At 38.9% G+C, this 144,179-nt stretch overlaps 6 protein-coding genes and 1 pseudogene across 9 annotated transcripts; all 7 read left to right on the plus strand.

Moving 5' to 3' along the window:
- The first annotated feature begins 26,852 nt into the window (after nt 1-26,852).
- Nucleotides 26,853-32,731, plus strand: tlx1 (T cell leukemia homeobox 1). 2 transcript variants are annotated; one of them, XM_084735638.1, is made up of 3 exons: nt 26,853-27,441; nt 30,087-30,288; nt 32,333-32,731. In XM_084735638.1, exons 1-3 carry the CDS (start codon nt 26,997-26,999, stop codon nt 32,541-32,543), a joined length of 858 nt encoding a protein of 285 aa, XP_084591764.1. In that variant the 5' UTR covers nt 26,853-26,996; the 3' UTR covers nt 32,544-32,731. The 2 variants fall into 2 exon arrangements, with proteins under 2 accessions (XP_084591764.1, XP_084591763.1); XM_084735637.1 differs by having other exon boundaries at nt 26,858-27,441; nt 30,051-30,288.
- A 6,722-nt stretch (nt 32,732-39,453) lies between these two features.
- sdhaf4 (succinate dehydrogenase complex assembly factor 4) lies at nt 39,454-42,510 on the plus strand. Its single transcript, XM_084735809.1, has 3 exons — nt 39,454-39,646; nt 39,922-40,035; nt 41,842-42,510. The coding sequence occupies exons 1-3, from the start codon at nt 39,568-39,570 to the stop codon at nt 41,949-41,951; spliced, it is 303 nt and encodes a 100-aa protein (XP_084591935.1). The 5' UTR covers nt 39,454-39,567; the 3' UTR covers nt 41,952-42,510.
- Nucleotides 42,511-43,762: 1,252 nt separating this feature from the next.
- On the plus strand, nt 43,763-60,126 carry cep68 (centrosomal protein 68). Of its 2 annotated transcripts, none has more exons than XM_084736487.1 (9): nt 43,763-43,919; nt 50,380-50,471; nt 50,593-50,871; nt 52,700-53,773; nt 56,248-56,437; nt 56,645-56,844; nt 56,953-57,075; nt 59,467-59,563; nt 59,658-60,126. In XM_084736487.1, exons 3-9 carry the CDS (start codon nt 50,611-50,613, stop codon nt 59,831-59,833), a joined length of 2,121 nt encoding a protein of 706 aa, XP_084592613.1. In that variant the 5' UTR covers nt 43,763-43,919; nt 50,380-50,471; nt 50,593-50,610; the 3' UTR covers nt 59,834-60,126. The 2 variants fall into 2 exon arrangements, with proteins under 2 accessions (XP_084592613.1, XP_084592614.1); XM_084736488.1 differs by having other exon boundaries at nt 56,648-56,844.
- Nucleotides 60,127-64,824: 4,698 nt separating this feature from the next.
- LOC146315903 (ras-related protein ORAB-1-like) lies at nt 64,825-78,840 on the plus strand. Its single transcript, XM_084736616.1, has 6 exons — nt 64,825-65,258; nt 70,955-71,027; nt 72,110-72,205; nt 74,049-74,144; nt 75,397-75,528; nt 77,579-78,840. Exons 1-6 carry the CDS (start codon nt 65,245-65,247, stop codon nt 77,777-77,779), a joined length of 612 nt encoding a protein of 203 aa, XP_084592742.1. The 5' UTR covers nt 64,825-65,244; the 3' UTR covers nt 77,780-78,840.
- Nucleotides 78,841-84,624: 5,784 nt separating this feature from the next.
- On the plus strand, nt 84,625-98,379 carry hells (helicase, lymphoid specific). Of its 2 annotated transcripts, none has more exons than XM_084735884.1 (23): nt 84,625-84,942; nt 85,658-85,755; nt 86,035-86,156; nt 86,555-86,677; nt 86,778-86,819; nt 86,912-86,939; nt 88,066-88,124; nt 88,218-88,259; nt 88,401-88,628; nt 89,693-89,875; nt 90,093-90,236; nt 90,542-90,738; nt 91,056-91,149; nt 91,394-91,555; nt 92,278-92,420; nt 92,603-92,747; nt 92,845-92,928; nt 95,308-95,427; nt 95,644-95,760; nt 95,875-96,034; nt 96,139-96,235; nt 96,339-96,415; nt 97,677-98,379. In XM_084735884.1, exons 1-23 carry the CDS (start codon nt 84,935-84,937, stop codon nt 97,763-97,765), a joined length of 2,562 nt encoding a protein of 853 aa, XP_084592010.1. In that variant the 5' UTR covers nt 84,625-84,934; the 3' UTR covers nt 97,766-98,379. The 2 variants fall into 2 exon arrangements, with proteins under 2 accessions (XP_084592010.1, XP_084592011.1); XM_084735885.1 differs by having other exon boundaries at nt 86,038-86,156.
- An 883-nt stretch (nt 98,380-99,262) lies between these two features.
- On the plus strand, nt 99,263-105,231 carry calhm3 (calcium homeostasis modulator 3). The gene is made up of 4 exons (XM_084736275.1): nt 99,263-99,568; nt 101,354-101,481; nt 101,609-101,736; nt 103,994-105,231. The coding sequence occupies exons 1-4, from the start codon at nt 99,282-99,284 to the stop codon at nt 104,441-104,443; spliced, it is 993 nt and encodes a 330-aa protein (XP_084592401.1). The 5' UTR covers nt 99,263-99,281; the 3' UTR covers nt 104,444-105,231.
- A 19,948-nt stretch (nt 105,232-125,179) lies between these two features.
- LOC146315906 (uncharacterized) lies at nt 125,180-132,084 on the plus strand (annotated as a pseudogene).
- The last annotated feature ends 12,095 nt before the right edge of the window (nt 132,085-144,179 follow it).

Below are 144,179 nucleotides of genomic sequence, written 5' to 3' on the forward strand. Positions count from 1 at the left end.
ATTCTCTCCTCCTCCCCTCCTCCTCCTTCTCCTCCTCCTCCTCCTCCGCCTCTGCTCTGGATGGAGGTTCATTAAGTCTTTAGTACATTAATACGTCTTCATGTCCCCCTACCGTTCCTATCACCTGGTGCTGGGGGCCCCAAGAGGCCCCAGTCTCTCTGTCTTTGTGTGTGCAAAGAGCAGAGGAGGATGAAGCTGCTGTTGTGTGTGTGAGTGTGAGTGAATGAGTGTGTTGACATGAGAGAAAAGGAGTGGTGTGTGTGTCTTTGTAAAGAGTGTCAGTAAGTCGGGGTGATGAGCTCACTGGATTTAATTTTGCGGTGGGGGACTCAGATGGCCCCGGCGGTCGCCACGGTAATTTGCCTGATCAGGTTAGAGAATCATTGCCGTTGGTGATCAATCATCCGGGTTGTCACGGCGACTTGGGGCCTGTTCGGCATGGAGCCGCTTGTAATTGGCGCTAGATTGATGTGGCCATGTTTCCCTAGCATGTCGAACAAAAGTTTGGTCAATTAAAGGTTGTTAAAATTACAGCCCCTCTGTTACACACACGCACACACACACACACACACACACACACACACACACACACACACACACATACACACACACACACACAAACACACAAGGAACTGGTACCTGTGAGGCAGGTAGTGCTGTCCCTGGGTGGGAGGATGACAATGACAGGACAAGAGCAGGCTGCCAGAGCTGGAGACAGGGAACAAGAGGAGTGTGCTTGTTCATGTGTGTGTGTGTCTGTGTGTGTGACAGAGTGATGGGACCGTAATGCAGAACGAGGTCTGGTCTGTTTTAAACTCTGACACTGTTTATGTTGTTGAGTGTTGCCGTGCTGCCCCTACTTATTACTGACTCAAACATCTCATTATTCTATCACACACACACACACACACACACACACACACACACACACACACACACACACAGGTAGTTGGACAGTTGGAGGTCCACATTCATCATTAAAGCTTTGCATTGCATAATAACTTTACAACAGTCATAAGTCAAATTCCGTGACCAAAAGTCATGTGACACAATAGTCATAAAGTAACGTCACATATTTTGTGTATTTCTAATTGTATTGTAGCCACTGTGTATCCCAGAACTATGTTATATGCTAACACTGAACAGAACATACTGCCTCCTGAAAGCTGAAGATTTGAATCATCAGTCAGACACTCTTGACTGAGATTCTTCAACTTCAGTAGTTATTATTATTGTATTGTATTTTATTTCATGTATTATTTTTGTCAGACAGTGTGTGGTGTACATCTGGGTAAATTTCAGTCCACAACATTAGCTGCAGAGTGAGTGCTCGTCCCTTTCATGTGGCTCTTCGGGGTAAAATCTTTCCAAGACATCAAGTTGTCCCGTCCCATCTGTGACGATGTTCACAGGATGAAGTCCAAATGAAGCCTGGATTATACTCTCAAATGGACACATAGCCTACAGCAACAACTGCGGACACCATGGGCAGGTAACGTCAGTAGTTCTGAGATGGAGGCACTGCAGCTACCTGGAGGAAGAGAGGCCTTACCCAGTAAGGCTTGGAAATAATGTTATCCTCCACTTTCTGCTTCGAGGTGGTGAATTTGCAGCTCACAACAACTTCCGACAAACTTCTTCTTCTTTCGTTTGATATCTGGTGTCATCACAAACATGCTGTTGCACTTTTCTGATCAGCTGTTAGTGTAATTAGCACACATTAGCTTGGAGGGCTAACTTAGTTTCCAACTTTCCTAACTTCAGACAAATATTCAAAGCATAGTCAATGGTGAGAGACAAATAATTTCTTGATCCCATTTGAACTGTGCCTCAAATTCAGCAAATGATGTTTGTCAATTTAGAACATATATTTACAAGACAAGAAAGTCCGAGTTTGTGTTAGGTTTGTCATAGTTTAATTTAGTTTTATGTGAAATCCTGAAGTGTTAAATCTGGAGACTCCTGATCTTTTTATAAGTCGTGATTAGAAAGAACGAGTGGGATCTGTTGTTGTGTGACTACATCCTGGTACAAAAACACACGGCCATCGTAGCTTCAGCAGCTAATGTTAGCTTTTGGAGGGAAAAAGCCATGATGTCACTCACGCAACTTCTGGGTGTGTAGTTTTTCCAATAACATATCTTCAGTCTTATGTTAAAACATTTATATGACAAACAGCTGTTTTCTAGACTTGTAAAATTATCTTTGTAATTGACAAACATCATATGTGTGATTTGTCGCACAATTCAAATGAGATTAAAATATTATTTGTCTCTCACCATTGACTACAGGTCACTTTCACACTGAATGTCCCACCAAACCCTGTTCAAATAGTATATGGCAGTTTAGTAAAACATTGCTTGATACTCTTCTTTCTTTTTTTCATGCAGACCCTTTATAAAAATAAATGAACAAATAGTCCAATATTCATACTGAGCTACCAATATTCATATCAATATTCAGGTTCAACTGATTTGGTTGCAGCCCTTATTTTACGCACTAATCTTAAACAGACTGGGGTCAGCACACCAGCACCAGCCTTGCCAGAGGTGGGCCCACAAGGTTGCAACTCCATGTCAACCTAATCAGTGTAGGCCCTACCACCAAGTCCCCCAATTGGGGGAGGTAATTTTTTACCAAACTCACCATTCTTGACTCACTCTTGATTCGACTCCTTGTCTGGGACTAGTTTTAAGTTGGCTATCCTACCAGCAGCTTTTGCCCTAACAACACAGCTCCCAGGGAAATGGGAGTATGCAAACCCTCTCTACCATGTTAAGATGATGATTCTAGTAAAGAAACCCCAGAGCAGATCCAGAACACACTGGAGGAATTACACATCCCATCTGGCCTTGGAACACCCTTGGGTCCCACAGGAGAAACTAGAGGATCTAGAGAAGCAGACGACTGTCTGGCCTATCTTACAGCCTGTTAGTACCACAAACCGGACTCAGATAAACAGGGGCGTAGCACAAAGTTCTGGACCCTGTTCTCTATGCTATGTAGGATGAGGCATTCAAATCCAACTCCTCTGTAAATCATTCAGTTTATGAGGTGCAAAGTAGTGAAAGGCAGTTTTCCAAGTTCAATATTTACCCAAGGGGCTAACTAGAGTTAAACAGGCCTGAGATCTGCTCTGCTGAGTAGTTGTTTTAAATTAGAGAAAAGAAGTGATATGCTGAGCCAGCTTTTGCCAGAGACATCTACAAATAAAAAAGATAGAATGTAGTTCTTTTCTTGTTGCTGTTGAGGATCATATAGTACAGAGTGATGAGGACAAAGCTTAATGCAAAGCACAAGTTCTTTTAAAACAAGCAAGCAGAGCAGGGCTCAAGAATAATGCAGTCAAGTCGAGACGGAATGGCAGAAAACCTGTTTGGGACAAACAGAGATCTTCCCCATGGACATCTCTGGGACGAAAGGGATTATTGTATGTATGTATTTGTGTATGAATATACAGCTATCACTAAGCAAATGACACACAATGAAACATGGGAGACAAAAACTGGAGCATTCTGGAAATGTCATGTCTGAAAGAAGAAAGAAAGAATGGGACTCATACCACCCACCTGGACTAGAATTATCTCAATGGCTCATCATATCTCAAGTATCACAAAGTTTCCCATCTGTACAGTGAGGGGAAAGAGTGGTACACTATCGCCTCACCGCTGGATTGGATAATTGGCATGTTTGGCACCCAAATGGCATAACGTTTACCAAAAATCCTGCTATTTGACCACAGAAGGTATTGCAAGATCTTCCAGATTTTTAGTTACCCATCTCTGGAACTCATCTGTCCAGCACCCTGCACCAAGCTGCAGCAAGATCTTCTGTTGCTAGTCATCTTTCCCAAACTCCAGTGCCCTCCAGAACACCCTCCAAATGTATTTCACTCATCTTCCCTGTCCTCTGGTCATCCTCTAGAGTTGTGTCCTAGTTTTCCATTTGAGTTATCTACCCTGCCCCTAGGCTCTCTGCCTGAGGTCTCCTGCCCTGCTGATCTCCACTGCCAGTCCACCCTTCTTCTTGGTTCTTCCCTCTGAAATCTGTAGCCTGTGTCCTGTAACCTGTACCTGGATCTGTGCTCGCCTGTTTGGACTTTAGCTGCCACATTCCTGCTATCCTATAGATTATCTTGCCATTTGTATCATCTCCTCTTCAATAAATCCATGAACTCTTGTGCCTTTGTTTTGTCTGTTTGGGTCCACTCTTTCTTGTCTCGTTATGTCCCTAATATGGAATCATGAATTTCCTAACCAGTCAGCTGCTTTACATATGTAAAGACAGAAAGTTCCCACAATTTTTCATGTCAGAGACTCCCAAATTTGTCCACAACTTTTGTCTGTTGAAGAAAAAAGACTGATCTTTCTATCCTGAGAAACCCCTGGAGTTTCTTGTTTTCAATCTGGGAATGTCTTTCACAGAGACAAAAAGGCATACAGCGGCCATGTTTTTGGGACGTACTTTCCAGGACGAGGTCAAGGGTTAGAAGCCATCATAACTCCTGGGTGAGTGTGTTTCTCCAGCTTCCTGGAGCTGGTCGGAAGCTCTTGACTGCATGCCTCTCAGGCTTGTCACACTCACCGAAATTTATGAACTGGAAAGCCCAGAGTTCACATACTCTGTTACCCTAACTGATGCTGCTCCATAAATACATGATTAGACCAACATTTGATGGGGCTCTTAACTCTGCTCCTTAGCTTTTGCTCCAAACTGCAGAATTCACCTGGACTAACTCCAGAAGGCCAAAATGCAAACTACAGACAATATATACACACACAGAGAGAAAAGGCATTTTAGTCTTTCAGTTCCTCCTGGGGGGCAATGAAGAACTGTTTGTGAATAATTGATCAGTATGATAAATTTACATCTGAATACATTAAATAAAAGTGGGTTAGAATCAGTAGTGGTGTGTACTTTATTTAAGTAAGTTTCAACCACCATTTTAATTGAAAATTTGTATCATTTCTTCAGCATGTTTTCAGTTTAGGATATTAAACAGTTATCTACTAGTTCTATCACTTCATTGATGGTGTTTCATTGTAATTTAAAAAAAAAAAAACTTTAAAAAAAAGTGACTGGCAGCAATGGCTGCCAAACAAAAAACATAAAATTAAAGTAAAATATCCTAATACAAACAAGAAATTTACAGGAAATACCTGCATAAAACCGTCATTGTTATCACTTTATTGGAGGTGTTTGATTGTGATAAAAAAAAAAAAAAAATCAAAAAAGGATCAAATGACTTGCAGAAGAAAACTTTCCACAAAGTTTCCCAATTCAAATAAAGTGCAAAAAAACAATACATTTACAGGAAGAAAAAAAATCTGTAAAATAACTGTGTTCTCCACAAAACTACTTGTGTCATTACTTCATTGCATTGTTTGATCATGATAATTTAGGAAAAATCTAACAGTGTTTCTTTGTAAAACCTTTAACTTTATTTGAATTAGGATATTTTACTTTAATTTTGTATTTTTGTTTGGGAGCTGTTGTGGCCAGTCATTTGACCATTTTTTGTTTTGTTTTATTGTTTTTGTTTATTTTTTTTAAATGGTGTATTCAACTGACTGAGTGATAGCCTCTATCTCTGATTTGATGAAGCATTTTTAGAGCCAGTTCTTCCCACTGTAGTGAATGTCTGTGACAGTGCTTTTATTTTTAAGGACCACCATCTATCATCTAGTGGGTAGCAACACTATAAAATGCAACTCTAAACAACAAGAACTCATGTGACCTCACACTGCATGTCTGTTGACTGAGTCTGTCTTTCCAGAATCTTTACTGTTCCTAGAGAGTCTGTCTGCTCCATAACAGGCTGAGCACAAGTACAATGTATAATGTAAAAAAAAGTGAACACAAAAACAGGAAGCAGCAAAAACGCAGTATGATTTACTATGTGAAGTACTGACCTGGTTTAAAACCTAGCTTGAAAACACCCCCACCCTCCCCTGACACTGCAGAAACAGCCAGGCTGCAGGAGTGCAGTTTGCATGCAACCTGGTAAATTGACAATAATGTCAAGTTCTCCACTGTCCTTAATGACGGCAAGTTGATCAGCTGTTTATAACTGTCAGTTGTCTGTCAATGTAAATTTCAGCCTGTTATCCTGAAAACAAAAACCCACTGCTCTGAAATAACACACTCTGGATGATGATTCAGCGACTGCCTGTCTCACTGCTGCCAAACTCCATTAACATTTTGCTCAATTTAACAGTTACAAAAATCTACACCTTATACAATATTGTTAATGATCTCTTCTGACTCATAAACAGACACTTACTCAATTTGCAAAACTTCAGTGTTAATTTGAACTCTGATTATTAGAAAAGGAGTTATTCAGGTTCAGGACAGAAATTTGAAAAGGGGACCCTGCAGCTGTAGCATTCATGTCAAGTGAAGTATTTCAAATTAACATGTTTTCTTGATCTCTGATGACACATCATGGTCATTTTATGATTTGTTACAGAAAATATATTACAGATTTCTCCCTGAAATTGTTTAATGTTGTATTTAGAGTATGTTCTGCAGGGTGTCTCCAGTTTACCAGTTGTATGTGTGTGTTTGGTAGTGTGTGTGTGTATGTGTGTGTAAGTAAAAAACAGGTGATGTTTTAATCCATTTTAGTGAAGTGGATGAGTAGCTTTGGAAACATGCGGTTTTAGGTGGAGTTATGTGTTGGAACCATTTCCTGACAAATAATCTATTATCTATCATCAGTCCATCTAATACTTGTTTTTTGCTGATGAAGCTGTCTGTCCACAGAGGGAGCTGCTCAGTGACTCTCTCAGTGTTGTGTCTAACTCCAGTCTGTTTGCTGGTTTGTTGCTCCTCTCAGACCCTCGTTGGTCTCTGATCCGGCCTGCTTGTTTTAGGTCAGGACAGTCCATTAAGCCAATTAGAGCTGACCTTTGACATCTGGAAAACAAGAGAGTGGGACAGAGGGAAAATATTCATACCGCTCACCACACACACACACACACACTTTCAACTCTCACCTTCTAATCTGTTTGTGTTTCTTCTGTCTGTCTGTCTGTCTCTGCCTTTTAGACACTCATCACCTCACGCAAAACAACACGCACGCATGCAGGCACACACACACACACACACACATATATGTATAGATATAGATATAGATATAGATATATATATGCAATACTTGTCAGTTTTGAAAAAAATATTGAACTGGGTTCAGTGTCACAGTGCAGCTCACTAATGTAACGCCCATGGTTGAACTATTTTGCTGGAAACCATAGAAACCACAAGCGTCCACACACGAGACAATGGAAAAACAACAGTGACTGCTGCACTTGAGTTTGTCAGCGTGATTGCAACTTAATGAAGTGACAGAGCAGGTCTTGGCTCAGCTCAGACAGATCTGTTAAAACCGTTTGAGAGGAGAGGAGGGGGCAGAACAGGAGGAAACAACAGGAGAGGAGAGGAGAGGAGAGAAGAATAGCAGCAGTTGAATGAGCGTAGTCGTAGCAGCAGGAGGCTCTGGATGATGTAGCTCATCCCTCCTCCTCCTGAGCGGGGCTGAGGAGACGCCACACCTCGATGTGGATCTAAGCACGTCATTAAGGCAGCAACACACACCCCTGGGGCTACACAGGCACCAGCCAGTCTGTTTTTTGAAGTGTGTGTGCATGTGTGTGTGTGTGTGTGTGTGTGTGTGCATTATTGTTGTCATTTCAATTCCAGTTTTACTGATTTTCCATGTTTTGGTTTAATTGTTAGAAAGTAGTTTGAGTTTTTGATAGTTCTATATTTAAATTATTTTTTCGTCATTTATTTATGTATCACATTTTATTATTTTTGCAACATAGTCTTTTTGTAAATGGCCATAAACCACAGCATTAATATATATACATGACCACTCCACAACTACATATATAATGATAAACTTTATTTGTATAGCACCTTTCATGCCCAAAATCAAAGTGCTTTAAAATAAAGAAATTACACATTTCATGTGGAAAATAAACATCGAATGGACATAAAATAAAAATAATTTAAAAAAAATGGGTTAGGCCATAATTAATGGAAAATAAGATGTAAAAACAAAACCCACTTGATAATAATAGAAAAAATAATAGTCAAATTAAGATAAAAATGAAATAAATAAAAATGAAAATGAAATATAGCCAATAAAGAGGTGTATCTAGAGTGGAACCAGAATTCTTACTATATGCAGACTATTTGGTTGCATAGGGCCCCCACAGGTCCAGAGGTCAGTGGTGAAGCTCTGTCACAAGTCATGACAATGTGTACGAGCTGAGAAAGTATGAATGTCATTGTCTGAATTTATTAGTCATGACCCTCCATAGCTGTCGCTCTTGGTGTAATTCTGAGTGTGAAAAAAGAAGTCAGGGCAGTCCTCTAACCCGTGATAATGCAGCATTTATTAAAGAATGTGTTCCTAACTTTTAAATCTGTCTCATTTATGTGTATTTGGTTGATGCTGTCTGTGAAGATTCTCAGTCATCCAGGTCATGGTATTCGTAGAAAAGGTTGTCGGAGGCGAATGGGAGAGGGGGAGCCCCAGTGTTTCCTATTCATCACCATCTTCTGTAGGTTTAAAGTCAACTTTTCCACAGACCTAGCCACTGTTCCTCTCAAAGTGAACCATACTGATGCATTTAAATGCCAAATACATGCCTCTGTACCACCTTAGAAGGTTTGGAATCCCCCCTCCACAGTTTCACAAAACAGGGCCCCCCAAACAACATTTTGCATAGGGCCCCCAATAAGCTAGAAACAGCCCTGAGTGAACGGAAGAATTCTGTTATTCTCAACTGATCTTCTTAAAATTCTAATCAAATTATAAACTACTTTATCTCTTTGCAAAATGTGTTTGAAGGAAATGTTAATGCTGCGTGTTTTATGTCCATTCATCATGTTTTGTCCACCAAGGTGCAACGTTCTCGTAGGGAGGTGTTTGTGGTACATGGCGAGTGTGCAGGGCACAAAATGTGATACAGACACATTCAGTATGAACATCTTGTGACTTTGCATTTATTTTTATGTTGGAAAAAAAAAATTAAGTCGAAGAAGTATTATTTTTACTACTTTCTGTTGCAAATTAGTAATATATAAACATAATTTTTGGCTATTTTTTTCCAGCTCTTAAAGCTAAATACTTGTCACCTACTGTGATAAAACACAATGCAAACTGTATGTTCAGTTTCTTTTTTACATGCATGCTTTAAGGATTCCAATATACTGTATTGGTATATGCATACATGCTTGTATGCATGCATGTGTTTAGACTGCAGGTTTGTTTAGCTGTATGTTGCTGCATCATAGGGAGGACTGGCCAGTGAGACTAAATGTCTATGAAGACAGACCTGTCTGTGTGTACCTGTGTGTGTGTGTGTGTGTGTGTGTGTGTGTGTGTGTCTGTACTAAACCCCATGCATTTAGTATCATTGTACTGTGCACACGGGCACAGTAAATATGTGTAATATATCTTCATTCTGTATAATCTGACGTATTTTCCTGTGTGTGTGTGTGTGTGTGTGTGTGAATCTAGGCAACACTTCTGGAATAAATCAAACACAGTCTCTCTTATCCAAATACTAATCTGTACTGTGTTTAATACACTCAACACAACATTTAGTAAACGTCCATCAGAAGATCAGTCTTTCCTGACTTGGTCTGCAGGTCTGAATGCTATAATAACAATAATAATCATTATAGTAATAATAGTAATAATAATCTTGTTGTACACAGATATTTGAGCAGTCACTGAATTAGCAAGACGTATTTCAACAGGAAGGCTGTTCTACAGTTTGAGGGCCCTGGCAGTTAATGCACATTCTGTTGTAGTTTTGGCTCAGGACCTGGAGACTGCCAGCAGTTGTTCTTACAAATGAACCATGGAGCTAGACCCTATTGCAAAGAACCTAAAACAGAGTTTATGAGATTTTCCTTACTTTATTTTATTTATTTATTTTTTAGATTATTGTTGGGCCTTTTTGTTTTTATTGTATTGGAACAGATTTTTGTTACTGGTTGATTCCTCCAGGGACAGCACGTCTGCACCATGGCATCAGTAGTGTTTCAAAAAATTTTCGGCAGCAGGTCTGCACAAGGGCTTTTATTTTGAAAACTGACTAGATTCTCTCTACCTTTTCTGTATCTGACTTCCTGTCCGCTTGATCTGCTCTGTGCAGTTTGACGCAGCATCTGTCAAAAATGGACTCGGTGCTTCAGGGACGCTCCAAGGTGCTGCTGGTGGAATCACGACTCAGCCATGCCTGGTGGAATTTAGCCATTAGTATCTCTTGTTTGTTCATGTTGGCCTGAAGGATTCTGTGGTGGTTTTTCATCCTGAGAAGAATAATGCAGGGCTCAACAATAAGGCTTGCCCACAGTAAGAAAAAAGGCATGTCGGGCTAGTAAATCTGGCAAATAAGATAACAGAGAATTATTTTTCATGCAAAGATAGCAGAAAGTGTTATTTTCAGCCTCTTATGTACAGAGAATTCCAGACTCTCTGTTTATGATCATATTGAACTGAATATCTTTGGGTTTAGACTGACAAAACAAGACTTTTAAAGAAATCACCTTGGACTTTGAAAACCTGGAATGGACCTTTTTCGCTATGTTCTAAAATTTAAAGACATCGCAGCCCTAGATTAAACATGACAATTAACTTTAGTCTTTGTTGTTATTTGATTACCTCCAATAAAACTACAACTAAAACTAAAATAAAACAATTGGTATAGAAGTGATCCACAGCTCAGACAGCGGCAGGAGCTGAAACACTTGCTGTATGTACGGCAGTGCAGTGGAGGCTGTGACTCCAGCAGGATGATCCCATCTGTCCTGCGGGAGGCAACGTCTCCCAGCTGCCCACACTGACTGGATGGATGAGAACTGGAAACCAGAATAATCACCACTCATCCCGTCCCATCTGAAGGAGACGGCAGGAAGCGCACACTCGACCCACAGAGCCTCAGAGCAGGACGGAGACACCCTCAGCGCACTGGAAGGAAGGTGGGGGTTGTTTGGGCCTCAGGGTGCTGACAGGGGCTACCGTTCCACCAGACACACTCCACCTGCTGGGTGTGTGTGTAGTCAGATGTAAATCCAAAAGCTAGTTTTCTTGAGTGACTTCAGTTGCTTAGAAGCTTAACAGCTTTATAAACTCTGAGTGAAACCAGTTTGTCCTGACAACAAACTAGAATGTTTGATTGTAACAAAAACTGCAAAAATCATAAGAGACACAGATTCACTGTCTTAATGCTCAAGTGTAATCATAAGTTACTTCTATCAGGAGGGTGATGGTTAGAGGAGAAATCTGTAATATATTTACTGAGATTAATCATAGAATGTGCAAGATATGTCATCAGAGATCAAGGAAATATGTCCAATTGAAATACTCAAGTCTGTAACAACAACGTGCCCTCTTTTGAAATTTCTATTCTGAGCCAGAATAATGTTGAGTTTGCCTGTTTCACGTTAATCAGAGCACAAATTAATGCCGAATGTTCACAGAGTGATTAAGTGTCTATGTATGAGTTGTCAAAAATCATTAATAATCTTGTAGCAGGTGTAGATGTTTATAACAGTTAAATTGCACAAAATGTTAATGGAGTTTGGCAGCAGTGAGACAGGCAGTCACTTAACTCATCATTCAGAGTGTGTTATTTCAGAGCTTTTGTTTTCAGGATAACAGACTTAACTTTACATTGACAGACAATTAGCAGTTATAAACAGCTGATCAACTTACAGTGGAGGACTCGTCCTTGCTTGTTATTGCAGTGTTTCTACAGCCTGCAGAGCTTCCCCGTGTCCCAGGTCTGGGGAGGAGGCAGGGGGAAACAATTCTCTTCAACCACAGATCATAAATTAAACAGGATTATAACTTATTTAATATACAGTCTATGGCTCCAACTCACTATTTGGACTGCCATAGTTATTTTTGCATGTGCAATGCAATTGCTATGTGCTATTGCTCCTTTTAAAGGATACTTCCAGTTTAAAATAACTTGGGTATTATTTTATATCATCTTTCCTATCAGCACTAATAAAACTGTATTTACCAGTAAAAGGCTGAGATGTGGGTACACTATGACATCACTAAAAAGAAGTCAATAAATATGAGCAGTCAGGTGATCAAGCAGGTCAAGCAAGATACCTTTTAGCATCTGAATGAGATGCACCAAGCATTCAGCTAACTTCAGTGTAAACCCATCCATGTTAGGTGATGTAGCAATGGCAAGAAAGCAAGAAAGAGGTGGATGGGTGGGTCAAACAAACACAGGACTTTGACTCAGGAGGCCGGATGTTACATATCACTACATCACTTTACTTACCGAGCCTAACCTAACATAGCCCAACCTAAGATAATGAAACTTATTATCTTTTCCTGACCAGTTAGTTTTGTTCCCTAAAGCTAATCAAACCACTGAGGCTGCCTCCTCTTTTAGCTGAATAAACTTTCCAATATTCATTGTCGCAAAGCTGGAAACATGCTGTTTTCCTCACACCATGAAAGTTGACTTTTTAGTGATACAAGGTTCTCACAGATCACTGATCTTGTAGAATATGATGCACTGCTGTAGATTAAACTGCCCAACAGTATTTAAAGGAGTTAAAATGAGTTCTACCTTAAACATCACCAGATGTTTAAGCATCACCAGATGAAGAGAAGTCATAAAGTATTGAAGGCAGCATCTACTCATGAGAAAAAAAATGATACCAGCATTATCCTTTAAGCATTTTCACTAGGACAAAGTTAATCCTTCAATATTTTGTGGTAATTTTTGAAGCGCAGTGTGAATACATCACTGACAAACCAGACAATTTGTCATTTGCTGTTTACTGACTGTATGTTCTTGACAGTCAGCTCAAACACATCACAGCCAACACTTATCACTGTTTGTCTGCTGTCAGTGTCCCAGCAGGGGGACATGGTGACAACACAATCAGAAACATACACTATCTTATGAACATTTTATACTGCATATGATTACACATATAAAAACACTTGTGGTGTGTAGTAATGGCTTTTTGCATTTGCACACGGTCACATTAGACTGATGGTTTCATGTGTGATGGATTGTGTTTGGTCTAAAGAGAGACGTTTCACACTGGCTCCAGTGATGGTCTGTAGTATCACAGCTCTGTTGTTGTGTCTATGACTTCAGCACTAATGACACATGTTGCCTTAATTTGTTACCACACAGTCAAACTGTGGACAGGGACAGATTGGCAGCTGTTAATAATATTGTGTAATTGAAAATGTTTTAATGTTTCACAATTCTAATGCATTTGCACACTTTAAATCTCTTTTAATCCATCCAACTGATAGAAATTTAGGTTTGGATATGCAGGATCCTTTCTTGTGTCCTTCTCATACTGTGAGCATTAATTTAACAGACAGCTCAGTTTGTGCAGGGTTTTTTGCAACAGAGAAACATGAAAAAATCTTAACTTGGGATAGGAACATATAGCTGAAGAATCAACTTAGGATAGCATAGAGCCTGTCCTAAATTCAAAATAACTGCCAAAATGGCAGCGCCACTGTTGCTGGGTATGAAGAGCAATGACAGAGGAGATGGAGAACAAAATAAACTAAAGATTATGATTGAAAGGTCACTCAAGCTGTATGATGGTGGTTTAAGTTTGTCATACCATTTGTCACTCAGTACAAGCAAGTACATAAACAGCAGAGTTTCTCTTTTCTCTGTCGTAAAAAGTGCACCAGAGAAAAGAGTAAAAGTGGTGCTGTGGAATTGTTCCTAATAAATGCCTGCTTCTCGCTGCAGTTGAGGTAGATAAAGTGGATAAATTCTTTTAGAATTTGTGGTATTTTATGGAACTTGCTGGTGAAAACAAATGGCTGTTCAGGTTATGAGGGGACACAACAGAGGACCATCATGGCTCCCCCTTTTTAGGTCTCTAAGAACGCTCTCATGGCATATGGTGGAGTATCAACATTCAGCATTCAGTCAATTTGATTGATCGATGCCAACATGGATCTTCCTCTGTGGAAATTCACACAGCAACCATCTGTGATCCCACATCAGAGATCACAGTGAGAAGAAGATTCTTCGTCAACATCTAAAAGTTTCATCTTCCGCTCAGGCGAAAGCACAAAGTGTTCCCAGTTTCCTCCCCATTCCTCCTCATGGAGCCAACAATTCCTCCCATCAGCCACTCGATCCATTCTCCTCAAGAGGTCAACCACACTGAACCTGAGTGACAGGAGGCCTTATATGGGAACGCTGTGGAAAGTTGTCGGTCAGTGGGTCTGTTACTGTAAGTTCTGGTTTGGGTTCTTGTTTACTGTGCCCCAGGGTTTGTCAACTGGTGGCCCATGGGCCACTTCCGGCCTGCCAAATCTTCCTGTCCAGCCTGCAGAATGAGCACTAATGAAAGTATTGTATTGCATCTGTGGCAACATCCCCAGAAAAAATGCCGTATTACGTTACTGCTAATGCAAACCGAACATTTCCCTCTGCTGCAGCTTCATGTTAAATGCATTTAACTGCCAAAATATGAGACATACTCATTTCTCATGCAGTCACTTGTTGACAGCGGATCCGTTTGATATATGTCAGTGAGTTATAAACCAGATAGCTGCAGCCACAGACAGCTGTTAGATAAACAGCAGCAAGCAACAGGCTGCAGCCAGGAGCAGCCACAGTGAGCTGTTATATGAAGAGCTGCAAGCGACAGGCAGCAGCCAGGAGCAGCCACAGTGAGCTCCTGTATGAAGAGCAGCAGGTGACAGGCTGCACAACTCCAACTTCTCACTACTGTTCACCAACCTGCATGCAGCATAAACACAGTAGCTCACAGAATGATAAGGAAAGACCAATTATTGCTGGGCTTTTTCATTAAAATCATTATAGTTTATTTTGAGGCCCCCAGAATTCTGTTGTTACCACCAGAAACTACAGGTGCCACATACAAGGTGCAACTGTATAACAACATCAAAACCTTTTAAAGTTGATTAATATTTCCTGCCAATCAGGACTACAGGCTGCAAATACAGGTTTGAACCATCTTGCCTCAGTTAACTGTCTGCTTGGGAAGAGGTCTGAGAGCATTCTATATACTGTAAGTATCTAATTCTTATTATGGATTCCTCATGAATTCAGAGGCCTGTTCACGTGGATATTCTTGTAAAAAATAATATTAATTTTGTAAGAAAGTGAAAATATTTAACAGTACTCTATTTAGGCCTAAATACATTTAATATCATTTATTTGAAAGTTTGGCACCCACACTGTCTGCTTTGAAAAAATTATGCCCCTTGGACAAAAAGAAAGAAAGAAAGAAAGAAAGAAAGAAAGAAAGAAAGAAAGAAAGAAAGAAAAAGGTTAAACTGTAAAACATCACGGCATCTCTGGCGTTAAGGACCCTGATCAAGGACTACCCATCTCACCTCATTCCCTGTCAGCTCTCCATGGAAAATCTATTTTGTTCTTGCTAATAAAGGCAAACATGCTCAAAAATGCTTTGCCTATCACAGCATTCATTCCTGATTTGACTCCAGCAAGGAATTCGTTACATTGTTACATGTCCCTCAGTCGTCTCATTTCCTGTCTGCCTCTTTACTGTCCATAATGCAAAGAAGATAAAAATGTCAACAAAATTAATCTAAAAAAGAACAAAAGTCAGGTTGCACATTTTTAGCATTGTTGTAACTGACCAGTTGTATTTATGTTGAGTGACTCATTTTGACTTATGTCCTTCTTTATTCATGTACTTTATTTTGCATTTTATATTTAGATTTAGTTTAATATTTGAACAAATCTAGATTTATTTTTTTGTGTGTTGTTTGCATTGGATTGAAAAAACATAGTAAAAGTTAAAAAGTTTGATTTAACATGGAAACATTTCACAAGTGTTACACTTTTACTTTTGTGAATAAAAAGAAGAAAAACAAACTTTTTAAATTGAGCCCAGTTTCACCAAATGAGTGTTTGCTGTCTTTAGCTTTCACTGTTTCCACATGTATCGGTGAGGTCTGCCTGCTTTCTCTTTGACCCACTTTTCTCTTTCACTCTCTCTGTCTCTTCATTTGCTGACTGGTCTCCATCAATCACCTGAAAATGGGATTTTCTGGAAGTCCTTGACATTCAGATGATAAGTGCTCTGATAGGGAGCTGTCAATCGCACATCAGGAAGGAAAACAGCAGCCCTCGGCCTCAGCCAGGCCCACAAAGTGAGAGACTGTGGACAAGCCGGATCAAAATATGAGGTTTAAGAAGTTAGCAAACAGTTTCTTCTGAGATATATCAGAACAAGAGAGAGGTAGATGGTGGCGGTGGGGGGTAGAAAAGAAAGAGATAAAAAGACAGGCTTGCATCATGGCAGAGCAAAGCTGACAAAAAAAAATCTGACATAGCAGCAACCTGCATCATTTCAGTTCAATATGTATGGTTCTCGTGGTGACACTTAATTCCCAAGATCCACTTTGTTTGAACAATCAGCAGCATCCAATCAAGTTGCAGGAGAGAACCATGAAGAACTAACATTATGTTACTGACCTCCAGTTGGAAAAAATTACACCAAAGATAATTTTGGTCATGTACAAACACTACAAGGTGGTCAAGAATAAAATGAACTGCAGTGTGCGAAACGTGCAGGTCAAACCCTACAGATGGAGCTGCAACAACTTAGAACTTCTTTCAGCATTAGAAGTTGCACAAAGAACAGTAAGTCGAGGCTAATATTAACATAGGTAGTACACTAAAGCTTAGCTAGCATTAGCCTGATAGTTAAGTGACTTTGTAAATCAATGAGGCTGGAGAAACACTTTTACATTCTGATCTTTTTACGCCTCAAAACTCAAAGTGTAGGACTCATGACTTGCCTGTCTTGAAGTGGGACTTGCATACAAAGACTTAAGACTTACCCGTGACTTTTTGGTCCTACCTCTGTCAGTCTGTCAGTCTGTGTCAACACTGTGGGTATTGCAGCACTTTTTTCCTTGAATTTTCTGTTCATGTATTTTAAGTTTCAATATATGATCCTCTGTCTCTTCAACATTGGTTGCTGCTCGTGCAGCAACACAGATCTGTTTAAGCACAAAGCATATGGCAAGCCGTTTTAACATTTAATAGATAGGCTGGATATGTATTGCAGATATCTGTAATTAATTTCTTCCTATTCAAAAATAACATTTCAGATATCCACAAAGTAATTCTTCCTATACACAATTATCATTTCAGATATCCACAATGTAATTTTTACTAGGACAAATGACATCACTTTCCCCATTCATGTGTATGGGGTTTGTCATTACAGATATCCGTAATTAAATTGCAGATATCCACAACTCGCATTGCAGATATCTACATCTGAATTATGGATATCCCTAATTCCATTTAAAGATATCTACATCTGAATTATGGATATCCCTAATTCCATTTAAAGATATCTCCAAATGCCCTTAATTCAAGATATCTGCTTTGTTTTTCGAGATATCTTAAAATGAGTTTTACCTAGCCAGAATTACATTATAGATATCTTGAGTTGGAACTACGACTAGTCAAAATTATGTTGCAGATATCTCTAGCTGGGATTATGGATAGTCATAATTCAGATGTAGATATCTATAATGGGGTTGTGGATATCTTGGAATGGATTTTGATTAGAGATATCTCGAATTGGAGATATCTTTTACCTGCAATCTACCTAGTCAGAATGTAATTGCAGATATCTTGTATTGGGATTTTGACAAGGCGAAATGACATTGCAGATATCTGTAAAAGTGGGAGGCGGGAGCAAGTGGGTGGTAGGAGCGGCTTGCCATGTGTATGGCTATAGGGCTTCCTATTCAATCAATCAAAACCCTTCAAACCAAATTCCTTGGCGATAAACTTGTTCTATTTCGTGGCATTTTCTGACAACCTTGTCCACAACAGCAACCGCCATTTCTTCTACTTTTTCTTCTTCATGTGCATTTCTTCTTCTAACACTGTTCAATTGTTTTGTTTACTGAGCCAGTATCCAATGGAAAGCTTGCCATAATAATGAGCAACGAATGGGAAGCCTCGCATGAGCAACGTCTTGCACAACAATTCTGACTAGTCATAATTACGTTTGAGATATCTTTAATTTTCATTCCGCCTAGTCAAAACTGAATTACAGATATCTGTAATTGTCATTTAGGATGTGTGACGAGTCGAGTGTCGGTTTAAGTGACGTCATTTCGGATATCTGCAATTCTGTTTTGACTAGTCACAATTGAATTGCAGATATCTCTAAATGTACTTTTGACTAGTCAGAATGAAGTTATAGATATCTTCAATGAAAATACTTAATAGTCATAATATAATTACGACTAGTCAAAATGAAATTATTGATATCTATAATGTTAATTCCGGATAGTCAAATTTAGCTATTAAATGTTAAAACGGCTTGCCATACAAAGCAGACAGTTAAAGTTCATCACATCTTGTTCACCAGGACAGACCAGACATCAGGGGATATAAACTGTAAGTATTTTTTTTAAACTAGATGCAGCAAAAACGGGTGCTTCATGTTTTAGAGGGTACTGCTTTCTCTGTTAAGAATTATTTTACACTGGTGAGCAGGAAATCAATGGCAAACCCCTCAAGATCATCTATTCCCACTTGTCCACAGCATTTGAAAGTGCTTAAGACAAAATAAGGAGTCTCTGCCTTCTCACATTTCTCACTAATGTGACACCGAAGCAGGCTGACGTATGATGAGTGTACACTGATGGCCTGCAGCAGACAACTGAAACAGCCCGCTTCCCTGACAATATGTGTGTCAGTGTAGGTCTAGGACATTACCAGGTACTGTATGTGTGTGTGTTTCCTCCAGAGGGGAAACAGAGATGCTGTGGGCCTCGGTTCCCTTCGATGGCTGCCGTTTCCCTGTGTTACTAAACAAACAGGATGATCACTCACTTATCTCTGCGTCTCAGTGCCTCAAACTGTTATTTCAGACCGGACAGACAAAGTCTTTATTAACTTCTGTCAGTCCAGAGTCCAGCAGCTCCAGGTTCTCTTTCAACTCAGCTGGGATTCAACGCTCTGCAAAGGTGTACAGTCCTGTTGTGTTCATGGAACATACCAACTCCAGCTGACTCTCCAAAGTAATAATGATTTATTGGTTTATGATGTCATCTTCATTGCCAATGATAACATTTAAATTTTCTTCAAAAGTAAGCAAGTAAGTATTTAATATCATCCTCATACCTAAACGCCAGAATAGGTCAATTGTCAGTTATACCCAAAACAATGTATATTAGCAGTGGAGAGTACCAGCAGTTTGAACGCCCTGTTATATATGCAAGCATTCTGCACTGCAATGCCTTTTTATGACAGTGGTGTTTATTTGCACATCACTGCTGATTGGCTAACACCAGTATATACTATGTAGACTAATATTACTCATCAATTCAGTATTCAGCATCTTTCATTTCTATTCTGTGTAACTGTCATGTTTTAAACAAGGCTCACTCTGAACATAACTGCAAAAACTGTACTCTTAGAAATAAGGGTTCCAAAAGGGTACTCCCTGAATAGCTGAGGTTCTACCCAGAACCTGTTGCTTCTAAAGAAACCTTTGTTGAGGAAAGGGTTTGTTGAGGGGGGTTCCATTAAGAACCCTTTTTGGAAGAAAGAGTCCTTTAAAAATTGTTGAAATCCTTGAAGAACCCCTGAGTGTGTTCTAGATCAAACCCTTGGAATATAAAAAGGCTCTTGGTAAAACCCTCAGTGTGTTCTTGTTAGCACCCTGCTGGATATAATCCTCAGAGAAGGTTCTGAGGGGAACCATTACACATGGTTCTCTGTAGAACCTCTCATAGGGGGCTGTCGGTGAAACCTTTCACAGATGGTTCTAGGCATAACCCTTTATATTGGGTTCTAGGTCAAACACTCTACCAGGAACCAAAAAAGCTTCTCCTATGGGGGAAACCCACAGAATCCTTTATGATTCTAGTTAGCTGTTATATTTCTAAGCGTGTGCTGCACGCAAACATGTCTCTCCAGTAATGTCAGAAAATAACAGTCCAGTCCACATACAACTAGAATATCGTTTGGTGTTCTCATCACTTTAATTTGGCCAACAAATCCCTCCTTGAAATAATGTTACAACCAAATATGCAGGCTTTTGTTTACCTTCTTTGCCTTGTATATTTACCCAGAGTAGAAATCAGGTCCATATAAATGTCAGGAAACCTGATCCTGGCCACATGAACCACTGTGTCTTTGGTAAAAGCCACTGTTGTTTTGAACTGCCTTTTTTTCTGCAGATAACCGCTTGTTTTCCTGACGTCAGTGCACAGTAAAGCTGAGTTTCCACTGCATGGCACAGCTAAACTTGACTCTACTATTCTAACTAGTGCCTGGTACATTTTTTAGTATCACCTCTGTTGAGGTTCCAAATGAGCTGAGTCGATACTAAAAGATAATCGTACTGAATGCTTTGTAATACTGTACATTAGACAAACTGCCTGTGGAAACAGGTAATACAGGACCAACAGCTCTATCATATGTAGTCATAAAATAAAAAAAATTACAAAGTACTGCAAATCAATTCATGCAGATAACAACCAACTCCATAATCACGTGTAGCAGCCCTCATACTCTCTGTCATTTTATTCATATCTAATGAGTCAGAGGGACATTTAACTACTCCTCTGTGTCCCCAGACCCTCATTTGGTCAGTGGTTAGAGCTCATCTTGCATTGAGAGGAAAAGCTGATGGAGCTGGCGCCACAGAGGTTGAGGTCAAGGGTCAAGGACTCAGCAGGTAGACCCCCACCCTCCACCTCCTCCATGGGTTTGAAAGATGTCAATATGTCCAGACACACAATTCAAATTGTTGCTGTAGATCCAACTATGCGTCTATCACCATTCAATATCTGTTATCCGCCAGCTTATTATATTACAATATAATCTAAATGCACTGTAATTAAGGAAATATTTGGTTTTGCTAAATAACACATTTGGTTCTTGAAGTTCTTGAATCATTAAAAGGATTGCTGTGCAGGATTTAATGGATTCATTTCACCCTCCCCTTCCAAGCTTGTAAGAGGTTCTACGGTGGCCTCAAAACCTGTGCAAAACATAAATCTAGAGCCAATGTTTGGTTTGTCCCTTCTGGGCTACTGTAGAAACATGGCTTATTCTAAGGTAACAAAAACACAACAATTTATATTTCAAGGGGATTATACACTGAGTCTGCGAAGTAACAAGTCACCAGTGTTGTGCTAGTTACTGAAAACCAGCAACTAGTTACCGTTACTAACTCTTGTAAACAGACACACTCACACAGCGTGTCTTCTCCCGTCTCCCCGCTGACACACACACACACACACACACACACACACACAAACACACGACACACACACATTAAGATTCAGGACTACACGGCTCTGGCTGCAGCTCAGTCTCTAGCCGAGACTACACAAAAAATAACGTAAAAAAACGGAGTAACGCATCATGTAGTAACGTTAACTGAGTTACTGAATTTAAAAAATAATGCGTTAGATTACTAGTTACTGCAAAAAATAACGGCGTTACAGTAACGCGTTACTTTGTAACGTGTTAGTCCCAACACTGCAAGTCACTAAGTTATCAAATGAAAATACACTGTAAAAAAAATCATACAGTAATTTATTTGAATCAACTAATCTTTTCTCATTAATTGAACATAAATATACAAGTATTATTTATTCAAATCATTTAAACTTAAAATTTCTAGTATTTATTTTCAGAACTTATAAACAGAGTTCTTCTAACTTGGACTCTTTTGACTTGAAAGCTTAATGGGTGAATGTACTGTACAGCATTCAATCAACTCACAGAATTAAGTATCTTCAGAAACCTGATCAGCATATTCTTAGACTTCCCAGCATGCATTGCTTGAGTTAAAACTCCCTCTAAACATCTCTCTTTTTATAGTTTGTCAATAACATATATGATGAAACTTGTGTGTCTCTAATACACTTTAAGATAAGTGGTTGCTTGTTTTCACATAAATGAAAACACTGCAAGCAATGATGAAGGTTAGTATCAAATTAGTTTATTAACAGCTAATAATTTATGATAAATGTTAATCGCTCTAAAGCAGTGTGACTGAAGAGCTGTTGGCTCAACCATTAATGAAGTTTATTTGACAAGAAAAGTTTGGTTTCAATCATTACAAAAATACCCCAGTTTGTCATTTCAGATTCAATCAACAGTTTTATAGCAGTAGAGACAGTAACTTTTTTAAGTTAAAACAAATTTATTTTTACAGTGTAGCAGAGAAAAAAGTTCAATATTTGCCTCTGACATGTAGTGAAGTATAAGTATAACTTTGTATGAAATGGAAATACTCAAGTAAAGTACAGTTACCTCAAAAACTTTAACTTATATGCTATATTTGACTAAATGCAATGTATACCAAAGTGACCAAGGTGTTTATTCAGACATGATACTGACATGTTAAAGTGTTATCAGTTGAACATAAGGGGCTTCATTTTCTGACAGGAGCTCCATGCAGAGTTTAGGCTGCTTCTCTGATGGACCGTGGCAGCCTCAGACACATATTCAGCCTGTGGAGCTTCTGCTGCTTAAAGGGGCCAGAAATCAATATGTGTCTCCATTTAAAGTTTTTTTTTCAAACCCCATGAGGACATCTGAGACGCAGAAATGAAAATGGTCGCTCAATAATTGAGTTTGAAAAGATGCCACTGCCAGTGTTACTGTCAGGCGTATTAGGCCAGCCACAGCCTCTGACTACAACACAGATTATTGATACAACTTTGATTACACACTCACACAGAAACTCTCACATGGTAAACCTGAAACTGTTAGTGCTGATAAATCTAATAAATAATTTAGCATAAAAACTTTGAAAAAAGAAACTAATTTTTATAAGTGTGGTCAGTTATGTCCTCCAGTCTGCACTGGAGAGCAGTTATTTACAAAATAGGAAGGACCAGGGCTGGTTGGCACCAGGGGTTGGTTGGCACTCAGTTATTTTCTTGACTTTTGAAGGTCACAGAAACAAAAATGTAGCCATCAAAATGTCTGAAAGTTGGTAACTTTTTTTTGTTGAGGGTAACATTTCAGTTTGATAGAACAAAAGTTTTAAAAATGTTCTCTTTGGACTAAATTTAGGCTATTATAAAACAAGATAAATAGAGATATTTGAACTACATTAGCGTTCTAGCTAGCTACATTTGATATAAGACTTGAAAGTCTGTGATGAATGCTGAGTGACAGCTGGCTAACATAACTTCATCCCTAAGTTTGGTCTAATGTGAGTAGGTTTAGTCAGCACACTGATTTTGGGTTTGGTTGGTATTATAAGTATATAAGTATATAAGAATAATAGGGGAGACCAGGGTTAGTTGAACCACTTTTCACCATCTGCCATGTCTCTCTGCCATTTCTTATGTTAGAATGTTCTAACCAGCAGCAAATTAATATCTGCCCCATTTTTAACAACAAAGAACATTTTTGAGCAATTCATTAATAGCAATATTATACATTTAATTACACAACTGTAATTCAATGGTTTAATTAAAAAAAATAACAACAGTCTTTTGCTCATGAACTTTAAAAGTTAATGTAAATACTCTATATGCATTGACTTAAAAAAAGTTAGTCCAGTCTGCTTTAAAATTTTAAGTTGACTGTGAAAAGACTAGTTAAGGTGATTTCGTAATGATTCAAAACAAATAAACACTTCAAGTCAAATGAAATTAAATGAATTCAGATGTACTTGAGAAAACATGTTCAGTAAGCTTCAGATTTTAAGTTGAACCAAAAATGTTAAGTCACACTGACGTTGGTTCTTCTTTTCACACAAAGAACTCCAGTTGCAGCTGCTCCTGTTGGAGACACTTTGTTCCAGCATTGCAACAAAGACAATATGTGAAACTGCTCCCACTGAATTCATTAAGTTTTGAGTGAATTCAACATTAATCTTCATCACGGTTCACAGCGTTTTCATTATTGTGAAAACAAGAAGCAATGACGTATCTTAAAGTGTGTCAGAGACACAGAAAGTTTTCATATGTGTTTTCTTCAAACCGTAAAAAGAAAGATATCAGGAGAATTTTAACTCTCACACAATGCATGCTGAGAAGTCTGCTAATATATCGATCATGTTTCACTTTAGAAAATTAATGTAATGTGAAAGTTTAATGAATTGACTGAACTCTGTTCATTCATTCATTCATTCATGATTTCAAGTCAAAAGACTTCAAGTTAGAAGGACTCATCTTTATAAGTTCTGAAGTGTTCTGACAATTAATACTAGAAATCTTAAGTTTTAATTAACTTTAATTAAATATATAGTTTGAAAGATTGAAAAAATTCTTTATATTGTTAGTTAATTATTCTTATTTTGAAAGGTCAATGGCTATAGTAATTCCTATCAATGAATTACTTAAAATGTTTGGTTTTTAAAATGGGAAGATACTCTATTGAATATAATTTTTTTTCTGATTCTTGTTTGAATTAAACATCCAAACTGTTTCTTCTGGTTGCTTCATTTTTTAAAAAAAAATTTTAACATTTTAACATTGTGCCAACTAACCCCATAACTTGTGCCAACCAACCCTGCATAGGGCTGGCTGGCACATCTTGACTTCAATCACAAATCACATATAGTTTTGTAAAACTTTGTGCACATTAAAACATATTCATTTATAGCTGAGACTTTACATTTCATTTTCTACTGGTTAGAATATTCTAACCATGGCAGAGAGTGAAAAGTGTGCCAACCAACCCCAGTCTCCCCTATGCTGAATCAGATCTTCAGATTACCACACTGCACTGACAGCCTCCTTGGCTTTTACTTGTTGTTGTGTTCCATATAAACTGTGTTTTGGACGGATCAGATGAACAGTGAACAGTATCTGTCTGTCTGTAAACACAGCTCAGTGCTGCCTCCATTAGCAATTTAGCCGTTTATTTTTTCCACTCTCTAATATTCATTATTGGTCCGCATTTAAACGAATAGGTGCTCCTCAGTGAGCGGATAGGCTACCAAGTGCATTAAAATTTGATGCCGGTCAATTGGCCAATGAGAGCCGTTCAGGGCATATCAAATATTAATACTTTAATGCCCCGCGTGCAGTAATTAAGTCCCAGTGGCTTTTAGAAGGAGAGGAAATCAATGAGCCACTCGGTTTAATTTTTCATTTAATTGTTGTGGAGTTGCTGTGTTTGTGTCTTATTGGAACAGCGCTGGCACAATGTCGTTAATAGGAAATAATGCGCTGCTCGTTATTTATGATGTACGATTAAACAAAGCTGCATCCATTTGTTATGATACAATGAATATAAACCCGCTGCACATCATTCCAGGATTCATTAATATTTTTAATGAATGTATCCTAATGCTAAATAATGACTTACCGTTTATTTGTATTATTAAAATTTCACTTTAATCCGAGGTTTCGGCTGCTTTTAGACGCCATGAAAGAAAGCAGGAGCAGCAGCAGCTCTGTTTGTTCCCACAGTAACAAATGAAAGCGCATCAGTGTTTGCAGCACTGTCATCACTCTGAACATGAATTAATAATGGCGCCAGCTCCATAACAATAAATGAGTGGCCACATTAAACATCAATTATTTTAATTCAGTGATTTATATTGTATCATATGAAGCCATTAGACCGATTTATTAAGTTTTCCAAATTTCTGCAGCACGGCTCAAGTTGTGGAAATTAAAATTTCCTTTTGAATCGAAAGAATAAGATCATTGTTTTACTGAGTTAATGGTATTTATTTGCTACAATATTCGTATCTCTGTGTGACGTTTACTCCCCAAATGTTGCCTTTCAGAAGCTTTACACTGATTTCATGGACGGACTAGCAGACGATAAGACCCCTTCACAACTCCTTACTGCGTTATTGTTTGACCATAAAGTTCTGTCATACAGTCCCTCAAACCTCCCGGACTTGTCAGACCCTCAGTGACACTTTCGCCACAAATAGTGTACAAAACACTATAATGTAAAACCTACTGTACAAAATATGATAGGAAACCACGTGCGATGCATGTCAAGTTTTTTGGTGGTTTACCTAAAAATACACCGTGTTTCTTTAGTAAAAAGAGACTAAAACTAAAACAAAAATAAATGTTAGCTCACCAAATACTCGATAGCCAAGGATAAAGAGGCAAAAACAAAAAGTTGCTCATCGGGACATTCATGTGACAATCAGTTCTTGGCTGAATTGATTGTAATAACCCGTAAAATGAGTAGAATTAATCCGCAAAAGAATTGTAATAGACATGCAGAAATATTTATGCTGAGTATCATTATTAGCTGTTTGAAGCCTTGTGCAATTGTATCTGTTTCATAAGTTTAGACAGATGTTTTGGTTTTGTCGGTTCTGAAAATGTCAAAAATTTCCTGTTCATTTCCACGGTCGAATAATAAAAAAAATAGATATTCTCAATGGGTAAACAAGCACTGATTTGAGAATGAAGTAGTATAAAGATCACTTGTTTCAGCCCTATTCTGACCCGAATATCAGCAGAATGGACGAAAAAATAACAAAACAAAACAAAACAAAACAAAATAAAATAAAATAAAATAAAAAAAACACAATAAAACAAAAAACACAATAAAAATAAAATAAGGTCATATGAACAGTATGGAGTGTGTGTATGCTGTCCCGTGTGCTGAGTGTGACGGAGACAAACCTGGCCGGTGTATTTTTATGTTATTGATGGTGTCCAGCTGTTAATCAGAGTTTATGAAGTGTTATAACGCCTCACAGAGCTCTCTCACTCTTTATCCAGTCCAGTCTCGTGCAGGCCTAAATTGGCTCTTCGTCTCGCGCTGTCTATTTGGCACTTTGATTGATGTCCTCTCGGAGCAGAAGAGGGGGGAGTCCATCCTCGCTCTCTTGCACGCGCACACAGACACAGTAGATAACTCAGTGAGCTCGAGCTCACCATCAGACTGAAGAGTCCAGGAGCGGCGCGTGGAGCCTCCTCTGTTCCTCGCGCCGGAGCGGAGCCGGAGCAGGGGCTCGCGGAGGCCATGGAGCACGTGGGGATTCTGGGAGCTCACCTGCAGCAGCACACGCACGTGGAGCCCATCAGCTTCGGCATCGATCAGATCCTCAGTAACGTGGAGCAGAGCTGCATGCTGGGAGTCAGGATGCACGAGCCGGACTACGGACACGCGGCCTACGGTGGCAGCGTAAGCGGCGGCGGCTTCGCGTGCGCTAACGGCGGATATACCGGCGGCAGCAGCTCGTGCGGGATGGCCTCCCTCGGTGGGGCTTATCACATGAACATGAACATGGGCGTGAACACGAACGGGAATAACATGAACGCAGCCGGGGTCATCAGAGTCCCCGCACACCGGCCGCTCAGCTGTGGGAACTCCTCCGCCCCGCCGCCGGGGAGCGTCAACAACCTGAGCGCCCTCACCTTCCCCTGGATGGAGAGCAACCGGCGATACACCAAAGACAGGTTCACCGGTAAGACCAATCCATTAATATAATATAATATAATATAATATAATATAATATAATATAATGTCAGGAACAAGGAAAAACTACAAATTTACACAAATTTATTTAAAGACGTCAAATGTTTTGAAAATACGCTCCAAGTTTTTTGGTAAATCTTTTTGCCAGTTCTTTAAAAAAAAATGACAATCACAATCAATAAGATTTAGTTTACTTAATTTAGTTTGTTTATTTATTTCTCGAGGATAGTGCATGTTAATAAACATCATTGCCAGAATTATTATGCCAGAATTAGCTAAAGGTTTTAATCTGTAGTCCCTGGCCAGATGTAAAGTTGGCAACATATAATCAATATAAAATTAGGAAACATGTCTAAACACGTCTAAAATAGCCCCTGTGTGTATCAGTGATTATTCATTCAGTCAGTAATTAATTATTCAGTCAGGTAGTTCAATAAAGGTGCCTCATTTATTTAAGCGTGCTTTATGGGTGTAAACTTCTTTTAGGATTTCTCATTTCTGGCATTTTAGCTGTATTTTTTGTCACCAAGCTAATACTGATTAATTTTTTTAAATCAAATGGGGGATAATTTCAAATTGCAGAGTCAGGTGCAAAATAGTCATTTTTAAAAACTGAAAAATAACTTACAAAAATTAAAATAAACATTGACCAGGGGTTATTCCCTAAGCCTTTTATTGCTATATCTATCTAAGCAGTAATATAACTTACTACAGTGTTACTGTAAGATAGTGGAGACTGGGGAAGTCTACCCTTCTTGTGTATTATTATTATTATTATTATTATTATTATTATTATTACTGTTAGAGATGCTGCATTCACAATAAATGTCAGGTAATAGATTATCAGCCTATCAGATAATGGGGAATGTATATATTTATTATTAATGAAAATATTGGACATAAATATTGGCTATACTAATATTTGACTTGACTGTTTATGTCAAAGCATTTAATTTTAATTGTTCGATAAAATGCTATAAAAGCCAAAGTTATTTGTGAAGTGTTTTAATGAACTTCATTCATTTTTCATTAAAAAAGAGTGAGAACTGTTCTTTCTGTTGTTGTTGTAGTGATTTGGTTCAGTCAAAGCTGTGGAACATTACATCATCCATCTTTGTTCACTATATCTGAGCCTTTCTTACCCTCAACTGTGCAGAAAACACAGGTTATATGTACTTTTCTTTTTAAAATACAGAAATGTCATATTATCAGTTTTCTTATCGGTTTCAGCCAGAAGCATGTAATTATCAGTTATCAGCATTAGCTGAAAAAAAAATCCATATTGTGCATTCCTAATTATTACCATTATTCCTACAGACTGCTTGTGCTCTTTATAGGGGTTGTGTTGACATGTTATAATGAGTTGGTGTGTCAGTAATGAGCTCTATGTGTCCTGAAGCTGTACCTGCTGCTGCTGCTGCTGCAGTCTGCCTCTGTGTGTTTCTTTACCTGCTCTGCCTGCAGGTTCTGTGGTTCCCTCTTACAGCACAATCACTGCACTCTGTTTGCAACATAAACATTCACTCATTCATATTCAGCTTATTATATGCTGCACTGATATACTGTCTGATGAAAGAGCCCTTACAAGTGACTTATTATCACAATACTGTTGGTAATAAATGATTGTGATCAATTATTCAATCAAAATGTCACCTATATGCACAAAACAAGTTCTCCAAAAGTCTTTGAATATAAATATAAATACCTCAAAATTAAAATATAAATGTATAAAAATATATTCACTAGAGATGAAATGATACCAAGCTCATGGTCTACAATACGATATTTATCATAATATTAAAAATATAGAAAAAATTACAACTTGAAAAAAATGAAATTTATTAAACGATAAATCTGATATGTACAGCAGTTTCTGTTGGTATAAAGTGTGTCTGCTGTCCTTCTTTAATAAAATAAAATAAAAGTAGCAGCAATCACCCAAACATGTGCAAATTATGTTTGAATTCTGTATGTACAATTGCAAAAACACAAACAACAAAGAAGTCAGTAGCACTCCTTTTATTGAATAAAAAAAAAATGCTAAAATAAAATCATTAACTATGTAATATCATGGTAGATACCGTCACAGCCTTCTACAGTACTGAGACATTTTCTTATGGTGATATATATTTACATTATAATTACATATTTACAGATGTAAAAAGATAAACTGTACTGATGTTCTTCAGAAGTTCCCCAAAGATTCACACACACACACACACACACACACACACACACACACACACACACACACACACACACACACACACACACAGGTTTCCAAAGTTGTTGTGTAAAATTAATAAATTAATATAGAGGACAATAAATTACGCAGTCATTTTCTTCCAGTCCTAAACTGTTGTTTACAGGACAGTAAGTCATATATCATATTTAATACTTTAACATTAAATATAGACTCTTATTTTTTAATATATTGAGAACTGTATCTTGCACGATGCTGCTGCTGTTGCTCTGTCAGCTCTTTCTTGTTCATTTTCATTGTCTGCTTGTCCTGCATACCCTGCTTTGACTTGTCCTGTCCTCTCCTACTGTCCTTTCTTTTCCTGTCCTGCCCTCCTGCCCTGTCCTCCCATCCAGTGTCCCTCTCACCCCTCACTGTAACACGTCGTGTAGGTCACCCCTACCAGAACCGGACGCCTCCCAAGAAGAAGAAGCCGCGGACGTCCTTCACCAGGCTGCAGATCTGTGAGCTGGAGAAACGCTTCCACAGGCAGAAGTACTTGGCGTCGGCAGAGAGAGCCGCCCTCGCCAAGGCCCTGAAGATGACTGACGCTCAGGTCAAAACCTGGTTCCAGAACAGACGCACAAAATGGAGGTGAAATCGTGTTTCATTTCCTTTTACCAGTGCACCAGTTACAAATTTTTAGGCCCCTTTCTAGAGAACTGTTGGCCCGTTTGGTTCCTAAGGTCTGTCAGAGCTCCTGCAGTGTTTTTAAAGGAGGAAAATGCTTTGAACTGACTGTTGTGTTATTATCTAGATGAACAATATGAGGATCATATATTTATAAGTAATGATCATCATGTGTGCTCTTATCTGACAGTTTAATGCACGTTTACACTACATCATAAAATAAATAAACTCTCTCAGTTTATATTAAGATTAAAATGAATGCGGTTTAATCCACAGCGTTTCATGTTTAATTTGTGATGATTTGGCTTTATGCTGTTTTTGGCAGCTGCATATTGAGGTGTTTATTATATTATATTATTATAGAGAGGTGTTTGTGTTATTTATCCTACCCTCACTGATATAAATGTGATGGACAAAATAATAGAAACACCTGCCATGGGAGTAGGATTTATTGCAGAGCTGTTGCTTGGAGTATTTATTTTTAATATATAGTTTTTAAGAGTATTTCTGCAAGCAAGCAAAGACAAATAGAAGGCTTCCTTTACAATGAATCAAGCTTTAAAAGTTGCCAAAGAACTACAGATGGAAATTAGCCTCTAGCTTGAATCTTTACATGTTAAGTTTATATGTAAATGTTCATTGATATACACTGTCCCTATTTTAAATAAAGAAATAAAGTAAATACAGTGTACATCAGATAGAGCCTTTTTTGAGGCAGAAATAAAATGCTGAGGCTGGTTTTGGAAAAAAAGAAGAAACATGTTTTTTCTGTTACTTTCAGCAAGTAATTTATTTAAACTAAAATTAATTTAGCCACATGATAGACATCTTTGAATATGTCATATAAATCTATTTTTAATTATAAAAGGGTTGAGAATATTCCATTTAAAAATCAAGTTTTTATGTAAATCTGTCTTTTGGAAGAGATTTTTTTGTACATAGAAGGTAATGAAAGCATGAATACATTGTTGTCTCAATCATTTTATATTTTTGAGATTATTCTTCGGCAGAATGCGCCAAAAATAGTGGACACGGAGAAAGAATCTTTGTGCCTACAAACGGTTTTAAAATGTTGAGGATTGTTTCTGCGTTTTGCAGAAATCCACCGTTAATTTTCTTTATGTGCATTTTTTCGTGAATATTTTAACTTTGGAATGAAAAGTTTAAAAAGGACAGCTTAAAATCAGCTGCAACTGCAGACAATTTTGTTCTCATTATTTGTCACACTTCTGATCCAGTCTCTTGAATTTATATCCAGTTATTGGACTACATATTTCAATATAAATTTAAACAGCTTTGTTGGCATGACGCTTTAGATCAAACATGTTGCCAAAGCGAAAAGTCATATTATACTCAATATATATACAATACAATATACAGTAAATAGTTTATGTTAAAAGTGAAATAAAAAAAAAAGAAAAGAAGAAAAACGGAGTAAATGACAGTGATGAGAATGAACAACATGTATCATAACACTGACATGTTGCGGCTTCCATGGTGATTCTCCCAGAAGATATTTCATTTCATACATCCTAACTACTGCCAACAAATATACTTTGTGTGTCTATTATTGTATTTTGCGCTGACGGTGATAAAGTTTTAGATGCTGTAAGAATTTACAGATTGTAACGTTACAAACGCTGCTACGCAGAGGTGATCTTATTCTGACTTAATTGTAAAATAAAATTAAAAAAATACTTATTTCACTGGGAGAAAAACTGTGGGTTGGCGCAGTTGTGTTTGCTAGTATTGTTTTTATTTATTTTTATTTGTATCTCTGAACAAATCCCACGCATGATGTCGTCCTGCAGTTTGTCGCGCTGCTCGCGAGCAGCCGTCAGTCCGCGCATCTCTGCGGGCGGGACGGTCGGTTGAACCGCGCACATGCAGCCGAAAAATGTGCGAGGAAACTACAGAAATACACCGAACTGTTTGTCTCTGAACGTTACTACGATTGCCGTATATAAACGTACATGTGATGGACTGGTCGGTGTGTGCTTGTCTGCAGGCGGCAGACGGCGGAGGAGCGGGAGGCGGAGCGGCAGCAGGCCAACAGGATCCTCATGCAGCTGCAGCAGGAGGCCTTCCAGAAGACCATCAACCAGCCGGTGACCCCGGACCCGCTGTGCCTGCAGAACAGCTCCCTGTTTGCTCTGCAGAACCTGCAGCCCTGGACCGAGAACACCGCCAAGATCAGCAGCGTGTCGAGCTGCGAGTAGAGCCGACACACACGTACATACGCACACGCACACACACATACACGGCCTCCTGCCCGGTGTCAGAGCCGGTACACACTGACTGCTGCAGGGCAGAGACACGGGCTGCAGCCCGCCGAGGAGCTCCGTGCAGAGGACACCCAGCCTCTGTCAGACAGACACAGTGCTGCAGCTTCAGATGGTCCCTCAGCACCGCTGGGGGGGCCCCACATCTGGATCATCTGGAACCTGGCTCCAGCCCTGCAGAGACCAGACAGACATTTTGGAGATATTTCAGGGGCATCATGATGAACACTGTGCTCCATCAGAGGACCAGCACAGACTGACACCAGATCAGCCAGCTGTTGTATTATAGTGTACCTACAAGGATTTGATGTTTCATAAACAGCATATTTTCATATTTGGTGTCTGACAAAAAGTTGTGTCCATCTGTGTCATCATGTGTGTGTGTTTATTTGCCATTTTCATACACTTTTTACTCAACTGCAAAATAACAGGGCACTTGTTTTGCACCTTTGTATGAATTCAAACATGTAATCTGTCACAGAATGAAAAGGACCCCAGGAATAAAGTCTATTAAAGGGACAGTTCACCCCTAAATCAAAACTACACATTTTCCTCTGCTATTTATTCATCTAAATAGTTTTATTGTGAGTTGCAGAGTTTTGGAGATATCAGCTGTAGAGATGTCTGCCCTCTCTTCACAATAATGAAACTAAATGGCACTCAGCTTGTGGCACTCAAAGTTCCAAAAAATACATTTCCAGAAATCACGACAGAGTTATTCAAGATATTATTACTATTTTTTCTACCGAACTACACCCACCAACCATATCACTGCACAGAAGGAAGTGTACATCATGAACAAGAGGCTCATACTTGTGACAGTATAAGATGTAAATCTTAATGGCATCCTCAATATATAAAGATGGACGACTTGAGGTGAAGCCAAATGATTTGGGTTGGCTCCTGGTGTCTGGTTGCAGCTTTGGTCATAAACCCTGTCTCCTCCATGTTAGTAGATGGGACAATGGTTAAACTAAAACATCAAGTACATGTCAAATAAATGGTTTCTGTCGATAGGTCACATCATGCTGATGTTTGTTCAAGTGTTCATTTTTCTGATCAGTTTGCTTTTAATCAGTTATTTGACGCTATAAAAAGAACATTTCATACTGTGATTGACAGCTGAGCTTTGCTTAAGATTGATTTGGCCAGCTGTGGCTCATTACCCAATCACTACTGCACAGATTCTGGCTCCAAATGACATCAACAATGCAATATGCCAACTCTCGTATCCAGGATATTTTGGCTTCATTTTTTGTTCAGTGGGAGGAAGTGGAGACATGTCGTCTATACCTATATTTATGTATATGGGCATCCTTGTTCACTGAGCTGTAAGTTGATATCTACAAAACTCAGCAACTCACAACAAAACTATCTAGATGGATAAAAAGCACTATAGGTAAGAGAAAAATCTATATTTGTGATTTGGGTTGAACTGTCCCTAAAACCTTTGTATAATTTAAGAATAAATGGGCCTAAAGGTCAACAAGTATCTGATTGAAAGTAAAATAATATTAAACAGCACTTTGTGGCTACATTAAACAATGAACACTTTTCTCACAAGTTTACCACATTTCATATTTCCATGGCTCTTACTTTTGTACAAACACTTTACAGACTGTATTTTCTTATTCCACTCTGCTGTGTGTGTGTAAGACTGAGATCCAACAAACTGTCCAGTCACAGACAAGACACCGGTCATGGTCATTTGTCATTTGTGTGTGTGTGTGTGTGTGTGTGTGTGTGTGTGTGTGTGTGTGTGTGAGAGAGAGAGAGAGAGAGAGCGTGTTTTCAGAGAGCTCAAATTCAAACAGAAAATCCCAGACTGTCTCATCATCTCAGTGCAACTTTACATTAAGACTAGCCTTATAAATGATTGATAAATATTTTATAATTAGGTTATTAGTTAAGTTGTAAACATTTTATAAACACACAAAAATTTTTAAGCAGTTATAAACAAGTAATAATATGTTTATACATTGATGTGGGCTCATGATTTGGCAAGATGCAGTTGCTGCTTACTACTAATTAATCTTACTAATGAGTTACTAACATTTATAACAGGCAAAAGGAGACTTATTGTAAAGTGTAAAACAGTGCATATGTATATAATAATAATAATAATAATAATAATAATAATAATAATAATAATAATAATAATAACAATAATAATAATAATAATAATAATAATAATAATAATAATAATAACATAATGATGATGATGATGATGATGATGATGATGATGATGATGATGATAAGAAGAAGAAGAAGAAGAAGAAGAAGAAGAAGAAGAATGATAATTTTATTTAAATAGCACTTTTCTAAAACAAGTTACAAAGTGCTTTACAAAGACAAACAAGAAATTTACAACCTAATTATAAACCATTTACAAATCATTAGTAAGGGTAGTCTTATCATAAATGATACTGATATTTTTGTTTTTTCCCCTCTGTTCTTTTCTTTTGTTAAATGTTATTATTTACTATTTATACTCTATTGTTCATGTGTCACATTTTGTTCTGGCAACATGTTGGATCCAAAACATTGTGCCAATAAAGATAATTACATTGAAAATTGAGACTGACATTGAGACAGAGGGATGGGGGTGTTTTCTAATGCAACACGTGTGTGTGATCAGAAGCAGAGACAATACGAGGCACATGTGTTGCTGCTGACACACTCCACATGTTGTGTGCTCACTAACACAGAGCTTCTAATAAGAGACTGAGTGTGTGTGTGTGTGTGTGTGTGTGTGTGTGTGTGTGTGTGTGTGTGTGTGTGTGTGTGTGTGTGTGTGTGTGTGTGTGCCGGAAATAACAGCTTTGAAACAGCTAAAAAAAAAATCTATTTCTCTTCATACTGGTGACAATATTTTGGACACTGAACTTGTGCAGAGTTGATGATGCAAGTCAATCAAATCCATTTAGTGAGAATATCTTGTACATTTGTCATCTATTATGTAACTTTTACTTTGCACAGTGGATATACATTTTTAACTCGTGATCAGTTCCATTCCATGTATTTTGTCACTTGGAATAAAAAAATAATAATAATTTAAGAAGTTGCATCAGTCCAGTGTTTTTTTTGCTGATGCTGTGCAGTGTTTCCATCAGTCACAGATCCTCATCAGGCACAAAACATTGATAATGCTATAAGCATGAAATGATCCTTATCTTTAACAATGACAGTAAGCAGCAGGTACAATCAGCTTTATTTGGAAATAATCTGCAGCACTAAAGCACAATATTGACTATTGACTTAAACCTGCAATGACTAATTTTACTTATTTATTTACTGGCAACTTGATTTCAACTTAAACAAGTAATGAACAGGGGCATTTCTAGAGGGGGGCTTAGGGGGGCACCAGCCACCCCTGAAATCTGATTGGCCACCCCAACCTCCAGTATGATTGGTTATCTGTCCAGTGAGAGGTGGGACCTTAGTTTGAACCAGTTCTTTGGCCAGTATTTTTAAATATTATTGTTTTCTTTTGTATTTATTTTATTTTATATTATTTATTTTATTTTATTTTTTACATGGTTAATTTACTTTATGGATCATTTTACCACAGGGTTATAATGAGATGTTACTTGTAGTAGTTGCCTTTATGCTAATCACAAATACACACACTGTATGAAAAAACTATATGCAGCAAATGGGTAAATAAATAATAATTAATAACTAACAATTATAAGTCTAAATATATACATATTTGTACAGTATTGTAAGAAACTATAAGATACTCTGCTGTTAGTAATTAAATAACATGTTAGTCAATGCTACTTCACAGAGTGTGTGTGTGTGAGAGAGAGAGAGAGAGAGAGAGAGAGAGAGAGAGAGAGAGGAGAGAGAGAGAGAGAGAGAGAGAGAGAGAGAGAGAGAGAGAGAGAGAGAACTTCATGCCACCTCTGCATAAGTCAGTGCCCAATTCAGGCCACCCCAGTCAAAAACATCTGGACACACCCCTGGTAATGAACACAACATCGGCAAATATTTTTTAAGCTGAGAAAGCAAACAGCAGCTTATTAACACGTCCAGCAGTAACAGAGGAGCATTATCACTCATTTAGAGTGGTGTTTGTGTCTGATGAATTTCAGTCCAATTTTCACTCTCTTCTCGCTCGGTTTTTGGTCTCCACCACTTCAGGAGACAAATGTCTGATGTTTCTAGTTGCTCAGTGCTTCATTGTGTTCAACAACATCTGCTTCAACAGCAGACATTGCTATAATTTAAAAATAGCTTATAGCCACTTTTAAAGTGCCACTTTTAAAGTGGCTATAAACAATTCTCCTTTTTTGCCTGGGGCCATATTCACAAACCTTCTTAGGCTCCAAGAGGTGAAATTCTGAGTAAAGTCTTAGAATTGGAAGAATTTCCTGTTAACGTTAAGAGCAGATCCTAGTCAAAATAAATGTTATTCACAAAGTAAAAAGAAAAAGTTAAAAGAGCTTGTAAGGTTAAAAAAAATGTTAGGAGGAGGGAGGAGGACTTTTAACAGACTGAAGAGTTTCTCAAACACGAGAAAATGACAGAAAGACACAGAGGTGGAGAAATATTCTCCACATGTTAATGACACACTACAGCTTAAATCAAATAGGGACAATGTTTGTGGTTAAAAATGATGCAAAAGATGTAACAAGACAAGTGATGTAACCAGACATAATATGAAAATGATGAAATAAGATGTAACAAGACAAAACAGACAGAGGGAGACTCGACTTCAGAGAGAAGCTGAGGTTTAGCTTTGCACAGAAACAGCCAGTAGAAATTTTACTTTTATACTTTTAAGTACATTTCAGAGCCTGAACTTTTTCACTGTTACTGCAGCAAAGAGGTTGAATCAGTGCTTCTACTTTTTTTTAAAATATAGGTATCTGTACTGACTTGAGTAAAGAATGTGTGGACATTTGCCATCTCTGCTGTCTATATACCATACATTGATATATGATAAATGTGTTTTTTTTTTTCCCCAAGAACTTTGGGCAGTGAATGCTGAGCCAGCTGTTTGGCAGCACGTCTGTGTATGTGTGTGTGTGTGTGTGTGTGTGTGTGTGTGTGTGTGTGTGTGTGTGTGTGTGTGTGTGTGTGTGTGATGTGACACTCTCCAGGGCTGCTTTCTAAAAGGTTGAAGAGGAATGTAAAGGAGAATTTCATCATCCACTCAAAAAATGTCTGCACTGAGCCGCTGGAAACCTCCTGGAATTCCTCACACACACACACACACACACACACACACACACACACACACACACACACACACACACACACACACACACACACACACTCTGTACCCTGGGGAGAAAAAGTGTTGACCAGAGCTGATAAAGACAAAGCCCATTTAGACAGAGTATACCACTCTACACAGTGTGTGCAGTTATTATGTTGTTTTTCAGTCTTTGTCTCCTGCTCAGTATTTGACACTAACCCAATAACCATAAATGTGTGAACTGTCCTCTGTCCACACACAATTGTCTAGTTTGGTTCTGGATCTTTCTGAGCCCATTAGTTCCAATGAAGAGAAATCATGCTAATGCTAATGATATTTTACAGTCTCCTGCGTGTCCCTCTGCACACAGCAGCTCCATTAAGAAATGTTTTCCCTAGTTTGCTGTGGAGAAACTTGTCTGACCTGCACAGATCCCTGAACTCACCCTCATCCAACACCTCTGGGATGGACTGGAGTCAGACAGACGGCATCACTAACATCAGGTCTGGACCTCACTGATGGTCCTGTTGCTGCAAACACTGACACTCAGAAGACTGTTCATACAGCACATTAATGAATGTTAAATCACAAGTCTTCACCCCATGACAAGTAGACCACTCCCCCCAAGATTATATAGGTCAGCCCTTCAGGCTGTGACTCCTCTCTGTTTCCCTCCAAACCATCAGCCACAGAGGATGGATGGACTTTTTTACTTTTATTATATTTCATTTGGTTGATTCATATGGCATGTATTCTTTGAAAGTAATTGCTTTGTTTCATTATACAAGAATCCTGAGTTTATTCCTGTGTTGCCTGAGTGAATTAAGGATGCAGTAGGTTGTTGTTATCATTGTTTTTTTTAGCATTATTATTTGTGTTTACAGTAATATTTTCTTTTCATACTTTTACATTTAAAAAAAACAAAAACAAATCATCCATCCAAGTTGTTGAACATTCAACCTGTCCTCATCCATAAAAAACCTGTTGGAACAACATCCTGGATCCTGTGTTTAAATGTTCACATCAGATGTTCTATGAGCCAACGGCACCACAAACAGTACAGTTTTTCAATAAGGATGGGCAGATCATTTCTGAGGGATCAATATTTTGACACTCACAAGCTATTCATTTGGTATTAATTAATTTGAAAAAACTATCGATAATAAATTATATAAAATAATAAAATGTGGTGCTGCATTACTTCCAAACTATGCTCATATTTGCTTTTATAATAAATTTGTTTGTCATGAAAGAGGTGTAGAACTATTACCAGGGTGCATTTTGTTTCCACCAGTCAAATGGCTAGTGAGTCTAATTTATCTATTTATTGGCTGATGAGTAAATCTACCAGCAGTGAATTTTGGCGCTAATTTTGTTCCCTGTCTATTGCTGTTTTGTTTTTATTTAACAACACCACTAATTACAATACTATAGTACTAGATAATATTCCCAGAACATGCAAAGTTTCTACATAAAATATATTTAATAAAGTGGTGTTGGTGAAGCTGATAAATAGAAACATCATCATTAAAATAAATCATTGTGCAGGGCCTCCAGTCTGATACCCTGTGCTTTGTCTCCCCCTGCTGGCAGCAGATGAACACTGCAATCACTCGTCCCCATTTTCCGTCGCTATGTGATGATGAAAATTGCGTAATTAAAGCGCGACAAACAGCAACAACACAGTTGTGTAAGTGTCCGAGCACAGAGGGAAGACAGTAGCTGTGTCTCTCTGTCTTCCTATCATCTGCAGATATGTCTCTCCTGCGGTTCTGTGCTTCAGCCAGCAGACATGTCCTCTACAGGAGTCCAGCTGTGGAGTCTGTCCTCATAGGTCAGTGTGTGCTCCAGTAACAGTTAGCATAAGTTAGCCTCGTTGCTAACTCCTCTGTCAAAACTACAGTAACAGTCATGCTGTTTTAATGTTTTCATGTTAACACGTCGTAGAGTATAACAACAGTCAGCATGACTCAACAGCGCTGATATAGACTTCGTTAAATCACAGCTGGATGTTCCACATGTTGTCTGTTGTTCTGTATCCTACACTGTCCACTGCCTGCAGACAGCTGTAAGTCTGAGTCTGATATTCTGAAACCCACGTGTCCTCAGGGTCTTCTCGGGGAGCCAGCGGGGCGGTGAAGGACAAGGAGCCGCTGAAGAAAGCCAAAACCCCGCAGGGTCGCTTTGACAGCCCCGAGGAGCCCCGCAAAGATGTGCTGGAAAGTGAGAACGAGGACTCGTGAAATATTATCTGTGAAGTCTGTTTCTTAACCACATACACAACAGCTGCTGTGTTATCAGTTTATCTACGGTCAAAAACCTTTTACTCAGCAGCCGTTTTGACATGAGAGAGTAGAGTAAACACAGGTGTTAGCAATGATTCTCAGTAGGGTTCCGTTCTAGTCAGGTCAGACAGAGTCAGGGTGCTGCTATTGTGCATGTTGACACACTGGAATTGCTCTGATACACTAAATGGAACGGGACCCTAATTAGTATAATTGGTAACACCTGCATTTAACCTGCTGTTTTCATATCGATATGGCTGCTGTGAAAAAGTTTTATCATAATGCTTTAGGCAAGAAAAATCAATGAAACAGCCTTCAGAAGATCATAGACACTAATAATAATAGTACTTAGTTTAGTTTAGAGTTTGAATTGATTATTTGAATTAAATACTATTATTTAATTCAAATCGATTCAAACTCAATTCAAATATAAAACAATATAGTAACAATATAGGTATAATAATAATAACTGCAGTAAATCATATTAATTAAAAATTACGTTAAAAAAATATTAATACCAACACTCCAATTCCATTGTTTTGATGAAAATGCATTCACTAAGGATTTATATATGCATGATATACATGTAATTTATGAAATATTTTGGTTTGCTTTTAAGTTGCTCGCTCTGTGCCAGAAAACAGTCTTGTCCCAGACAAGAATTCACTACTTTTACAAACTTGTTATAATCATCTTTGTTTTAAAATCTTTTTTTATGAAAATGTTTCCCCTTTAAAGTTGTGTCTCTCTGTCAGCTCTGTCAGATTTTTACAAAAACATGATTTAATCAGGCATTAAAAAGGCTTAGCTATATCCCTGTCTCACGTCCTGGTTTAAAAAAAGGCGGGAATACTGCTCAAGCACTGGTAAACTTTCTATTTTCTAAACTCAGACATGTCTCAACCATAACATGTCAACTCTGTAGCCTGTTTCAATCAAAGCTAAATAAGAATTATGCTTTAAAAATGTGTATTTTCATTAACACTACGAGAACTCTGAGACACATTAAAAAATAAAATGGCTGCTCACTATGACTATGCTGTGCATTTTGTCAACTCTGTCAGACATCAACTCCATTAGTACATTTAGTAAAAAATGTAATCAGTACGAGGTTGGCCTGTGTGATCTTTTAAAATACGTTCCAGCATAATTGAGCAAAAATCAATGCCCCTAAAACTATAGGTTTGTCCTGGTCCTTAACAATGAGTCATTTGATTAAGATAAAAAACAATATAATAATTATGATAATGATAATTAAAGTAACTAATATTAATTAAAATTAGGGATGGACAGTATATTTTGGTGATAGGTTATCTTCCAGCAGTTCTTTGACTCTGAATGCACACAAATATAATTATGACTCAGGTGGTTAGATGAATTTGTAGATACTCCATTACTGTCTGTGAGCACTTAAATAGAAAACAAGATAAAGAAGAATGTCAGTAAATCTGACATTTTTGTTTTGTTGATTAGACATCATTAAAAATGACAGTGACAATGGGAACTTAAATGTGACAATCTAACAGTTGTATGTCTGTCTTTACCTGTCTTTGTTCAGTTTTGTTGTCCATGTTTTTAGTTGTGTGTCCATTTCAAATTGAGTCAGTGTTCAGTTGATTAGGCACACCTAGCTAAAATTAATGCATTCTGTCTCTACTTTTGAGGAAAGTCAATGGTTGGATGGAAAGTATTTTTAACTAAAGCAGCTTCTTTCAGACTGAGCCATCCTTTTGTTGTCCTCCAGAGTTCCCTGATGATGTGAACCCTGTGACCAAGGAGAAGGGGGGTCCTCGGGGTCCAGAGCCCACCCGCTACGGAGACTGGGAGAGAAAAGGCCGCTGTGTGGACTTCTGATTCATCACCCATGAAGCAGCACTTTGTAAAGTGGTGATTGTTTTTGCTGTAGACTCACATGTCTGAGTTTCTGATCAAAAGGTGAGAAAAAGAAGAAGATACGAAGATACAAACTGTGTTTCTGACTGTGACTGTATGAATACTTACAGAGTACAAAGAGAGACGAAGCATACACTTTTGGTTGGTAGACAGAGCTTATTACAGGCCTGTAGCACCCACAGATAGTGGATTTTTTTCCCTTTTTTGTCAGCATGTAAAGAGAATTTCAACACATACACACAAAAATGCTTCTGAAGTACATTGCCTAGCCTAGCTGTAGTGTTTCCTGTCTGTCAGTGTTGTGTATTTTGCTCAGGGGGTTGTGCAAAATTAACATAAAACCAAAAATGTCATCAAAAAAATCACAGAAATATGTGAATTTCCAAGACATGTTTTGTACAGTGATGGTGTTTTGTTGCAGGAGAGAGTGAGACTGAGTGCGGGTCCTGCAGGCTCACTGTGTTCTGTTCATGAGTATGAATGTTGAGATCAATAAAATGAAAGATGATTCTATGTACAAGTCCTGTGTGTTGGTTGATTTTTTGAGCATGTATTAGAACTGTATGAATCAAAATCAGTTGATTAATTTAAAAGTTTGAAACTTGTATTGCTTCTCATCACTTTATTAATGCAGGTACCAAGTTATTGGACCATTTCAAGAGTTTAGTGTCCACTACACAAGAACCTCTAGACCAAAATGGTGAGCAAAATCTAGAAAGAGTGATTGAACAATGGGAACTTGATCTTCAAGCTGTCTATGACAAGGGTTTTTGGGAAGAATGCAGCCAAGCCTCTCCATTTCTCTATGTAACAAATTTAAAGAAAGGCAATATTAGACAGTGCAGAGCACCTCACATTTTGAGCAAAATCAATCCTAGTAGGTCCTCTCTGTACAAAATGTAAAATGTCAGTTGGAACTTACAGTTTATGCACTGTTTTTGGGACTGTTCTAACATTGCCAAGTTGCTAAGTATGTTTTTTAAAATAATTTACTTAATATTTATTTTTATTTTATTTTTTTATCACTTTATAATGCCTAGGCTTGTAACAGAAAGTTTGTAATTATTATGTAAAAATAATACAAATTCAGGTGTCACAGCAGCAACAGCAATAAGAACGAAACATAGGTAAAGATACTTTGGATAATTCAATAAAATAGAACAATAATAATAAAAATAAGAATATAAATAAATATAAAAGGTAAAAGCAGGTGGCCATAGAAATCTACAGTGGGTCTCTGAATGAGTGATCTGGTGTGGATTACCTGTGATTTGGGTGATCATATATGATTTCTATGAGTATTAGTGACAGACATGATGAAAAAAATATGTTTTATTTTATTTTATGTTATTTTATTTTACTTATAAAAAACTTTTAATTATACTTTTCATGTGTATATACTTCTTATTTTACCCGCTAGAGGGGAGTAAAGAGCAACATCAGTCTGCTCCTCCCATTTCAAAATGAACTCTGTTGTACGTTTCTTATGTTGCCTTCACTTGCCGTCAGCAATATTGTAATTATGTATTTCCTCTCACAAAGTAATAACATGACTGACGCGCATTTTGTCTGTTATTGTTTGGCATTTATGTCAATTATTACTTTTGCAATCTTGAAATGTAACCACATCCCTCCCACACACAGTGCATGTAGCATACATGCTGTAAAAAACTGTAATTCTTCTTCTTCTTTTTTCAAAAGAGTTGGTTTTAATTATAACCGAGTGGCAAATAAATATGCAAAATGACAGCGACCATTTACCAATGACTAATATTCTGAAAAATCTAGTATTGGAGGAGTTCAGGCAGGACCGAAGCAGCACAGGATTTGAAGAACGGCACATGAATGCAACACGGTGAGAGGAAGGAGGCTGTGGCGACAAAGCTCCAACAACTGGCCGCTCCCTGATGAACCACGGTGCTAAATGTAGTGAGTATGAGTGATAGGTGTTGTTTTTACACTGATAGATGGTTGTGATGGCTTTATGAAGCGTTTATTAATCAGACTGTTTTGATATTTTATCGAGAAGTCTGCCTTCAGCTGACAAAACAGGCTACACGGTAGTGGGCGATGGAGAAAGTGACAAATACTTTAAAAAAGAGATTTTATGAAAAGAAAGCGTAGCTTGGTGGATCATAATGATGCCGAATTTACAAGAAGATCCAAAAGAAATGGTTAAAGTTGGATTCAAGTGGATATGTAACGTTATGTTTGTCTATAAGCAAGAAAACATCAACTTGCAGGGTTTTTGAAAGGAGTTTAATACATGTTGTGTTGCACAGCTTTTATATTAGTGAAATCTCTAAACCTGCTGCTTTAATCCCACAGTGTGAAGCTCTGCAGGCAGTTTAACTCAGTCTCTTCAGTTCTGTCATGTTCGTGTGTAGATGTAACCGCAGGAGTCAGGACACACAGCCTTACATGGACTGTGACAATGGCTCCTCACTCACTGCTTTGTGTAGGTCACTTGTGTTTGGTGTCACTGCCTGTTGCCATGGTTTCCTCTGATGTCCCACATTGACCAGTGTCACTTGTGTTTGACATCCAGTGTATTCAAGTTTGAACAAAGGCTCGAACATGAAGTTACATCCACCTCTATGTTCATGTCTGAATACATGAATGGACTGTCTGAGTACAGTATACAGTTTATGTCCCACTGCTGACCACTCAGACTTACTGCTGATTGGCCCGCACACTAAAAACTAATAGGGAAAGCAGTGAGATGTGACTTTTCGATTAGGCTTGGGCAGTATCAAGGTTTGATTTTTAGTACTGTCATCATGAATAAATTTATCTGAAACATAGAAGATGCAACTGTTTTTTATTGACAGAAAATAAAAACAATAAATGAAATTAATTCATTACAGCTTAGCCAACAGGAGTATTGTTTGGAGGGCAAAAGAAATAATTGACTGGTCATTTCTGCCCTATAGGTTTCCTAGCTAATCAGTTACTGACCTGATATGGAACCATGAAAATATTGCTGCATATAACTTGATTTTGACATGACTCCTTACAACTACAGAAGCAGTTTATCAGCCATATGGTACATCTGTAAATCATCTTCATTCAGCCAAATGATCGTAAGGTGTCCACAGCAACAAGTGTCATCTGGTCCTCCAGCAACAATCTATGGAATAAGGGCACTTATTTCCTATCTCTTCATGGGCCATAAGTGTTAAAGCCCAGCAAGACTTGTCTAGCAAGGCTCATTTTTAGACACACAACATTGTGAGCTAGACAGCATTATGCTACAATGACTTCTGCCACCAGCTTTTGACAATTTGTTTTTTCATGCAAATAATGTCTAGGGCAGAATGATTTTGAAAAAAATATCTAATTACAATTATTTTAAACATGTTATGCCTTTTTTTGGCAGGAATACCAAATAAAAATGTTTTTTTTAAGTCTGTAGAATCTGGTTTGTAGGACAGGACATCTCTGCCTCATGATATTCATTATTTTAAAAGTTTTTTGATGCACATTTTGCAAATTAACAAACAAATATTAAACAAATATTGACAAATATTGCACCTCCTGTTATTTGAAAACTGTAGAAAACCATATTGTGATTTTGATAAAATTCTGATTAATTGTGCAGCCCTAATACCACCATACACCATATACCTCAGTGAAATGGAAGATATGAAGGCATGAAAAAACACATACTTCCCAACCCTAATTTCACTGTGCGTCTGTGTTTTCATTCCATATTTGAGGCATCATGGCTGATGTTTGTCTAATGAAGGAGCAGCTTGGCTGTCGTTTTATTGTCACATACTGATGGACAGGTTTGCTGTCGGGAAAATATCCGAGTCATTGGCCACTGAGCCCTGGACCACTGTAACATCATCATTTTAATGCCTTCTGTATTTGAGGTAGTGTGTCCCCTCAGAGTTGATGTAGAGTTGTTGTGTAGTTCTGTTTTTGATATTTGGAGAGAGAAAATAAGAAGCTGTTGCTGCTGTTCAGTGCACTATGTCCATGTCGTGTTTAATATTTCCTTTTCAAACACAACTAAATTACAGAAGTGGTGATCTGACAAAGCCCCTTTTAGACCCAGCAGTGATATCATCGTCCATCGAGATGTTTCACTGTGGACATCATCGTACACCAGTTTGGTAGACATTGTGTAATCCTAATCAGAGTAGGGATGCATTGATTCATCGACCAAGTGTCGATATAGGTATTCACCTTATCAAGTGTAGTCAGCCTATCAGTAAATAAGATGATATTCAGTATTGGCAGTGGTCGATATATGTCTGTTGTGTTGCATTAATTTTGCACTTATTAATGTTGGTTATTCGCAGTCAGACTCAGACAACAGTAGCTAGTGTACACTGCTGTTTCTGAGCAGAACCACTGAGTGAACATGACTCTGGTGTGATGTAAGAGGATAGTGGGTGTCATGCTTTTTATAATGTGTATAATTGTGAATGAAGAACAGCATGTAGATCTTTATGTTTGGAAAGAAAAGTCCAAAAAGTGGACATAAGAGAGGAAAGTTTGTGAACCACTGACTGTATGTCAACCACTCTATAGAGGTAAAAAATAATTTATAAGTGGATCTACAGAAAATACAGCAATGTGGGGGTCTGTGGAGGAGGGGGCTGCGTATTAAACAGAATTACAGCCCATTTAATGTACAGTTCCAGCTCACTGTTTGGACTGTTATACTCAGTTTGCACACACAATAGCTACAGATTGCTCCTTTAAAGTAGAATATAAGCAGGTACTTAGATTTTCTGGTGATGCATGTACACATTTCTATTTAAGTGAAGAGCTGAACATGTTTAATAGTGATTCTTTCTTCTTTTCAGACAGACACAGCATCCTGCAGCTGTGCATGTGTGTATATCAGCTGCTGGACATCATGATCAGATCCAGTGTGTGCAGGTTTTAATGAGCAGATGGTTTTGCAGTAGATCATATTTGTCCGAGCTGTTCCAGTTCAACAGAGGAGCAAGTTCACTTAATCCCAGGCTCTTTGTTCTGTTGTAGACTTGACTGACATTTCCCTCTTGAGTCTAGTACCACCTTGTCTAGGCCATCACCATGGAAACCAGGCACACCATCACAATGGGGGATAGTGTGAGAGGGTCGCCCACCACCCCAAATCCTAACGAGACGACAAAATTTGAGGATGTCCTCTTGAACTGGGAAACACTGATGATTTTTTCGATTAATCGTTTTTTAGTTGTTTGTTTTAAAAGAGAAAGGTGGAAAAAGGTCAATCAGTGTTTCCCAAAGTCCAAGATGACGTCCTCAAATGTCTTGTCTTACTCACAACCCAGATTCCCAGATAATTCAACAATCAATCATGATTAATCAATGCAACTATAATTGACATATAAATCAATGATGAAAATAATTGTTAGTTGCAGCCCTAGGGTGGAGGCAGAAACCTCAGAGACATCTCCAAACCTGGAGAAGTAAAACTAAAAGTATCTGCATGTCTGTTCTGTTGGTGAAAACAGGCTTGCTGTGTCCAGGTTACTGATATTACACACCTTCAAATTTAAATGTAGTTTCCTCTTTTTGCCATGTCGAACGGGCAGTGTGTCAAAGTGCGGTAAAAGGGAAGTGATGCTACAAAGAGATCAAGTCACACTGCAGCCTGATTTTATGTATTTAAACAGTCATCATAAGGCAGCAGTGTGACTCCATACAGAAGGCTTTTCAAATGTGGAGATTTCCCACTTTTCTCTGTTTGTTATCATATTACACTGAATATCTTCTGGTGTTGGACTGACAAAACAAGACAAATAAAGACATCAAAGAAATTGGGATGGATATTTTTCACTATTTTCTGACATTGCATAGATATTGCCACCCTAGATTAAACATGATAATAGGGCTTCAACTAATGATTATTTTCAGTATTGATCTGTTGATTATTTTCTTGATTAGATATTTGGTCCATAAAATGCCCCCCAAAAAATGGTGAAAAATGTTGATCAGTGTTTCCCAAAGCCCAAGATGATGTCTTTAAATGTCTTGTATTGTCCACAACCCAAATAAATTAAGTCTTCAACTAAACACAAATTTTAATTCAGACTAGTTGACTAGTCTAACAGTGAGAAAACATTCAGAAAGCTGTTAAAACTGAGGACAATTTATTTAGTGATAATTTTAAACATTGCCTGAAAAAAAATTCTCTTGCCCATTCAGACAGCTGCATGAGATATTCCACTTGCCTGAACACAGAATTTACTTGCCTCAGGAAAGCATTAAAGGCACAGCATGGGGACCTGCTGGAAGACCATGTGAATACCACAGCACTGAACAAAGTTTAGAAGCAGCCCTGGTCTGTTAGGGATGTTAATGATGAATTATTACAGTAACCAATTAAAGTGATAGTTCACCCAAAAATTAAATTTCACCCAGTATCTCCTCACCCCTGTGCTGATGTGAGGATGGGTGAAGATCTCCAGTTCACTAAACACTCCTGGAGCTTCAGCAGAAAACAGTGTTGCAGCCAAATCCAGTACCATTGAAGTGAATGGTGACCAGTTTTAAAATGTAAAAATAGAACACAAAAAACTCGACAAAATGTCTCCATACTGCTTGTGTGGTGTATTCCAAGTGTCCATAAGCCCTGACATTAAAATTTGACCCAAAAAGACACAATTTACACCACATTTTTAGCCCAAATGTCAACTGTAGCCTCTCAGACCTGATCCTCATGCAGACACCTGAAGAGGGTACACAAGCTCTCGCCCAAGCGGCGCGACACAAGATATACGAGATCTCACAATACCTTCACATCTGTGTTTACATGCTACCTGGAAGAGACTCAGACAACAGAAAGAGATCTGCTCAGAAAAAGTGACTTGTTACACGCACAGTTGACTTTTCAAACTCTCAACCAAGAAGAAAATGTCCAAGGACTTCGACAACTTCATTTCTTTGCTGCAGCTGCGTCACTTGGGTGAGAGCCTGTGTACCCGCTTCAGGTGTCTGCATGAGGATCAGGTCTGAAAGGCTACAGTTGACATTTAGTCTAAAAACATGGTGTAAATGGCATCTTTTTGGGAGTTTTTTTGTGTTCTGTTTTTACATTTTAAAACTGGTCACCATTCACTTCAATTGTACTGGATTTAGCTGCAACACTGTTTTCTGCTGAAGCTCCAGGAGTGTTTAGTGAACTGGAGATCTTCACCCATCCTCACATCAGCACAGGGGTGAGGAGATACTGGGTGAAATTTCATTTTTGGGTGAACTATCGCTTTAAACCACAACACAACAATTACAGATGTATTTACTGATAATGTACACTCTGTGTAGTTTACCTCTGAAGCTCACAAGTTCTCTCTTGCTTTGGTCTGCCTTGTTAGTCTAGAAATGTCAGTAACTGTGCCCCATCTGACATCATTTTAAGCCACTTGTTGAATAAGGACAGTTTGTGCTTCAGAAATGAATGTTTTACAGAACTGATGTGCTCATCAGAGCTGTCTGTAGAATAATAACTGGTAGTTCTCTGTTTATGTGAAGGCCTGCTTGCTTTTCTCTCAGTGTTGTTCCCAGTAGTGGTGCTGAGTTTTTAACATGACGTGTCCACAGCTCTGACCACACTGCTGCTGTGTCAGCAGCAGTCCAAGGCCCTGGACAGGCAGTGTTCTTCCTCGTTGGTGTGGTGAGCACAGGCAGGTCTGAGCATGCAGTCAGGTGAGGAGGTGAGCATATATCATTACACTCCCTGGACCCGACTGCATACTGCTTATCAGACCTGCTGCTTAGTGACTCCACAACAACAGGTAGACACATTCCACTCACTAAGCAACTGCAAGTGTGAATGCACAGCTTAGATATGTGTGTTTGTCTGGAACAAATGGTTTTGCATTATTGATTTGAAGCTATAATCTCCACTTATCTGTATTCTGGGGTATCCCCAGGAATCCCTGCTGATTAAAGCATATTTTACCTTTAAATACATTGTCTTTTTAAAAACCAAAAACAAAGCTAAAAGTAAAATTTGTGTTTTCATTCATCATCATGCTAATGTCTGCTGTAGAGACCAAAATACCACATTTTGGACCTGGTTTGTGCTTCTTTGTAGCCTGGGAACCAGACGAATCTGTCAAACTCATGTTTTCTTTTGAGACTTTAGTCAGGTAATGCCAGGCTAGAAACTCCTCTCTTTTGATTTTTTTATATCTATCTGTCTGGGGTTTTTTTTCAGTTAATTGCTCAATTTTTAAAATGCCAGAAATTTGGCAAAAAGACAATCTAAATTTGCTAATTTGATGCGAGATAGATTATACATACAGTATATGATGTTTTCAACTTGTTGTGCTACAACCAAGTGGTCAAAAAATGAAAAAATGCAGCTTTAAAGCAGTGGAATGTCTTAGTTACAGCATAATTCTTCTTTACTGTGTCATTCCAGTGCTCCTGTGTGAATCAACGCAGCTCCATGATGTTTGTTGTTGAGAGAACACTGGACAAAGAACTCTGGCACGACCCCACAGCTCCTTTAAGGTGCATGAATGAAACCAAAAGAATCACATACTAAATAAAGTTTCAGTGATAAAAAAGCATCACATTTGAACCTTTCTTAGAATAAAAAGCTGAATTGTACTAAATTGTTCTGTTCCTTCAGTTGACAGCACATTGGACAATGGACACCAGAGGACGCAGCCAGCGATGGAAGATGCATTTGCCAGAGTTCAAACACAGCAGGAGGTTCCGTAGTCCAGCGACAAAAGACAGTGAGACAGAGAGAGAAGGAGACAGAGGGGGGGCACACAAAAGTGTTACTATGGCGCCCACCTCCAGGTATCTGACAGACAGACAGTATGTGATGAGGAAGCCTCTGTTCTCTGCAGAACAGCATACATCCATCTTAAAGAAGACACATCCACAGAGGAACACTGAGAAGGTGAGGAGTCAATATTTCTTTATTGCTGCTGTAGAATGTTTCTTTGTCTAAAATAAATGATTCTGCATGTTTTGAACTTTATTAACTATTGTTTCAGATGTGTGTATTATTGATTCTGTAAACATGATGATAGTTTGACATGTATGAGTCCAAGTCACATTTCTTTAAAAGTCACAGCGGCACTTTGACTAAGTTGGGCCTAATAACATTTCCATAACACTTTGAACACTGATGTAATGACAAGCTATTAAATGTGTGTCTCATTCCACTAGCTTAAGGCCTGTGTCCACCAAAGTATTTTTTCCTGTGGCCAGTATATTTTTGAATGAGCTGCTGAGTTTCTATGCTGAGCACTGCACATTTACCAGTTTTTCTCATTGTCAAGAGTTAAAAAATATTAATACTGTGGTAAAATGTTGCACTCGTTGCTTTCACTTTTTACTCAGCTGTTCAATCACAGTGAAGGAGGGGCGGGACAAAAACCTCATAAACCAACTGTCACATCCTACATGTAGAAGTACTGAACAACAATGGAGCAGAAAATGATACTGCTGGTCTCTGAGTGTTCATTTTGGTACCAAATAACATCCTCAAACAACCACAGTATCAACATGAAAAATAATGCTTTGAGGAATATTTTTTTTGCCATGAGTCTGCAGCCTTCTCTTCATCCTCTGCCTTGTGTCAACAATACAGTCAGTGTTTGCTTATAACACACACTATCTGCAACGTTTGTTGATCAACCAAAGTGGAGCTGCAATGATTAACTGATTAGTCGATCAAAAGAAAACTAGTTATCAACGATTTTGATGATTGATTAATTATTTGAGTGATTTTTTTCTAGGAATAATTCATTTCAACATTTGCTGGTTCCAGCTTCCTAAATGTGAGGAGTTGTTTTTCTTTGTCATTTATGACAGTGAATGAAGAGTTTTGGGCAAAAGAAGCAAGGAGAGGATGTCACCTTGAGCTCTGGGAAATTGTGATGAGCATTTTTCACAATTTTTTGAAATCTCACAAACTAAACAGTTAATCATGAAAATGACTGACAGATTAATCAATAATGAAAATAATCATTAGTTACAGACCTAACTGTCTGAGTTCACTGGGCACAGCTAAGCTGTGGCCTCTGGGGCTGATAGTGGCTTTTCTACACGATGCTTGTGATTCCATCAGATGGGCTGCAGCGTTTCCCAGAAGCACCTATCCACTCTGCTTCAGTTCAAATACGATCTATTTTTGATGGATGCCGAGTCAAGCTGCACAGAGCAGATCATCCGGCAGGAGGTCGAACACAGCAGTAGCGTACAGAATGTAGTGAATTTTTTAAAATAAAAGACCCAGTGCAGACTGGTGATCATAAAAACAGACAACAATACAACTATTTGTATACCCTTGAAAGAAGCACAAAAATCAAGAAAAATGACCGAACCAACAAAACCTGAGCAAGTCAATACAATCAAGCAGTCGAAAAACTTGCTTCTCCTGGTGGGACATGAAGCCATGTGGAGGACGGATCAAAACCAGGTTGCAGATGTGACACTCAAGGAGTAAATGAAAGCATCTCAGTTGTTCCTCCAATGTGCTCTCAAACACTCGCAGCTTTTTTTTTTCACAAGAGCACCTGGTGTTTTTAGCTTGAAAAAACCTCAGAAACCACAGATCCGTACTGTGGAATTCAGCGCTGTCCTCCAGCAGGGGACAGCACTCCCTCTGTGGAGACGTACAGTATATGTCTGAATGCCAAAAAAGATTTACTCCAACAGGCAGATGAAGCCAGTAATGTTACATTATCCATTTTTAATTCTGTCAGTTTTGTGCCTTGTAGGAGACGTTTGGTGTCAGCAGAAGAGAAGAAACTCAGCCACACACTGACATGAGCTTCTTGACCAGAGCGAGAGCTAAGCTGACCCCAGAGAGCTTCAGCCACTCTCACAGCGACATCTCCTCTCCCTCAGCCTCTAGAGAAGACCTCGGCTCACCCTTGGGTGTCTCAGAGCTCAGGTCCAGGTCCAGGTGCCATGAAGAACCCACGTTTGGATCACCTTTCCTTGGCAGCAGATCAGCTCAGCGGAGCCTCTCCAGCTCCATCCTGGAGGTCCAGAGACTAAACCCTCCTCTGAGGCCACGACTAACCTCCACTGTCCTGAATCCCACCTACACCCCTCGTTCAGCGTCCTCCAGGCCAAGCCAGACTCAGGAAAGACATGGGGGGAGGGAGAGGGGAGAGACTAAACTGTCCTCTTCTGGAGGGCAGTCAAAAGGACAACCAATGTCTCCCTATCAGAGGAACTACTGGGCCTGTGCCATCCCTGAAACTCTGCCTCCATCTCCAGACAGGCGCTCTGCAGGCTGGGATCCAAACAGGGAGTACCAGGCCCTGCTGGACTACACCTACCCTCTGAGACCAGGACAGGTGGTCACTGAGTGGGACAGCTCCAAGCTCCAGGGAGACTCTCTCTTCCAATCAGATCAAAATCTGCAGGACTCAGGGATTGAACTGGACCACCTTTGTAGCTCCACCAGCCTGTCTGGGTTGGAGTTTTCTGTAAGCCGGACAGAGCAGAGCAGAGACAGAAGCACCCTCAATTTGGGTCATAGCACACCTGACCCACAGGCATCTACCAGATCGTCAGATGATCTGCCCTCCAGCACCCCGCTGTCCTTCACAGACCCTGTGGGTTTGTCCTTGGACAGTCTGGACAGTAGTAAGAACAGAGACGGAATGAGTGGTCACCATGGTCACCATCATCAGCACCGTCTTCTGTCCTCCTCCATCTCCACCGCTGTTATTTGCTCCACCAGTGTCCTCCCACGGTCCAGGTGTGTTTGTGGGGAGTTGGATGACGAGTTCCGGCCTCTTCCAGACCAGCTGGAGGAGCTGCAGCTGCTGTCCAGGCAGGTCAGTGCTGTGGACACTCATGGACTTTTACTCAGGGACTACAGATTCACTACAAATAACTCACACTTTGAATTATTTTCTATCAAAAAGATATCTGCATTTTCAGGTTGCTTGTTTGTTTGTAATGGCTCGGATAAATCTGCAACACTTATACACCCGATACATCGGACTTTAATGTGTTAGATACGAGTGCATCGGTTCAGATGGCCCTGCATCGGTAAAAAGCTGAACATGAATCAGAAACAAATCGATGCAGCACTAGCATATCTATACATCTCATTAGGACATTTATACGTTTCATTTTTGCCATCAGGGAGCTGCCACTGTTAACTTTCCTCCGTCTTCTCTCTCCTGCTGTCTCTGCCTGCACCGCTCTCGCTGGACGTCTGCTGCCGCAATCACAAAAACAAGCGCTCCCTTCTCCCTCTCCTGTGTCTCCTCTTCATTTACTTAAAAGAGACGACCCTGAAAACAGCGACAGAAGTGACATTGTACCATGTCATACCACCAAACTTTCAAAGTGTGCAAGTGTAGAATAAGTTTGGGTTTTATAAGAAAGATGAGAAACGCTGCTGCAGATCATTTATGCAAAACGTGTCCACAGAGACGTCATGTCACTGTGAGAGCAGGTAACACTTCACTGTTCCTCCACACTAATCAAAACCACAGCACTCTTCATATGAAACAGAGCAGCTGATCATCTTACTGCAGAGACACTAATATTTTAAAGAGTTTTAAAGTTTGTTCACAGATTCTCATTTAGGCTGCAGTATCTCATTTACACATGAGACTCATAATAAGATATAAACATCACTGTAATGTCTCCTCTCTGTCTCTACTGTTACTGTATTTAGTAAAACTATCAGGATTTTTTTGCAACTAACAGCACTCTACAAATGTAGCATTAGTTGAATCAAAATATAAAGACGTACTCATTGCATTGTCTTGTATTGCATTGTATCGTATCATGACAGAGCTGAATCATATCGAACCAAATCGTTGGCCATTTAAAGATTTATAAGACATATCGTATTGTTGAACATGTATCGAGATATGTATTGAATCGGTCTCAGTCAGTGAGATACACACCCTTACTATTGCTCCATTACTGCAGTGTGTATCAACGTGTCCAGTCACAGTGTTGACTAAGTGGAGAAAGGTAGAGCTGCAGATAGAGAGCTGGAGTGAGAGAACAGAACAAAAGCACCTCCATTAAACGTCCATCAGAGACACATGAGACAGTCAGAGAAATAAATGAGTTAGAGAAAGTCAGTTTACATGGTGTGCTTTAAAAAGAGACATGTTTGTGATTTTTTTTTTTTAAATATGTATATGTATCAACATCTGTTTGTAGTTGACAACTGACTGTGTCAAATCAAATAAAGAAAGTACAATTCAGTAATACTTTATAATAATTTCTAACAATATTTATTGTCAGTCTTTACATTGAACTATTATATTATTATATTATAAATATTAAGTAAAAGAAGGGCTTCTTTTAAAAATTAAATATTTAACAGAGAATTTTTGAAAACTTAGTATCACAATTAGCAAAATAAAAGTGCTTAAATTTAGGGAAAAAAAACAAACTGATAAAACAAAAAGTGTAGTTTCAGTTTCCACTTTTCTTCCTGTCTGTTAACTTCATGTCACATCTTAAAAGTGGAATTTGCGACAGTGTTTAACCGTGCCACGTCGGCCCCTCATCCTCCGCTCAACAAATGAGAGGGAGAGAGACATAGACTGTAAATTAAGAGAACGAGCAGCAGTAGTGACAACAAAGCAGTGAATCAGAGAAATAAAATGTTATTTTCTGGTTGTCGTACAGCGGTTACATTCTTAAATACAAATAAACACACCCACACCTCCGTACATCGCCAGATTTCACGTGAATCCAGCTGAAACAACCTTCAGTCTGTCTGCCTTCAGTCTTTCCTCTGAACAGAGGAAAGAGGTGGAGCTATGTTTTTATAGAGTTCCAACCTCAAAAACCATGCTCTGTAATTGGCTCAGGGCTACACACCTCTGCCAGACAGGCTGAAGCCCAGAAACATCACAAACACAGCAAAACACAAGGAAATAATAGGGAGGGCAGGCAGAGGGCTGCAGCGTCTGTGCAGATACAGACACCACCTCACAATCTAATGATGATTTAGAAGAATTATGTTTATCTGGACATTGTTTGTTTGTGTTTTTTAAGGAAAATATTGCATATTATCCCTTTAATAAATGGGGCTTAGGCTTATTATTTATAATCCATCCAGTTCAATGTGAAAAGTGACATTAAAATGTTTAACATCTGGGTCATCTGGACTCCTCATCAGCTCTTCAAACAGAGGTTCACTTTACTGAAAGTTTAACACGATGGTGGAGGGACAGATGGACACAGTGGACTGGTGTTATTCAGCTTTAATGTTCACTTGTTTCTGTGATCCTTTAGTCAAAGACTGACAGTATGTGCTTTCTGTGTGCAGGTGAGGGAGGTTACAGCCCAGCTGAGCCGGCCTGTCACAGCCAGCTGGGAGTCTCTGGGCCCCGGCTCCACCTCCATCCTGTCCTCCATCACCCTGCCTGAGAGACAGGAGGCTGAGGACAAGGAGGAGGAGGAGGCTGAAGACAAAGAGCCAGAGACAGGCAGAGAGGAGATGAGTGCTGCTCAGATGGGTATTTATTGGACGTTCGTATTTTTGACCTGTATGCTTGTAACAGAACAGATTTTCTCACTTCCTCTTTAGTGGTTTTTCTATGCAGATAGTTCTGGTTTTCATTTGTTCAGGTTTGGAGAAATTTCTGCCTCCACCCCACACAGTGGAGGTGGATTGAGTTTAGTTTGTGGTGATGAAATGTCAAAATCTATCCCTTGTCCATCAGCAGCTGATCACAGGGATTCTGCAGCAGTGAGGAGGAGTTGTGGAGCCTGGGTGGAGCCCGTTGGAGGGGGACTGAGTCGGTCCAGTCTCAGGGAGGTGGAGGCTCTGGTAGAACAGCTGTGTGGCCTCAGTCTGTCTGGTAGCCAGAGGAGCAGCCAGGAGAACACGGAGTACAGAGACTCCCTGATGCAGCACATCCAGGTAGAGACACTAAACAAAGTGCCACACAATGTTCTGACTGTTTGAAAACTAAAACCTGCAGGTTTTATCTCCATCACATACTAAAAGTATTCATGAATGTGTGTTCAGGTGTTCTGTTCACACTTGGAGCAGCTCATCCAGCGGCTGTACGCAGTATCAGAGAAGATGGAGCTGCTGGCTGCGCCCTCTGTGGACATTGACAGTGTGAAGTCGTCTCTGGCTGAGTATCAGGTGAGAGGTCCTGTAATACTGCAGAATGCTTTATCTGCTGGGTTTTAAAGCCAAAACACACTAAAGGCGTCTGACGCTTGTGTTTTGAAGTACACCCATTGTTCTAAATGACAGAACACGCACAGAAAGCGTCTTGACGTGCGTCAAACTGCCTGGTTGTGTGCACTCGATTTTGGAGAGCGTGTGAATATGGACTGATGTGTGACTTGATATAAACACTTTATGAATTATCTATCATGAATCATAATATAACTATACACTTGTGTGTCGTGTGATTTTATTATTTTTTTTACTCCAATTTGTGTACTTTCAAATACTTAATTACTTCATGCCGATTAATCAGAACTGCAAGGGAGGAGAGAGAGACAGAACTTTTTTCAGTCCTGATGTTACTGTACAGTTCTGTGGTTTACACACTGCAGACAAAAGCATCTGTCTCAGTAACAGACAGACAGACCCTCGTCTCCTCTGTGTCACTGTGCTGCATTATTTTAAACCATGATGAAGAGTCCAGACTCCGTCTCTCCCCTTTATCTCCACGGTGTGTGTCGGTGTGCAGTTTGCTGTCTGCTGTGGTCTAAAACATCCTCACTGATGTAAACTGTCAGAATGACACTGATGTAAATGTGATATTCATGTTTTTGTATTAATGCAGCAGGATCAAATTGTTTCATCATTACATAGACTGGGCTGAATAAAGGGGAGGATTTTTCTCCTCAGAGGATAACGTTTTATTAAAGAAATAAACTATTATTAATGACAGTAATACTGAAGAATTAAATGGATGTGTATAAATAGTGATCTTTTCCTAAAATACAGCTGGTTCTGTGGTGTTTGAATTTTAAATCTGTAGCCTACAGTGCACCATACAGGCTTGTTGACACACATATATTGAAGCTCAACTTAGGCACTCGTACATCCATTTCATCACACATTAAATAATTATAATAACGAGCAAACAAGAAGATTCACAACAATCATGTTGGAGGTTATGCAGGAATAGAGAGGTGAACCACGCACACACTTTTTGGGAGTGCCATAAGTTACATAAGTGCCATAAAACATTCTGGGATGTCCAGTACCTAAGGAATGCAGAGTTATGTACTTTGGTAATATAAATGATTATGCCATTGATAATGATCGGTGTTTAACCAGGATATTATTAATAACAAGCAAGAAAGTGATAACAAGAAATTGGTACAAGACAGATCCTTCTACCAGAAAGCACTGAAAAAATGACCTTTTTGCTCAGACTGAGAGAAAATGTTTCTATTTGTAAATGAAAGAAACAATGATTTAAGACACAGTGGACACTATACATGGACTTAATGATATATAAAGCTCAAAATAATAGAGTTGTATACACACTTCTTTGACAGCAGACACTTATAACCGTGGCCTGTTATGTTTTTGTTCTGTTTTTTTTCTGTGAAAAAATCAGAGGTTAGAGGCATAGTTTACCCAAAAATGAAAATTCAGTCATTACCTACTCATCTTCATGCCGATTTAAGTTTACTTTTTTTAGCATGAACATCTGCTGGAGTTTCACAGGAAAACAATGTTGCAGAGTCTCCCAAACAGTTTAAGTGAATGATGACCAGTTTTCATACAGAAAAAAAGACAACAGAATAAAAACACAAATGCCTCCATACTGCTCATCTGGGGTAATCCAAGTCTCCTAAAGCCCAGACATGCCAAGTTGACTTGAAAGACATAATTTCCACCATATTTTTAGCCTGAATCTTCACTGTAGATCCTTAGCTTGGAGCCACATTCTCGTGCACACTGTCTGAACTGTGTGTGTGAAGTGTGACGGTGGGGGCGTGCAAGTGAGCGGCATGTCAGGGGTTTAGGAAACTTGGATTACACCAAACGAGCAATATGGAGGCATTTTATGTTTTTTTTTGTGTGTGTTTGTGTGTTTTTTTTCCATTTGAAAACTGGTCACCATTCAGTTAAATTGTTTTTATTCTGCAACACTGTTTTCCTGTGAAACTCCAGCAGTGTTTTTCAGACTAACAAAATAAACCCGACCCTGGATCGGCAGGAGGGCGAGTAGTGACTGAATAGTAATTTTTGGGTGTTCTATCCCTGTAATATGCCCAATACCTGTGTCTGTATGTTCAAGGAAAAATCCAATAAATATTACAATTTTAATAAAAGGTAATTGTACTGGTTGTAACATCACTAATCAAGGAAAACAATGTGTGTCCACAACTATTGTGAATGAAAGACAACCAGTGTGTAAACAGGATCCTGTACTGAACACAAACTTGTTTCCTCAGCAGACCCAACTCCACATTTTAACCTCAAAAACTCTAAAGTCTTTACTCACTTGTTGCTTGCTGTGTTCTGCTGACGGTCTAATGTGAAGTCTTGTTTTGTTGTCAGAGTTTTCAGAGAGAAGTGAGCAGCCACCAGCCTCTGACCTCCTGCGTTCTTCACACCGGACAGCTCCTCCTCAGCTGCATCAACACCACATCTCCATGTCAGTCTCTAACCTGTACTATGAAATGAAAACTAACATTCAGCTCATCATTCTCCCACTAAAGTCTTTTTTCATCCTCTCTCCTCCTCTCCAGTTCTAAGAGACACCCTGCTGCTGATAGAGAGACAGTCTGGAGCTCTGGAGAGCCACTCGGAGCACTTCTTCTCCTCCATCCTGTCCGCCATGGACAGCCTGACCGAGCCTGGTCCGGCCCCGCAGAGCAGAGAGGAGGACCCTGGCCCTGTGGGCCTCCAGGGGTCCACTTTGTAAACAGACTGCAGGGCATGCATCTGATTTATTTTACTTATTTATTTTTATTTCTATGTTTTTTTACTTCCTTCCAGCAATTCTGTCTTAATACACTTTTCACAAAAAGCACAACTTACTTTTTTTAAACATGTTTGCATAATACATATCTATTAATGAAGTGATTTCACAAACAACTTTCATGAAGGAAACATTCGGGACCAGTTTAGTGTCTAAACTGAACTGATAACATTGAATAATACACTATACAAAAAAAAAACAATAGTTGAGACAACTCAAAATTTCATGGTAATGTACTATAATGTAGATTTTTGAGTTGTGAGCCCTTTAAAATAAACTTTAAAAGCTTTGCTGACCTCCAGTCTTCAGTTCAAACAATTTACTTTTCTTCTTTAGATAAACTTTAATATTTGAGTTTTAGAAACTCAAAAAATATATATTTCAAAAATTGTTGAACCTGATTTGTCATTATTTTTGTGTCTGAAAATGAAATGGTTTTAAGTGAAAAAAAAAAAAAAATTAACCATTATTCACTTTCACTTTAATGAATTAACTCAGTATGTTTTTAAATACATTTTTGGGGGTTTCTAAGACTTAAAAGATTTTAAGTTTATTCAGAGAAGAAAGGTAAATTATCTCAACAAACCAGTAGTTGGTCAAATTTTTTCAGAACTGCAGAATTTCAGCTGAGTTCAAAACTCAAAAATCTCTTGCAGCGTGTTGCCTTGAATTCTCAACTTTTACATTTTTTACAGTGTACATGACCTCAGAGTGCTCCTAACCTCTGTCTGAAGGATCACATGAATGTGAGTTAAAAATGTATAATTACTGCAGCAGCACAGTCCTGTGATGTCAGACAGTTGAGTCAGTGTTTGAAGACATGACCAGCTCATTTCAACACATCAGGTTTACATCTGTTCCTCTGAGCAGCTGACAGGAGGTGGACAGTCACAGACACACCCAGCATGCACCGTGTTGTCCTCTACTGTAGGATGTGTATACTTGCACTATGATCTGAATTTTTACTACCCGATTTTATAACAGGTATCAATAACTTCTCAACTTATCAGCTGTGATTTTACAAAGTAATCACGTGGAGAGGACAGGTGGTCACTGTCCACATGTTCAACACAACACACACAGCCTTAACACACACACACACTTTTGATCTGATCTCATGAGCTGCGTTTCCATCTGATTGTCAAGCAAATTTGAGAACTTTTGAAATGTCACAAATAAGAAAATATGAATAAGACACACCTCTGGTAGGAGTGGGTGAGACTACAAAGTTTAGTTTTGATCCCATGTCAAGTAATTTAGGGCCAGAATATCTATAGATACCACTACAGATGCTTTTTATTATTAAAAGCAGCTGATGTATCTTTCATGTATGTGAGAACAGTGTGTCATTTATAGGTGAATGCATCATCAGTGGGCTAAATCTGCTTTAATATAGGAATCCTTTCATAGTTACAATAAAGGTTATTATTACATTCAGCCATTTACGTATTTTATCTTTAAAGTAGGGATGTCCCGATACAACTTTTTCACTTCTGATACGATACTGATATTGCAGCCTTGAGTATTGGCCGATACAAATATCGATCCGATACGATATCGGTACGAATCATACATACTTTTATTACTTATTTTGTAGTGTAGAATGTTAGAAAAGGCTTGATCGAGTGATGTTACTCAAACAGAGAACAGTAGTCAGCAACCAGAGTCACCTATGGATAGAAGTTCTGGAGCAGAAAATGGACTGCTTATCGGAGCGCATATATCGGAGATTTTAGATGCAGTCCGATAAAATCCGATACTCGTTTTTTGGCTGATATCGGACTGATATCCGATATCAATATCGGATTGGGACACCCCTACTTTAAAGTATATTATTTTATTTCATTTCCATTAAAATGAAAGACTCTAGTTATTAAAAATAATGTTTCAGTGAGGTGAATACATTATTTTAATGTCTGAATATATATTTAACTGGTCTGCTAAAGTAACAGCTATTGATGGGCAAAGACAGTATAAAGATGTGTCCTCAATCAATGCTTAAGATCTGACTTGACTCATATATTCATTTAACTATTATATACCTGGATAATCCTGAAGACAATCACTATGTGTTAGATCAAATTGGTCAGGGTGTTCACTATGGCAAGGAAGTTTTGAATATCTGTACCAGAATCTGCGAAACATCAGCTGTTGTCCCCATCAGACGTTTGCTTTGGCCCTGGCTGTGATGAACAGAGTAGGAAAAATCGAGGTCGCAAATCAGAAACAGAAGCAGCCAATAAACCTCAAAGAGGAAGAGGGAGAAACAAAACAATTTCCCTCGGCCAAGAGAAAAACAGAGACAGGTCTTCAGGAATTTCTTCAGTTGGACAAGTTGGGACAGTTGACGACGACGATGTGAAAACATGTCTGTGTCGAGACCTGAAAAACTGTAGAAAATAGATTATTTGAATTGAATTAGTGGTGCGTTGAACACTCACGCATTGCACTGCACAACCATTTTAATACAGCCAGGTGTGTAGACACATTGCTGCTGACTGGGTAACACCTCTGACACTCCCACCAAACAAAACAAAACATACCTCAAACCTATTTCATACTGCTTCAAGAAAAATGTTGTTCAACCTGGAAAAAGGTGCGCAGTGTTTTCAGACTGAAGCTTCTTTTTCTTCTTCTCTCAGAGTGGAAAACGTGAGTTAAACATTCACTACATCACAACTTATTCATAGAAAATGTTAAGCACGTGAACTCTTTTTTTTTTTTTGAAAAGAAACAAAATTAAAGTAAGCTTTTTTTTAATTATTTTTATTTTGCCAATTCCGGCCCTTTTCTAATGTGATACTTCAAAATGCACATAAAAATACACTGATGGAAACACAGCTCCTGACGTCAGTCATGTTTGTTCTAATGTTAACAAGTATGTCAACCCATCAGTTCACCCAAATGACAAAAAATAAAATTCTCTCTCAGATACTTTTGGCCATCATGGTACAGTTGTATTGTGACTGTCACTAGTTTTAATTCAGACTGCTGTCTTCCTGATATAAACTGTAGTCCTGTAGATAAAACAAATAGAACATGAACATGACTGGATATACTTCCTCTTTAGTTTTTTGTCATTTGGATGAACCTGTCCTCTATAAAAGCCTTTACAAACCCAAAAAAACTCAAATTTTCACCATACTGCAAATCAATCAAAGTCACTGAATAAACACATTGTTTAGAATCATACCTGTGTCTGTGCATTATTTGGTGTGCATGTTTAAGGGAAACTGGAGAAGCTGCTTCACTGACAGGTGGATGAGGTGAGACGACTTCATGAGATCACACACCTCGGTGTAGAGTCCATTTTGGATTGACTGGAAGTTCTGATGGAAATCAGCTGCTGGTGTTTCCAGATGGAGTCTTGATGTTGGTGGGATACAGTATGTTGTGACACTGACAGCGACATCTAGTGGCCACAGTCATCAAAGCAACTTCATCACTGACTAATTACTTGTAAGATAATTACTGCATGACTTGTTGAGAGAAAACAGTGAGCAACCCTGGATGTCTCTTCTAAATGCAGCTTGTTGAGCGAGTCATCTGGACTCTCAGGACACCAGGACTCGTTCCTGAAAACATCTCACTCATCACCCAAAATCAATATCAGATGATAAATGTGGATATGTACATACGTTCAGTGTTTTTTCTTTGGTTTTCTTGTTTCTTTTCTTTTTTCATGTTTATTTGTTTATTTGCTTTTTTAACCTAGTACTCTTTCATAATGTATGCTGATTAATTTAAATTTTGGTTCTGTTCTGTTGTACATTGATATTTTCAGTATCATTTTTTTAGACATGGCGATATAGGGAGCGTTAGGTGGGTCAGGAGTATTTACAATATGAAAATGTCCTAAGAAATGTCCTACAATGTTTATGTTATGACAAAATCCTGGACTTAAATATCAATTTAAAAAAGAAAAGAAAGAAAAAAAAGACAAAATGCAGCCAGTCTATGGCATCCCTGAACACCACTGAAACCTCAGTGTACTGCTTATCCTCACCTGGTGGAGGTCAAACAGGCAGCAACATGATCGTATACAGATCCACACTACTCAGAAAATAGAAATTATACGTTTTCTATTTTATTTCATTTCCCAACATGAAAACAGGAAAACATTTATTTTCCTTTAAAAAATGAAACAAAAGAAACAATCATAAAAAGTTTAAAATGGATATATTGTAAAAGAAATGAAGACTTTTGATGGCCAGGAAAAAAATTCTCGTTCCCTTTTCTTTTCTTTCTTTTTTTTTTTGAATGGAATGAATGATAGGATGATTCACAGGTGCTGACATGAACTACCAGTTTTATTATTCACACCTGTAATGACACAACACTGAGTCATAACATACATACGAACTCAGGAGAGAACTTTCTGGATTAACGGGAGATTTGTAAACCAAAGGGTACAGTGCAACAGGATGATGAAGTAACCTGCTGCGGGCTGATGTGTCAAGCCGGTCAGATCTAAGGATGTGGTCGGAAGTAATAATGATGTCTCTGTAAATAAAAGACTCTCTGTTGGGCACAAGCAAATTGTGTAAAACTCACATCAACGAAGGTTATGTTGACCCCCGCCCCCCCCCCCCCCTATTTCTTATAAAGAACTCATGTGTACAAAGTGTAAAAAACGTAAGTGAAAAAAACGAAAATATATTTTAATTCAACAGGGAACAAATAAGTTTAAAAAAATAAAATAGAAGACAAAGATCTAAATGTAATTTAACTTAATTTAATTTAATGTTTATTTTATTTTTATTTTATTTCTTTTCATTTTATTTTATGCTTTATCACTACGTATTTTATTTTATTTTACTTTGAGGTTATTTTATTTTATTTTGAAATTTGTCCGGAAGATGTACGTTGTGTGTAGTTTGACCTGACACATAGACGGGCTACAAACCGACTGCTCTTTGCCACGTTTCACTAAATGACGTAATCTCTCGCAGGGCTTGACAGTTCGCCGCTGCGGTAACTGACATACACTGAGCGACAGAGAGAGAAAGGAGCCGGTTAGCCTGACATTTACCTACATCCCCTGTGTGTTTACCTCAGGCTTTTCACAGAACGACCTCACAGACTGTCTTACAAGACAAGGCATCCGTCAAGCCAAGCCACGTATTTAGTGTTACTCCTGACGTGGCTAACCAGCTGGCTAATGTTAGCTGTTTCCTGGTTGGAGTTGCAGCCATTTTGGATTTTGGAGAAACAACCAGCCGGCCGTGGTTCTGGGAGCAGTGTGAGCTAGCCACCGTTGCCGTTTTCACAATTAGACAGCGCTTTTTATCTTAAGACAGAGACAAAGAGAGAGACGTTTCACGAGAGAGGACACACTGTACGACAAGTCAACAATGAATCCTGAATAGTAAGTATCATACTGTTTGTCCAGCTAACTAAGGTTAGGCAGGTGCTAACGCCGTTGGCAAACAACTTAATATTAGCAGTTGAGCTAAGTTAGCGGCTAACATCAGCTGACATTAGCCTTAATGTCCACCTGTGAACATTTTCATGGATATTCTGCGGATGCTGGAGGTAAACACTCATCGGTCGATGGATATTTTTGACAAAGAAAAAAGCATGCCTTCTTAACACCGTCAACCAGCTGTTGGGCCAGCGGTAATAACGTTAGCAATTCTGACTCTGGTTTCGGTTCGCTTGGTCTTAGATGGGAACCTTTGATGTTTGGAACTCTCGCGAGATGTTTATTGATCTTTTTTAATCGTTCATGTTGTGTAAACGAATTCTATTTTACAAAGTGACAACAATGTGGTTAAGACCTGGGCCAGTTTAGGGACAAAAACACTTTGTTAGAGGTTGGAAAGGACCATAGATTGGGTTAAAATGATCACTCTCGCGAGAGCTTTCGTGGATCTGGGGTTCCCATCTAGACACGACTGGTTCGCAGATTTTCATGCTCAAATGTAAATACAGGACAAAGGTGGCTTCTTGTTTTTGACTGTAACCCGAGCCTCTCTGTCTTTGTGCTCTACAGGTGTTTTTATTTAAAATACACTATTGTCAGCTATATCAGAGTGAATGAATTAATTGTATCCATAAAACGAATATGATCTCAGTTGATGAATACTAATGGCTATGACTCGACAGCAGGGGCTCCTATAGTTAGATTTCTTAAGCTTTTACCCTGTTGCCGATGTATATACTGAAGTCTGTGTTGGTGTAACAGGCTGTTTAATTATATCAGCAGACGTCCGTTGTTTACGTTCATGTACACGGTTTTACCTGGTGCTGAGCATGACTCAGTTTCCAGTCATATGGTCTAGTAGTGCTGAAGCAGCCCCTCCACAGCCTCTCAGTCATGTGTAGGTCACATGCCATAGGACAAGTCATCGATTTCAACACAGCAGCGTTGAGCAATCAGTAATTTCAGCTTTCTCTCTGTCTGTTTCTCTGTTTTCCATTCATAAATATTCACATGGGTGGATTCTTTTGAGTAGTTTCTTTTTGTCTGTTAAACTGTTAAACACTACTACTCTTACTTTAAAAGAAAAGAGTGGAATGGTATACAAAATTCGATGTTTGGTATATGTTTTTGGAGGAGAAAAAAGTCGACTTTTATCTAAAAATGTAAACATTTAACAGGGGCTCATTGACCATAATTCTTACTGTAACAGTTAACAGACACTCAAATACTTTCATATTGCAATAATAAATAAGGTAAATAAATGTCAGCAGTGCTCCACTGTGGGATTCTGACCTGTTAATAATTCCTGAACTACTTGTGCTCTTTTGATCAGAGCAGCACACTAGACTGACCAACATGCACACATGAGGCTGCCTGAACACTGTGGGGAGAAGAACTTGTATTCCACTTGTTTTTTGTTGTGTTGTGCTAATCGACACATTCAGGTGATGCCATTGTACATTAGGGCTGCAAATAAAGATTATTTTCATTATCTATTAATTTGTTGTTTACTTTCTGGATTAATCGATTAGTTGTTTGGTCCATAAAATGTCAGTAAAATTTTGATCATTGTTTCCTAAAGCCCAAAGTGATGTCCTCCAAACTCTTCTTTTGTCCACATCCCAAAGATATTCAGTTTAGTGTCATACAGAAGTAAAGAAACCAGAAATTATTCACATTTTTGAGGCTGTGGATCAGAGAACATTTTTTATGATAAAAACAAATACTAAAAATGATAAATCAATTATCAAAGTAGTTGGTGATTAATTTAATAGTCAGTTAATAATCGATTAATCGTTGCAAGATTTTTTGAGTTGTTTCCACAGACAAACTCAACTTCAGCACACTGTTTGATGATCTTTGTCCGTTTTCACTGTGACTAACCAGGAACAACAACACTCTGTGACTAATCAGATTGAGCCAACTAGCATGCTACATGCTTCTGTTCCACGGTGTGAGTAGCAGATGTAAATAGCCTGTTGTGACAGCTTGGATCACAGGGTGTACCAATCCAAACAAAATGTTTCGGGATGGTTACACATATGTATAGACACATACACATATAGTCCTGTTTATCTTAACATTACTCTAAGTAGTGCTGCATGATCCCCATTCCTCTGCACTTACTGCTTAATCTTGTGTTAATAATTCACCTCTTTCTGCAAGGTCCAAGAACTTACTCAATGAAAATCAGTGTCAAAATGAAAAGGAGCCATCTTTACTTCACATTATGGTTTAGAGTATAACTCAGAATGCTGAATACCACACTTCTAGTTGAAATGACAAACAAGCAATTATGGGTCTGAAGGAATTTCTGAATTGCACAGCCTCACTCTTGGCATATTTTGGATTTTTGTGCTGAAGTGAGATGTAGGATAGTGGCAGTGATAGGAATTTGCAGGTCTGAGGTCAGAGAAACATATTGCGTAGAGGAAGGAGTGAAGTGACTCTTGGCTTGACACCAGGTTTTTTTTTCAAACTCTTGGTTTTGGTCAACTTGGTATTGTTGTCAGAGTTGTGTTGAGCAGTGTGTGCTCAGCCTTGCATAGTAACGGCCATTGTCCACACTCACAGGCCTAATGAAGAGGGAATGACTGGAATTTATTACAATGAGAAGTATAGGAACTGAGATGGTCCTGGGAGACAGGATAATATGCCAAACTAAGCTGATGTGTCAGAATTAGTTGTACATTAGTGCTTTCCCTCTATTGATGCTGGTGGTGATGTAGTATCAGTAAATTCACTGCTAAGCACCAGTTGCTACTTTTTCTTTGCTGGGATTTATTTGAAACCAGGGCACCAGCATCCTACTCAAACCCAGAGGTAGCACATTCTCCTTTACTACAGCTCAAGAAGTCCATGTCTCAGGGTTTCACATCTGGAAATCATAACACACAGGAGAGGTCCTGAAAGAGAAAGAAAAGTGTAGTATTTGTTATTTTGCCAGGGAACTGGATTTCTGCTTGGGTTTCTTTTGAGTCTTGTGAGGAGTGTGGCACTGCAGAGGGAGGCGGGAGAGTGGGAAAAGGAAGAAACGGAACTAGGTGAACACTAGCAGGTCTTGAACAAACCAAATATTAGAGTGGCAAAGCCGTTTGTTTGAAGTTTGTATAGCTGCACACACATATTTCTGTGTGTGTGTTTTTGGGGGAGGTGAAGGATTATCTTTATATTGCTTAATTGTGTATGGGTGTAATTGTACGTGGTGAGGGTGTAGTTTAGACTTATGTTAGCTGCAGGCTGTCTGTACCCGCCTTGTTGCAAGACAGCGTTATTAAGGTGGGTCATTGGTCTGGATAATCTTAATGTAATTGTAGAATGCCCTACCCTGAGTGTGCAAGTTGCCATATGCCTCAACAAAGCACTTTGAGAATCCAAACTGAACATCTGTCAGTCACATCCCACAGTAGAGCACAAAGACAGACTGCATTATTTTTGGAAGTGAAAATACTTTCTTGAGAACTGTGAAGATTAAGCACATTAGACTGATCTTGGGAAGCTTTAAAGCTTGCTTGACTCACTTTTGCACAAAATGAGACCTCACACCTTTGTGTGCCTGATGTTTAGATAATTATTGAAAAGTTTTACAGTGTATGAAGTTAACCATGGCCTGTGGCCAGAAAAGGTTACCCTTTGGCCACCAAATATTTCAATTGGGTGGCCCCCTGTGGCCACTAAGTTTTGTCCACATACTGCAAGCCCTCACCAACACATTATACCTCCACACACATCCTGATTCCTTTGCTTCTTTGGTAAGAGTTCAAAGTTCTACGAAAACAGTTAATCGTACTGTTGCTACTGGGTTTCCTAAGCCTACTCACACTACTAACACAATCCTTACAGAGGAACCAGAAACACAAAAGGACTATAGACTGAAAAATTTAGGAGTGAATCGATGCAGGAATTTAAGTGGCTAGAATACGTCTAAGGATGTAAAGTACTGCAGTGTGCGCTGCCAGTTTTCTCAACCAGCCAAAAAGTCAAGTTTGTTTTCACTGGAAATAATGCCTTAAGGAAACACCACATCACAATTGATGGGGAAAAGTCAACAACACAAGTGTCACAGTGAGGGAATGCTGTGTTACGTTGTGTTAAATTGCCTTTTCTTGATTTTGTTTTCACATACATTTACATTTAGGATACCTAAATTGTTACATTGCAAGGCAGCTGGATTTGCGAGATCATGTGAGAATCCATCTCGCCGGGCTTTGTGTTATCCATTTGTGTCCATGCCAAAAGTGGTGCAGCCAGTCAATGTCCTGGCAGCTACAGGCGTGGTTTTAGGTCTGACGTTCATGGAGTTGACTCTCTTGAAGAAACAAGGGCGACTCCTGAAGAGGTTAGTGTAAATTCTGTGATAGCATCAGTTATATCTGAACTGGAGAGTATTTCTTCTTTGAAAGAAGAGCAAAGAACGTCACTGAAGGCTTTTCTCAAGCATCTTAGCATCTGTCCCTGGTTTAGTAGAGAACCATTTTGAAACAATCAGAAAACATGATTTTTTTCATGTTCATTTGCTGACATGCCCTAATATTTGAAAGACTAGTCAGGAGTCAAAATCCTCATATTTATAGTAGCATCAACTACAGTAGTACTTCCTTGCTGTCTTGATAAGTGCTTTACATAAGTGTGGTGGTCAGTTCTGTTCAGGCCTGCAACTAATGATTATTTTCATTATCTGTTAATCTGCCAGTTATCTTCATAATTAATCGATTAATCTATAAAATGTCAGGAAATAATCAATAATAAAAAAAAAAATCACCATTCCCTAGATCAACATCTTCAAATTGCTTCTTTTGTCCAATGAACAGCCTAAACCCAAAGACTCTTTTACACATTTACTGTCATTAAATAAAAGCAGCAAATCCTCACATTTCAGAGGCTGGAACCAGCCAATATTGCTTGAAAAATGACTGAAACGATTAATTGATTATCAAAATAGTTGGCATCTAATTTTCTGGCTTTCAACAAATTGATTAATCAACTAATTCTTTTATCTTTAATACTGTTAACTCCACCCTGATACTGGTGTATTATTGTCCTTGGAAAGTACCAAATTTGAAGCAGGGACTTTTGGAGGGGCTTGAGGTCTGGCGTAGGAACCAAAACCAAAACTAGGTTCTTCTGGTGGTTGAAGTCCAGAAGAAGTTTCTATTCAGTAGAAGGAACCATTGAACTGTTATATCAGCTCAGTAAACATCAGTCAGACTAAACTCAAAACTGGAGCAGAGAGGAAAACAGCACTTCTCTACTGCGTTTTCCCTGGCCCTTCTTTATAACTGGCTTCATATGTCCAGTCACATGACCAGCCAGCTTCCTGCACTTCCTTCTGAAAATGTGCCTGAGCTCAGCAGCATTCTTTGTCCTGAATGTTTTCTTTCCTTATAAAATGTCGACTCTTCAGCCTCTCTGCCAAATGATGTAATGACAGTAATGCAGATGAGCATATTTCTATCTAACTGAAACTGACAGTAAATCAAAGAGTGTTTGTGAGTAAAAGGCCCATCACTGCTATGAATATGCAGTGTGAGAACTTGTGTGTTCCCAGGCCTTAACTACGGCAGCCATTTGTGTCATAAAATAGGTAATCTGTAACTGACTCACTTGGTTAACTTATTTTTCTAACCCTTCTCTCACAGTGACTATTTATTCAAGCTGCTCCTGATTGGTGACTCTGGTGTTGGAAAGTCTTGCCTTCTTCTCCGATTTGCAGTAAGTTTCCCCAAAATAACACATCCAGTATCTTAATATTAACCCTCTTTACCTCCTCAGCAGGATTCAGTCTTGCAGTATTCTGTTTTACTATGCAGTGATTGCATGCAGACTGTTGAAAGCTGTCTTCAGTTGGACAATGATATATCTTACTGTTGTTATGTGTTTGTTATTGCAGTCTTAACTGTTCTAATTATCAACACAATCCAAAACTGATAAGGCTGCTCTGATCAGGATTTTTAGGGTCAATCAGCAGAAACAGTATTGGCTGATACTGATGACAGGTTCTATTTGAAGCCTTCCATTTATCCTCTAGCATAATTTATTTATTTAACTACTTTTTCACAACACTGTGCATTAAGCTTAACTATAAAACAACTTGAAAATGACCACAAAATACCTTATTTTGGGACCTGTTTTGCAAGAATATGGTTTGCTGATAATAATTTGACAAGTTTTTTAAAAAGTTTTTAAAAAAAAATACCCATCTAGAAATTGATGGGATGTTGTTATGATTAATGTCTAATTATTAAAAAATACTGTTGTAAAGAAAGTACTGACTAAATGTACCTGCTTTAAACAACCTTTATAGCCATTTGAGTGTAGATTTCTGAATTTTTAAGGTGTACTTGAAAGCACCATGGAGTCCCAGGACAGCAGAGGACAGAAGCGGTGCACCTCTAAATGACACCAACCCATAGCAGAGCCTCAGCATAGTTTTTTTCATTAGATGATTTTCTGTGTCAGATAGCCTTCTGAGATTTAGTCTACTTGCATTTGATGCTTTGTGGGTTCAGACCCTGCCGCTTCACAAATCAAAACCCTCTTCACAAATATGGTGGCTGATGGTTTGGGACACCCTTGAAAGTCATAGTAAACAGGTTATAATGCAAGATAACTTGCCTTTTACTCATTCATTCACAGTGTAACACACTCCAGGATGAAATGTTGACTGTACCAACACTGTGACTAACAACTAGTGCTTAGTAGTGACTGATGGTAGTGATTGTGTGTGTGTACAGTGAAGCAGGAAGTGAGCAGGATGTGTGATCCATCTAATTCTCGCCTGTTTCTCTCTGCAGGATGACACATACACAGAAAGTTACATTAGCACTATTGGTGTGGACTTCAAAATACGAACCATAGAACTAGATGGAAAGACCATTAAACTTCAGATTGTAAGTAAACTACTGCTTCACTTTTGGCTTTCAAAGTGTCCTTCATTAAATGTGTGTTTTCAGGACTGGAGAACTATTTTTCTTCTTTGGATGCCTGTCCAACTGGAAACATTAAAGGATAAGCCATTATTCTCATTTTGTCTTGTCAACAAATCACATATAAATCCCCAAACCAAAAATGTGTGTGTTCATCTTTCAGTGCCAGATATCCCTCTTCTGTTTGTGGCTATCAGCTCCGAACCCATTGGTTCCTATTGAAAATGCAATCCTTCAAAAAGAAACAGCACACACATTGTTTCTTTTTTTAAAATGCTCCATTATAGAACAAAAAAAAATCTGATATCTATATATTAGCTGATATGATGTAAACCTTCACTTGTATTTTTTAATAATTATTAGTGTCACAATTTCAGTGTTAAATGGAAAATTGAAATGAGTTTTCAGTGTCAGTAATCAAATTGAAAAGGCAGAATCTGTGATTCTCCCAGTATATACTTTTTTTTACCTACTTGCAGCATTCATTGCATGACTGAACACAAAAAACACCACTTCAAAGATGACACAGTGTAGATTTGTAGCCCAGATTACTATTACTGTTATATCAGCCACTCCCTTTAAAAGAGTTTAGAAATAAAAATGAAAGTTGTCAGTGCACAAAACCAATGATCTGTTTATCTTTACTTTAAATTAAGACTCAATAATCTAACAGTTGCAGAGCCATCAGTGCTAAAAAAAAGTTTGAATTGAATTGAATCGTGATTTTAAATTGAAAGGTGGATTTAGAAAATTGTTACACCCCTAATCATTATAAATAACTATAAATTTAAAAAACACAAATAGAACAACCAGAATTCTGAGAAAGGATCAATTACAAATAAAATTTCAACGTATCTAAAAAGTATTGGACAACAAATATGCCTAATATCTGTCTGGCTCTACTCAAATGTTTCCTAAACAGTTGGTCAGTATAGTTTTTAACAAACATTACTCAAACAGGGGGAAGTGGTGTATTTGTTGGGGCCAAATCAAAATGAACTACAGTGTGTTTGTTTGTGGTAATGAAGGAAGATCCAGTTCAACAACGTGGCTCATAAATGTGTTTTTAATGGTTCTTGGACAACAGTGGAGCTCTATGATACTGAGGAAGAAGACACATCAGGCGTTGATACACACACAGTACTTGTTAGTAGATCCATTCAAGATACAGCTAGGTGGATGAGTTTATCACTGTATTACACAGAGTTTTAGTGGTGAGATTAAGTTGTAGTTCCCTTTTTGCTACTCGTAAAAAGACAACGCTGAAAATATATACAGTAGATTTGTTGTTGCTCTGGATAGTGGACTGATTGATGAGAAGAAAAATCTAGAATAATCAGCAGCCATTCTTGTTTTAAAATCAATATGGATAAGCACATAAACAGTGGATAAATTAGACCAGTGTTTCCCAACCCTGGTCCTCAGGAACCCCTGCCCTGCATGTTTTAGACATTTCCCTGCTCCAACACACCTGATTCAGGGAGACCTTAAGATACAACTTATGACACATGTAGCACTACGAAGGCTCTGGGAAACAGGGCCCAGGTTGTTATCAGGCTTTTGCAGAGGCTTGATGACAAGCTGATCATTTGAATCAGGTGTGTTGGAGCAGGGAAACATCTAAAACATACAGGACAGGGGTCCCTGAGGACCAGGGTTGGGAAACACTGAATTAGACTATGACAAGTTGTTGTTATCATGACTTGATGAAGGATTTTAATATCCCAGGAGGGTTCCACACCCAGGAGAATAAAGTTCCATCAGGAATCATTTAATACTCACACTGACTGTGTTTTTCCTTTGACAGTGGGATACGGCGGGTCAGGAGAGGTTTCGTACAATCACATCCAGCTACTACAGAGGTGCTCATGGTATCATTGTAGTGTATGATGTCACAGACCAGGTTTGTATGAAACCACACTATTTCATACCTATTACAACACATAGGTTTTATTTATTGACACACCAAGTTTTGCCTCAAGATGACGTGTTAATTTGTTTATTAAATGTGGAGTGTGCTATTCTAATCCAGTACACTTTTTATCGAATTCAGTGAATATGTCCTTGCAGTCCTTTAAATCCCTGTGCTTTGTGTGCACTGGAAAAAAAATCTACACAGCCCTGTCTCTGTAAATGGTAAAAGTGGCTCTGACCGAGCCACACAACACTACACCAGCAGATCAGCGACAGGTCATGTTTGTGCCTGTGCACAAGACATGGAGAGGGGGAGTGAAAGGAACACTAAATCTTTTGAAGGAGGATTTGTTTGGTTGTTGAGTTCAAACATAAACTTTCTCCAGATTAGCACACCCCACCTTTAATAGTTGAACTTCCTGCCACAATGACAAGTTTGCCAGTTTATGAGCTGAAACTCAGAGAAATAAACCATTCCTCATTTTGCTGGGGTATCCATGTTAGATGGCACAGGTTTTTTTAACAACCCCCAGAGAAGAGGAGTCTACATGTTGATTTCAGTCAAAGTTGTGTGTCTGTAAATGACCAAGTTCTTTATATTTGTGGGAAAAAAGTGTTTACAAGGGCTGTACTGAATACTTCAAAGCTTTGTTTGGTACAATGGTATTAATTTTTCAGTGCATGTCAAAGTGGAAGTAATACACAAAAACTGTTTGACTCAAAAACAGATGTGTGCTGTCATAGTTTGTTGTTGCTGCACCATAAATATTGTGACATGTCGGGTTTATATTTGACCAAGAATACATCAGAATAATGTGGACCAGTTCACATGTAGGATTACTAGTGTTGTATGCAAATACAGAGTTTACAAGCAGCTGTGATCAGAGTCCGTGCTGCACACACATATTTTGTATAGAGCTATGAGAGTAGGCCCCACTCAAAACATGCTGGAAGTTTGCCCAAACTCTAAAACTTCTCTGTTGTAACAATTTCACCTTTAAAATGGGTCTATGGCATCTGTGTAGTGTCCAAAATTTATTCCACTTTTTTAAATTTTTCTGATTGTTTTGTGTTCTGCCTGTGCAATCTTTCAAACTGACTTGCTGTCACAAAGGTGTCACACCCAGTGCACGGTCTTTAAAAAAATACATCCACATTGTATTGAAAAGTGTGTTTGTCTGTGTTTGATGTCCTGTATCAGGTTTAGCTCAGTGCTAATGTTTATCTGTGTCCTGTGCCAGGAGTCCTTCAACAATGTCAAACAGTGGCTACAGGAGATTGATCGCTATGCCAGTGAAAATGTCAACAAGCTATTGGTTGGGAACAAGTGTGACCTGACGACAAAGAAGGTGGTGGACTACACAACAGCAAAGGTGAGGCACCAGGGTATTTAATCTTACACTTAGAAACTGTTGCATATAAACAGGGTTCCTGTTCAGAATGGAAAAGTATGGAGGAAGTTTGTGTAAATGTTCTTGCCTCTAACAGTTATTGCTCAGAATGTCCCTCTTATTGTCTGTGCTGTATCCTGTCTGCTGGGAGAGAGTCAGTGTCTTTGCACTAGTATGTCATGTAGGAGATAATTGAAAGATGTCTTATTTGAGATGATGTGAGATGAGTCACCCTTAAAAGCTCACTCTTGAAATGAAAACTTTAGGGCCTGAGTGAGCCTTTTCCACGAAGCCTCAGTATGACTCAGGCACCACAGGCAGTTCATATCTATATCACACTGTGCTATAGACAATGTTATTTTAAATCAGTGAATCTGAAGATTATATTCATGATCAATCATTTAGTCTATAAAATGTCAAGAAATTGTGAAAAATGCTCATCACAATTTCCTGTAGCCCAAAGTGCAAATCCTCACATTGAAGAGGCTGAAACCATCAAATGTTTGACATTTTTGCGTTAAAATGACTGAAATGATCAGTTGAGTATAGTATATAGTATAGTTTTTGAAATGTAATTGAGTGCTTTCAGCAGCTCAAACAAGATTCCTTTTACCTTTAGTATTCACCTTAAGGCATCAGCTTCAAATCAACTGGTTTGTACAAGTTGCTGTCCAGGGTTTCAACCTGTTCTGAATGGCCTCACTTGAAATCAGGGTGAAAAGCCTCTTGTCATCGCTTCATTCATCTTCCATCCAGAAATTCATGGTGTCAGTTAACAGATGAAATGTGAATCCATGAATAAAAATAACTTGAGAGAAAAGTAGAAATCCCACTTACTTTCTGACTACTTTAATGTTAAAAGTGCTTGAACAGTGCTTGAACTTGACTGAAAACTGGTGAAGACAAGCTCTCTAACCTGAGGAAACACCTGGTCAAACACATTACATCTAAAAACTGGGGACTGGACTGTGTTTGAAAGCCAGGTCTCCTACAGCAGCTGCGGCTAATGTAGCACACCAGCATCCAGTACTGAAGTTTAACCCTACATGGACAATAAAACTTTAGGTGAGGCATTGACGGCTTCATTCCCATCTTCATGTGATTAATTAGCTATTTGGATAGGTTTATGTTGCTGTCATGGTTGATATTGGCTTAGCATTAGCTTTTTTACTTGCACCAACAATAGTTGCAATGACAATAGAATTATTAGTAAGCATGAAACCAACAGAAGGTGAATTTAATTTTAACAGGGAATTCTTACAGAATAGAAGCACTGTGGTAGTGACAATGACACCAACGTAACAGGAAGGAGATCACATGTATTTCCTCTGAGACATAAACTGTGTTAAATACCCTGGTGACAGACAGACAGACAGGCTGCAGATTGTAAGGACAGGTTGGGAAGGGAGAGGAACATAGGGAGGGACTTTATTTCATATGTTGTGTAAAATGTTCTAAATATATAACAATGTTGAAATTGATTAGTTTGGACTTGGAGTCGAGTACTGAAAAAAGGTACCGTTGGGTACTGGTATCGGTTCAAATATGAATCGTTCCCAACTCTAACTACTGCACTCTGCAACTAACAATTTTATTCATCAACAATTAATCTGTCAGTTATTTTCTCAATTGATTGATCAGTTGTTTGGTCCATAAAATGTCAGAAAATGGTGAAAAATGTCAGTCAGTGTTATTCAGAACCTAAGATGACGTCTTCAAATGTCTTGTTTTTCCCACAGCCGAAAGATATTCACTTAACTGTCATAAAATAGTAATCCCATTTAAGAAGCTGTAATCAGAGAATTTTGACTTTTTTCCTTGAAAAATGACTTATAGTGACTAATTGGTTACAGAATAGTTGATTGGTTTAATAAGCAATTAAATGTTGCAGCTCTAGCAGTGTTTATTATCTTATTTCATGTTATTTTGCTTTGCACTACGAGAAAAATAAAAACTTAATAACCTCACAGTTGGTAAAAAAAAAAAAAGCCTAAATTCCTGTCCTGTGTCCTTTCCCCTCTGTTGTATTCAGGAGTTTGCAGACTCTCTGGGCATCCCCTTTTTGGAAACCAGTGCCAAGAATGCCACCAATGTGGAGCAGGCCTTCATGACCATGGCTGCTGAAATCAAGAAGAGGATGGGCCCCGGGGCCACGGCCGGAGGAGGGGAGAAACCCAACGTGAAGCTGACCCCTGGCACTACTGTCAAGCCTTCATCAGGAGGATGCTGCTGAGAGAGAAACCACTTCCACTCTGACCCCCCATCCCCTCCTTCTCCTCCTCCTCCGCCCTCTTACTCTGCAGGCCTGTCCGCCTGGCTGTCATCCTCCCCCGCCCCCAAACTCCACTGTGTCCCAGCAAAGCCCCACCACGAGCAGACAGGACAGGGAGGACATGATCAACAACATGTCTGTGTGAGAACAAGATGAAGTTGCCTGTATTTGTACTGTACATAATATAGCCGCACTACCAAAAACAAATAAAGCATCCTTCTTGTCATACTGTCCTGTTATTGACAACAAATTCTAAAAATAGGTGATCATTCAGCCCGGCCCCTAACTCCCATCAGCCCCCATCTCAGACCTCTCAGAGACTACTCTTTTATTTGGCCCTCTGAATGCAGGTTCATGAGAACAGTGTGTATGTTCAGTGTGTGTGTGAATGTGTGTGTTTCTCTGCATTCCTACAGCGGGGTTGGTAAATGAATAATTAAGGTTTCTGTTTGTATGGCTCTTTTCTGTTTCTCTTTTCTTTCCTTCGCTGATTATTTTGCTGTTCGTCTGTCAGTCTGTCCCCCTTTGAAGATGTTTTTTTTTAATTTTTTTTTTTTTTTTATTTCCCTCGCCAACCTCTGCACAGCAGTGTCTCACAGTCCATCTTCTGAAGTCTAGTGCAACAGTATATGTACATAAACATTATGTATATATTATGTCAAATCTGATTTGCCAGTTCTGTAGTGTTCAATCCGTTCTTGGGATAGTCTTGACTCTTTATCTCTGCATTAAATTTGTGGCTGAAGACAACTGTAAGTTTGTTGCTCAACATGTAACACTTCTGAAAATAAATATTGTACTACCAGACTGTATGAAATGGGAGAAATCTGTCTGCGATTCTTGGTGAGATGTGTAGAAACCCTGTTGGAATTATTTATTCGACATTCATTTGGCATATCTACTGCCAGTTACATAGGGTCTGTTTGCAAATTGCTGTGTAATCTCAGTACAGAATTGCATATATAAGATACAATGTTCTCTTGTTTTCATAATAAAGGCAACTGAATTCAGTTTGAAAGGAACTCTGGGACCAGTGTTTGCTGTATGGATAAGAATGTTAGAACAGTTCTCTGGTGTACAGCTGCGTATGAAGGCAAGGTCATCCAAACACAATGGCCAGAGATACAAGCTACTCGTTAGCTAGTTAATCTCAGTCCTAGATGCTAGAGCAACTCCGCTTGCTTTGTGCTGGTACCTGACTTTTCCTAAAAGCCTAAGTGTAACTGTATTTTCATTTCATTTTTGTTTTAAATATAAATTACACAAACAGCAAAGAAAATGTGCTCATTTCTACCTATTTCAGCCACAGGCAGTCATCTGACCACACAGATTGCAAATTATATTGTACAGCTGGACATGCATCTTGGTTGCTTAGCAACTATCATTGTCAATAAAACTTCACAAGTGGTCTCAATATCTAATCTCCCAAGATTAAAATACAAAAAAATAATTAGACTCAATTAAAATAAAGTAGGGGAGACCAGAAACGGTTGTAACACTTTTATGTCTCAGCTTCTATAACTCACTTGATTTTTGTGTTACAGCTCTTAAATTTTGAAACAAAGTACACTTAATTATTATAACTTTTTGGGGTTTTACTTTTGTACTTGCTTCCAGTCTTTTCCCATAGGCTATGATTATTTTTTGTGATGTTTCTGGGTGAAAATATGTTATTATTAATGTTTAAAATGTTTATAATCTTATAAAATATATTGAACTGTTTCTTGCTCTGAGTAATACCAGACGAAAGTAAAAAATATGAATTACATCACTGATGGTTAGTATCCTACAGAAAAATACTACTGTGAATATATGTATCATTACCGTTTACTACATGTGATAGCTGCATATTGATAAATATATAAATACATTTTACAACGTTATTGGTTGTTATTTCAATTTTAAAAATATAAACAGAATAAATGCATTCATCTCTTCATCTGGTATTTATCATGAGAGATAATAGTGTTTGGAAGTCAAAATGACTGCTTATGGCCATTCTAGTAGTTACAGAATTCTGGCACTTAATGTTAAAGAATCAATATAATAAAATAAGTAAAATAATAAGTACACTGCAACAGCATTTTTATATTAAATACTTTTAATTCTTGTTAAAGAATATAGAATAAGTAGCCCTCCGGCATGAACTTGTGTGAATCTCTGGCATAAACTAATATTCATTGCCAACATTCTTTATTTATGCATATAAATTTTTTTTTCTTTATTTAAAATCCAAAATGACACAATGAAACAGCAAACTTTCACTGGCAAGTGTAATAGTCATAACTATAAATGACAAAAAAAAGAGAAAGAAATAAAACAGCTCAGATTAAGAAAAAGAATCAAATATACTTAAATGCTGCCTGTAAAAACAAGAATCTGCATGATTTTCTGTATATATTGGACAGCATATACATTGATACTGATATAGTTGTGCTAAGCCTATACTGGGCTGATAATATTGACTGACAGATCTATAATATCTATAATTGTCTGGCTTTAATACCATTAAATATAGCTGAAATCTCTTCCATGATGCAGTGACTCAAATATTAGATTTCTAAAGATAAACTGCTTCTAATATGCAACTTCCCAAGTAACAGTCAAGGAACATTATCGAACATTTATTAAAGTATAAATAAAAAAGCTCAGTGTGAATCTCTTTATTTCTATTGAATTAGAAATGACTGGAGGGTCAAACAGCTCCTTCTCAGGGGCCAATTTTAGCCCACAGGCTGCAAATTGAGTTTCACTGCTAAATAGTGTGGCCCTCTTTCCAGAGAACACAAGTCAGCCAGTTTCACAGGAAGTCCCACAGTTCCATCCTGCTGGTCTGCAGAACTGACAGAAGAACAGCCTGAATCACTGGAGTGTCCGTTAACGTCAGGAAAGGAAGCAGCTGAGCCAGCACTTCTCTGAAACATCACTTCTTAAATGTTGCATGAACCACAACACCAAACAGAAACACACTGACCTCCACCTGACCAGACTTCCCAGAAAGCTTTAAAGGGACAGTTCACCTTAAAATAAAAAGTACACATTTCTCCCACCTGTACTGCTGTTTATCAATCTAGATAGTTTTGGTATCAGCTGTATACATGTAAAGAATGACCACGCCCTCCTTTGGGTGAAAACAGACACTGTAAAAGCAGCCAATCAATATGTATCCCTGTCAAACATATAAATGACATGTGCTGAATGTATCTGTAGATCAATATGAATCAGAAAAGAGTTTTAGCTATGGTGGAACTAAATTTTTATTGTGAAAAAGAATGCCTGTACCATGAAACAGCTGATTATTTAATGGAGTTTGGTTAAATAGTCTGTACACATAAAAAACTGTCAGGAGTGGAGAGTATTTTAATGATAATAATTCACATGAATTGAGCAGAGCTACCCTCTAATAATGAACTTTGTAAACAGTCTAAAGTGGGTCTTAAAGTGACCTGTGTTCTATGTCTCTCCACTGGTAGTAAACTGTTACCATATTGAGCACGAAAAACATCCAAATAGAGACAGCAGCTCCACTTCACCACACATGTAATTAGTGTCTCAAACTGAACTCAAAGAGTACTGAAACTCTGTTCTCAAGTACAAGTACTGTTACGCTGCTAAAATCTTACTTAATTACAAGGAAATGTACTAGTGTTAGAAAAACACTTAAGTAAAAGTACAAAGTATTTGTCACATGAACTACTCAGAGTATTAGTTACTTTTAACCGTTGATGTCACAGTCATCTCTCCAAACTAGCTTTGCAAATTTTGTGCTTTTTCCTGAACCAATAGTTGAAAATGATAACAATCGATTAATTATTATTAATTTCTAAGATTCAAAACATGTTTATTTCCTCATTTTCAATTTTTAATGTCAATTTTTAATTTTCCTTATTCAACAAATGTCTCCTCCAGACAAAACAATGTCTAGTAGTAGGACAAATTACTGCCATGACTATTGATTAAATATCAATGAATACATTTTTAATTGGTTAAATTCTTGACGGCAATTAATCGATTGATGATTAGTCATTAACATCCTTACTCCAAACCTGTGCTGCTGCAGTGTTTTGTTTTGTGTTTCATTTGTCATTTGTCTTTGTTTTCATTGGCCTGTTTGTGATCAGATCACCTGATTGGCTACTAAGATGTAGGTTGGCTGTATGATTGATCAACTATGATTTTAAAAGTAATAAAGTAGATTACATCTTGTAATGCATACTTAATTACCAGTAAAGGTACAGATTTGAAAATACCCCCAAAAAATATTTGATTACAGTAATTTGAGTATTTGTAATTAGTTACTTCCACCACTGCAGCCCTCCAACAGAAAGGTCAGGGAAGAAATCAAAGAAGGGAAAGATCAAAATAGATGTGAAATAGAGAAAAGTGCATCATTCATGGATCAATGAACCTGTGATAACTAAGACTCATTCCTGGTCATGTTTTACAATACGAGGTATTTCCTCTGTGACCTCTAAGGACCTCTGCTGGTAAAAAGCTGAAACTGCAGCAGCACCATCAGGTCAGAGTGAAGCCTCATCAGACAACTGCAGCACACTGATGCTTTTGTTCAGACATAATAATTTACATTTTCACACCTTGTAAAACAGAGATAATCACTCACAGATATATTTATGTTTTGAGGCCTAAACTCTACACATAATCAATAATATAAATGTGTGAATACTCATTCATTGACCAGTGTACACATGGTTTTTCACGGTCACTGGTCACAATCCTCGCAGCTTTTTCCTGTTTGCTCAGCTCATCATCTTAATATCTTGTTGAGAGATGATTCAAAGATGACATTTGTTTCCAGTGTTCAAAACATATGGGAATAACAACTGTCCATTTCTTTTGCACTTTTAAATACTTTTTGTATAGAGCATAAAAGAAAGTAGCTAGTTAATTGTTCATTTAAAAAATTATGAGTTGGCACATGAATTATTTGGAAAAAACAAGCAAACAGGAAAATGTTAAATTAAACCTTAAATGGACGATGTATCTCAGGAGACACAGAATGTAAATTGGAAACTAAAGGTCACATTTTGAAAAAAAAATCCTGAAATTTTATTTTAGCCTTTACATGAGAAAATTGCAATTAATTCATTCTCCAACATATTTATACCTGCTTGCCCACTTAAGGGTTACAAAAAGCTATTTTCTAAAACAAAATCCACCCAAAATATAATAAACATGAAAAAATGAACAACACTTCATATCACAGCCTGTGTCTTTGTATACGTATGCTGCCATTTTGTATTTTTGATACAAATGATGACCATATTTGTAAATGTTGAGGGAGGTCACATGACCTGAGTCACATGTGAAATCAGTCCAGTGCATCAAACTCTCCTTAGTATAGTCACCTCCTACAGACGTCCCTCATATAAAACAGCTTGACATGCTGTAGAAAGCACATCTGGACTGATGAGACCTTGGCTGGTCTCCATCACCCAACCCCAGACATTTCCTGCAAATATCATGATGAGAAAAGAAATGCATCTTTAATATTAGCAAGTGAAATGTTTACCCTGTTTAGTGCCAAAGATAGGCTAACATGATGAATTAAACCTTCATCAGTACTTAGCCTACAAGGATGTCTAAAAAATATATATACATTTACAATCTTCAACAAACAAGCTTTAGCTTAAAAACAAAAAATGTTACGCTTTTTGCTTTGCAAATGACAATTCTGTTTTTCAGCTGTAACTCTGGCAAAACTGATCAGATTAGGCTGATTTTCAGCTGTTGACTCGGTGGATCTCCAGTGGACTTCAGGGCGTGTTCCTGACTACCATGTTACAAGAGGAAAGTTCCATGTTGCAACCATCCCCACTATACTTTTTCTTCCCCACTCTCCCCAAGTTTATATGTGCAAACATCCACCCAAAGACACAAACTACACAAGGCAGGGGTTGAGAGAGTTTTAGACAATTGAACTCAAGGAGAAGTAGTTGTGCATACTGTTCAGTGCAGTTTGTTGCCTAGTAGTGACCAAATGATAACTTATTGCAGGTATAAGTGAAGGAGTCTCACTTGTAAGACAGTATTTTTTACACTGAATTACTACTGCAATGTCTTAATTTGACCTTTATCTGAACATTGTCTCCATTACTACTTTCTCCAGCCTGGTTTGAGTCTGTCAGAACCATGCACAAAAGTATGATTTGCGAAGTTCCCTGCACATTTTCAAGGCATGAAATGCATTTAGTTTCATTGATACATGCATTACAATAGCCCTGACAGACCTGCTACCTGTGAGAGAACCATGGAAAATTACAATAAAACAACACACTCTTGAAAAAACTGTGTGAAATATGATAACCTTATCATCTACAAATACAAGTACGGACCTCCACCTACATTCGCGGGAAATATCAGATTAGGCACGGCATACATTTCCACTGAGAGGGGTGGCTGTGTTTTAAAATGTTTTTTTTGTGCATGAATTGCTCTACATTCTGTATATATATTTTTTTCACTTCAATCTAAGTCATTGCCACCAGTTATCTGTATAGTAAGTTTGTATTTACTTCTAAAGCACTGCGGTTTCTATATTCATACATCATCCATCACCCCTATTTTGTGAACAGTGGTTTCATCTGAACTGGCGCGAAATGAGCAGCCCCGCCCACAATCAAAGTGAGACGAATTTACATAGAAAATGGCCGACGTAGAGCGATGTTGCTTTCAAAATACAAGCTAACACGTCCTCTCAATTAGCTTTTCATCGTAACGTTTGTTTGAGCACTTTTACTTTGAAAGGTACTGGCCGGACATAGATTCCTTGTTTTTCGGTAAAGTAACTCGTAGTGGAACAGTTCAGGCACGCTGTGCTCTCTGCAGAGAACGACCGTGGTATTCTATCCACTTTTATAACACATATTTGCACAGTTTAAGACAAGGCAGTATTTTTCTGAGCTTATGCATTTTGTACGCTGCTGTACACTCAGGAACGACGTTTATAACCACTAGCTAGCTAGCTTTGCAGCTACTTCCGTGAGTTATATGAAAGTTAATAACCTGCTTGTGTAACTAACGACAAGTTGCTATTTTATCGAGCAAAAAAAAAACAAAAAAACATTTGCCCTGTCGTCTGCTTCGCTGCTGAAAACTATGAGCTGGTAAGAACTATATTATTGTCTTTAATTTGTACTGAACTATTACCAAAAAATGTGTCAGTGTAACGTTTCACACCTTGCAAGAATGCTGCGATTACCTGTCTGTTAAAGAATGCAGCAGTAAAGCTATGTAGCATGGGTTAATGTCCAAAACTAGATTTTATTCACCCACTTTCTTTCATCCCATTTCTTTTTATTTACTACTTCTTCTACATGGCAAAGGAAAATAGGGATAACAGTTCTTTCATGAAACACAATGAGATGTATTGATAAATAGCCCTGCAGACCAGAGGAAAATATGTATTTTTAAATTTTGGGTGAACTGTCCCTTTAATTGTAAATCTCTTGGTTAAATTTTCTAGCATGAACATCTGAATGCTGGAAGCCTTCTTCACAATGCTACCAAATAAAAGTCTGGTGTGGAAACACCAAATCATGTCTTTATTTTGTTGCTGATCCTGAAAGTTGCCATATTTAAATTTGTTAAATACCCACCATGTGTTGTGAATATTTTCTTATTGTAGAGTGTAACTGTCCCAGGCTACAGACAGTGTAGTCTTAGTCGTGTTCTTACTAAATGAGTGCTTCACAGATTAAAAAGAAGCCATCTTTGAAGTTTCCAACATGTGAAAGCAGTTATAGTCGAGCCTCGTGTAGAAACAGCCGGAAACGTTCACCCTCTGGATTTAATTTATGATGTTCTTCCTCCTGCCGGCAGTGTGAAGGAAGAAACTAGAAGCGCGTCCCCTCACTGCCCCAAACCGGATGAATCTGAGGAGCCACTGGGCACAGCCATGGAGACTGGAGCTGCAAAGGGTCAGTCAGTCACAAAGGACCCCAGTCTGTGGGGGCCTAGAGGCGATTACTGGGGGATTTTACAGGAGTTAATCCTGATTAATTATCTGTCTTGTCATTAAAGGTTGAGATAATGAGGGAATGATGTAGTTTAACACACAAGTGTCTTTGATAGATTAATAACAGGTGTGGAGCAGGAACAGGGCAGCATGTCATGTCACATCTGATGATAACTGATCAACTTTGAAAAAGAGATGTGGGGACTCTGCCATCAGCTTGTCTGTCGCTGTTGTCTCTTAGAAGATGTCAGTGTGAAATCTGAGGATATGAAGTCTGAAGTGGTCATCACGAAGGAGATGGAGGAGGAAGAGAAGCAGCTGATGGAGGAAGGGGAGAGGAAAGAAAAGGAGATGATGGAAAAGGTGTGTCACTTATTAATTCTTCAGGATGTGTTTTTGTTCTTCCTCCATATTGAGTCGTCCTAAGCATAAAGTATCAAAAACTATCAAGTACTGAAAGCTGGCAGCAAAATTCCACTCAGATTCAAATATCTTGTTGCCTTATTCTTTGAGTAAAGAGTTCTTGTTTTCAGACAGTATTTAGCATTTGACAACTTTGGTGTCTTTTGTTAAAGAAAAGAGGTTTTAAGGGGGAACATCTTCCTCAAAGTCAGGCATGGAAAAATGCAATTTTGGTATAGATACAAAGAATTGTATGATATTGGCACTAGTATCAGAACTGTTCAGATGATATCCATACCTTATGTTGCCCAACGCAGTCTCTGTCATTAACATGATTATTTTGCATCGTTCGCCACAAGGCCCGGGAATCGTGGGAGAGGGATTCTCGTGACATGCGCTTCAAGAGACTTCAGCATTTGCTTCAGAAGAGCAACATCTACTCTAAATTCCTGCTGACTAAAATGGAGCAACAACAGAATGAGGTACTATGTGTGTGAAACAGTGCCTACCTGTGCTGTGTTTGCACTTCCTCCTGGCAGAATAACTTTTAACACTTTGACTGTTTTCTCTCCACAATTTCAGGAGAAACTCAAGAAGGAGAAAATTGAAAAGAAGGCCAAGAAGGTGAGGACAGCTTTACTGAAAAAAACATTTTAGCTTAGCATTAAAATACCCTTCAGACCTTGTTCATGAAGTATATTATTTTTTACATGCAGAACAAAAGTGGTGCAGAGCCTGAGAAAGGTGAGTAGATCTTTATATTTGCTCTTATGCTAAATGTAGCATGAAAAGCTGTTAAAGTTAATTATTCTTCCAATAATGACTGACATTTACAAACATTTTGATAGTTTAAGGCTGAATTTACACCAAATCAGGCGTTGCAGGAAGTGATGCTGCAGTGTGTGTTTGTGCAAAGAACTTAACCACTCTGAAACAATCAGAAAATGATGTTTTATTTTTTCTGCCCCAACTTCATTCACTCTCTAGTTCTAGTGCTCTCGTTCTCTCAAGCAAATGGACACTAACTGAAGGAAGCTTCTTGGTATCACTATTTTGCACCATAAACTGCAAATAAGGATGCACCGATTTATTGGCTAATATTTGCTTTGCAAATAAGATGACATTCATCAATGGCAGTGACTGAACCTTATCTGTTGTCACATCAATTTTGTGCTCACTTAAGACTCTTTTCAACCAAATTATTATTATTATTATTATTATTATTATTATTATTATTATTATTATTATTATTATTTTTCTGTTCTGAACCAGTTTATTTCTTAGTGGACATGCTCAGAGCAGGTCAGCATTAGGTGCTTGAGCTGTAACGGAGACTGTACCATGTTGACAGAAAAAACCTATAAATGTTGTTAGTTATTTGTGGTCAGACTCGGAGGGCAACTTGTGTTTTTTTGTTTTTATAACTGACATTTCTTTGTTTCCTTGGCACAAATGGGGGGGAATAAATAACCATAAAACCAAGATAAACAGCCACAGTAAACATCGGCATCAACTGTTGGTAACAAGAAGTTAAATGCAGACGTAGAAGCTGGGAACTCAAAATAAACCAAGCGAGGACACAACTAGGACTGTGTCATTGTTTGGTCCTTGCACTCCACCTGGATAGCACCTGGTTTCAAAGATACTTCAGGCTGACTGTGGAGCAGTCTGATCACAGGCTTGTGATTGGCCTCCACAGTGTGATATCAGGTTGCTGATTCCACCAAACACACTACCCCTATTATAAATGAATGAGAAGACTGGCATTTACACCACAGTGCCTGAAGTGATTATACTGAACCCTGATTATATAAGCAAATCCAAATATCTCTGAATATGTGTGATGTTCTTGATTCTTCTGTTGAACTAGATAAAAAGAAGAGGAGGAGGGATGAAGACTACAAAATAGCAGATGTGATGTCAAAAGAAGTAAGGTCTAATTTGTTTTTCAGATTGTTCTGATCTGCAGATTTGTCATTAAGTGATCCACTAATGTTGGTTCTGCTTGATTCTGTCTTGTAGGAAATAATGTCACAAGCTAAGAAAGCAAAGGTGGAGGAAACGGTAATGGTTCATTTTATTTGGATTTTTTTCATTTGAAGACTCTTTAACAATCCAGAAGGGAAGATAGAGGTGTAGGAGTTAAACTGAATTATAGATAAGTTGGCATTACTTATTCAACGTATATCAAACATTTACTGTCAGGACGAGGCCCCTGCCCAGAAGAAACTAGAAGCTGAGGACATCGAAAAGATGAGTGACTCCAACCAAGACATAAAGAACCGCCTGTCGGAGGCGGTGCGAGACAGCGCCAAGCACCTCCTACATCCCAGCAGGAAGGTGAACGGTCAGCCGGTCCCTGCCCAGCAGCCTCAGTTCTTCACCGGAGGGGTCATGAGATGGTACCAGATCGAAGGCATCGAGTGGCTGAGGGTCAGTAAGACTCCACCCACAGGGGATTGTGGGAAGTGATTATTAATTCATCCCTCCCTCTGCCAAGTTGATAATGTTTATTAGTGTATTTAGTTAATAAATGATGGTATTGTAGATGATTTCCTGAGCACTTGAAGGACGTCCATGCTGGCTTAAATTTGAGTTTCAGAGTTCACAGATGTTTGGCAGACAGCAGTGAGCACATAAATATCCCATGGTCTCTTTCACCATGGAAAAAAAAAGCAGTTATTCAGTCCCTTCAGGATTTAGCAGGCTCTTTTTGAGATCAGTGCAGTCTGAAATGCCTGATTATGCAGCAGCCTTTTTCAAATTTGTAATAAAATCACATGAACATTTGCAGAAAACATTATTTTTTATTTATTTATTTTTTTTTTAGTAATTCATTAAAATTCAAAGGCAACGTGTTCCAGGGAGAATAAAACCACACTGTGTTCTCAGTGTTCCAAGTAACCTTACCAAAAAGATTCAGAATTTTAAAAAAATGAATGAATGAAAAAAAATTGTGAATGAAGAGGTGCACTGGGGGATATTTCATACAGAAGCAAAAGTCTTTTTGGAGCTCAAACTCTACAGCAAACAACAAATAACCTTGTCCTTTTCAGTACTTGTGACAAAATAAAACAAAAAGGTAAATAATAAAATATTGAGTCAGTTCATCAAGACGTACGTGTATGATGTTTGTGCAGGGGACAGCTATCATTGGATAATCAAATTTGTGAAAATGTTGAAGTGATTGACAAAATTGTAAGGTTGTGCAGAATTCACAGGCTTTAGTTGACCTTGCCTTAATTGTTGCAATCACAACTTCCTGGAGGGACTGGTTATTACACTGTTATTAAAGGGCACCTCCAGGAGTGTCATGCTGCCTTCCACAAAGTTGGGACAAGAGAGAGCAGGGATTCCTTCAGAAAATAGTTTGTCTGAGATGGTTGTTGATTTCTGGATAAATGGAGCTGATCTGATCACTTGTAGAGATGAGATTGTATGAAAGATGAGTATTGAAGCTGCTGCTGACTGCCTGCGTTGTCCCTCTGTGCTTTCAGATGCTGTGGGAGAATGGCATCAACGGGATCCTGGCTGACGAGATGGGACTGGGAAAAACCATCCAGTGCATCGCTCACATCGCCATGATGATAGAGAAGAAAGTGATGGGCCCCTTCCTGGTGGTGGCCCCTCTGTCCACTCTGCCCAACTGGATCAATGAGTTCAAGCGCTTCACACCAGAGGTAGGAGGACGTGTTACAGAGGAGACCCTCGTCTCATCAGGCTTATGGAGTCCTGATGGCTTCCTGAAGTAGAAAACTCACCACTGCACACCACAGTTACTGAGTAGTTTCAGGCAAATCGCAGCCAAGTTTTATTGTTTAGTAAAATAATCTCTCATCATATTCAGATAATTATTCTGTGCAGTGTCAGCAGTGTTATGTTGTGTGTTTGTCCCAGGTGTCTGTGCTGCTTTACCACGGTCCCCAGGCAGAGAGGGCCAAGCTCCTGAAGCAGATCCGCAGGCCTCAGGGATCCCTCAGCATGTGTCCTGTGGTTGTCACCTCCTTTGAGATCTCCATGATTGATAGAAAGCTCCTACAGGTTCGATCCATGCTCATCCTCTCCTCGTCAAATGAACAGTTATTATACCAGCTTACATATGACTCTTACATGCACGTGTTATAGGGACAAGTATTTATCAAATGCAATTGCAGTTTTGTATCTATAATAAGTTTTATGTCGATGTAGGCTTACTGAAGAAAAAAGCCCATCAGTTATAATGTTGAATATTTATTAAAATTAAAAAAGGGATCCTTGAACTACAAGAACATGACGTATAAAATCTTCTTTAAACTGTAGTCATGAGTTCTGTGTTTGAAGCCAGACTGTGTCTGTCCTCTGCTCAGCGCTTCCAGTGGAAGTACCTGATTGTGGACGAAGGCCACAGGATCAAAAACCTCAACTGCCGGCTGGTACGGGAGCTGAAGATGCTGCCCACCGACAACAAGCTGCTGCTGACTGGTACACCACTACAGAACAACCTGGCAGAACTCTGGTCCCTCCTCAACTTCCTCCTGCCAGAGGTCTTTGATGACCTCAAGAGGTACAGAGCCACGTCGTCTCTGTAGTTAGTGATAACTGAGTGCTGCTCAGGTTAAAGAGTTCTGGCTTCTCAGTACACTTTGATGTGCTTTTATTCATATTTGGATCAAATCATGCACTGACCATTTAAATAGTTGGAAGAAAGAGAGTACAACTTCATTGTCCACGAAGATGAAAAATATTCTGCCAGTTCATTAAAACATTGAGAATGTGAGGACATACTAGACACAACTGTATGCTGTTAGATGTAACATTTCTGATTCATTTCTGTTGCTAATAGTTGATGTTTAATCTCTTGCTGTTGTGTTTGCTGTGCAGCTTTGAGTCGTGGTTCGACATCGACACCCTTGGTGAGGCGGAGAGCGTGGTGGCTGCTGAGCGCGAGCAGAACATCCTGAGCATGTTGCACCAGGTCAGTCCTCCAAACTGTCAGCACACACAGTACAACCACAAGACTGTTGCACCTTCTTTACATCCATAATTTATTAAATAAACAAATGTGTTTTAAACATTTTCCTGTCCTCAAGAGAGAAATGGAGTCAGGCTTAATTCCAGCAGAAAAATATAAGATGTATTTCATGTACACAGACTTCTTTCTTCAAATGGTGTCTATCACACTCGGATGGGCCTCCTCTAAAGGTTTTGTCTTCTTTCAGATTCTGACTCCGTTCCTGCTGAGGAGGCTGAAGTCTGATGTGACACTGGAGGTTCCTCCTAAGAAAGAGGTCATTGTTTATGCTCCTCTGACAGCCAAACAGGAGGCCTTTTACACGGCTGTGGTCAACAAAACCATTGCCAAGATGCTGGGCCAGGAGAAGGTAAGGACCATGTAGCATTCACTCATATGGTGACAGGGTCTGGACTGTAAAGTGGTCTCTGAGTCCCTACAGTCGCGGCCGAGGTCTCCGCACAATGTAATTCTGTAGTTAAATACTAGATTTAGAACACGTTTACAGTCTTCAGCCTGCTGCCAGGCCAATATATCAGCTGATTTTGCTTTTTGTATCAGTGTATATCTTGTCCCACTCTGTACATTTCTTGGTTAAAATTCTTGATACAAATATACAGATACTCACCACTGAATTTCTACATGTTAAAAAAGGATTGTCAGATATCAGCTATTTCATTTCTGATATGTGCAACATCATCCAGCCATTTTGGATATGTTGCATATTAATTTCAGACATATACATTCAGTATATCTATAATGACATTTTTGCTTGTAAAACGTCCTTTTTGATGTCTAAAATTCAATCCTGACTAGTTATAAAAGGAATGATAGATATAAAAAAATCAGTTGTTAGTAGCACAGATATAATTTTCACTAGTTTCAGTTGTATTTCAGATATGTGAAATGGAATTTACATTCTTACTAGTTATAATTACAAGCCAACATATTAATAATTCAATTTTGACTATTCAGAATAGCATTAGTAAGAATTGCGTTGTTGACATCAGTAACATTTTGATGAGTGATAAAATGCCAGTTAAAAAAAAAAAGCTCAGTGATTGAAATGCTCTGCTCTCTTTGTTTGTTCAGACGGAGGCTCCTGTTGCTCTGACGTCGAGTGGCAGGCCGAAGCGTCGCAGTAGAAAGGTGGTGGACTATGGCGAAACAGATGGAGACACACCGTATGACCTGGAGAAATACTTGGAGAGGGTCCGGAAGGAGCAGGAGCAGAGGTCAGCCCTGCCGACAAACACCTCAGCGTTGCACTAAAACCTTTCAGTATAACTGTGTTGCTGTAAATGCTTCTGTCTTTGAAATGTGACGTATAAATAAGGTGCCTGGTCTGCATGATGTGATGAGCACAACTTGCATCTGTTTCTCAGTCTAACCTGAATGTGCTCACTCTTCCTTTCAGCTCCCCTGCAGTGCTGGAAGTGCAGAGCCCACTGGACGCCCAAATCAACCTGAAGCTGCAGAACATCCTCATGCTACTAAAGAGATGCTGTAACCACCCCTACCTGGTGGAGTACCCTCTCGACCCCGCCACACAGGAGTTCAAGGTAACCTACAGTCACCTCTACTTTGTGTGACTGTCAGTTAATTGTGTTTTTATGTTCCCGTGTTCACTCATTGTCCGTCCTGCCGTCCTCCCTGCAGATCGATGAACAGCTGGTGCAGAGCTCTGGGAAGTTTCTCATACTGGACAGACTGCTGCCTGCACTGAAGGCACGGGGACATAAGGTGACACGACACACTAGGAGCCAAATATCTAACTGCACGTCACTGCATCAGCAGAAGTCAAAGCTTAATGAAGTCTTTCAAACTAACTAGTGGCTCAAAGCCCTGCTGAGTTGGCACCAACGTTCTTACTCTTTACTTCTGACAGGCCTGTTGGCTCATGATCGTATGTACTGTGATAGAATTCAGGTAATGACACATACAGACATCTGCTGTGGTTTTGTATAGTGTGAACAACCATAAAGTACATCTTTTGACATTTGTGGACACTCCTAACTTAGGACTGTACCAAATGTCATTCTTTTTTATATTTGAAGCTTTATTGAGGTATTTGAATGAAGCTGCAAATGTCTGCTGTCATATTTTAGGATGTCTTCACCCTAAATCAACAACGAAAAACAAAATCCTCAATTTGACTAAAGTATCTGATTAAATGAGTTAGTCTTTTTTATCAAATGAAATTCTTTAATGAACATGACTCATTACATTCTTTGGCACAAAGAATTTGGGATAACTGCTGGATCGCCCTGCTAATACAGATGTGTGCCTTGATTTGTGTGCAGCAAGCAGGAGAGTAAACATTTTCTCACCACAGTGACAATGTTGATTTTGAAAGGCCAAATGCCAACAGGACTGGAAAGGGCTCCCCTGTAGCTCAGTTTGTGTTGAGTGTTCGCCCCATGTACTGAGCCTGTGAGCCCTCTGCAGCGCCTGTGGCTTTGATTCCAGCCTATTACACTTTTCTGCATCACATCACTGTCTCCTCCCTTTCCTGTCTTTTCTTCAGTATGAATTATGGGAAGTGTCTGGTTCACATGGATTGGACACAGTCCTGCTTAGCCACAGCTGGACTCTAATAGTGCAAATAGCATAATACTAGTAACTCTTTATCTGCAACTGTATAGAAATGCTGCGTTCAAACAGAATGAGTAGATGTACAAGTAAAAGAACTGCACTGCATTTGAATGTCGATTTTAAAATTCAAATGTCAACGTTATGAACGAAGCATCAAACTATTCCATACAAACCGATTAACCACGTTCTACATTAGGGGTGGGAATCTATGGGCACCTGCCGATTCGATTACGATTCAGGGGCTACGATTCGATTATAAAACGATTATTGATGCATCTTAAATTTATGTATACTGATGCACTTTTTCACAACACACATTTCTTTTTGTCTCACTGAATAAGCATTCATCACTTGCAATTTGTAAAAACAGTGCCTTTGTAATAAGAAACAAGAGTTGAATTAATTTCCATTATATTTTATTAAACTAATCGAGTTACATAGCTTCTCATGTTTGTTGTGTTGCTAAAGTATTTTATTTTAGCATAACACAGCTTACATATAACGTAGCTCTTGTCCAGTTTGCTTCCGCCGTCGACGTTGTAGAAGCCGAATGAATTCGATTCCAGAAGGTAACTCTTTATTTGCACAACTCTCGCGAGATTTGTGTTCATTGTTTCTACTAAAATAATCAAACGCACGCGATCTTTCACGGGTCTAAGGTTCCCTTCTAGACACGACCTTCTCTGTCTCTCTGTCAAACTACAGACAGCAGACTGTCTGTAAACAGCACGATGTCACACGGCAGTGTTTCACACAACCACTTTATTTGTGTGGACACCCAGGTTTGGTTTGTCACCAATTTTGGCATTTTTATTTTTTTAATCAGTCCGAGAGAACGACGGTATCAGTGATTGATTAGTGATCAGTCTGCCCTCCTCTCCTCCCTCACCTGTTCACTCTGCTGTGAGAAGGTCTGAAAGTTTCTCACAGAGAAACACAGACTCTCCTGTTTTACGTACAGGCCTCCTTATACAGTTGTTTAATTTTATAAGTGCATCTGGTTGGTGTCGATGTCATTAACCATCACGTTAGTTTCTGTTATAATAAACTCCGTCATTAACAACAGTCTCCTCCACACGCAGCTTCTCTGCAGTTGGTCTGTGTGTTTCCTGATCAGATAAACCAGCGCCGGAAAGACTAGAAAAGTTGCGCCAGTTAAAATAGAAGCGTCCCGTCAAAATTTAAAATCTATTAATAATTTATTGGTTATAGGTCCGGGTCCGTATAGGACGGCGTCTGGGTCCGTATAGGACAGCGTGTGGGTTCGCCTATTGGTGACTCCTGATTTAGAACCTTCTGTATTACTTTAATTAACAGATTTAAATAATCGAAATTTGGACGTTTGTGAATCAATTCAGATTCGTCCACGTCCGAATCGTGATGCATCTAAGAATTGGAAATTTCCCCCACCCCATTCTACATTTATGTGATACAGTTCTGCTGTGTCCATGTTGTTTGTTACATTTGGTTAACTGCATGTCACTGTTTCTGACTTGTGTGTATGGTTGGTTGGTTGTCGTGTTCCAGGTTCTGATCTTCAGTCAGATGACCTCCATCTTGGATCTTTTGATGGATTACTGCTACCTGCGGGGCTTCCAGTACAGCCGACTGGACGGCAGCATGTCTTATGCTGACAGAGATGAAAATGTGAGTTTTGAAGAAGACGGTTGAAGCAGAAATGCTTTATTTTGTGTATATTGTAAAGCATTCTGAGCAGATTACTGGCTCTGTGAGCATATTCAGTTATTAAGAGAGGCAGAACACTTCCAGAATTGGTAGTCTGTGGACTTCCTATTTAGGCAGAGCTATATTATATATGTCCAGGCCACTGCATCACCAGCTTCTTCTTCTTCTTCTCCTCAGATGACAAAGTTCTCCAAAGATCCAGAGGTGTTCCTGTTCCTGCTTAGCACCAGAGCAGGAGGCCTGGGCATCAACCTGACAGCTGCTGACACCGTCATCATCTTTGACAGTGACTGGGTGGGTGACCGTTAAACATCCTGTCTGATAAACTGAAACACAGCGATCATTCTGTAGTGTTCCTGTACATGTGTTGTGTTCAGTCAGTGTGCTGATGTGTGTGTCCCCTCTCAGAACCCTCAGGCAGACCTGCAGGCTCAGGACCGCTGCCACCGCATTGGGCAGACCAGACCGGTGGTGGTGTACCGCCTGGTCACATCCAACACCATCGACCAGAAGATCCTGGAGAGGGCGTCGGCCAAGAGGAAGTTGGAGCAGATGGTCATTCACAAGAGTGAGCGGCTCAGCACTGCACCACGGCTGGTCTCAGATCTGTTAGGCAGAGCTAAAACAAGTTTGAACTTGTGATGATTTGTTTCTTTTTTTGTTTCTCCACAGATAAGTTCAAAGGCGGGAGGGCCGAGCTGAATCAAAGTAAAAGCTGCATCGATCTGGACGAGCTGATGGACCTGCTCAAGTCCAGAGGCACCGAGAAGTAAGAACTGTTCAGAGAATGTAAATGAGAACTAAAATGTGTGGCCCTTTACTGGGACTGAACCTGAGACTAACATTAAATTTGTATCTTTTGTCCCACTCAGGGAAGTGAAAGCATCAAGGGGGAAGGTGATCAGTGACAAGGACCTGGAGGTTTTACTGGATCGCAGTGACTTGTTGGGTGAGAAGACGCACCATTCAGCAGTGTTCAGGGAATAACACAGACCTGATTATCTCCCCCCACCAACAACACAATCTCTTATCAACAAATGATACTGTAGAAGCACCTAAAATGTAATTCCCCTAACGCCTCAAGGCACTTAACTGGACGTTCGGATCATTATAAGTGTGGTTGTAGGATGTACTGATCCACAGTCAGTGCATTTCCTACAGTAGATGGAGGTTGACACGCCCTCAGTTTGGAGAAGCAGCACTGACAACTTTACCTTGCCTTGACAGACTTTTCTGAAGTCAGTCTATAAACCAACCAAACTCCTTTGGCAATTAGTAATTTTACTTTGCAGCTCACAGGATTTGCTGGTATACCACTGCCTCGATCTGTTAGGTTGTTTGTGTTATTGTGTGACTTTGGTTAATCTGAACCAACCGTTTTAAAACACCAAAGTCACACAATAATGCAAAGAAACTAACAGATGTAAGAAGCAGTAGACCAGCAACTCCTGTGTTCTGTGAGATAAAATTACTGATTATGCAAAAGGTGTCTGGGGGCTTTGAAGAGAGTGATATTTGACTTATATAAATGAAATATAAAAGTCTGTCTGACAGCAAGGTTAAGTGGTGAAAATATTCTAAATATAGTGTACACTTAAACTGACTTAGCTGTCTAATATTTGTCTTGCTGCTGATCCTGTTTTACCTCCTCCACTGGTACTCCTGCTGCTTTTCCAAACTGGGGGTGTGTCGACCTCCATCTACTGGTAATACACTGACTATAATAAATTCATATTCAGTCTATAATAGAATATACCTGTTTGCAAGACAGTAATAGTCAAAACATGCTGTTCACCCAAAATCATACAAGTGTAAAGGATGCAGTGTTTGTCTTCTTCTGATATTAACTGCACAACTTCACTGAAACAAATGATCTAATTTCTTGTCATAATATTCAGTAAAAAATGTCCAGTTTTTATGTGAATGAGGGGTCATTTTATTCTTTCAAAACATAGATAATAGAGACACTTTTTTAAAGCTTGGAACAACAAAATCTCTCTGCTGTAACTTCAAGCTGGCAGTTTGGATTTATTCTTCAGACAAAATGAGACACTTGTCTGTACTAGCTGTTTTTAACCTAATAGTGCCATGGTCTTTGGGTCCCCAGGAACTGAACTGTAGAACCTGGAAAAAAAAATGTACTATCTCTTACCTGTATTGACCATGATTTTGTCTCAGGAGCTGAAGTCAACTTATCTTTCTATTTTCAGACAAAGAAAAGGGTAGTTCAAAGAAAGAGAAGGTGGGAGTGTTCAGAGTGATCGATGCCAAAGATTCGTCAGAGATCACGTTGACCTGAGAGCGCTTGAAATATTCAAACACGAACTTCTGACCACATTCCTTCTGCTGCACCTTGATGGCTCCTGACCACCATCACGTCGTAGATACTGAAGCTTAAAGAGAAAACTGCTGTTTGTAGACTGAATAGTGTATGTTTGTCTGTGACTTTCTTAACTGTCTTTATAGTTCTGTGTAATAAGCTGTTTGTTGTACTGTTGATGTATTGAACATAATCTGTGCTGTTAAACCACTGTGCTCTTTTATGATTTGACTGACAATGGGACAGCTGTCCAAATCATTCTCATGCCAAAAGATAAAGGGAAGAAAAACAGATTTCAGATTCTGTAGTTCATGTTCTCCCTGCCTGTGGCATTAAGACTATTTTCAGGCTCTAGAACCTTCCAGTGAAACCCATGACAGTATATTTGTGAAAAGAGAAGTGTTCTACCTTGACTCAGACTGTCTTCTGTGAACATTCACATGGTCTATGCATCTGTTGAACAAGACAAAGCTACAGTAACAGTCATTGAAAACAGATCATCTTTAACAGTGTTGTAATTAAAGCACTTTCATGCAACTGACACATACACACGTCCTTTCATGTCTTTTCTATAAATAAACTGACAACTTTGATGTTTTTTCCCCTGGCATTTCTGACACTGAGAAGATGCTCTTCACTTGCCCATGTTATAGGGACAGTTCACCCAAAAATCAAAAGTACATATTTTCCCCATGGCTTCTATGGATGCGTGTCCATCTAGATAGTTTTGGAGATTTCAGCTGTAGAGATGTCTGCCCTCAAATATAATGGGATTAAATGACACTCAACGTGTGGTGCTCAAAAAAAATATATTTGAAAATTTCAAAAGAGGTGTGTTTTCAAATATCTTGACCCGCTTACTCAAAATAATCCACAGAGCTTGTCAACAGGAACTACTTTGTTTCTGCAGTAGAATCTACTGTGTCACGGGTCTGTGACCCAATTTCATATAAGTGGTTGAAGATGGACAGATATCGAACATTCAGAAAGTTATATACCTATATGTGGGCAGACAGATTTTGCTGGATTAAACAACAAAAGCAGGTCTCTGTGGTGCAAATGTTGGCTTGTTCTCAGATTAATTCTTGACTCATTTGATCATCACCAGAAGAAATTAAGGCCTAAAAAGATTTTAAGGGACTATCATTCAATATGAAATGAAAACGTTGGTGCCACTGCCACAGTTTGATTGATCTCCTGTGGAGTCCTAAAGGCTTTGAAGTTAAGCTTCTGTCCCAGTCGTGATACAATAGAGCCCCACCACGAACCATTGCTGTGGCTCCTTTTCTCTGTGAGCTTTGATGTGACTGTTGCTTTAACAGTGAGGCAGTCAGGGTGTGGCAGCACGGCTCTGTCACCTGCTCAGGTATGTTCATGCATTCTTAGACTGACCCAGGATCACTGCGAGCTCACCTCTCAGCAGACTTTTCATCAGAACAGCTCAGTTCATATAGTGAGGTACGGTACACTGTGTGGGTTTCAGTAAATTTAAGCTATGGAGCGTCTGAAGTTGGTCCTGCACTACTTCCAGTCCAACTCTGAGTCCATCTCCAATGGTATCTGTATCATCCTGGCCCTGGTCAGTGTCAAACTCTACACCAGCTTCGACTTTAACTGCCCCTGCCTCCCTCAGTACAACAAGCTGTACTCTCTGGGGGTGATGATCGTCCCGCCCATCATCCTCTTCTTCCTGGGGGTCCTGGTCAACAGACACACAGGCGTCATGATGGACGAGTGGATGAGACCTATTGGGAACAGATCCAAAAATCCTGCTGTGGTCAAGTGAGTCAAAGATCTTTCATTTACTGAGATGGTCTCATATGAGACTGAGTAAACTAGGGTCATGTTCAAAGTCATCTTATTTTAGATTACAGACACAGCGAGCTGAAAATGGGAGGGTAAACACATTTCAGCTGACTCTCAAGGACTGTCCAGTGATCCAAATCACAGAACCCTGCAATGACAAGTGACAAAACAGCATAATAATGAGGTACTGTAGTGCTGCAGAGATGACCTGCCCTAAAAATCTTGCTCTCCAGATGAAAGAAAACATGTTTGACCCCAACACATATCACATCATCGTGATTTTAATCGTTTGTTTTTCAGTGAAAATAAAAATTGTGATGCAAAAATTATTTTTCCTGTTAGTTTTATCACATATTGTAATTTTAGTCAAAATGATTGCAATATGACTCTTTTTTAAACCATACTGTGCAGCTTTTCTTGTGACAAGTGAATTGAAAGTATTGGTACCAGTGATAATAAAGAACATGGGGATTGCAGGTTAAAGCCCTTATTGATTTTCCTCATTCAGTCCAGTCCAATCATAATCAGAGAAGGAGTCCTGGACATATTTCTCCGGTTACTAGTTATTACCTCAACCTTTTACTATACAAGTACAGCATATGAATACAGTCAGTACTGCAGGTCACAGGCAAGGAGTTTTGTTTTAGTTTTAGCACAGCTTGGATTATTTGAATAAATGTGTCCTTAAGTCATATGACATTTTAAATGACAACACAAGACCATAATATGAGAGAAAAAGTAACACTGGTGTCCATACTTGCTTTATAATATATATAGTAGGCAGATATTTTAGAACCAATATATCAAGAATCAGCAGTAAAAGTACAGAAGTATTTTCATCTCCATGTAGTTAAATTATCAGTGGTCAGCTGAGCTATAACCAGGGCTGGGTAGCACTATTACATGTTATCAGGATTATGTAATCAGATTACAAAAAATTATTTATTTATAATCAGCCCAAACGACCAAATGTCTAATTAGATTATAGTTACATTGACAAAGATAACCTGATTACATATTTGATTTCACCTTTAAAATATGGCAATTATGAAACGTTGTTTATGATAGATAATGCTCTAGTAATTGTAATAAAAAGCACATCTGACATACAGAGTTTCTCCACAAAAAAATCTCCTAATGCAAAAATGTATTTTATTTGCAATGACAATGTTTTAAGATATTTAAAAATAAAAAGAATGTTTATGGGTATATTTTTTATGGCTGTGCCAATTTTCAAGTGTAAGGTGCAATACTTCCAATGATTTTGAAATAATCCAAAATTAATCCAGAAGGATCCAGATTAGGTTACATTTTTTGCAATCCAATTAATTATATTACTAATTGCAAATATTGCAATGTAATTTGTATTCAGTGTCTGCCTACACAGTAATCCGACCCAACTCTGGCTGTAACCTTTCATCCATGAGTAGATGCACACTTCCCTCTGTGCAATGATACAGTTGGCAGGTGTAGTTTGGTAGAAAGAAAAATAGTTCCTCCATGAAACTGCTCATAACAAGGTATGTGGACTATCTTGTACATACATGATTTCTGAAAAAGATACAGCTTTTTCCAAGGTATTTTGGTGCTCTGATATCTCCAAAACTCAACTCACACCAAAACTATCTAGATGGATAAATAACGAATGTGTTTTTCATGCACTTGCTGCTGACAACACTGTTTTTTTTGTAGCAGGACACTGTGACAGGCTAAAGATGATATTTGAGGGTCTATTAAAACTGGTCTCTTGTATTCCTGCAGGTATCTGTTCTCAGCCATGATCCAGAGGGCCCTGCTGGCCCCGATGGTGTGGATCCTGGTCACTTTGCTGGATGGAAAGATCTTCATTTGTGCTTTCAGTGTCAGTGTCAACCCTGAACTCTTCTCAGGTATCTATAAACACATTCTACATTCTACACAGAGAAATACATAATCAAGCATTCTAACCACAGTCTATACTGTTACACATGTCACATTATTGGTCTATATGATGTATCATGTGGTCTGTTTCCTCAGGTTTACCCAACAACACAGGTCTGGATGTGATCAAAATCATGGCCAAAGTTCCCTGCAAGGAGGACATTATCTTCACGAACAGCTCTTTCCGCAAAGCAGTGTCTCGTTACGTCCGCTGCTACTCACAAGTAAGCTGTTCCAACCTCATTAAGACCTTCAATCAGTGGTGTGTTCTGTCAGATCAGGTTCAGGGTTCATTTATCCCAAAACCCTGGTCTGATCAGAGAGCCACTGAAGTATGATAAGATGAGCCTATACAGTGATCAGCCACAACATTGAAACCACCAGCCTAATATTACAATATCGTGTAGTTCTTCTGCGTGCCAACAAAACAGCTCTGACCCATCAAGTCATGGATTCCACAGACCTCTGAAAGTGTGCTGTGGTATCTGGTACCAAGACGTTAGCAGCAGATCCTTTAAATCCTGTAGGTTGTGAGGTGGGGCCATGGATGAGACTTGTTGTTCCAGAAATCCCACAAATGTTCAATTGGATAGAGACCTGGGGAGTTTGGAGGCCCGGTCGACCCCTTGTCAACATCAGGTCACCTTCATTCCATTGCTCCATTGTCCAGTTCACCTTTGGCAGTGGACAGGGTCAGTGTAGGCACTCTGACCAGACTGCAGCTGCGTATATGTCTTATACACAGTGAGCTGCGATGCTCTGTGTGTTCTGACACCTTTCTATTACAGCCAGCATTCATTTCAGCAGTTTGTTGCTCTTTTGTGGAATCGGACCAGACAGGCTACCCTTCAATCCCCACATACATCAGTGAGCACTTGGGAACCCATGACCCTGTTGCTGGTTCACCAGTTGTCCTTCCTTGAACCACTTTTGGGTGGTTCTAACCACTGCACACCAGAACCACCTCATAAAACCTGCTGTTTTGGAGATGTTCTAATCCAGTTGTCCTGCCATCACAGGTGGGCCTTGTCAAAGTCACTCAAATCCTCACGCTGCCCATTTTTCCCACCTCCAACACACCAACTTTAAGAAGAAGATGGTTCACTTCACTTCACTTAATGTTATTAACCTCACCTGTCAATGTTTTCATAGGTACATTTGAGATAAGCAGGCCTGTGCATCCATCACAGAATCCATTACGGTGATTGCTGCACAATGAATACCGGTTAGATCTGACTAGACCCTGACTTGCTCTGATGTCATGCACACGTGGGCAACGATAATGTTACGAGATCAAAGTGGCCTCAATTTTTAGAGCCACACATTGAACTTGTTCGCCACTGACTACAAACACTTGTCTGTCATCTGATTGATGAGCTAATAGGCTCTGACTGGCTCTTAATCTTGACAACAAACAACCTGTGTTGTATAAAATCCCAATGTTATGTATAACTGTAATATTTAACACTATTAGTCTTATGTTGTGCAATGACGTTTTAATCTGTTAACTAGCATATAGGCTAGTTTGTGGCTGATAATAATAAAGGTTATATTACTTATATGACTATGACAAAAAAGAGAGGATCATGTGACAGGAGGGATATCTCTACTATTTCAACTTCAATCAGCGATCAAGAGTGCACTTTATTTCTTCAGCTATGAACGTGAGACTACAGGTAGGCTACAGGTCATCTAACAGGATATTAGTGTCTCTTCCAGTATTTTCTCTGAAGTCTGCTAGAAACTGTCCGACTTGACTGCAGCTTTTTGTCTCCACCTCCTGCTGCAGCCGATCTCATCTACTTTCCAGTTTGCAGTTCATCTCAAATGAGCCTAATGTTGCGGCTGATCAGTGTAACTGTTCCTTCTGCCCATGCTGGCGGTGAAGTGATCACTTCCTAATGCTAATAGAGGACAAAATCTAGTCTCTGTTCTTACTCTCTCTGTAACAGTCTGTGCAATGACAAAGAGGGTTTTTTTTACTACAAAGACTAAATTTGGAGGCTATCCATTTGGTTTTGATCATTCAGTTTGTTGAAGCTTCAGATAAAAACTTCTGCACAAAACGAGGACTAGATTTCGTCCCCCATCATTTATATTGGAATTATTTTATGAAGGGAGAGTACAACGTTGTCATAACTGATAGAATCAATGGCCAGGCAACAAAATTAGTTAGAATAAACCAGAATGATCCTTTAATTCTTGCAGAAAGTGTCTCAGTGTTGCTCCCAAAAGGATAAAAATATGAGGAAACACACAACATACTCAACATAGTGCCTTTCTGTAGATTTAGTATATAAGACCACGCCTAGAATCATTTGTAAAAGAATTCTTGTCCTCTGATCACACACCCTCCATATGTGGAACTATCAGGAACAATTGGTGCCATTGACAGATGCTGTGGGTTCATCACAGTCTCTGCACCAAATGACTGAGAGCTTTTGTTGTCTTTGTGTTGCTAACTGTCCTCGCCCTGTCTAGGCCATCGGCTGGTCCATCCTCCTCTTCCTGATTGTCCTGGGAGCGCTGGGACGCCTCGTCAAGCCCTGCTTTGACGACCATGCCACCTTCCTGCAGACGCGCTACTGGAGCAACTACCTCGACGTGGAGCAGAAGCTCTTCGACGAGACCTGCGTCCTGCATGCTCGGGACTTTGCCCGCAAATGTGTGGTGCAGTTCTTTGAGGACATGAGGGAGGACGCCGTGCTCCGTCTACCCCACCCGACCTTCATCGTGAACTCCAGAGACGAGTGGGAGGATGAAGAGGAGGAGAGGCTTCACGGGATATCAAAGCAGGAGCAGGTGGACCAGCTGCTTAACAAGTGGTACTATTGTAAACCTGAACTGGACGTGACCAGGATCGCCCACAGACCCAGGACCTGTGTCACCTGGGAGGACAGAGACGGGAAGACTTTATACTCTGATGTCTAGGACACACTCATCATCAGTTCACTAACATTTAGCAACCTGTCTGATGTGGATTACCTCAGTGGAGCAGTGAGCTTTGCTAAAGCCAGACTCATGTCTAAGCTCAATAACTGATCTGCTTTCAGAGACACTGTTTGAGCAGAGACAGCAGTGGTGAGGACTATGTCTTATGCTTATGCTTAAAGGGACAGTTCACTACAAAATCAAAAATACATAATTTTCCTCTGGCCTGTAGTGTTATTATTTCATCTAGATTTATTCGGTGTGAGTTGCAGAGTTTTGGAGATATCGGCTGTAGAGATTTCTGCCTTTTCGTCAATATAATGGAACTAAATGGCACACAGCCATTTGAAAAATTTGAATACCAGTATCCCTTTCCAAAAATCATGACCCAGTTACTCAAGATAATTCACAGACGTTGTGAGCAGTTTCATGTTGGAACTACTTTCTTTCTTACATTTTTCAGTAAAATTTGGGGTTTATTTGCAGATTTCCAATTTTAAAATACATTAAAAAATAAGAGAGAGAGAGAAATTCAGTACCATGCACAGTGTTCACACATTACAATACTTCAGAAGTCCCACAACATCACTCTGGCCTCATTAAAACAGATTCAGTTGCCAATTCATTATCATGGCCTCTACTGAATTTGCACTGGGTGGAAATTTATAAATTATTTTTGTCTTTCAATCAACCAATCAATTAATAAATTGCACACAATAAACCTAACAACAAACATAAAACAATGTAGTAGGCTACAAAATTTTATCATATTTTATAGTGTGGTAATCCAACAGTAAAAGTAAGTAAACAAGTTCAATTACTTTTATATTGTGATACCTGGATTAAGCTACTGACTACATTTTTAACAAGTAACATCAGAATAGTAGTAGTATCAGAATACATTTTGAAAGTAACCCTCCCAACCCTGATCTTTGGGTCTCACAGATATAGTGGAGGGTACAAGGAAAACAGGTTGGGAACCACTGTGTTAATGGAAACAGGCACACATATATTTTTGTATTCACTGCAGATGAAGTACAGTATCTAAATGACAGAGGTCTTTGACTTGATTCTTTCTGGACTATTAAAAACATACCTGCTCTTAGGGGCAGCCCATGTCGCCAGAGTCATTTGACTGTGTTAAGCTGGTTTTGCATACAGGTTGACATGGAGCTCCAGACCACAGACTGAGGGAAACATGCAAATGGATATTTGGCGCTCTGTGTATGTGTACCCTTAAAGAATCATAACAACTGTGCAGCTCCCCTCAGGGATACACAGTGATTTAGCCTCTTGTAGCTGATTTAGCTCTCATCAACAGGTTTCACCTCAGACATCGTTCCTCATTCTGATGAGACTTTAATTACTAGAGATTTCGATATTCACTTGAATAAGGCTTTGAGTCCTCTGTTAGTGATTCCTAAAGTTTGGACTATGGCCCACTGGTGGGCAGGGGTGGAAATAACTAATTACAAATATGATGATATATATGTTGCAAGGTGAGATGCAGGGAAGCATGGTCAGACTTGAAGAGGACAAAAACATTACACAGGCAGAAGGTTATGCTGAAAAATTAAGCAGACTTTTATTGTTAGCATACATACACATACACTTTGATCTCATTACTCAGTTTAGAACAAATCTTTTGCTGTTCTTCTTAAACCAGTCCAGTCTCTCTCTCACTGCTCTCACATATACAGCATGAGAGCCGGCCTGCCAGTTCAAACTGGCCTATCAGGTCAGCTCTGCAGGAAGGAGGGTTGACAAGATTAACTGTTTTTTGACTGATTAATTGTTTTTCTTAGCTTGCTCATACCAACAAAGCCTCATTTCATTCTTCAGTGTGTTATCATAAATACCATACATTCAGAATAAACAAATCATTTGAGTATCACACAGTATTTGTCTTAATTACTTCATCATTTCATCACTCATCCTTTTGGCCAATCAATTTTGAGAATCCACCTACTCCTACAGCACATAAAAGGGCTATTGTTCAGGTGTGCTCCCCCTTTAAAAACCAGCACAACATGGCCTCCATAAGGACTCAAACTCTGACAGGTTATGGCTTTGATTACAGCATGATTTTAATATATTCTTAAAGGCAAAGGCAAAGGCAACTTTATTTATATAGCACCATTCAGACACGAGGCAATTCAAAGTGCTTTACAAGAACTTGGAAATACGTTAAAATAAAACATTAAAGGAACATTAAAATTGCATTTGAGGTCATTAAGACAAAAGCTAAAAAGTAAGACAATAAACAGTAAAAAACATTACAGAAATTGCATTTAAAAAGCAAACATAAAAGTGAAACAACAGAAAGCAACAGCAGACAAATATAAAAACAATAGCTACATATTATCCTAAAAATAAATTACATATCCACTTCACTGGTAGGCTGCAGTAAACAGTAATGTTTTAAGCCCTGATTTAAATGAGCCAACAGTTTCAGCTGACCTCAGGTGTTCTGGAAGTTTGTTCTGCAGGTGGGGAGCAGAGTAACTAAAGCTTCACCTTGTTTGGTTCTGATCCTGGGAACACTGAGTAAACCTGTTCTAGATGATCTGAGGGGTCTTGGTGCTTCATAACGTGCCAGTAAATCAGATATGTATTTAGGCCCAAGACCATTTAGTGCTTTATAGACAAGTAACAAAATTTTAAAGTCTATCCTTTGACACACAGGCAGCCAGTGCGGTGATTTAAGCACTGGTATAATGTACTCCACTGTCTTGGTGTTGGTGACTCTAGCAGCAGCGTTGTGGACGAGCTGCAGTTGTCTGATTGATTTTTTACTCAGACCTGTGAAGACACCGTTACAATAGTCCAGCCTGCTGAAAATGAAAGCATGAACAAATTTTTCTGTATCTTCCCCAGACAGAAATCCTTAAATTCTTGCTATGTTTTTAAGGATGTAGTAGGCTGATTAAGTAATTGTCTTTATGTGACTGTTGAAATTTAGGTCTGAGTCCAGAATGACATCAGGATTTCTGCCTTGATTTGTAGTTTTCAGTGTCATGGATTCAAGGTAAGCACAGACTTTCATTGTTGTTGTTGATGTTATGATATTCCATAATTTGAGCAAAAGGGAGCATGTAGATGAATAGAAGAGGCCCAAGGATGGACCCTTGAGGAACTCCACATCACAAAGAAACTGTGTGAGAGAATCTGGCCAGAGAATCTGCTGCTCTCCACATCAAGAGGAGCCAGCTGAGGTGGCTCGGGCATCTATATCAGATGTCTCCTGGGCGCCTCCCTGGGGAGGTGTTCTGGGCATGCCCCACTAGGAGGAGGCCCCGGGGAAGACCCAGGACACGCTGGAATGACTATGTCATCCAGCTGGCCTGGGAACGCCTTGGGATCCTCCTGGAAGACCTGGAGGAAGTGTCCGGGGAGAGGGAAATCTGGGCGTCCCTACTCGTACCTACTACAATGCCAACATGACTGTCAGATGCAAAGAGTTTCCAAATTTCTGCCAACATTAACATGACCTTCACATGTGTTACCCTGAGCTGAAACAAGATTTCAAACTGAAGCAGTTGTTGATCTCTTGCGGCCTCTAGTGGCCGATTAAGAAGAGTGAGAAGTCAGCTGTCAGTGGTCGTATAAAACAGAGAAGTCAGAAAATAGAATTACTGCCTCACAGTTGTTTGTCTTCACCAACCAGTCAAGCGAAAGTTTACATCCATGTCTGTTCAGAATCATATAATGTCTGTAGTGGAGACTTAGAAGAAATTTTATATGGAACTTGACCTTAGAGTTTTTGGATATAAAATGTCATCACCTCATCATTTTATACTATTAGATATTTGTGTGTAATTTTGTCATTATTAGCATATAAATTCTTGAGTTAAGGTCAAACGTGTTCAGTGAGGTAACAGTGACTTTTGACCACTAAAATTCCAATCACTTCATCCTCGAGTCCAAGCGGATGCTTGTACCAAGTTTGTAGAAATTCCATTCAAGCATTTCTGAGGTATCGCTCTCACAAGATGGGATGGGAGCAGATTTGTGATGATGTTGTCATGACGCTGTGAACCATCATCTGTTTTCCTAAGGTAAAGCTTTCCATTTGCTGAGCCGTTGTTACCAGTGATGTGACTGGCTGAGAGTATTTGATAACCACTGCCACTGATCTATACACATACACATACATGAACTTTCTAATGTTACTCTGCATCCTTCTGCTGACACAGCACAACAACGTAGACATGTGGGTTTCAATACTGCTTTAGTTCTTGTTACAGTCTGTTATCATGGTGTCTCTCCCATCTCATATAGTGTTTAGGGGGGTACCTATGCTAATAACAAACAATTAGCCACACCCCTCTAGTTTATGATCAGGTGGGATTCATTCAGCTCACCTGAGTAAGAGCAGATTTGGATGGTTGAGAACATTACCAGAAAACAGTGGCTGGCAATGAATTTCACACCTTGGCCTTCAGTAGTGGTCCATCTGAATCAATCCACCCCTCAATAACTATTTTATGGCTAGAAGAACCATCTTATTATGCAGAAATGCAGTATAAAGAGCCGTTGCATCGCAGATAGATAACTTGTGTCGCCAGAATAAATGCCTTTACTGAAAAAACAAACTCGGGGTGCACAAGTCTCCTTCTCCTGCAGCTACAGCTGCAATACACATAAAAAAAGCATCAATAATAACCTCATAAAATTGCAATATTATTTAGGAAAATAGCAACATTTTACTCCCCAAAAATCCTGATTATTTGTACACAAAATCCATCCTCCTTTCTTTCCTCAAGAAGAGTTCAATTACTCTGTCGTACAGATTGTCCGTGCGTTTCAGTTCCATCAAAAAGTCCTTTTCTATCACCATCAAAGCTAATGCTGAAAGTCGAGCCTGCCCTGTCGTATTTCTGGCATAAGTTTTAATTCACTTTAGGGCTGAAAATGTCCACTCGACAGAAGCAGTGGACACGGGGATGGTCACCGCCAAACACACAAATGTGTACAGCTGCCCCATGCTCTCACTCAGATTTATCTGCTGAAGGAAGTTACTTGCGTCTGTCGTGTCATCCACCATAACAAACGGTGCTTTATTAACTTCCCTTCTGATCTCTTCTCCCATCACTTCAGCAATAGCAGTGATCAGGTCATTTTGTATTTTGCCTGACGTCCCACTAAACACTTTATTAGTGGACAGGTGGTAATGTAAATCTGTGTTGCTCTCAGCAATGAGAGAAAGAAGCTCCACATAGTTTCCTCTGTTTTTGGATCCAGCGCTTTCATCCTGTCCCCGAAATGAAAGTTCCTGCTTGCCCTATCAGTCTTTTTAAGATTTCCCTATTTTTCTTCACCTTTTCATTGTGGAGCTCCGTTTCCCTGCGCACTTGCTCGCTCAGCTGTAGATCCACTCTGGTTTCCCCAAAAGTTTTGGAAAGCACCGTTGCTTGTAAGTGTCCGGCAGTGCTTTGGTGTCTCGTTGCTGCCTTGGTTAGGCAAGTCAAATTTACAAACCCAGTGTGGCTCCAAACACCATGTTGATCAGTGGCAAATAACAAGCACTCCCAGCAATACAATTTGCAGTGTTCCTCAGAGCCTGTGAGCCAGGGATACCGCTCGTAGTTAGTGGACTGAAAGTGGTGGACATATCCTTTACCCAGTTGTGACAGGCTTACTAGCTTCGGAGTTGCCCGACTTTTCTTAACGATGTCCAGCTTTTCTTGAAAAGTCCGTCTTGCAAATGGCTTTGACAATAATTCTGCAACCAAATCCATTTCTTCTCCTCCTTCAGCCATTGTGGGTTGACAAAACAGCTATTAAATCAACACAACAATATTTTTGTTCGTGCAGCTCGCTACAGATGCAGTTTGCTAACTCTGGCTAGTACACTCCCTGACTATCCAATCAAACGGTGTGAATACGCTGATGTTACCGTATGCCTGCTAGAGAGTCTTGCTGTCGCCAACTCAAAATCTGATTGGCTGAAGCAACAGTTTGATCGACACTTATTTTATACTACAGGGCCCGCAGAACTGATTGTGAAGGCCTTCAGGCAGATTTCTTTGACCCTGGCAACAAATGATGGCTGAAATGTGATTGGTTAAATGCTTTAATATGAAAATACATGTCTGGAAGCAACGCAACCAGGAGTAAAGCTATGAAAGGAAGCGGACAGACCATTTGGAATTATTTAATAAGTATTCATGGACAAAATATGATTAACATCAGCCTGTGATTCAGATATTTTTTACGCCAGCAGAGAAGGCCCTGCAGGCCCTGACGGCCCACCACTGCCAGAAAATATAAGAGACAGTTTAAGAGAATGTTACTGCATGAGGCCCACTGTGTCATATACTTGTATTTGTTAGTGTATGTTTATGTAAGCACACATATACTCTACACATATACTATGTATGCAGCCCTAAGTACATACATTTGTGAGTGTGTGTGTGTCAGAATAGTGCTGGTTCTTTAAGTCACCAGCAGAGGGCAGACAAAACAAATTTATCTTTTCCTGACTCTGGGCAAAGTGACATTTTGCTCAGCAAAATGCTGCTGCTCCTGTTGCTGCTCTGTGGAGTTCAGCCTTGTTGAATTTTTAGTGTGAGATGCAGTTCTTTAGAGTGATGGCCACAGAGACGCTGTAAACATTGAAGCAGAAGACACAAAGATTAATTTATTTTGCAAATCTGTCTCAAAATGTTATGATTTAGTCATCATCTGAAAAAAAAAAAAATTTTTTAATTCTTGTTGCTGTTTGAGATGCATTTAAATTTTTGAATTGTTTTTATGATATTAATTAATCACTTATAATAACTTACAATATTTAAGTAATGGCATGCTCCAGACACCATACTGTGGGAGCATATTACTTTCTGCCTGTTGATAGTAAGTAGTAAGTAAGTAAGTAATGTTTTTTGTCATAAAAATAGATCAAGTAAACAAAGTTTGAAGAAACTTATTTTTTCAGGGTAAACTTTAGGGTGTGTTACCTTAAAGCAACAGAGAGTTATTGTTAACATTTTAATAAAATGTATCTTAATACTGATGAAAAATATTCAGTTGCCTCACCAGTTTAAAAGTTATGCCGTTACATATCCCATGACTCTCCTGCACACACATGGGCTCGGTGCAGCCAAAAGCGCTGATGGAAAAGGCCCAGTGCAGTGTGTTATTTCAGAGCAGTGGGCTTTTGTTTTCAGGATAACAGGCTGAACTCTACATTGACAGACAACAGCTGATCAGCTGACTGTGGAGGACTCAACCCTGCTTGTTATTGTCAATTTACAAGGTTGTGAAACAACACTCGCTTCAATCATAGATTGTACATTAAACATTGTACATTAATGTACCATCTATGTTGTACTGTTAATGTATAATCTATGATTGTAACCTGCACTCCAACTTGCATATTTCAGTTCACATTACATTCTGCTCAAAATATATATTCTGTTGCAAATTAGTTGTAAACATCATTTCTAGGGTGCCTATAACAGAAAAAATGACGTTTTCTTTTACTGGTCTGTTGTGGTTGTTTTGATCAATATGGCGGCACGCACAGGCGCAGCAGCTAGGAGCTCTCTCAAGTGGCATAGCATTTTCACATTTCTGGTGATACTGTGTATCTTTTTTGCACTATCACCGTTCAGAGGCGTTTCAGTACAGCTGTGCTGAACTCCTCGAACTCGCTGGTTGCACACACCATCTATCGGTGTGTGGGCCCGGCTTAAGGCTAACCCTTTCAAGCCTCTGCTTCCCACCATCTTCCTCTCTAAGGCCCGGTCGATCAGCAACAAATTGGGTGAAATACGCCTGAGACTGGCGGCACAGAGGACCGTAGCCAATTGTTGCTGCCTCATATGCACTGAATCTTGGCTCGACTCCACCACTCCAGATGCGGCTATTGAGCTAACAGGCTTCACTGCCTACCAAGCCGACAGGACAACGAACTCGGGTAAGAAGACCGGCGGAGGTGTGTGCATCTACATTAACAACTCGTGGTGTACACATACTTCTGTGGTGGAGAGACTATGTTGCCATGATGTGGAATTCATGCTGCTTAAATTAAGACTGTTTTATCTCCCGAGAGAATTTACTGCTGTGTATATTCCACTGGACACTAATGCTAAGTTAGCGGTAGCGCAGCTCCACAACAGCATAAACAACTGCCTGGTTGCACACCCAGACAGTGTCTTTATTGCAGCAGGGGACTTTAATCACGCTGACTTAAAGGAGAAGTGTGTGATTTCCAGTGGCATCTAGCGTTCAAACCTTAGATTGCAATTAAGAGGATTTACCCCGACACCGCCCCTCTCTCACCAAGAGTACGGTGGCCGCCAGTGGACAAAATGGCGAGCGAAAGCTATCTCACAACAAACTACAATTATGTGTGTAGGATGAATTACCTGTCCAGCAGAAAACAGGCAACCTCGGCATCACTGTGAAAACGTTTGTCCTCCATCAGTGATTTCCATCGTGTAAACGCTATGCCGATGTTGATTCGTGTTTTTGCCGTTTCCTGTCATGCTTGCGTTTACTTTCTTCGCGTCTCCGCTTCTTGGATGACGGGGATTCACTGTCCGCTGCTTTTTGTTCTGGTACAGTGTATGTATGATCCTCCATTTGTCAAAACTATGCCAGTCAAGGTTCACAGTGCTAAATGGTCTGCCAGCAATCACCCGCGTCTAACCTCCCCGTCTACTTCCGTGTTTACGCTGCGGCGTCTACGTAAGGTCACCATGGGCTTTCCAAGACTCACTGTTAGTGCAGTTTGTCCGCTCTGCGCTGCCATAGACGGCACAGGATGATGATCTCCGTAAGTCGACCCGACAGTATGTATGTCTCTTGGCAAATTAAAAAAATTCACCAGAAGGATTAAGACATAATTTTACCATGATTTAAAGCATGACCAAGAGGGGGCTTAAAAAAAATGTCCCCTGTTGACCGTCAAGTCCCCTGCTGGTGAATGTGTAACAACGCTGAGGTCCACTATTAGATCCACAAGTTAAGCACATGCACACGCACACACACACACGTGCACACGCACACACACGTGTGCACACACACACACACACACACACACACACACACACACACACACACACGCACTCTCTTACATATGCTGTTGTTGTTATCTTGTTCTCTGTAAAAAAATGTACCATGTCATTTCTCAAATCAAATTTAAAATTTGGTTAAAATTCTGAATTTGAATGAAATTTTGCATTTCATGGTGAGGGCTGATTCTAATTTTAAAAAATTAACTGTTGAAAGTAGAAAATAATCTTAATATGTGGTATTTTTATATCATTTTGTAAAACGAAACAGGCCACAAAAACACCAGTTGGGAATTTACGTCTTTTTTTTTCACTGCTCAAAAGAAGTAATAATGCAATATATATATCTTTGTTACTGTCAAATTAGGTTGCATCAATTATATGGTGAAAAAAACGACAACATTCTGCAACAACTGTCTCTTTTTTCCCTGAAAAGGTATTGGTAATATGTAATCTAACTGGTATTTAGAGGGTTCAAATTCTGGAATTGATTAATATTTTGGATTTCATGATCGGGACTGATGCCAAATTAAAAATTTAAGCAGTGAAAGTAACAGATATTTCCAGGATATAGCGTCTGTAAAGGAGGTGGCCATTTTTGTCCATGAACATGCTAAGTGGAAGTTTTCATGTTTTTCTGCCACTGCACAAAAAAGTAAGAATGCATAAAAATCATTGATACTGCTAATTATTGACATACATTTAGCTGTTTAGCTGTGTTAAAAAATAAATCAGGTAGCATGTATTATTTGGTAAAAAAAAATAGTGATTTTATGTTTTTCTCCCTTTATGAATCATTAGCATTATGTGATCTAACAGGCATTAAAGGGTTAAAATTCTGAATTTCAATGAAATTTTGGTTTTCATGAAAAGGACTGATGCAAATTAAAAAAAAAAACAAGTTGTTGAAGTTGGAAAAAATCTTTTTATATATATTAATTTTATAGCATTTTTGGAATGTAAACAGGAGGTGGCCATTTTTGGCCATGAACAAGCTAAGAGGGAGTTTTATCTAATTTGCTTTCCCTGCACAAAAATGACAATGCATAATAATAAGTGCTGTTGTGAATCAGTTACATATCTCAGACTGTACTTTTAACAATACAAGAAAAAACAGTGGCCATTTTTGAGGTTGTTTTTTGCCTTTATTGACAGTGACAGCTGAAGGTATGACAGGAAAGGGGGGTGAAGAGACAGGGGATGACACGCAGCAAATGAGCCACAGGTGGGATTCGAACCGGCAGCCACTGCAGAGGACTAACAGCCTCAATACATGGTGCGCACGCCCTACCGACTGAGCTATAGGGGCGCCCATTGAGGTTATTTTTCAACAAATGTATTATGCAAACAAAGTGGCATTTGAAGGGTTAAAAAATAAAAAAAAGGAATTGATATTTTATATGTATGACAAGAACACATGTTAGTTAAAAACTTTATGCAGTAAAAATAACAAAAAACATTAAAAATGTAAAAAATTACAGACTCAGACTGTTGGTGGCCACTTTTGGCCACGAACAAGCTGAAAGGGTAGTGATTTTGAACAAGGCATGAGGGTTAAGCAGTAATTAATTTAGCATGTTCAAGTGTTAAGTGTTGGTCTATTCCTGTGTGTGTGTGTATTTTATTTATTCTATCAATCTATTCTTATATTATTTAGGCTATATTTTGTTTCTACATGTTGGTCAGTATATTCAGGTTGAATATATTCATGTTCACAGTCTTGTGCAGACATAATTTTGGAAAAAATAAAATGGTTGCTTTTGGTGCGGAGGACTGTGTCTAACTACTTTTTTTCCATTCAAAAAACTACTGAGGAATTGATAGGAGAATTGATAAGGAATTGGATTGATAAGCAGAATAGACAACGGCACTGATATTGACAAAATCCTATCAATTCCCACCCCTAGATACAACAGTACTTGGTCTCATCACTAACAACAGTGAGGCTGACCAAGTGGCAGCATGGTGTACTGAGCATAATCTGGCCCTTAACACTAAAAAACAAAAGAAATGATAGTGGACTGAGGAAACTGAGGAGAGCTAATCTTCCACAGAAACTCATGATGAACTTCTATTGCTGTACAGTAAAAGGCATGCTAACCTATGGCCTTCTAGTGTGGTTCTCCAGCTGCACTAAGGCTGAACAGTAGGTAGTCCAGAGAGTGGTGAAAACAGCGGAGAGAATCATTGGGACCAGCCTCCCTGAGATCAGCTCTGTCCAGGGCCGTGCAGAGACCTTTGGAAGGGCAGGTGCTCAAAGTTAAAAGGGGGGCACATGGAGCACGAATTTGAAACACCATACAGAAAAAAAGTCTTACAATATAACTGGTTGAATTTTAGCAATCCATATTCATAAAGAATGCAACATGGAATCACAACATACCATATCAGTGTCCACATCTCATATCTTTGTTAGGGGGCAGTGCAAAGCAAAAGTAGTCTATGTTTTACCTGATGGGGTACATTGAACAGCTTCTGTTGAGGGGGTTGGCGAGGAGGCTGCTGCTGCTGATGATATTGTTGGAGGTGGGCTGTATAGTGTAGACCCTATAAAGAGCATGGGAGAGATAGTAGCTGATTAAACAAGTGTTATGTGATCACGACAAGATGCAAAGATAACTAACATTGAAAATGGCTCACTGTGACCTGCCATACTGCTGATTGTTTGTAGCAAACTCCTTGCTGAGAGAGGCTGCAGCCAAGGCTGACTGTTTGAACTAAACAGAACAAGTTGTTCATTCATAAACTGAAAGGGGGACATTAATGGGGGGATGAGAATAAAGGAGGGGTGGAGGTACATTCCATATCCACAAACCATAATTCAAGCTGTGCATTAATATAGGACATAGGAAGATAATGTATTAAGTTGAATTTAGATCACCATTAGACACTGGACTGTTTAACTGTGGTTACTCTTCCTGGAGTCCTTGCTTTTCAGTTTTAATAAAATTGGAGGACAAAAATGGAACAATTCTGACACCTCTTTATTTTAATTTCACAGCTTTATTTTTGTTTTCTAACCGCAGTAAAACCAAATGCAACCAACTGTTTTTGACACAAACATGATTTCAACATGAAATGTTTCATCCTGTATTTATTAACAGACATGTATTCATACTGTATTAACTGAAAGGGGAACATTAATAATGGGAGAAAGAGAATAGAGGAGGGGTGTGTGTGTGCCTGTGTCTGTCTATGTTTGTCTGTGTCTGTCTGTGTTTGTCTGTGTCTGTCTGTGTCTGTCTGTGTTTGTCTGTGTTTATCTGTGTCTGTGTTTGTCTGTGTCTGTGTTTGTGTCTGTCTGTGTCTCTCTGTGTTTTTTACCCATCACAAAGTGGCATTTTTCTTTGTTGCAGTTATAACAGCAACTTCCTGTTGCCCATGCTCCAAAAAATGTCGATGATTTCACTGTGGTTGACTGGAATATCCTTCTCAATTGCCAGTAAAAGAAGCTCTGACAACCTCTCCTCTGTGCAAAGGGTGCGAAGTTTTGTTTTCACCAGCTTCAATTTTGAGAAAGAACGTTCCACAGTTGCTGTAGACACCGGAAGTGTGCCGTATGTCTTCAGCAGCTCAGTCAAGTTAGGGAAAACCAGATGTGCATTGTTTTCTTTGACCACTGAAAGAATAGATGTCACACTGACTGGTGAGGGGCATGAGTACGAAGTATGGAAGACCTTAAGTTCTGTCTGCAATTTGTCTTCTTCAATGCTGCACCTGGCAGAGTTTCTTAAGTTGTTTCCAAATGAGTATCATGTTATAAATAATTGGATTGTTACTATATTTCACTTTGCTCAGTGGCACAGGTGACAAAATGACTATACCAACAGAGAAAGGTAAACAATCTTCTCGTTCCATCTCCAACCCAACAGGCAGCACAGCCGTGTCATCCAACAAGTAGGCAATGGAGCGAATGTTGGCCGCCCAGTAATAATGAATGAAATTTGGAAGAGCCAGTCCTCCACCTATCTTGGTTTTACAAAGATGGGCTTTTCCTATTCTATGTGTTTTATAATCCCACACAAATGAAAGAATAATGGAGTCTAAGCATTTGAAAAATGTTTTAGAAATACAAACTGGTATGTTCTGGAGGAGGTATAAGAAGAAGAAATATCATCTTAACAGCATTTATTCTTCCTAGCAATGAAATTGGAAGCGTCCTCCAAAATTGAATGTTATTCCGGAGTGTATCCATCAGGGGGTCAAAACTGACCTTAAACAATGAATTATAATTTTAGTAATCATTATTCCCAAGTACTTAAACTTTTCTCTGGTCAATCTAAAAGGAAGTCGTTGGAGCCACTCATGATCTACAACATGAATTGGCATGAGCTCACTCTTGTCCCAATTAACCCTGTAACCTGCAAAGGATCCAAATAGATTGATCAGGGACAGAACTAATGGTACTGAAGTTTGAGGCCGTGATAAGAAGAGGAGAATATCATCTGCATAAAGAGATATTTTGCTAATAGTGTGCTTTGTATGACATCCATAAATCTCTGGGTGTGATCGGATTCTCTTAGCAAGGGGCTCTATCGCCAACTCGAATAGTAAAGGACTTAATGTACAGCCCTGCCTAGTTCCCCGCTGTAAATTGAAATTAGGAGAAAGTGTATGATTAGTCACTATTTTAGTACAGGGGTTACTATATAATAGTTTTATCCAGGAAATAAACCTATCGCCAGTTCCAAATTTATTAAGGACTGCAAATAAATAGGCCCATTCTACCTGGCCGAATGCCTTTTCGGCATCTAAAGATAATACCAGAAATTCCTCCTTGGAATGACATGGAGTATACATAACATTAAATAAACACTGCAGATTAAAGTAAGAGTGTCTTTGGGGGATAAAGCCGGTCTCATCTGGGTGCACCAGCTTTCCTATCAAAAAGCTTAGTCTTTTGGCTAATATTTTTGTTAAAATTTTCTGATCTGTGTTTAACAAAGATATAGGTCTGTAAGAACCCACCTCCTCTAAATCCTTCCCTGTTTTTGGAATCAAAGTAATAATTGCCTCGTTCAGGGGGTGGGGAAGCTCTCCATTGTCAAATGCCTGCCCAAACATTTTATTTAAATGGGGGGCCAATAGGTTACTGAATTTCTTATAAAATTAATTGCCAAATCCATCCGGTCCTGGACTTCTGCCATTTTTTTTTAAAGATTTTATGGATTCCACAATTTCTTCACATGTAATCTCAGCTCCTAAATAGTCGCGATCTGTCTGATTTAAAGTTGGGAGCTGACACTCATCCAGGAAAGCTTGCATATCTCCTGATGTTGCCTTCATTTGAGATGTGTATAGCTTCTCATAAAACTGTTGAAACCGTTCATTTATATCTTTGTGTTAAGAGTTTCCCACTGTCTGATTTAATCCCATGGATTGAACGCTCACTCTCCAGTTTGCGTAACTGTCTGGCAAGCAGCTTGTGTGGTTTATCACCAAACTCAAAATATTTCTGTTTTGTGAACATGAAAGCTTTACTAACTCTTTCTGAGAGTATTTTGTTAAGTTGATATTTGAGTGTTAAAATCTGATTAAATTTATCTTTAAAAGGGTGTTGTGCATTTTGTGCATCAAGCTTTTGTATTTGATCTTCCAATTTTAATTGTTCCTCTTTGCTATGTTTCTGCCTAGAGGCTTGAAATGAAATAATACATCCTCTTAAGTAGGCCTTTAGTGTCTCCCACAACAAAGAGGGAGCAGTTTCTGGCTCGTTGTTTGTCTCAATAAACATATTATTGTGCATTTCAATGTATTCACAAAACACAGAATCAGTAAGGAGCTGTGGGTTAAACCTCCAACTACCCTGTTGCTGAGCTGTATCACATATTGTAAAAGAAATGTGACTGGGCAGTGGTCAGAAATAATAATATTATTAGTATTGCAATAATTTTCCATCCACTAGGAAATAGTATATTCTTGTGAAGACATTGTGTACATGAGAATGAAAAGAGTACTGTCCGTTGGGTTCAAGAGCCTCCATATATCATACAAATTCCTATTTTTAATGTATGCATTGAGCAATTTACTTGAATTAGAGGGGGGTATGGTTTGTGTTGATGACCTATCTAAATGTTGATCTAATACACAATTAAAATCACCTCCAATAATCAAGTTGGTGCTAGAAATATCTGGTATCAAACTGAGCACCTTTCGGAAGAATTCAGGATCATCCTGATTTGGCCCATATATATTTAACAGCATCAATGGCTTGGAATACAACTCTCCCACTACTATAACTAGTAGTTCACATGCACACTATCTGAACTTGGTGTGTGTGTCGTGACAGTGTTCAAACAGCATGTCAGGACCTTAGGAGACTTGGATTACACCAGATGAGTAGTATGGAGGTGTTTTTTTATTACGTTTGAAAACTGGTCACCGTTGACTTCCATTGTTTAAGAGATTCTGGATTATTGTTTTCCTGTGAAACTCCAGCAGTGTTTTGTGGACTAAAAAATAAACCTGAACCTCAATCGACATGAGGATGTGAAGATAATGACTGAATTTTCATTTTTGGGTCCCTTTAAGTAAAAGTGCAAAGTATCCTTCCCAAAAACTACTCAGAGAATTAGTTACTTTTTAACTATTGTTATCTGTGTTTAATCAGTCCCTCCAGCAAGTTGCCATATTGATGATTTCATGCACATTCAACCAATCTCCATGAAATCTGCACCACGATTTCCACCAATCACACAAACTCCACACACAAATGTCATACATGTAGGTCTCGATGAACTGACTCAGGGTTTAATTATTTATTATTTTTTGTGATTTTTTTATTTTGTCACAGGTACTAAAAAGAACACAAGGTTCTTCTGTTATTGAATGCTCTGTGCACTTTTATAATTTAGAAATTTGTTCTCATGGTTTTGACTGAGTTTAATCTCCAACAAGATTCTGCGTGTTTGAAGAATACCCCCCAAGTGCAAAAATAAAGCAGATTTTGTCTGATCCTGAGCCTATTTGGTCACTTAGAACTCTCAGAATAGAATGTGGTTTAATTCTGAAACAAGTTGATTTTTGAATCATATATATAAAAAATCGTTGCACAAAATTATTTCAAACGTAACATACATCACAATTTTTGTTTTTTTTTTTAGAAAAGCTGTTGTGAAAATAGACATTTCTAGACTAACACCCACACAACAGGCTTATTTTGCATACAAATACAATTGTCTTGACTTGATATTTAAGTTTGTGCACAACTCAGCAGCACACATGAAACTATAATAGTCAACTACATGATTAAATGCCGCTACCCTTGCTAGCACCAGAAATACTAACCAGTTAAACCATTTATCAATATTTTATTCATGCACAATGGCAGTTTATTGTTACCCTGGTGTTATGCAGCCACCCACCACTAGTAGGGGCTGTTGCAACATCAGATGGCAGCCTCTCTTGCCCAGTGTCTGTGCCCTGATGCCCAGTGCAACACCAGATGATTGTATCAGCAAAGTCGGACAGATGACAGCTTGTAAAACCAGCATGGTTTGGCTGTGTTTTGATATAGAAAATGAAAATAAGGTTGAAAGTATGCTGTGACAGAATGAACAGGCATATAACCACTCGACATTTAGCACTGACGGATGGACATTAACCTACAAGCAGAGCAGCTGCTGCTGCTAGCATTACTAATGTTAGCCACACTGTGTGCCAGGCTGACACTGTGAAGCATTCTGAGAAGGTGAGGCATTTAGTGAATTGTTGTCATGTTTTGATTCAAGATATCTACAGTGTTATTCAGACTAGGTAAAACTCAATTGAAGATATCTAAAAAATACAATGTTGATATCTTGAATTAACAGGGGGTTGAAGATATCGTAAACTGGAATTACAACTAGTCAAAATTATGTTGTAAATGTCTCTAACTGGAATTATGGATAGTTGTAATTCAGATGTAGATATTTGCAATGTGAGTTGTGGATATTTACGACTTAATTATGACTATCTGTAATGACGAACCCCATACACATATGGCAAGCCGTTTTAACATTTAATAGCTAAATTTGACTATCCGGAATTAACATTATAGATATCAATAATTTCATTTTGACTAGTCGTAATTATATTATGACTAGTAAGTATTTTCATTGAAGATATCTATAACTTCATTCTGACTAGTCAAAAGTACATTTAGAGATATCTGCAATTCAATTTTGACTAGTCAAAACAGAATTGCAGATATCCGAAATGACGTCACTTAAACCGACACTCGACTCGTCACACATCCTAAATGACAATTACAGATATCTGTAATTCAATTTTGACTAGGCGGAATGAAAATTAAAGATATCTCAAACGTAATTATGACTAGTCAGAATTGTTGTGCAAGACGTTGCTCATGCGAGGCTTCCCATTCGTTGCTCATTATTATGGCAAGCTTTCCATTGGATACTGGCTCAGTATATGGCAAGCCGTTTTAACATTTAATAGCTAAATTTGACTATCCGGAATTAACATTATAGAGATCAATAATTCCATTTTGACTAGTCGTAATTATATTATGACTAGTAAGTATTTTCATTGAAGATATCTATAACTTCATTCTGACTAGTCAAAAGTACATTTAGAGATATCTGCAATTCAATTTTGACTAGGCGGAATGAAAATTAAAGATATCTCAAACATAATTATGACTAGTCAAAATTGTTGTGCAAGACGTTGCTTATGCGAGGCTTCCCATTCGTTGCTCATTATAATGGCAAACTTTCCATTGGATACTGGCTCAGTAAACAAAACAATTGAACAGTGTTAGAAGAAGAAGAAATGCACATGAAGAAGAAAAAGTAGAAGAAATGGCGGTTGCTGTTGTGGACAAGGTTGTCAGAAAAAGCCACGAAATAGAACGAGCTTATCGCCAAGGAATTTGTGGCGAACGAGAGTTTCGTTCACTTCAGAGCTGTACTAGAAATTTACAGCGTATTGAACATTTTTTGTCTCCCGACACACTAGAGGACCTGCGACGAAGCCTGGATGGTCTCAGTACACTCGTCTCTGGAGTAACCAATGTAGCTGAAAATGGAGGGTTTTCAGTCCATCGAATTCATTTGGGTGAGATTATTTTGTTTTGTACAACATGACATAACTTTTACTATTAATAATCAGATGGCAAAAGAAACGCTAAAGTTATTTTGGACCAATGTTGGGAATATACAATATTTGGCAAATAATCTGGGCCACAGCTGGATAAACTACTGTCTTTCTCCTGTCTCTTGTGTGTAGTGGTCTGTTGCACGAGGGTCTTAAATTTCGTTTACAATTTTTTTATTTTGCTGAAGGTCTTAATTTTTTGTTCTTGTCCTTTTGTATGACTGTAGAAGTATCGTAATGTCATAAATAACTGTCAATGGATATATTTTGGTGTAATTTATTATAATGCTGCTTGTGATGCTTGTTTAAAAGCAAATATTTAGTAATGAAAAAACCTAAAAGTGCTGTTTTTAAAGTGCTAGTAGAATCAAAATACAAATGGGCCTATTCCAGGCAATAAGAATGTGTTTATGATAAATAATTGTTTTCTACAGCTTAAAATCCATACTGATTTTGTCACGGGTAAGGGGTGTGACTTTTTAAAGGTGAATTTTAATAATTGCCACTGGGGAGTATTTCTGACCCAAATCAGCCTGCAGACAACGACTTTTAACGTGAATCATAAAACAATTTATTAAAACACAAGTTAAAAGCAGTTTCTAAAAAAAAGGGGTAAAAGAGTCCGTGAACAAATTTAAAACGTCACCAAGTCCCAGTTCCTTTCTAAAAAGGGTCCATGCAGGGCCTAGCCCAGGTAAAAGCGGTCTTCTCCCAACCTCCTGCTGCAGCTCACGCCAGTCTCCAGTCCTTTGCTGTGTAGAGGCTCCTTCCACTAGTGGGGATCAGAGGAAGACAGACGTCAGCAGATTTGTCTCTTGGTACATCAAGAGTTCATCAAATCAAAGTTCACAAAATCAAGCTATAAAAGCCACAAGGGGAGCCGAATTATTCCTTAAAAACACTGCAATCAAAATAAAACACACGTTCAAGTTAAAAAGCAAGCAAATAAAAGCAGGCAGGAAATAATTTAAAAGGCTCTCCCCCTATGGAGCTTATAGCTGCTTCAAATCCTGACGTCTCCGAGCTTCGGCATAAACTAGCGCTGTTTCTCAGGTTCAAGGGGGTAAAATATGTTAGTGAGACTTAACTGAAGGAGGGGTGAAGCACACGTTCACCCCTCCGCTTTCCCACGAAGCGTGTCTCACTCTTCCCCGCACTGCAGCGACGTGTGGGCACAGCCCGTGCGCCAGACCCTGCTTCCCTCTGTGTCCCGCGGGTGACCCTCGTGGCGGGGGGCTGTCCTCGACTGTGGCACTCGTTTGAACCGGGCCGTAGGCTGGAGATTCTTCTCCGTGTAGGTCTTCTTCCTGCACACACGTGTTGACCACGCCGCTCCGCGTCTCTATGAGCTCCGCTCCCTTCCGCGCTCCCTCGCACCTGCCCTGCATCACCTAATTAGCCCTGCTGGGCCAGGTCGGGGACACCCCCAGGAAGTCCAGCCCACCAATCACTCCACCATCACCCACAGTGTCTTTCCAGGTCATGCGAAGAAATGCTCCAAAGCTGAGAGGGCTTCACCTAAAAATAGTGCCACCACCAGGACCAGCCGCACACACACACACACACACACACACACCATCAACCCGTGACAATTTTTCATTATATCTTTCATACTTTTGCCGGTATAGTCATGAAGTTGGTATTAAATTTTATTGTAAGTGGTATTAAAAGGTCTTTAAAAAGTGTTAGATTTAACTTGGAGAACCCTGGAGGTGCCCTGGATGCACAAGCCATCCAAACCCTCCTATTGCACAACATGGGTTTCAAATAACCCAAATTCATTCCTATGTGATTTCATGCATTGCTGAGTGTTCCTTTGCTATATTTTTCAATTGATCTTTTTTTTCATAATTTAACATCCCAAGTTTGCTACTGACACCTGGGTGTTAAAAAGATAATGATTTTTGGTAATCGAAAACTAGATATATAATGAAAACTTGGAATATTAAATTATATAATACATTTATCTCAAAGATAAAGCAAAGTATTGCTTAGGAAATTAATACAGGTCATTTTAGACCCATGTTGTGCATTAGAGGTGTAGTGATACAGAAATAATTTTTATTCAAAAAGTAAGAAAGAAATGATAATAAAGATTTGTGATGGTCAAAGACAAGTTAATTGAGAAATACCTGGAATACTGAGATAGATAATAAAAGATATAAAAAATACAAACTCAGCTGGGTCTTTTTAGACCCATGTTGTGCATCAAAGGGTAAAGTACATTGCCTGATTTTCTTATGACTCCAAGTATTTTGAAATTCATGTAAAGCCTTAAGGCTTGGTACTGTTGAATACACTGGTTTTCAGTGAAATTATCTCAATAGAATTTGTGATAAATACTTTATAGGAATATTAAAATATTTTCTCCTTTGTTTCAGGCTGGCGAGGACGACCAGCGATTCATGTAACCAGGGACCAAATTGATTTTCTTATGAAGCAAGGCCACACAGTGAAGCGAATGGCAAAAATTTTGGGGTGCTCCTCATCATTTTTGTATAAGAGGTCGAAGTTGCTTGGTATACCAGTGAAGAGCACTTCAGACGAGTTTTATTGCCACAAAACATAAAATTGTATATTTGTTTTAGTAATTCACATTATTACAATTTCAGATGATGAGAGCATTGTTGCGTGCAGATGGACTGCTGGTTCCACGACATAGGGTGCGTGAGATGTTGGCTCAGATAAACCCAGCAGCTACTGCTAGGAGATGGAGCAGCACTGTGGCAAGACGGGTGTATCATGCACCTTACCCCAACAGCCTGTGGCATATAGATGGAAACATGCGCCTCATAAGGTGAATTCATCCTGGTAAAAATGTTGGTTAACCACAATCTGCGACCTCTATACTGTAATGATGTGGTCACAGCTATAGGTCAGGTAGTCGGCATTTGGTCATGAGGCACACATGAAGTCAGTGCTATTGAAAATTATATGGGAAAGCAATCAGCCAACAGATATAAAACAGACTATCTCTTCCTTAATGTCATTTCAATCATTCTCAAGAAAACCAACAAACAAATATTCAACTCCAGTATAAGTTATAAAATATATTATTTAGGAACCCCGTGTGAGAATTTGGAATACTGTTTTGCTATAGTATTCCTCCCAACTCTGCTTTTCATGAGCAGTGCTGCCATTCTTGGTAGGACAAACACACATTTTTCGTATCACTTATGATAGCAGCACTGTTTTATAGTATAACTGGTGATTTGGGAAATCATAGGGACAACACAGAAGCAGAGTGTTCTGACTTCTCACACAGGCTACTTAAATGGTGGTTTTTGAAATTATCTTTCAGCTTAAAAACTATCTATCCACAGATTACATATTGAGCATTCTCTAGTGCATTCATTCTCTATGGCATTAACAAGTGAACCTATGCAGTGGTCATCTTCATTGGCTAATACCTATTTAATTGGACACTATAGTGTAAACATGTATGACCCTGATAACATGTTTCGTCTGTCTTGATTATGTAGGCTGCAACTGGCATATTTCTTGTGGTAGGCTATAAAAAATGACAGTGATGATATTTAACACTGCATTGTCATAAAACTTTGTAACTATTTAATGTCTTTTTTTAATATGTTGTTTCACACTTTAACTTGTTACTTGTTTATTAACCACAAGTGTTTGTTCTGCCTTTGTATTCATCATTGTAGATGGGGCTTTGCAGTTCATGGTGGCATAGATGGACACTCTCAGCTGATCACTTACCTGAATTGCAGCACAGACAACCGTGCCACCACTGTGCTGTCTCACTTTCCTAAAGCCACATGCCTATATGGACTACCCTCAAGGGTCCGATCAGATTATGGTGGTGAGAACTTACAGGTCAAGACTCATGAACCTTGTGCAGGGCATTGAGCGCCGGAGTTTCATAACGGGGGAATCAGTCCACAACCAAAGAATTGAACGTCTTTGGAGGGATGTGTTCTTGCATGTGTTCACAGCTTCTTGACCCCGGTAATGATACCCACAAACTTTCTCTCCACATAGTTTTTCTTCCCGAGATTCAAAAAAGCCTTGAACGCTTCAGGGAGGCCTGGAACAACCATGCTTTGTGCACCGAAAACAACCGAACACCCACTCAAATCTGGACGGAAGGCATGCTCTCAAATATGGCAACGGACAGTGCAGCAATCAGCAATGTGTTCGGTGAGAATCCCTACAGACCACAAAATTTGGAGGTAGTTCTGGCACAGCATGCAATTGAGTCTTTACCCACTACTGATGGTGATGATCTTCCAGCTGTAATTGTAGAACAATCTCAAATCAGTCTCAGTCAACAGCAACAGGAGTCTATCTCTCATGCCATTGATGACATTTCTGATTTGAAGATGAAGTATCTGGCATGCTGTGCAGAAATTTCAAATGTTATGGCAACCTAAAACTTAAAAGGAAATACACAGCTGTAGACAGAGCGAAAAAGCTTTTCGTTTTACGTTGTGGTGTGGACAGGACAAAAGCATCTCTTCCAAAAAGGCAGGAGCTCCACTTTCTCCCTCACCAGCATCCATCACTTTAGCTGATTTGTATTTTGAAGAGAATCCCTGAAGTACAAATACTGTTTTTAACAATCAAATATGTATGTTACCAGTTATATTTGTGTAAATGCTTAAAAAAACAAAGTACTAAAACTAAACCAGAGACTGAAGCAGAATAAAAGATGCACAATGCCCAAGGTGTTGCCCAAGTTCAGTGCTAGCATTACAACTGGTAAATACTGCTCCTAAATTACTTCTGCTGGCCATACAGTATTGAACTGACACTCTCATCAAACAATGCAAAAACAGTTCACAGGCACCAAGAACTCATAGTTAACATTTATTACCTACTTTTTGTCAGTTTCTTTACTTGTAGCCTGATAGTTGTCTGTCTGGTTTTATGTTAAGTTCAGTGAAAACCAGTAGTCTAGCAGCAGGGGCCCTCAGATTTTGAGGTACCCCTACCCGAGGTAGAACAAAACACAGCAATGTTTTTTTTTTTTTAAATATTCAGGGTCTCCCATTCATGAAATGGATTGTCTTCAACTTTTACTTTGGGGCAAAATTAATTTTTGGGGGTATTATTTACAACTACCCCAATCTCTGAAAAAGGGACAAATTAGGCCAGTCCGGATAAGGGAAATACGACAAAAAAGCCAATTACTTGAGAATGCTCAGTCCTTTCCTCATAATATTTGCTGAAGTATGAACCAGGTGTCTGCCCTACATCATGTGTCAGCTGTTGGACACACAAACAAGTTGCACAACACTGCAGTATCAATAGCCACTGATTAACAAGTGCTCTGTTATAGCTCTATTGTTTCTTTCATTGTTTTTTGGAATGTAAAATCACAGACATAAGATGTCTATACATTATTGTATTATTGTGTAGTGCAGCTTGAATTTACATGTTTATTTCTGCGGCTACAGTCTTGTAAAGAAGTCGCTACAAGATATGTTTTTGTCTTACTGTATTATAAGGTTTAGACATTTGTTCACACTGGGATCTTAGTTAATGGTGTCTGACTAGTTACACTTGACACTGTTGTTCATGACATTAGTACCGTCCTGCCTCTCAAATGCCTGTGTGGTGTTTCATGTTTCAAAATTGCTGATGACATTGCCTGTATTTTGATTTATATATTTTGGAACATTATATGTGTTTAATTTTCATTGTTTGGAGAAGGTGTAATTATCATTCTTACTTTGCTTGTGCTTTTACTTTGAAACTCCAGGCAAAATGCCAGCAGAACAAACATTTTCAGAAATCATTAGTTCTTGAATATGAAAAAAGACAAATGAGACATCATGTTTCAAGACTATTGTTGTTTTTCTTTAATTTTGGGGTTAAAATTAACGTTACAGCTTTCATAGTATCCACAGTCTTTAGTAGTAGCCTCATACTTATAACTCTAGCCAGAAATGTCTATATTTCCTTTACTTGCCTCATATTAAATGCATTGTATACTCAGGGTTCGCTCAGGTTTTGGAAATCCTTGAAATTGGTTGAATTTTAATGTAGTTTTCCAGGTTTGAAAAGTGCTTGGATTTTGGATAAAGTTTTGAAATTATAATTGCATTGTACTTTCACAATAAATTGCTGTCTGGCTGAATAGTTCACTTTTCTGAGTCTGTGAGAGTCAAATTTAATAAAGAAACCAGAAAATATTCAAATCTAAGAAGCTGAAATCAGAAAATTTGGACTGTTTTTTTTTTTTTCTCATAAAATGACTCCGAACGACAAATGCATTTATTGATCCTGTCACAGTTTTGTTACTTGAAAAATAGGCCCAAACTTTCCTGGAACAATTATTTTCATTATTGATTAATCTGTTGATCATTTTCTACACTAATCGATAAAATGTCAGAAAATGTTGAAAAAGGTTGATCTGTGTTTCCCAAAGTCCAAGATGACATCCTCAAATTCTTAATTAGTCCATAAATCAAGGATAATCTGTTTACTGTCAAAGAGTAAAGAAACTAGAAAATATTAACTTTTAAGAAGCTGAAATCAGAGAATAAGGCCTTTTTTCTTAAAAAAATAACTCAACCCAATTAATCAATTATAAAAACAGTTGATTAATTTAATAATCAATTAATATCTGCTTAATTTATTAATTGTTGCAGCTCTAATAGGACGCCAAGTCTACTTACAGACAGATGACACATTTTGAAACATGAAAAATTGTTATATTTTTCTTTAATTTGTCTCCCTTTTGTAGAATTCTGTCATGAAACAATTTTCGTTGTTTATAGCACTTTTGTTTTGTTTTGTTTTTTTTACATTTTGAGCATGTATATAAATATGTCATTTACCACAGCTGTAAGGTTTTTGGCAAGGGCATTGTATGTTAGCCTTGTAAATATTCATTTACCACTGAATGCCTATTTTTCTTTAAAAGTCAAGAATGACATGGACACAAGTCATTTAATTTCTCAGAATCCACTGGTTATGTATTTCTAATCTGCAATTCTGTATATTTAAAATATTCCAGGAAAAGTTCCTTTATCCAGGATTTTTAAACTTTTGTAACATAACTTGAAACATTCTTTGAAATGAAAAACACTGAGAAAAAAAATAGTTTTCAAATGGGGATGCTATACTGTGACATCTCTGAAATTTTATGACAAAAGCCATTTTAACTACTGCTGGGGTAATTCTGTAAAATGCATATTGGCAAGACAATTTGACATATTTCAGCAGTGGACATATGAGCTGAATAAAATTCAAGGTTGAAACAATCCATTTATTTTTTCAGTTCAACATTTTATGCTCAAACTCCAGAGTTGTAAACAGTAAAATTCTGTAAACATTAGAAATTTATTGTTTGTGATCATTGTAAAAACATTGTAAAAACATTGTAAAACTTTGCAAAACAGTGCAAATATGTAAAAAACATTGCAGAAGTCAGCACACTGAAAGTGCAGAACACTGTTTTGAACACGATTTTCTAAATAAAGTGCTTAATCTGAAATGTCCTATTTCCTGTATATGTAGCCTAACAGCCTAACTTTGACTGACTATACACACAACACCAAAAGTAGGGGCCTGCAGAATTCCCTCTGTCATATATTTCTTGAACATGTCATAACCATTATGTATGGGTAGGCGGAGGATTATGAGGTATGAATTTGTGGACGGTATGGAAATCCCAGCGGAGGCACTGCTGAGGTTCCAGAGGTAAACTCCAACACCTTCTCAAGGGTGACTGGACTGCATTCTCCTTCTGTACTGGCTGGTGGTGTTATTTACAAAGAGCCAGCAAACGGTAACATCAAGGAACTAACATTAGATAATATTAAATGCTAACCATGCTAATGCTGATAACCAGTGCTAGCAAAACTTACCCCGAATTCGTTGAATTTGACGGCGAAATAGTCGTCTTGTTGCCGAGAGTAATTACTCTCCATGTCTGGCCATCAGCTCCTGTTGTGCACAGGCTGCGGCGTTAAAAACCCTGTCGAAAACACTAATTTCAGCTTCCCGCTGCTCCGACATGGTGAGAAACAAGCCGTTTTAGCATTTCAGGGGTCTGGTCGATGGTTTAAGGGTTTGATGGTTTTGACTGATTGAATTGGAAGCCCTATGGCCATACAAGCCGCTCCTACCACCCACTTGCTCCCGCCTCCCACTTTTACAGATATCTGCAATGTAATTTTGCCTTGTCAAAACTCCAATACAAAATATCTGCAATTACATTCTGACTAGGTAGATTGCAGGTAAAAGATATCTCCAATTCGAGATATCTCTAATCAAAATCCATTCCAAGATATCCACAACCCAATTATAGATATCTACATCTGAATTATGACTATCCATAATCCCAGCTAGAGATATCTACAACATAATTTTGACTAGTCATAATTCCAACTCAAGATATCTACAATGTAATTCTGGCTAGATAAAACTAATTTTAAGATATCTCGAAAAACAAAGCAGATATCTTGAATTAAGGGCATTTGGAGATATCTTTAAATGGAATTAGGGATATCCATAATTCAGATGTAGATATCTTTAAATGGAATTATGGATATCCATAATTCATATGTAGATATCTGCAATGCGAGTTGTGGATATCTGCAATTTAATTACGGATATCTGTAATGACAAACCCCATACACATGAATGGGGAAAAAGTGACGTCATTTGTCCTAGTAAAAATTACATTGTGGATATCTAAAATGATAATTGTATATAGGAAGAATTACTTTGTGGATATCTGAAATGTTATTTTTGAATAGGAAGAAATGAATTACAGATATCTGCAATACATATCCAGCCTAGCTATTAAATTTTAAAACAGCTTGCCATAGGTTTGTCCCACTTGTAGGGCAAAAGATGCTGATGATGCTTTGGACTCAGAGCAGTAATTATCAATGGTGCCATGAGCATCAAAGTATTTTAAAAAATAAACTACATCTAACGCTTTTGCCATGTGAATGTCAAAATGCTATACACTGTAAAAAAAAAAAAACATAGCATACACAAATCAGCTAATTTTTGCAGTCAGAACACTTCAAAACATAAACTTGAGCTGAAGTCCTTTGACTTGAAATAATGAGTTGAATGAATGCACTGTTCAGAGTTTAATCAACTCATTAAATTACATTTCTGCAGAAACATGATCAGCATATTACCTGTTTATATTTTAAGGTTATTGGATATATTTAGAACTGAATTAATATCAAGTTTATTTGACTATAAAGTGTATTTGTTTTAAATCATTGCAACATTACTTTAACTTGTCATTTTAAATTCAGACAAGTTATAGTTTTAAGGCCTAACAGACACAAACTTTTTTTAGTTTAAAGAAATATACAGCTGAAACTTAAAACTGACTTTTCAAACTGAAAAACTGTAAATTAACTTTATTTGTAATCAGACAATTGGACTCGAGTCATAGGGACTCGGACTCGAGTCGACTCGAGTCGCAAATCTGACGACTTGCAACTCGACCTGGACTTGGAGGGTCAGAGACTCGAGACTCGACTCGACTTGAGACAAGATGACTCCCCTCGACTTGAGACAAGATGACTGCTGCCCCCAACCCCCGCTCCGCAACGGGGAAACGACAAACGAGCCCCTCCCGCATCACTCTTTCACCTGACTGCTGCTCTCTCCTCTCTCTCCTCCCCCCGCGCGCGCCCGCTTCACCACGGTGCAACGAGCCCCTCCTTCACCTGACCGCAGCGCTCTGCTCTCCTCCTCTCTCTGCCTCCTCTCTGACAGTCAGTCAGCTGTTCCTGTCAAAAACATGACGTGTCGTGGCTTTTATACCTATGGATGTTAACATTAGAGCTGGACAGTATTACATTACAAGGCTGGTAAACATATAGCTTCGCTGTTTGTTTTTGTTTTGTTAGTTGTTTTTTACCCTGCGCTACGTTGACTTTGCTCGTCTCAGCCATAGACTGTAAAGGTCTCAGCTTTATGGTCATCACCTTTTTAAAAAATATTTAATAAATCTCTAAAGCCTCTATTTTCTTCTTCTCTTTTATTTTCTTCTCTGTGCATCGGACTTCTACCGACTGCACATAGAGCATACTGAACAAAAAAAAGACAACGTCAAAGTTTGATGGCCAAACCATTTGTGTGTGTTTTGGGGGGGGGTTCTTCACTATATTAAGGACAACTGGGGGGGAAAAAGCTATTATGATAACTCAAATATTAGATTTTTTTCCACAAATAGGCCTGTTTTGAAATATTTTAAATAAGTACTCCATAATTTAATGAGGTCCCACCCATAGATATAGAAATAGAAGTATATAGTCTTTATCTATGGTCCTGGCACCCCCTGCACCCTCCAACCTGGGCCCAGGAATGTAGCCTTTTTCCATCTACCTTGGTCTAAATTAGTGTTTCCCAATCCTGGTCCTCAGGGCCCACTGTCCTGCATGTTTTAGATGTTTCTCTGCTCCAACACACCTGATTCACATGATCAGCTCGTCATCAAGCCTCTGCAGAAGCCTGACAAGAACCTGATCATTTGAATCAGGTGTGTTGGAGCAGAGAAACATCTAAAACATGCAGGACAGTGGGCCCTGAGGACCAGAGTTGGGAAACACTGGTCTAAATGACCAAACGTAATGTAAGAATAGATAAAATTAACAACTTTATGCTTTAATCCATGCAGACTAGACTGCATGCTCTTTTTTGGATGAGGAACAATAGTGAAAGACTTGACTTGACATAATCTGCGACTTGACTTGACTCGACAACCTTGTGACTTGACTCGACTTGACTCGACATAACCTTGTGACTTGACTTGACTTGCCCATGACAAAAAAACTTGGGACTTGCTTGAGACTTGGACCGAATTACTTGATACTTGCTTGGGACTCGGATTGGAGAGACTTGTGCAATTGTCTGTTTGTAATGTTGTGTCAGTGTGACTGAAAAGTTTGTTGAACATATTTTCTCAAGTCCATCTGAATTAATATCAAGTGTATTTGAGTCTGTGTTGAATCATTACAAAATTATTTCAACTTGTCTTTTAAAGTTCAGTCAACTTAAAATTTTAAGGCAGTCTGGACAGTATTTTATTTTTACTGGCTACCTGAATGGTTTCATTTGCTCCTTTTATAATTCATGTAGAATGTCAGTTGAATTTTACAATTTTAATTTTACAATTATTGACCTCAGTAATTCTGTACATGTTTGGTGTTTTGGAGATGATTTTTGGAGCCTTTTTTTTTTTTTTTTTTTTTTTTGCTTATTCTAATGGTCATTTCCATTAGCTAACTGCTCTTCAGTCTCAGCAACACAGATTTATTTTCATTATTCAAGCATAAAAGTTGTTACTGCTACAACTTGTTTCATTCTTTTTTAGAATAACGACATTATGTGAATAAATAAACAAATAAATAAATAAATAAATAAATAATCAGTTTTGACAGAGCAACTCATTTGCATATTGATATATGCAAATGACAAAAACGCCTCTGATGACATCACTGCATTCTATGACATTATACTGAATTTGCATGGGGGCATGACAAATTGCTTTTGATGTCTGTGATGACATCACTGCATTCTATGACATCATACTGAATTTGCATGGGGGCATGACAAATTGCTTTTGATGTCTGTGATGACATCACTGCATTCTATGACATCATCACTATTAGTTTGTAAGGGGGCACAGAATCCATCAGTCTTCCAGTAGTGCAGAATAAGTAGGGTTGAGACATAACGACGTAATACATCAGAGAATATACCGTGTAAGACACACAACACAGTTTTACTTTGATACAGACTTTTTGGATTGACAGAAAGATAAAAAATGAGTGAGCAGGAGTCACAGGACACAATTGCAGCCCTCATCAAAGATGTCAATGTCCTCTGCTTGGTAAACAGCAACCTTACCAGACAGAATGAGGGCTACATCAAAGACATTGAGAGACTTCGCCAACAAGTCTACCGCTCTAAGAATATGTCCAAAAGAGCTCTTCAAATAGAGAATGAAGCCTTTCGCTGTCAAAAAGAGGAACTCCAGCAGGAGGTTGACACCCTGCGCAGTAAAAACCACTCTCTGCGCATGGAAAATGGGGGCCTGGAAACAGAGAACAAGACCTTGTCCCGTAAAATAGAGGCCATGGAGCAAGAAAAAGACTTTCTGCAGAAGCAAGTTCAGCAGCTAAATGAAAGTCTGAAATATCAGACAGAGCTGAATGCACAAGAGCGTCGTGTCATGCAGGACAAATATCAAACAACCAATCATGACAATGAGACTATTACCCAACAAAACAGGGCCCTGAAACAAGAACTTGAGGAGATGAAGAAAAGGTTTTGTGATGCAGAAGAGACCAGTAGACAAAAGACTGAAGTTCTTCAAGAAGCAGCTCAGAAGATGAAAAATATTCTGCAAGACTCTGAAAACAGCCATACTGCAATGACCCAAAAAGCCACATCTGTGATACAAGAAATCACCACCGTGGAACTAAATGTTCTGCAAGACCTCAAAGACATTCAACACAACTATAATGTGTTGAAGCAGATAATCAAGTCTATGAAGCAACGGAATGAGGCCCTGGAAAAAGAACTTGAGGAGGTAAACAAGAAGTTGAGTGATGAACAAAATGCCATGAAAGTGAAAGACAACACTATTCAAGAAGAAGCTCAGGAACTCAAAAGCATTGCAGAAGAACTCAGACTCTACGATAATGTCACGAAACAAGAAATTATGTCTATCAAAGAACAAAACAAGGCCCTGGAACAACAAAACAAAGACCTTACCAATAAGTTGTGTGATGATCAAGAGGCCAGTAAACTACAGAACGAGGCTCTTCAACAGCAGGTTGTGGAGCTCACATCCATTGTGCGAGACCTCACAGACAAGTATGATGTCAAGGTGAAAGAAATTATGTCTATGAAACAACAAAACAAGGACCTGGAAGATGTAGTCAAGGACCTGACCGAGACGCTGTGTGATGGACAAGAGGCCAGTAAACGAGAGACTGAGGCTCTTCAACAGCAGGCTCAGGAGCTCAAAAACACTCTGAAAGACCTCAAACATAAATATGATGTCAAAAACCATGAAGGCATATTTATGAGACAGCAAAATATGGCCCTGACACAAGAAATCAAGGACCTTAAGAAGCTGCATGATAGACAAGGATACATGAAACAAAAGCATGAAGCTCTTCAAAAAGTAGCCGAGGAGATGAAAAATGTTCATCAAGACCAGGTCGTCCAGAGAGAAAGCCTGTCCATTAATGACACTCCAGAAGAGTGCGCTTCTAAAATCAGACTTGTGGCTGATGAACTCGGTGCAGATGTGTGCAAAAAGAGCAGGGCAAGACATTGGTTTCCTTTCTGGTAATCCTGACCTGTCCACCACCAGCACCACATTTGTGACTTGCAGATCATGATCAAGATCTTCCCCAGTAACAATTCCACATATGGCAAACCGTTTTAACATTTAATGGCTCAGCTTCACTATCCAGAATTAACATTATAGACATCAACAACTTCATTTTGACTATATTCTCATTCTGACCAGTCAAAGGACAGTTGACAACAAAAGGTATATGTAATTCAGTTTTGACTAATTGAAACTGAATTACGGGCAGCACGGTGGTGTGCATGTTCACATGTTCTCCCCGTGTCTGCGTGGGTTCTCTCCGGGTGCTCCGGCTTCCTCCCACAGTCCAAAGACATGCATTCTAGGTTAATTGGTGACTCTAAATTACCCGTAGGTGTGAATGTGAGTGTGTGTCTCTTTCTATGTGTCAGCCCTGCGATGAACTGGTGACTTGTTCAGCGTGAACCCCGCCTCTCACCCACTGTCCAGCCTAGATATTAATGTTAAAACGCCTTGTCATACACTACAGCCAGTCTGTTCTTTAATAACATTTTGCAAACATTTTTTTTTTACCTTTGCCTGACACTTGAAAAATAAATTGAAAAATGCAAATAAAAGCAAGATGATTTGTGTCTGTTATTTCCTCCTCTTTTGACCTGGGTCATATCTTGGTTGCTTAGTATTCAGTGTTTGTAAATGTGTTCTTATATGTAATATGCAGCTTAAAGTGATAAGAAACAATGGACAAAAGAATTTAAACATGACTGGGCATCCCTATAGCTCAGTTGGTAGAGTGTGTGCATCATGTATTGAGGTCTGTCAGGTCTGATTGCTGCCTGCAGCCCATTTACTGTGAGTCATCCCCTCGCTCTCTGCCCCATTTCCTGTCATATCTTCAGCTGTCCTATCACAATAAAGGCAAAAAAGCCAAAAAATAATATTTAAAAAAAACAAAACCAAAAGAACTTAAACATCACTATGTCATGACAGCTGCAGAAACGTGGCGGTACAACATGGCGGTCTTCATGGAAGAGGGCGGACTCATTTCAAGGTTATGAAGATACAACAATTCTTATTTTCAGGAGATTATACACTAATGAATGTACTCTTTTGTATATTATATTCCAATTCTGATTCTGCCAACAGACCCCTAATCTTTGAACCTTTAACAAAAGTTATATGGTTTTTGATTTGATGATGATCAGGTTGTAATCTCATTAAGCAGTCAAAAGGAATTTTACATAAATAAATCACAGAAATAACTGAAATTTAAATAATTGAAAAAAACAAACAAAAAACACAATAACTACATGCTTCATGGCTCCTCCACTCAAACCTCTTTGCTGCAGCCACAGCTGAACCCACCTGTGCTGTTAAAGTAAGTGACTTGTCACAGCCTGTTTGTGACCTCCTGTGCTCAGATCTGAGAGGCCAACTGAGTCAACTGCTTATCCCGAGGGCTTACACATGCCTGCGTGTGGTGGCCCAAAAAGAATCCCCAAATCTCTGAAGGTCAAACTGAAGGTGAAGCCTGTATTCACAGATGGACTGAAGGCTTTAGGCATACACCCGCCGTGCAGGTTCATTAGAGCTTTTGAGCAGCTGGAAAACGATTTCAGGAGGAAGAGAGGTGTGGCTCCAAGAGTTTCCAGTAGAGTAACACATGATCATCATATTTGCAAATGCATGTATGTGGGCTGAAGATCAAAATTTATTTTGTGTATGGATTAAACCAATGAGATACAATCTGAGGTGAGTTTTAGAGGTGTTGCCAATTTTATTCAGTGCCAAATTTCAACAAAAGTTTAATTTCAGAGAGGTTCTATATGGTTTCTTCATAATATTATTTTCAGAGATCCAACAACTCCTACTATGATGATTATTTTATTATTAATTAATTAAAAAAAAAAAAAATCAAAGTAACTCTGCCAAAGTGTCTGCTTTGGGTCACTTTGCTGGTCCCAAGCCCAGATAAAAGAGGAGGGTTGGACGTAGAGCTCGCAATTCCACCCCACATAACAGTCTTTTGATTAAATTTGATATTCGAACATTTAACAATGCAGGACAACATTGATTTATGTAATGTGGGTCTAGACAAAGCATTTAAGTCATGTCAAGTTATTTTGAGAAGTGATGGCCTGTTTCAATGGCAAAATAAAAAAAATCCAAAATATAACAGAAAAAAGTTCATTTGTAGTTCTAAACTTATTTAGGGTGTTTTTTATTCACTTTTGTCTTTCCCACAATGTTGTTGCTCTCCTACAGTGTCCATTACAGTTACATGCAAATTGCTGGTTATGCAAATTAGGAGATGACATCATTTAGTGACTTCTGGCGACTTTCAGGACAGCCAATAGCTACTTTCCTTACTGAGGAGTTGGCAACACGGCCAGTAACTTTGGATTCTGCTCGTTTCCTTGGACTTTGTATTTTGCCTGTTCCTTTGGATTTGCTTGCTTTCTGAGCCTTTTGCCTTTTCTGCCTCGTTCTTGTCGTCTTGTTTTTGCTGTGCTGTCTGACACAGGCTGTGACAGTCTGAACAATTAACAGGGTTTCTGCAGGTCCTTAAAAAGTCTTGAAGTCAACAATCCAATAATATGAGTTTTAGACCTTAAAACATCTTAAATACAATCCTGACAGGTCTTAAATTGATTGGATCGTGACATTTACAGTACTTTTATAAAGTTGCATTGACTCAGTGTTTCCCACTCCTGGTCCTCAGGACCCTCTGCTCTTCATATTTTAGGTGTTTCCCTGCTCCAACACACCTCATTCAGATAAACAGGTTGTTATCAGGCCTCTGTAGAGGTTTGAGCTCGACAAGCTGAAATCTCTTATTTCAGCTTCTTAAATGTGAATATTTTCTGGTTTCTTTACTCCACTCTGATAGTAAACTGAATATCTTTGAATTGTGGACAAAACAGGTCATTTGAAGATGTCATCTTGGGCTGTGGGACATTTGACATTTTTCACCATTTTCTGACTTTTTAAAACAAACAACTATTAATCAACTCCGAAAATAATTGTTAGTTGCAGCCCTAGTATCAACTGTATCAGTGTCACTTTGCAGACAGCACGCATACGTCTCACCGACGTCAGCCTCAGATTGTGCGTCGGCATTCTGCTCCTAAAGTCTGTAAATGATGTGTATTTGGTGAAAAGCTCCACTCTGCCTCCGCCTCTCCTGTAGAGCTGGCCAGAGTTCAGCAGCTACCTGCAGTCAAGCCGGGGCTGTCAGACCACACCACAAAGTAATAAACATGAACTTTTCGTGGTTCATATTTTCAACTCATGCTTTCTGCTGGTGCTTCATACAGTGTTGCCTGTGACACTGTATGAAGCATGGGTTATTTGGAGGTTTTGTTGTGGTGCTTTTTAACATGTTTAATAGCTAAAGAGCACAGGGCTAACACTATTAGCCATAGGTCTCTTGTAATCTACGGTGGCTCTGTAAGATCAGACAACGGCCAGAAAAAAGGCACAGTGACATTGTCCTTCTTTGGATGTGTCTATTTGTACGTGTTTATTTGTGAAGTATGGATATAGTGTTGTATAGTATAAGTTAATTGAACAACCTGGGCTCATGTGTTTTGTCTTTTTTTCTCCCCCTTGCAGTCTCATAAGTCTCCCAGCATTCCAGACCGTGCTGTCCGTGTGAGTCTCCTGAGTCTCCTCTCTTGTTTATGTTTTCTGTGCTGGAGCTCTTTTGACTATGCAGTCCGAAATAAATGTATGATCATTAACTTGAATCATAAGTGTCTCTTTTTTTTTTCACAGACAAAATTAGGAAGTTATTTTGATGGTCAAACATTTTGTTTTTTATTGTCTTATTGCCATATTCCCATCACATTCTAAGTAAAGACATGTTAATTTGGATCATAGATAGTGAGATATTTTTTTTATAGACATGTATTTATCGAGTTTTAACAATTTACAAAAACATTAAATACAAGGCATATAACAGTCAAACTATAAGACAACTAGACAACTCTAAAATGTATTACTTGACTTGATTAGTCTCCACAGAGCTACAATTCTCCGCCTCCTTTTTGGACAGTGGTGAGTAAACAATCAAACCATTTGTACTTGATGATCAGACGACCATCGTCTCATATACATGCATGCCATTAGCAGCCGATGAGTGGCCAAGTAGACTTGAATAAGTTTCAATCTGATCAGATTCACAGGCAACTTAAGCACTGTCATAGACAGTCAGGGAGTTACAAAAGTTCATTTGTATCTGCTGCTAAAATTTGACTCTGATTTTTAGAATCTTCAATCAGCTCTGTGGAGATACTTCCACCAGGGAACTCGTCACAACCGAGACAGTCCCGCAGAGAAGCAATTGTGAACTCAACATGTACCAGTGGTATTATCTGACATGACCTGAGAGTGATTTTCCTCAAATATGGTCTCCCATACATGCTGTTGTTTCCAGCAGTTAAAATTACCCCAACAAGTAGCACTTACTGCATTTTAAACTCAAGTCAGTGCTTGTGTTTGGGTCATTTTTGTGCAAAACTAATGTCTTTTGCTAGACATGTTAAAATGATGTTCACTGACAATGACCTCATTTTTCATATGATATGTCTGCAGAAGAAGTCACAACCAAGACAACCCCAAAGAGAAGCACTTATGGGTACCAAGAATCATCAGTGTCTCCATTTGAGGTGATCTGGATTTGATTCCAATGACATTTGTCTCAAGTTGCAGCCTTTTGTAGCATTAGTGACGTGCAACCGCCCCAACAAGTAGCACTTACTGAATTCAACAGCCAAGTCAATGCTCAGGTTGGGCCAATAACACAGACTTGCAGTGAGGAAGCTTGCTTTCTTCTGGTGTCCTTCACAGTGTTTATGTTTCTTTCTGATATCTTCAGCGTTGTGTCCCAGTAGCAGTGGAAGTGGTGTTTGTTGCACAGATTTGTCCCAATTTAAATCCTGAATGCCACCATTTGCACAATTCTCCATCTCCTTTGTTGACAGTGGTGAGTAAACAATCAAACCATTTGTACTTGATGGATTTTCCTCAAATATGGTCTCCCATACATTCTGTTGTTTCCAGCAGTTAAAATTACCCCAACAAGTAGCACTTACTGCATTTTAAACTCAAGTCAGTGCTTGTGTTTGGGTCATTTTTGTGCAAAACTAATGTCTTTTGCTAGACATGTTGAAATGATGTTCACTGACAATGACCTCATTTTTCATATGATATGTCTGCAGAAGAAGTCACAACCAAGACAACCCCAAAGAGAAGCACTTATGGGTACCAAGAATCATCAGTGTCTCCATTTGAGGTGATCTGGATTTGATTCCAATGGCATATTTCTTCAGTTGTAGTTGCTAACATCTCTCATACAATCACCACAACAAGAAGCACTTCTTAAATTGAACAGTCAAGTAAATTTTGTGAATGGAATCCAGAGTTTCAGAGGTCACCAAAACTACCCCAACAAGTAGCACTTACTGCATTCACAAGTCAAGTTAGGGCTTGTGTTGGGATAATGTTGGTGACAAATTCATGTCTTCAGGTAGATAATAATGTCAACTGAAGTCACTCCATTTTTCAAATGATAAGCCAGTTGAAGAAGCACAACCAAGACAACCCCAATGAGAAGCACTTATGAGCACAAAAATCATCAGTGTTTCTGTTTGAGGTGATCTGAATGTGATTCCAATGACATTTGGAAATGAGTTGCAGCCTTTTGTAGCATTAGTGACGTGCAACCGCCCCAACAAGTAGCACTTACTGAATTCAAGAGCCAAGTCAATGCTCAGGTTGGGCCAATAACACAGACTTGCAGTGAGGAAGCTTGCTTTCTTCTGGTGTCCTCCGCAGTGTTGATGTTTCTTTCTGATATCTTCAGCGTTGTGTCCCAGTAGCAGTGGAAGTGGTGTTTGTTGCACAGATTTGTCCAACTTAAATACTGAATGCCACCATTTGCACAATTCTCCGCCTCCTTTTAGGACAGTGGTGAGTAAACAATCAAACCATTTGTACTTGATGATCAGACGACCATCGTCTCATATACATGCATGCCATTAGCAGCCGATGAGTGGCCAAGTAGACTTGAATAAGTTTCAATCTGATCAGATTCACAGGCAACTTAAGCACTGTCATAGACAGTCAGGGAGTTACAAAAGTTCATTTGTATCTGCTGCTAAAATTTGACTCTGATTTTTAGAATCTTCAATCAGCTCTGTGGAGATACTTCCACCAGGGAACTCGTCACAACCGAGACAGTCCCGCAGAGAAGCAATTGTGAACTCAACATGTACCAGTGGTATTATCTGACATGACCTGAGAGTGATTTTCCTCAAATATGGTCTCCCATACATGCTGTTGTTTCCAGCAGTTAAAATTACCCCAACAAGTAGCACTTACTGCATTTTAAACTCAAGTCAGTGCTTGTGTTTGGGTCATTTTTGTGCAAAACTAATGTCTTTTGCTAGACATGTTAAAATGATGTTCACTGACAATGACCTCATTTTTCATATGATATGTCTGCAGAAGAAGTCACAACCAAGACAACCCCAAAGAGAAGCACTTATGGGTACCAAGAATCATCAGTGTCTCCATTTGAGGTGATCTGGATTTGATTCCAATGACATTTGTCTCAAGTTGCAGCCTTTTGTAGCATTAGTGACGTGCAACCGCCCCAACAAGTAGCACTTACTGAATTCAACAGCCAAGTCAATGCTCAGGTTGGGCCAATAACACAGACTTGCAGTGAGGAAGCTTGCTTTCTTCTGGTGTCCTTCACAGTGTTTATGTTTCTTTCTGATATCTTCAGCGTTGTGTCCCAGTAGCAGTGGAAGTGGTGTTTGTTGCACAGATTTGTCCCAATTTAAATCCTGAATGCCACCATTTGCACAATTCTCCATCTCCTTTGTTGACAGTGGTGAGTAAACAATCAAACCATTTGTACTTGATGGATTTTCCTCAAATATGGTCTCCCATACATTCTGTTGTTTCCAGCAGTTAAAATTACCCCAACAAGTAGCACTTACTGCATTTTAAACTCAAGTCAGTGCTTGTGTTTGGGTCATTTTCGTGCAAAACTAATGTCTTTTGCTAGACATGTTGAAATGATGTTCACTGACAATGACCTCATTTTTCATATGATATGTCTGCAGAAGAAGTCACAACCAAGACAACCCCAAAGAGAAGCACTTATGGGTACCAAGAATCATCAGTGTCTCCATTTGAGGTGATCTGGATTTGATTCCAATGGCATATTTCTTCAGTTGTAGTTGCTAACATCTCTCATACAATCACCACAACAAGAAGCACTTCTTAAATTGAACAGTCAAGTAAATTTTGTGAATGGAATCCAGAGTTTCAGAGGTCACCAAAACTACCCCAACAAGTAGCACTTACTGCATTCACAAGTCAAGTTAGGGCTTGTGTTGGGATAATGTTGGTGACAAATTCATGTCTTCAGGTAGATAATAATGTCAACTGAAGTCACTCCATTTTTCAAATGATAAGCCAGTTGAAGAAGCACAACCAAGACAACCCCAATGAGAAGCACTTATGAGCACAAAAATCATCAGTGTTTCTGTTTGAGGTGATCTGAATGTGATTCCAATGACATTTGGAAATGAGTTGCAGCCTTTTGTAGCATTAGTGACGTACAACCGCCCCAACAAGTAGCACTTACTGAATTCAACAGCCAAGTCAATGCTCAGGTTGGGCCAATAACACAGACTTGCAGTGAGGAAGCTTGCTTTCTTCTGGTGTCCTCCGCAGTGTTGATGTTTCTTTCTGATATCTTCAGCCTTGTGTCCCAGTAGCAGTGGAAGTGGTGTTTGTTGCACAGATTTGTCCAACTTAAATACTGAATGCCACCATTTGCACAATTCTCCGCCTCCTTTTAGGACAGTGGTGAGTAAACAATCAAACCATTTGTACTTGATGATCAGACGACCATCGTCTCATATACATGCATGCCATTAGCAGCCGATGAGTGGCCAAGTAGACTTGAATAAGTTTCAATCTGATCAGATTCACAGGCAAATTAAGCACTGTCATAGACAGTCAGGGAGTTACAAAAGTTCATTTGTATCTGCTGCTAAAATTTGACTCTGATTTTTAGAATCTTCAATCAGCTCTGTGGAGATACTTCCACCAGGGAACTCGTCACAACTGAGACAGTCCCGCAGAGAAGCAATTGTGAACTCAACATGTACCAGTGGTATTATCTGACATGACCTGAGAGTGATTTTCCTCAAATATGGTCTCCCATACATGCTGTTGTTTCCAGCAGTTAAAATTACCCCAACAAGTAGCACTTACTGCATTTTAAACTCAAGTCAGTGCTTGT

Source organism: Lutjanus erythropterus, chromosome 14 (genome assembly GCF_056507025.1).
Source record: "Lutjanus erythropterus isolate fLutEry1 chromosome 14, fLutEry1.hap2, whole genome shotgun sequence".
Lineage (NCBI taxonomy): Eukaryota > Metazoa > Chordata > Actinopteri > Lutjaniformes > Lutjanidae > Lutjanus > Lutjanus erythropterus.

Excerpts from the sequence above, each read along its gene's own strand:
- tlx1 (XM_084735637.1), top strand. The coding sequence starts at position 26,997 with ATGGAGCACGTGGGGATTCTGGGAGCTCACCTGCAGCAGCACACGCAC. Across the intron at positions 27,442-30,050 it reads CACCAAAGACAGGTTCACCG|TGTCCCTCTCACCCCTCACT; the intron begins GTAAGACCAATC and ends CCTCCCATCCAG. Across the intron at positions 30,289-32,332 it reads AACAGACGCACAAAATGGAG|GCGGCAGACGGCGGAGGAGC; the intron begins GTGAAATCGTGT and ends GCTTGTCTGCAG.
- sdhaf4 (XM_084735809.1), top strand. The coding sequence starts at position 39,568 with ATGTCTCTCCTGCGGTTCTGTGCTTCAGCCAGCAGACATGTCCTCTAC. Across the intron at positions 39,647-39,921 it reads TGTGGAGTCTGTCCTCATAG|GGTCTTCTCGGGGAGCCAGC; the intron begins GTCAGTGTGTGC and ends ACGTGTCCTCAG. Across the intron at positions 40,036-41,841 it reads CCGCAAAGATGTGCTGGAAA|AGTTCCCTGATGATGTGAAC; the intron begins GTGAGAACGAGG and ends GTTGTCCTCCAG.
- LOC146315903 (XM_084736616.1), top strand. Across the intron at positions 71,028-72,109 it reads GCCTTCTTCTCCGATTTGCA|GATGACACATACACAGAAAG; the intron begins GTAAGTTTCCCC and ends TTCTCTCTGCAG. Across the intron at positions 72,206-74,048 it reads AGACCATTAAACTTCAGATT|TGGGATACGGCGGGTCAGGA; the intron begins GTAAGTAAACTA and ends TTCCTTTGACAG.
- hells (XM_084735884.1), top strand. Across the intron at positions 86,678-86,777 it reads TGGAGCAACAACAGAATGAG|GAGAAACTCAAGAAGGAGAA; the intron begins GTACTATGTGTG and ends CCACAATTTCAG. Across the intron at positions 91,150-91,393 it reads TCCTGAGCATGTTGCACCAG|ATTCTGACTCCGTTCCTGCT; the intron begins GTCAGTCCTCCA and ends GTCTTCTTTCAG.
- cep68 (XM_084736487.1), top strand. The coding sequence starts at position 50,611 with ATGGACACCAGAGGACGCAGCCAGCGATGGAAGATGCATTTGCCAGAG. Across the intron at positions 53,774-56,247 it reads TGCAGCTGCTGTCCAGGCAG|GTGAGGGAGGTTACAGCCCA; the intron begins GTCAGTGCTGTG and ends TTCTGTGTGCAG. Across the intron at positions 56,438-56,644 it reads GATGAGTGCTGCTCAGATGG|CAGCTGATCACAGGGATTCT; the intron begins GTATTTATTGGA and ends CTTGTCCATCAG.
- calhm3 (XM_084736275.1), top strand. The coding sequence starts at position 99,282 with ATGGAGCGTCTGAAGTTGGTCCTGCACTACTTCCAGTCCAACTCTGAG. Across the intron at positions 99,569-101,353 it reads AAAAATCCTGCTGTGGTCAA|GTATCTGTTCTCAGCCATGA; the intron begins GTGAGTCAAAGA and ends GTATTCCTGCAG. Across the intron at positions 101,737-103,993 it reads ACGTCCGCTGCTACTCACAA|GCCATCGGCTGGTCCATCCT; the intron begins GTAAGCTGTTCC and ends CGCCCTGTCTAG.